The 144179-nt window shown below is 37.4% G+C and overlaps 1 pseudogene; it reads left to right on the top strand.

Moving 5' to 3' along the window:
- Positions 1-37608: 37608 nt before the first annotated feature.
- Positions 37609-91348, top strand: LOC116744740 (annotated as a pseudogene).
- The last annotated feature ends 52831 nt before the right edge of the window (positions 91349-144179 follow it).

The raw sequence follows: 144179 nt of genomic DNA, 5'->3' as shown, positions 1-144179 counted from the left end.
AGTATTTATTGCTCTCTTTTCTGACATTGTTGATTGTCTTCTAAGATTGTCTGTGACATGCTCTCTCATAAGGACTAAATCTTATTAAACCTTGTATTCCTGATAGAGGACATGATATTAAAAGTTTACTAATCTTATGTACATTTTTTTAATTTGATACTTAGAGAAAATTCTGATGAGATAGACAAACATTATTACTTTTCTCAAATTAAGAAACTAGATCTCAGAAAAGTGAGGAATCCAAGATTGTAAAGTGAGTAAATCTTTAAAAGAGGAGTTGAAGTCATGTCATCAACTCTCAGACTATTTTTCACCACAGTACTTGTTGGTACTTACTTCTGCCAAAGTATCCCTACCAGAGAGGGGTGAGACATACATCCCCAAAAGTTACGAAGGGTGAAGTCTGAAATGTCTTGCTCAGGTAAGAAAACTGAAGATTATCCTTTAAATATGTAAAACTGCTAGACCAAAATGTAGATTGGGGACATATACCTGATTTATCTGAAATACTAATAAAACAGTGATAAACATAGTTTTAATGGCTTAATACTCAAAAATGATGAGAACAAAGTGGGGTGGGTTCTAAAGGCATACTGGATGGCTTCTTGCCTCCTTGACCTAATGGAATATCTTTCTGTTGACTAGCTTGTCTCAAATAACAGGTACTATGTTCTGTTCTCACCCCTAAACATCAAAAAACTTCCCCAGGTCTTGCCAGACATTTACTGCAGAGTAACAATATTTTTTTATAAAAGTCAAGATCTATATACAAACGAGTCTCTATGTTGTAGCCTCAAAATTTTTTTTTCCTCCCTATTTTGGTACAGTATTACCTATGTCTTTAATATAATGCATCTATAAAGTAAGAATAAAATGTTATGAAACGTAACAAAGAAGTCTTAAAAATTAAAATTACTAAAAATTAAGATAAAAGTAAAGTTGAAAGACAAAAGGCAGTAAAATCTTTTGATTTCATCATAGAGATAAAAATTCTGAGAACAAAAAACAGAAGTATAATTCAAGATATACAACACCTTACAATCATCCCAAAAGGAAAGAAAAAAGAAAACAATGGACTCAGAAGAATTTTTTTAAGACAGAAGGGATTTAAACTCTCACAGTTGAAGAACATCAGTCATCAGTAAAAGGCCTGCCTAGTAACTGAAATGCTTCATGCCTAGACACCACTGCATAATTTCAGAATTACAGGGAATAAAGTGAATATTTTGAAGTGGCGGTCAGTGTGGAGTGGAACAGTATTAGGTCACTTACAAATAAACTAGAATATTAGAACAGACTAGAAAAGGTGTCAAATGTGTTGGGGATTAAGTGATGCTCAACTTAAAACTGTATACTGATTTAAACTATCAAACATATAAGAAAAAATACATCTTCGTATATACGAGGACTTATACACTCAGCTATCTCCACTAATATACCATTCCTTAGGAGGTAATTTGAGAATATAGTCTAGTAAATAAAAAAGAGAGAAAGACTATATGGAATCTAAGAAATAATAGCTCCAGCCACAAAAATCAATGAAAAACTCCCAGAATGAAGACTGTAGGGCATACATAAAAGAGTTATCAAGCCAGAGTAAAGCAGAAGTTTGTAGAGACTTAACAAGAATTTATACTGGATGGTATTTAGAATAAGACTGCATATATTTGATAGTATTATTTATTAATTTTCAACTTACCTATAAGCAAGCTGCTCGGGGATTAAATATGTTACAGAAGAGTCTATAAATATAACATGTAATGTTATATACAGTGAAGTAAATTAAATTATAATAGTAGACATGCAAAGGCAGAAGATGGAATGTAAAAAGAATAGAGGAGAATTGTGGGAGATGGTAGGCAGGTCCTGATATCTTCAACTTATAAAGAGAACTTTCAAAACATACTACCCATAGAAGACAAATAGGATGTGTATTATTTAAAATATTCAAGCCTAAGCAACACAGGGACAAATATTATGATGAATTTTTGAAGCACAAGAAAATAATTGGAGGCTATGACGTGAGTTCAATCCTTATTTTGAGGGCAGAATAATCAATTATGAAAAATATTGAACATCAAGATATTTAGTATAAATGTACTGGAGTGGACATTGCCAGCACCTTTGCTATATCCCTTTGGACTTTACTGTTTCCCTGTGCTCCAGATAACTGCCACCGGCAAGCCTGTGCCTCAGGACTTTTTCCAGAAGGTGGCTCTGCTTGCTGCTGGGGTAGGTCAGAAGTGTGAAGAAATTAACAACCACCCAGAGCAGAACTTGACCACTGCCTGATGGAAAAGGTATATAAATATCCCAGCTCTTTCCACCAACAAGTGGGATATTTTTGAGTTACGTGTTGTATACTTTTTCCTAGATTTTTTTCTGTAAGATTAATCTCTACTCACTCATCATGGTGAACTGATTTATCAATATACCCTAGATTAGCTGCCTTTCCTTCCCTGTGTCTCTTCCTTACGCCCTGCACCTTTCAAACTACCTGCATCTCACACCATGTCTCAGGATCTGCTTCTGGGAGAAATCTAAATCAAGACATATTTGCAGATAAGAAATCAACCAACAGATATTAAAATGGTTTAGCCACTGAGGATGAGAAGTAAAGGTAAGAAAGAAAAAAACCTTTGCATTGTTAAGTCCTTACTATTTGATTAATAAATGTTCCTATTTTGATATATAGACATATTGATAGATGATACAGATATATCAATCAATAGATGATAGATAGACAGATAAACAGCTCTGTTGTCCCAGTTGTTAATCTAGCCAATTTAATATAAAAGTCATAGTTTTTAAAATTTTTTTAATTTTTGGAAGTTTCATATAATTTATTGTAAACCACAAAAGAGGCATTTTAAAAGTGAAAGTATACATTGAAAAGGTACATTTATATAACAAAGCACTGACCACATAATAGCTGCAAATATATTTGCTAGAATGTGTACATCTACCCTAAATATTAAACCCAAACTAATTTTTGTATCTACACAAAAACACAGAAATATTAACCTACTATCGGTAGTGATAGATATTTTGTACATTTTCCAAAAAAAGAAGCCCACAGTTGACCAATACAATGTTTCCTCCAAATACCAATGCCAGAGCAGATGAGACTATCCATTCACTATGTTTAGTTTTCCTATACTTGTGGTGCCCATGCCAGTGGGAGGAATAACAGCAGAAATGATGCTAAACAAAATTTTTGAGCTCACAACCCAGTTTATCCTGTAGATCTACCCTTCAAAGTGTTTCTTATTAACGAGCAGTTATGTTATCAGTACGGGCTCCTGCCAAAATCCAGCTCAGTTCCTCTAACTTACATGTGGTGCCAAGAAAATCAAAACCGTAGAGTCTTCCCCTATCATACTTACATTTCTAAATTTCTTGCTGACCAAGACATGCACAGCTTGCTGACTGAGTTATATTTGCCTAATTCTACTGATTTAGTATATTTCACTTGTACTAATGTAATGCGAAGTATTTCCAAACGCACAGAACTGTATGATGGTATATTTTCCTCTGGAAACACTTTAACCAAGCACGTTTTATGTACTGATACTTCTCACTTAACCTAATATATTTCTATACTTCAGAACAACTTTTCTCTTCTAATCAATATAAAAAATATATTTTTCCCATATCACAGGTTAAAAGGGATTCTCCAAGAAGATGAGCCAGCTCTTAGGGTCCTTTGTGGCTCTCACACCTGTAGCATGCAACAATATACCTCCATAGGGGCACTGTAACCCAGTTTGAAAACTATAGATCATACTGTCCTTATGCAAAAATAGCCCCTGTTCTTTTGAGTAAGACTTGAGATGTTGTAAACCTTATGCCTTATACTGGTTCAAGTTGTTAGAAATACATGGAACTTTCCAGAGATTGATGAAGGCAATGTATTTTGGTGTCCCCTGAATGAATGTTCTGTTGGTCCATAAAGACTGAATTTTTCCATGAGATCATCTTTAGGGTAAGCCTTTTAACTTTTTACTCAACTTACTTTTTGAGTGACACAGCAAAGAGATGACCCCATCAGTAGCCTAGTTTGGGATCAAAAATGATATCCCTAACTTGATTATAGACTCATTTGATGATAAATTCTAGAAAGGGGAATGTTTTCTGCTTAGGGAACATATGTTTCTTAATGCCATGCCCCCCCAGTTTTTTTTTATAGTGTTTATTTATTTTTACTTGTTGACAGTTTTGATTATTTATTTATGGCTGTGTTGGGTCTTCGTTTCTGTGCGAGGGTTTTCTCTAGTTGTGGCAAGTGGGGGCCACTCTTCATCGCGGTGCGCGGGCCTCTCACTATCATGGTCTCTCTTGTTGCAGAGCACAGGCTCCAGAAGCGCAGGCTCAGTAATTGTGGCTCACGGGCCCAGTCGCTCCGCAGCATGTGGGATCCTCCCAGACCAGGGCTCGAACCCACGTCCCCTGCATTGGCAGGCAGATTCTCAACCACTGTGCCACCAGGGAAGCCCCCCCAAATTTTTACTGAAGCTGAGAAGAAGACATTAGGGTTGGTGATCAGGACAGACACAGATCCAGTCTTGAGCTTACAGAACTAAGCACATAGACTAAAAATAATTAATAAGAAAAAATATGATCCTGACATGTGGGTGTATACAATTATGGTATGCAACAATATTGGTCTAGAAGATCAGGGAAAGTTTTCCTGAGACATGAAGCATGAATAGGAACTACCGAACTGAAGTGGAGGGTGCTGCTGATGGTAGGAACAATATTTCAAACGAGAAAAACATGGGCAAAGGTCCTGAGACAGAGACCAGATGCCTCTAGAAAAGAGATAATAAACCAGAGAGTGAAGACTACAACCAGCAAGCAAACATATTTTGTTTTTACAGCACAGTATTTTGATGTTTTTTCTTTTCTATTAGCCATTAGCCAACATTTAAATGCCAGGAGACAACACAGAAAACTCTGCACATCTTTCAAACGGACAATAAGAAGAAGGGGCAATATTAGAGCCACATCCCTGCATGCACAGATTAGCTGAATAGTACCAATCTCCTTGAGGTGGGTTATTGTTTCTCCCCCTTGCCACAGTCTGCATATCTATTGTACATTCATTTTATGAACTTACTTGCCTAGGCAACTGCACTGGTAACCACTGCTCTAGTATATGAGTGCTCTAAAAGTGGGATCTTTAGTAATTCTTTCTCCACTGTGTTGCCATTAGAGAACCTGGAACACGGTATGAGCTCAAAAACTATACTCAAATTTGAGAGACAAACGTAGGCTCGTGTGGCTAGATACAGAAGGCGAGAGGGAAGAACCATAGGAGAAGAGACTGAGAATAAATTGGGCGTAAAGGATGTTTACTTCATCTTAGGGAAAGAGAAAAACCATGAAAACACATTAAGCTAGGGAATGAAGATGAGATTTCCAAAGTAAGGATTCCAATCTACTGGAGGGGAACGAGATATTACCTTTGGTGTACACTTCATAGTTTATAAAGTAATTCCCCACGTATCTTTTTTTAGTTTTTAATAAAAAACGGTATCAGTTGAGATATCTCATTTCTATCCAGATGGAGAAACTGAGACTCTGAGAATAGTGTCCTTCCCTCAACCACAGGTCTGACAGATTTAAGAGTTTAAACAAAATTTTTATCCCTTGACTACCTATGCCCTCCCCACAACAGAGAGTAGGGAGATAAGCTCTTTTCACAGTCACTCTATTTATTTAAGATAAGACCTACACTTATGCATTTGCATAAGAATGACTAATAAGGTCTAACAGAATCTCAATAAACACTTGTTCATCATAGTTGAGTAGGAAGATAAAAAGACCTTGATATCTGTTTCCTTTTCGTGAATATGTGCTGATCAATATTTAAACAGACACCTTTAAGAAAAACATGACAGTCTCTGCCACTAGAACCTTAAAAGCCTTATTTGAAAATTAAATCCAAAGCTCTACCTACAGATCCGTGCATTTTCACGTGTGTGACTCTTCACACCTTTTTAACATAGTCAGAATGAGGTTTTCTACTCTAAAAATACTGCATTTTAAAGAAAAATGTGGTAGAACAAAAAGCAATGAGTTACCACTAAATAAGCATCAAAATAAACGTTTGTTTTTAGCTTTCCAGTAATAACAAAGACCAAAAAATCTTTGTATGTGTTTTAAAGTATGATTCTTAAAGATATGTCAATGATCCATTTGATCTTGGGATCAAGTAGATTCTTTCATCTGCTGAAATCATGGACTTATTTATAATATTTGCAAAATATATCCTACTTTGAAAATAAATCATAAAATAACAATTGTATGGTACACCAATTTATTAACTATGGAGGAAAAATGAAATGACTATATTACATACATAAAACTTACAAAGTACTTCCAAATCATAGAAACGTTATGCTTCTCCATTCACATTTTAAAATAAAAATATAACTACATTATTACTTCAACCATATTTTTGAATAAATTAATTTGTTGTAAAGTATATTAACAAATGCTAATATTAAATTTTATATAACCTATAATTATTCCTATTTTGTGTGTCTTTGGTCATCTTTTTCTGTGCAGCTGGAGTAATATTTTCAAAACAATCACCAGAATTTGTTATTCTCCTGGTAAACCCTTTTCAATAAACACCTGTCACTCTTAGAACAAATCTGGACACTCCATCATGGCCATAATACTCTGGTTCCAGTCTGTTTACAGCCTCTCCCTAAGCACACACCCACATCCCCCTACAAACTGCTCCAGCTACATTGGGTACCTTTCAGCTCATCACATGCATCTGGTCTTTTTCTGACACCTGGAGTCTGTACTTGCTGTTTCCTCAACCTGCAATGGTTTTGAAAGGTGTTCACAAGTCTAGTTTGTTGTTATCTTTAATATCTCAGCTAAAATGTCATCTCTAAGTTTCAGGAATGCAACTCAAACTGAATGACAATATGAATTCTCTGGGTCACTGTGCCAAACGCTGGCACGTCTGCTATGAGAAGCCCTGCTTTTTTCCTGCCTTGCTACATGTCACAGGGAGGTATAGTTTTGATGGCTGTGTTTTCCCACTTCCCAGGTCAACTGGCTCTGACTGGGTTTGGGTAATAGAAGGTAATGATAGAATTGGATGGCAAGGAAAGAGATGACACGCATACCACTTCTGGACAGCACCTTCAGACATGCCTACAAGGCTTCAGCTTCCACACAGTCCCTCTTTTGTGTGTCCTTAGTCACCCTTTATTCCTGTTTCTGGTAACAAAGCCTACGTTCCTCTGTCTCTCCCAAAACCCAATTTCTTAACTGTCAAACCTGCTCAATTTTAATTTGTTGCTTGTTTTAAATTCTCCACCTTTGAAGGTGGTGAGCTTGTGTCCCAAGAATCTTCTCTTCTGAAATTTCTAATTAATAATTACTCTTGTCTTGTTAAGGCGGAAAAGTAAATGCATTGCATTTTCCACTGATGGCTTTTCAAAATATTTGAAGACCACAGCTGTGTAACCAGAGTGCTCTTTTCTTCCACCTAAACTGGTCCATTTCCTAAAAGAAAGGTTCTTCACAGGTTATCTCTAAGATCTTTTCCGGTATTAAGAATCATACGAGGCTTCCCTGGTGGCGCAGTGATTGAGAGTCTGTCTGCCAGTGCAAGGGACACAGGTTCGAGCCCTGGTCTGGGAAGATCCCACATGCCACAGAGCAACTAGGCCCGTGTGCCGCAACTACTGAGCCTGCGCGTCTGGAGCCTGTGCTCCGCAACAAAAGAGGCCGCGACAGTGAGAGGCCTGCACACCGCGATGAAGAGTGGCCCCCGCTCGCCGCAACTAGAGAAAGCCCACGCACAGAAACGAAGACCCAACACAGCCAAAAATAAATAAATAAAATTAAAAAAGAAAAGAATCATACTGTTAAAGCATCTAACTTTGGCTTTTGTTCAAAAATGTGATTAAGAACTAGCTAATTGATATCTTCATCCTGTGGTTATCCTTAGGAAATAAAAACATCTTCAGGAGCAAATTGTGCACATGTTAAAAAAAAAGAACTCATTTTCCTAATGATGTTTTTGGGATATGTCCAACTCTGGTGCATTGCTCAGTCTTCCTCTATCAAGATTTGGATTTCAAATATTGAGGCTTCGTTAATTTGTTTTGATTGTTTACTCCATGTCCTGATCCTAATTGTCCAGAGACATTTGTAATGTAGTTACAACCTTTAGATTAATTTGCAAACATTTCGTTACCTTCTAGATTCTTGGCATCTGTAATACTAGATGCCAATATATTGACAGCTACTGTTGAATAAAGGCTTAATTTAAGAATTTAGTGGGAGCAGTTAATATAAAGTATAAAGTATCTTATAATTTTGATAGAGGGATATCTTTAATATGCAAAATATATAAGGTGAAAATACTTTTGAAATTAATTTGGAGAGTGACGGGAGATACAGCTCAATGTGAGTTGAGGGAAAAGCCTCCTCCCTTTTCTTTCTTTGCTTCTATATTTTGCTTTACTGAAATCACAATTTACTTTGGTTCTTCTGGCTTCTTTTGTCTCTTTGTTAAGGACACTCGCTGAGTGTCTTAAAATGGGTCCCATCACTTCTGGAATATTTCCACCCTAGTCAACCAACCAACTTAAATACCATCAATACTCTGAAAGTTGGTATTTTAACATATTTCAAATGCTTTTCCCCTTTATGTTATTTCATTAAGCTCCTCTTTCATGTCATTTTAAGAGCAGAAATTGTCATCCCTGACTGCCTGTTCACCCCATCATTCATCTTTCTGGTAAGACTCTCCTGTTCCTTCCATATTCCCAGGCCCTACCTTGTCATTTTGGGTTTTTTTTTTTTTCAATGTATAGACTCAAAATTAGTGTAGAAATTCTGGGTTTAGCATTCTAAAAAATGCCTTTTCATACTGTTAAATTTTTTGTGTACCAATGCAAAAGTACTTGCACACACATATACACACACCTGTATTTAATTCAGAAACCTGTGGGTCTCCATTCAGTACAAGGTTTCTTAATTTCCCTTATTTATTCCCCAGAGAGACTGGTAAACAATTTAAATCTCGCCAGTCAAAAAAGTGAGTTGGGTGTGAGAAATCCTGGCCTAGGGATGAAACCCTGCAAGAACAACTGATAATCCTACCATCTCTTCCCTTCCCACATCACGAATTTATAGCAATACTCCTTTTCTGTACTTTGATTGGCTGAATGTATCTAAAGATGTCCAATGAAAATCTAGATAAATTACCTACTGTTTGTTGAGCTTACTCTATGTAGAGTTAAATAAGAAACAGTTTAGTTTGACTCTCCCTCCTCAACTCCCAGATAACACCTGGAACCCCTCACCAGTTTATCTTCCAAAGAACCTAAATTTTGGGAGCAGGACAAGCACAGCATTTTATACATACATGGATTTTTTTATATGTGTGTAATCAAGTGAGTGTATATACTCATACATTATCACTGCGCATTGATATTTTGTCAGGAAAGTGGGTAGAATGGAGGGAATCATCACAGTGATACTACTTTTGGTTCAAGGGTCCTAATGAATTCTTGAATTTCATTGCAGAAAACATTTGTCACAAACCTTGAGGGCATTCAGCACAAATACTGTGTCAGTGTAGATCTTTCAAGAGACAGAAGTGGCCCCATACTGGGGAGAAAGCTGCTTCATAGTGGCAAAGACTAGGGGATTATGTGCATCTTCCTGCAACTAAGAGAGCTAACTCATCTTGGTACCCTTTAGTGTCATCTGTGGTCTTATTTTTTCCCTTCTGCTTATATCAAATCCTTGCTTCTCTCATTAAAAACTAAATTTGGGTAATTAACTGAGAATGTCCAGGAAGTCAATTATTTTTATGATGGCAAAAAATGCTGGCATTTAATGATATTATTATATAATATGGTCCACTAGAAAATAATATATTTTGGAGACCATCCTGTCCCATTTATTTTGCTTTGCAATTGAGGCTAAAAACCTACAAAACTCTTCTAATTTTATACTGCTTATAAGCAGCATAGAGAGAGCCCAGAACCAAAGATTTCTGATTCTTAGATTATTGCTTACTCTTCTACCCCATATGGATATATCCATAAACAAAGATAGAGGCAATAGAGAAAAAAATTCTAGGTTGGCTTTGTCATTCCTTAGACAAAGGCTGGGTATAAAAATAAGCATCACTTTTTGTTTTCAATAAACTTCAAAGTGAACTATTTCTACTATATCTTTTTCTTTTAATAACACAATTTGGGGATTTTTCCAAAGCCAGAGCAAGATATAATAAAGCAGGCTCTCCTTCCAAAGCAAAGCACAACAAAGAAGTGGATCATGAATATAAATGTTAACATCAAACATACCCACTGAAAAGTAATAACACTACAAGATAAGGCAATTTACATGAGTATTTTATAAAGATTTTTCTCCTGAGATTCTTATACGATCTCACTCTCTCCTAAGCCCTGATTTTTTTTTTAATTTAAAGGAAACTGTAGTGATTAGTTACATTGCCTTTGAGAACTAGATAAATATTTATGAAGAATGAATGTCCCTGTATATCTGTATAGAGATAATGTACAGGGAGAGCAACACATATTCAGAATCGGAATCTCATTTCTGTAGGATGCATCTATTGCATCTGGAACCTACTGTCATTCTTTTGTAATGTGGGCACATGAGCTGCATTAACATTTGACTCTGATTAGGAGCTTTTGTATTTCAGGGGGCTCAAAAAATCCACCTGAATGCTGTCTGCTTTCATGAGCAAGAATACCTGTGGTTTCATTTTCTCAGACAGATTCAACCAAACAGTATATAGCCAGACTACAGTAAGATGTAGACTTGGATACCCCAGTGTTGATCCCGACAAGAATTCTCAATTTCTTGTTAAGTTCCCATGAGAGACTGCATCTTATCCTCTTGTTCTGTATTTGCTTCTACACAATGCCAGGTGCATTAAGTATCTGTTGCCATTGCCAACTTGTCTCTTGATATTTTGGCTTCACCCCCACTCCTGTCCTAGAAACTGTCCCAACCACTTGGAGCTAAGAATATAATTATCTTTTTCGGTTTGACCTAATTCACCTTGAGGAATATTTTAGTAACTGCCATAGTTATCCATCTACTTCTGTCTTAAACAAATTCCTGACCTGCTCCAGCCCAGAGTCCAAGACCAATTACAGCATCTGTCTAGACTTTTGGGTCACTACTAGAATTGTCCACACCTCTTCAAGAAAGGAGTCAGATACTGAATATAGGTAGATCCATACTTTTCTGCAAAACCAGAGTGTAGGAGGGAATGGAAGTTTTCAGATACCACTGGAGGAGGCTCAGCATCACTTCCTGAAATCCTATAGCACATCAAGACTTCCTGAGTACAAGCTGGTGCCAACCAGTGGGCACTGAGCCAAATGTATATATGTGTGTATGTCATGGTAAATTATATTTTCCAAAAATGTCCATACCAATATACATATCACATCCCATATACTCTTCTTACAGTGTAATGTTGACTTTCTTTCATTGACAAATGGGGGTTATAGTCTGTTCTCCTTGAACCGAGTAGACCTTTGTGAAACTGCCTCAACCCACAGAGTGTGGTAGAAGTGATCCTGAGTGACTTCCAAGGCTAGTTCATAAAAGGTGATATGGCTTCTACCAGCTCTGTTGATACACTTGCTTTGAGCTGTCCTGGGCTGACAGGTAAGAAGGCTGGCTGCCCTGAGCCACCTTGCTTGTGGGACCACGTAGAGATAGACAGAGATGCCACAAGGAATCATATTGTGAGAGCCTCCAGCTGATTGAATCTGCCCAGCTCACTCATGAGACATAAGTAGACATACCGGCAGGTGATTCCAGCCCCCAGCTTCCTGTGAAAGTAGAACAGAAAGGAGCTGGCCCTACTGAGCCTTACCTGAATTGCTTTTTCATAAGCATAATGAACATTGTTGCTGAAAACTACTAAATGTGGAGTTGGTTTGTTATTAAGTCATATTATCTTGGAGAAGAAAGTTCTTTGGTGATCTCAATGAGGCTACATTTTCAAGTTTTCCACATTCCCCACCACTACCCAACAACTTAATCACCTATATTTTCTTCCTAGTCATGTTGGCATTTATTTTCTTAATTATTTTATTTTATTGAAGTATACTTGATATACAATGTTGTGTTTAATTTCTGCTGTACAGAAAAGTGACTCAGTTATACATATTCTTTTTCATATTCTTTTCTATTATGGTTTATCACAGGATACTGAATATAGTTCCCTGTGCCATACAGTAGGACCTTGTCGTTTATGCATTCTATTTATAATAGTTTGCATCTGCTAACCCCCAAACTCCCAATCCTTCCCTCCCCTAACTCCACCTCCCCCTTGACAACCACAAGTCTGTTCTCTATATGTGTGAGTCTGGTTTTGTTTCGTAGATATGTTCATTTGTGTAGTATTTTGGATTCCACACATAAGTGACATCGTATGGTATTTGTCTTTCTTTTTCTGAGTTACTTTGCTTAGTATGATAATCTCTAGGCCCATCCATGTTGCTGCAAATGGCACTGTTTCATTCTTTTTAATGGCTGAGTAATGTTCCATTATGTGTGTGTGTGTGTATATATATATATATATATATATATATATATATATATATATATATACATACCACATCTTCTTTATCCATTTATCTGTCCATGGACATTTAGGTTGTTTCCATGCCTTGCCTATTGTAAATAGTGCTGCTATGAAATGTTGGCATTTAAAATTGGAGCTCTGAAATGGGGTAATCCTCCTCCTTCCACTTCTCTTAAAAATTAAAGGCAACAATATAGGCAATTGTCCTAGGACACAGATGCAGATACTGGACAATGACATAATTAAATGTTTAACCTACAGGGGGTGCTTAGCTAGTACTGAAATTTACATTTAAAGAGGGATTTTGGTTTAAGTCTGTTCATTTTTGTAGCCACAACAAGCTAGTAGTAAGTAGGCGGTTAAAAAATAGCTATGTTTAGCAAACCGAGGCTACCAGAAGCCGCAGGGATAATAAGTCTCCTAGCCTTGTTATATACAAGGAGTACTATATGTACTATACGTCTCATTAATTCTTCCTGTATTTCCTGGTGCTGTGTATATGCCCCTCTGTGGCTACCATGTATATTAATTTTATTTCATTAATCTGATTGACTAGGTTTGGCCAAAGCCCCTTCTTCCCTTCATGATGGTTTCAGGCGTAAGTTATCAGTTTGTCTGATTTCTACTCTTCTAGAAAAGTAGATTCTTAGAACAGCTCTGGCCTGGGGAAATGTCTCAGTAATCTAGGTCACAGTAGCACTGGGGAATGGAAGGGCCATGTGTCATCTGAGAAAATTATCGCAGAGAGAAGAAAAACGTTTGAAAAAGAAGAAAGAAGAAAGAAAAGAAACAGCCACACAGTCCAGTCCACTTGATCATTGTTTCACAGATGGAAAGGGAGACTAGTAAGACATTAGAAAGAAACAGTCCCACCAGGTTCGTCTGAAGAACTAAGCAGGAGGCAGATCTGGAGAAACACCTGGGAGATGAGAGATAATCCTATATGATGTTTCTACACATCTTGGAACAGTTTATGTCTTCAATTACCTTTCCTATGATATTTGTATGCGACAACCTTGGAAGATAAAGGTGTTATCAGAGCAGAGAGAAGATCTGATTCCTAACCAACACAATTAAGATGTCTCCCTCTAGGTCAAAAGTTGAGCAGGTTTAGCAGAGCCCCCTTACAAGACTGGGGTTTTCTAAAGCTTCAGTTACTTCAGCTGTGCACAAGTATACACTACCCAAGCACATACTTGGATACTCCCAAGTATGTGCTACCCAAGCCACTCCACATCACCCCCACAGGACTTGTAGGAAAAGGGGAACTGATATGAACACAAAGCTCAGGCAGCCAGCTGTGCTGTGAGTGATAAAGGTCTTGATCTCTGACCCAGGAGTCTTGTTTCTTCTGCCAGTATCTACGAAACTGTGGTAGGTTCACTTGTTAGCTTGCAAGTAGGGGAGATCACAGCAGCAGCATGCAAGAGTATTTCCTGTGGTCATAAAAGCATAATCCAGGATACTGCCCCACTCTAAAGGGATATTTTTTGAGAAAGAGCTAATAAGAGTTGGTATAACTTTTATCTCTTACAACAGGAGAAGCAAAGGGTTTCTGGGTGGCTACAGTCCTCTTTAGTATCTACTCCACACCCCACCACAAATCACACTCTCAGGTGCACTGACTGTATGTCAACACGCTGAGGTCTGCATTTTGGATTCAAAGCTGAATGTGGACTCTTTTTTTGCCTCCACTGGCTTCAAATCTAGTGCACAAGAATATAACATTTGCATATCCTTATTGCAAGCAATGAAACGTACTACAGCGTGGTGCAGAGGGGAGAAGAAATTTGAGTGGAGGTCTCTGGAAAGTGTATTGGAAGGAAGACTGTTCTGGGCATCAGAAAATGAAACAGGTGTTTGACAGTCAGGTGTCTGAGGGAATTCTAGGCAGAGGAAATAGCTTAAGGCAAGTCCAAGAGGCTTGAGACCAAAAGGTGACTTTTTCATGAAAGTCAATTGAGAAATGAAGTTCTTCACAAAATCCTTGAAGGCAAGAATGGCAGAAGCTCCTCAGATCTTATCCAAAGGTTCTCAGCTGTGCTTCATAGAATTCTGGCTCCTTGGTGGGGAAAGGAGGGTAGGAGGCTAGTTTCCAGATCCTTTCCAAATTAATTTCAGTAGAAATGTGTTTCTGTTCCAGCTGTAGTCAGGCCCCTTTATTTATATCGGAGAAAGCAGAGACGCAAAGAGAGAGACCAATACCTTTCAGAAGATTACATGGCCAATGAGTGGCAGAGCTAGTTTTCAAACTGGGTGTTATGGACCCCCCTTCTTAAATCCATATATTAAAGCCCTCATCCCCAGTGTGAATGTAATACACTGGGGTTTCCATTTCTATGCTCACAGCTTTTCACTACACCAAACTGCCTTTCCTGATGATGCCAAGATGTCTTCAAATATGACGACATTCAAATCCATCAAAAAGTCACTCTCGTCTGCATTTGAGTTTTGCAGGGAAAAGGATACAAGTCACCCATGGACTTTTTTTTTGCAGGTTATTTTCCTTATTTACTGCTGGATAATGAAATGATAAAAGTGCTCAAAGCACTTTTTAGTTGGTTATGAAGAGAAATCAATACTGCTTTGTGTTTCAAAAAGGAAAGGCATGTAAGAGGTATTAAACACAAATGGATTGAACACTTATTTGTGAGGGGTTGCTAACAACTGAATTACTATTTTAATGTCATAACATGGCAGCACTCAAGATTACCTTTCACATCTAATCATACCATTTACATGGAAGTGGGAAAATGCTTCTGAAGCGGCCAAATGCTATTCACTGAATGGATCACAATAACACTAGAAATTGCTCCGGAGGAAAAATAATCAGATTCTTCACCAAGCTCTGGGGAAAGGTTAATAGTGTCTCTTCATTTGAAAACACATACACACACACACATATATGCACACATACACATGCACACAAAGAACTTAAAAAAAAAAAAAAAGGGCAACTTATGGCAAAAAAACCCCAACACCATGGATTTGGGCATTGGTTCTTGGCTCCAATCCTGACTTTAACACTTGAGGGTTACCTGTCCTTGGTTTCATCACAGGTAAGACTGGAGTTATATTCAAAATCACGTACAGAAGAACACTGTGTCCCCAAAATTTACATGAATTTTTATGCTATTACATCTTCACAAAACCCTTTGAATTAGGTGCTATCTTCACCATCCTCATTTTATAGGTGACAGTGTTGAGACAGAAAGAGTGTGTAATTTGCCCACAGTTGAGAAGTGGCAGAACAAGGATTCGAGAACAAGTCTAGCTGTACGGAAAGGCAATACGCTGCTGTCACCAAGAATACTACGTACCTCAAAGAAACTTCATGAGAGACGGAGGGTATATCTCTAGTGGGGCACCTGTCTCCTTGCTCAGGCCCCAGGCTACTTCTGTAGCCCACATTCACCACTCCCAAGCCCTCCTCCAATTCCTCTAATTATATAAAATGTACATTCATCAAACACACTAGATTTTTTTTGATGTCTTTTTCCCTTTGATTTTCTTAGAATGCCTTTTTATTTGTTCCACTCTTGCGACACACGTAGCTCATATGTTACACCCTCCAGGATTCCTTTCTGAACTCCCTCAAAGAGTCTGCTCTTTCTCCTTCGCTCCCAATAACATTCTGCTGAATCTCTCTCAGGGGATGTGCACTGGGACGTGATTATCTGTTTACTCATCCGCCTTTCCTGCTCAAATGTAAACCATTGGAAGGTTATTTATTTCAATATGCTTGGCACCTAAATACAAAAATGTTTATTTTTTCATATGTATTCTTATATTTATGTTTTAATGTCTATACATCAGCAAATATATGAAATTAAGATGCTCTAGGACTGCTGAGACTTAATAATAGTGAACATGTATTGGGCACTTGCTACCTGTCAGGTATTATTGTGAGCATTTTGTGGATAATGACACATGTCATCCTCCCATTGCCCTATGATGTTGGTACCACTAACTCACCCATTTTCTAGATGAGGGCACTGAAGCACCAAAAAGTTCACATATCTTGTCCAAGTGGACACAGTTCTAATGTGGGGAATCTGAGCTTTAAACCTAAAAATATGACTCCACATCCCACATTACCATCAAGTTTTACTGAAAAACCAAGACCCAAATATGATAGAGTTAAGGGAGAGTTTCAGGGTTCCTGGGTGACTAAACTGTTAAGTGTGCCAAAAAGAAGTATTACACAACCCTTGTCTACATAAAATAATCCCTCCCTTTTTTTCTGTAAAGACTGAATACTTGTAGTTGCATTTAGCAATGGCCCTCTAGTATTGCCCATTAAAAAAATAAGCACCTATCCTTTTAGAGCACCCATTTTAAGATGTTGGTACTTGTATCAAGTGTTTAAAAATGTGCAATTCTAATAAGCACTCATGGAATGAGTGGCCTGGAGCACCTGCCATGTGATTGATTCTCTCAGAACTCCATGGTGAGCTATGTTTTTAAAGAGAGAGGAACTTCTCTTGGAAAGGCATACTAGGAAAGACAGAGCCACCCATCAGTAAGGTTATCATCCATCTTTCTCAGATGAAAGGACAAGCCAACCTAGACCTTGATCTGCTGTGATGAGACAACTATTCATTTTATTGCATAATCTTGTGTCACTCTGATCCTGTTTCCAGATCTGTATCAAGAGGGGATTAGACTAGTTGATTCTCCCCCCAAAGTCTTGGGTGTCTAACATTTGGATGCAATTCAAGGTCATTGTTACGATCACAAGATTTATTTGGACTAAGACAGTCTATGGTTTGGATCCTTCTGTTTATTAGATGTGTGGCACTGAGAAACTTGCAAAACCACTTTGAGCCTCAGCTTTCACATCTCTAAAATGGGGAAAGCAGCAATGCCTACCTCAGATGGTTGATCATTAAATGACAGAATGAATGCAAAGCACTTAATCTAACACTAAGCACCAACGTTCATTATTTCATTTAATCCTCCCTACAAATCCATAATGGGGTAGGGCTATTATGATCCTCATTTTACAGATACGGAGAATAAGGCAAACGAAAGAGAAGGAAATTTCCCTTTAGCAGACCAGAGATGCTACTTTTATTTCGCTAAATTATATTGCCTCTATTTGCTCTATCCCTGGTGCTTAGAACTTCTACCACCATGTAACTTTTTTTTTTTTTTTTGCGGTACACGGGCCTCTCACTATTGTGGCCTCTCCCATTGCGGAGCACAGGCTCCAGACGTGCAGGCTCAGCGGCCATGGCTCACGGGCCTAGTCGCTCCGCGGCATGTGGGATCTTCCCACATGGGGGCACGAACCCGTGTCCCCTGCATTGGCAGGCGGACTCTCAACCACTGTGCCACCAGGGAAGCCCCCACGTAACATTTCTGACTGTACTGACCGGTGATTAGGTAGACATAGTATGTAGTCATAGCCATGTCTGAAAAAGACCAGTGCCCCAAAATATGTAAGCCATTAATTTGTCAAAGTAATAATTAAAGTTATCCTTACTGAGCACCCACACTGTACACTAGTTATGTACCAGGCATCAATCAAAATGCTTTATGTAGATTAACTCCTTTAAGCTTCACAAGCTACATGCAATGATACCCTAATTGACAAATAATGCACATATATGTAAAAATATACATAGAGAAAGGCTGACCAACTAGCAGTGTCACACAGCTAGTAACTGGTGGAAGCCTGAATTTAAACCTAGTCATGCAAACTTAACCAAGGAATCTCCTTGCTTCTCCCCACACTCCATATGTCCCCAAATATGAAGCACCAGAATGTATGCACATATTTCCCAGTGTCGATCACCTACTGATTAATTTCAAGTTAAAAAATGTAAGGGTGAATATCCTTCATCAACTAATTAGCAATTCTTTATGGTGACTTATTTTGTGTGAAAAAAAATCTGTTTAAACAGTAATGCTGAGATAAATAGCCCGCAGCTCCTGTCCCCCCCACAAAAAAATAGTGAATTTGCAGAAATCTTTTTTTTTTCACCCACTGCATTTACAAAAGATTTTTTAAGTTAAAATCTGTGTGATAAAGCTTCTCCCTTTTTCTTCCAATCTCCCCAGAGGGAAGAAATACTTTAGATCAAGAAGAGATGCCTTAACTAGAAAAATTCTGGACCTTCAATGTCATTTGTTAAGTAAAAGAAGGAGAAAAAGTTTAAAGTATGTAGAGTTACTGCACTCAGAGAGCAAGTGGTGGGGGGAGACCTTGAGAGTAGAATCTGAATTACTGTGTCTTCAGTCCAGCCTACTCTCAGATCTTGTCAATATTATTTCAGCCCTCAGTGTACTTTCAGGTCGCCTCTGACAAGGAAACCAAATAGAGCCACAAACTCTAACTCCAAGCTTCAAGTTTTATGATTGTACCAATACTTTATCATACCCTATGTTTCTCCTTGGAACATCTCAATCCTCAGTACATGGAGGAAGGCCTTTCCTCTTTATAAAGCTATCCTTTCTTGCCTTCAAGAAACAGGGGGTTGGTTCTCTTCTGCCATCTTTCTGGTGACTATCTTCCCTCCCAAGTATTTGCCCACAGCAAATCTGATACTCTCTGCCCTTAGCTACCATTTAAACCTACTGTTTCTAGTGGCTTTTCAGTTCCCATGATCCCAGATACCTTCTGACAATCTGCAATCTTTGGTCTTGACAAACCAGAAGCAAATGCTAAGACTTCCTTTTAATATCCTGTCCCTTTAGCTCCAGCCCACCCTGTTCTTGGGCTTGCTTTTAAGTCTCAGCACATCAGCTGAGAAGACTTGACATCTCTACCACAGCAGATGGATGAGAGCTACCAACTTGCTGTCCCTGATGACTGGTTCAGGCTATCAGCTCAGCCCCTTGCATCTTTTGATGAATCAACAGGCCAGATGTAAAACATGCCTTCATTACATATTTATTTCTCACTGATGATATGTTAAGCCTTTGGGGCTGTGGAGAAAGCAGTGATAAATAACGCACATTCTTTGCTCTAAGGGACATGGATATTCAGTAAAAATAAATAAATAAAATCAGCTTTTTAAACACCCAGGGTAAGTGGTGTAGAAATACTCTAGTGGGAATACTGTGCTCTTACTTATTTAGTGTGGCTGATTGGGTAAGGTGTGTGTGGAGTGCTTTAAAAAATATAAATAAAAAACTCCTCAAAATCATTTACAAGCTCTTAACCCATGGTGTTTATTACAGAGTTTTTAAAAATATGGTCTTGATAAAATTCATCATTATAACCTTAGAAGCCTGTTAAAAATGAGTCACGAACCCCAGTCCAGACACATATAATCAGAATCTCTGAAGGTCAGGCCAAGAGCTGTCACGTCTAAGACCCCCACCTTGAGTTTTATATCTATAGCACCCTGTCTCCTATGTTTCTGGAAGTCATAAGAGTGAAGTCTCAAACAAATGAGTATCCAGCTAAGGAAATACTCAGAGTTAATTCCTGGAGCCCCAAAAATGAATGGCCCCTTCCCTGGTGGCACAGCGGTTGAGAGTCCGCCTGCTGATGCAGGGGACACGGGTTCGTGCCCCGGTCCGGGAAGATCCCACATGCCGCAGAGCAGCTGGGTCCGTGAGCCATGGCCGCTGAGCCTGTGCGTCTGGAGCCTGTGCTCCACAACGGGAGAGGCCACAACAGTGAGAGGCCTACGTACTGCAAAAACAAAAACAAAAACAAACAAAAAGAAAATGAATGGCCCTAGCTTCAGCCCAGAACCATCCAGGGACAATAGAACTTTCTCACTCAAGTGAGAAAATGGAGTCTTCAATCCATTTTGAGTTGACTTTTGTGTATGGTGTAAAATAAAAATCAGATTTCATTCTTTTGCATGGTATTTTCCCAACACAGTCTATTGAAGAGATTATCCTTTCCCATATCCCTTTAGCATGGGACTGTCCTTCCTCCATCATCTCTTGCTTGGCAAACTTAATCTTTCAAAAGCCACTTTAATTGTCATTCTTCCTGAAAAGACTTTCCTGATTTTTCAAGTCCTAACTGGAATACAGCACTTAGCTCTAAGTGTGCTACAATTCATATTTTTCCCCTAGACTGTGACTACATCAATTTTAGCAACAGAATCTTATGCATTAACGTATTCCTCAAAATTGTGAGAGTCTGATACATGGCAGCCATTTTACATACTGGTGAAATGTCTAAATTCATGCATGGGGATGCCTCTGATACTCAACCAGAATCCTGATGTTCATGGCAAATAGCATTTCTGAGTGGTCAGTGTGCACATTTATACTGATGGTTCACTATTGTGAATAGAACCTTTGCCTCTGCCACGTAAAATGTGTAAATTTGTTATTAATATATTTACCTTTTCTTGACCTAGGCCTGCAGAATTCAGAATTGCTACCAATGTGGTTATGACAATAAAGTTACACTAGTACTTAAATTTACTAATCTTCATTGTGTAATGCTATTTTGTCAGATGTACCACTTTGCAGATTTGTTCCTCTTATAGAGTCATTAAAGAATTTTGGGGAGTTCTTATTTCTGTTTTTCCCTCATGATTAGCATTACGTCATTTATTATTATTATTATTTTAAAAATTGGCACATTTTCTATAAACTTTGCTAAGGTAACAATACTGCCAAGCCTCTCAACCACTTTTAAAAGTTTACTTATTTTTATCCACAGACTTTCATAAAAAGGAATAGTATTCTGTTAAAACTAAAAAGAAAGAAAGAAAGAAAGAAAAGGAAGGAAGGAAAGAAGAAAAGAAAGAAAGAAAAAGAGAGAGAGAGGGAGGGAGAGAGAAAGAGAGAAAGAAAGAAAGAGGGAGAGAGAGAGAGAAAGAAAAGAAAGAAACAAAGAAACAAAGAGAAAGAGAGAAAGAGGGAGAGAGAGAAAGGAAGGAAGGAAGGAAAAGAAAAGGAAGGGAGGAAGAAAAAGAAAAGGGAGGGAGGGAGGGAGGAGGGAAGGAGGGAGGGAGGGGAAAGAAAGAGAAAGAAAGAAAGCTATGAAATTATGAAATGCAAGTATTTAACCTGGAAACAAGCTGCATCACCTTCATGGATTAGAGGTCTTTTTCTCTTATAGAGATAACTGCTTAGAAATATTAAATGGTTAATTTTGTACATAGCCTATGTTTATTTCGTGTCTAAATGCTCCTGACTTTCTGAAAGTAGAAAGCAATAGAGCATCCACCCAGGTTCAGTTCAAGGACCTTAATAAATCTGATTCAGGCAAAGTGGCAACACTTAGGATTCCTCTACTAAACTCTAACTCATAGGAGACTACCCTGAATAAAACGAGGGGGTGATTTTGCCAAAGGTGATTTTCTTAGAAGACCACTTCATATAATGACTGAGAGAGCAAGATTATGTTGTAGAAAGAAACATGAATTTCAGAGTCAGACAACTGGATTGAATACCCATCTTCATCTTTTACAAGCTGTGTGACCTTTGATGAATTATGTAACCTTGCTGAGTCTCAGCATCTTTATTTATAAACAGAGATAATACCTACTTGAAAAATATTCAAAGATTAGTATGATAATATATATAAAAAGGTTGGAATGTAATTGACAGTCACTATACATTCATCCCCTTACCTTACTATTGAAGAGAAAGCTATAGAAAGAGATTCAACTTAAGGAAGAGTGTTGATTCAGACTATGAGATACCAAATGGAGTACTGACCATAATGACATTTGGAATATATCTATTCAGTTCATCTGCCCATTTTTTAATCAGATTTTTTTCAATTGAGCTGTATGAGTTTCTTATATATTTTGGATATCAATTCCCTATTCAGTATAGGATCTCCCATTCTGCAGGTTACCTTTTCCTTTTGTAGATAATTTCATTTGATGTGCATAAGCTTTTATTTTGATGTAGTCCCACTTGTTTATTTTTGCCTTCGTCACATGTGCTTTTGGTGTCAAATCCAAAAATCCATTGCTGAGATCTTATGTTTTCTTCTAGGAGTTTTACGGTTTCAAGCTCAAGTTTAAGTCTTTAACTAATTTTGAGTTGACTTTTACAGACGGTGTAAAATAAAGATCCAATTTCATTCTTTTGCATGTGAATATCCAGTTTTCCCAACACAGTCTACTGAAGAGACTATCCTTTCCCCATTATATATTCTTGGCACCTCTGTCAAAAATTAGTTTAGGGCTTCCCTGGTGGCGCGGTGGTTGAGAGTCCGCCTGCCGATGCAGGGGACACGGGTTCGTGCCCCGGTCCGGGAAGATCCCACATGCCGCGGAGCGGCTGGGCCCGTGAGCCATAGCTGCTGAGCCTGCGCATCCGGACGGAGCCTGTGCTCCGCAACAGGAGAGGCCACAGCAGTGAGAGGCCCACGTACAGAAAAAAAAAAATTAGTTTACCGCATATGCCTGGATTTATTTCTGGGCTCTCTATTTTGTTCCATTTTTCTATCCATCATCCAGAATTACACTGTTTTGATCACTATAGGTTTGTAATATAGTTTGAAATCAGGAAATGTGATGTTGCCACCTTTATTTTTCTTGCTCAAGATTACTTTAGTGATTCAGGGTCTTTTGAGGTTCCACACAAATTTTAGGATTCTTTTTTCTGTTTCTGAGAAAAATGCCATTGTACCTACCTCTCTGGTTAAACAGGCTCAGTTACCACTGAAAAATGATAACTCATATGACATTTTAAATTTATTTTCTTTGCCCTTTGCATTTGCAGCACTGACCTCAACACTAAATATATATCATATATCAGATGATTCTTGTATATCTAAATATGCAAATACTACACAAAGCAGCAACTGCACTCTTGCACATCATCCCAAAGAAAGGAACACTCATATTTATGTGAAATAATGTTGATAATGTTCATAGCAACTTTAACAACTAGAAACAACCCAGATGTCCTTCAATGGGTGAAACGTTAAGCAAACTATGGTACACTCATACCATGGAATACTGCTCAGAATATTTTCTTAAAAAAGAACAAATGATTGATAAGTGCAATAACTTGGATAAATATCAAAGGAATTACACTGAGTTAAAAAAGAGCAACCTCAAGAGGTTAATGTATTATAACATATATAAAATATTCTTAAAATAGTAAAATTACAGAAATGGAGAAGAGATTAGTGGCTGCCATGATTTAGCAACAGTTGGCATGGAAGAAAGGTGAATATGGCTATAAAAGGGTAAAACGAGGGATCCTTGCTGTGGAGGAACAGTGCTGTTTCTTGAATGTATGTATCATTGTCAGTGTTGTCAATGTCCTGCTTGTGACATCCTGGCACAGTTTTCCAAGATGCTAGTAAGTACACTGTGGGAAACTTGTTAAACTGTACAGGGGCACTCTGAATTATTTCTTACAGCTATGCATGTGAATCTACAGTTGTATCAACATCTTTTTGAATGATTCTTTAAATTCTAAAGTGCTTTACAATTTTCAGACGTTTCACATACATGATTCCATATAATCTCATATCAATCCTTTTTATTCCCTCTATATTGCCCCTCCCCTCTTCCCTCTCCCCACTGGTAACCACTAGTTTGTTTTCTCTGTCAGTCTGCTTTTTTGTTTTAATCACTAGCTTAATTTTTTTTAGTTCCACATATAAGTGACATCATGTAGTATTGGTCTTTCTCTGACTTATTTCACTTAGCATAATGCCTTCCAAGTTCATCCATGCTGCTTCAAATGGCAAAATTTCATTCTTTTTTATGGCAGAGTAGTATTCATATGTGTGTGTGTGTGTGTGTGTGCGTGTGTGTGTGTGTGTGTGTATAATATATATATATATCCTTTTTTACCTGCATCTGTTGATGGACACTTAGGTTGCTTACATACCTTGGCAATTGTAAATAATGCTGCTATGAACACTGGGGTGCATGTATCTTTTGAATGAGTTTCTAGTTTTTTGGATATATACATAGGAGTGGAATTGCTGGGTCATATGGTAGTTCTATTTTTAGTTTTTTGAGAAACCTCCATACTGTTTTCCACAGTGGCTGCATCAATTTACATTCCCACCAACAGTGTAAAAAGGTTCCCTTTTCTCCAAATCCTTGCCAACATTTGTTACCTGCGTTCTTTCTGATAATAGCCATTCTGACTGGTGTGAGGTGGTATCTCATTGTGGTTTGGATTTGCATTTCCCTGATGATAGTGATACTGAGAAACTTTTCCTGTGCCTGTTAGCCATCTGCCTCTCCTCTTTGGAAAAATGTCTATTCAGTTCTTCAGCCCATTTTTTAATCAGCTGTTTGATTTTTTGATTTTGAGTTGTATAAGCTGTTTATATATGTTAGATATTAACCCCTTATCAGTCATATCATTTGCAAATATCTGCTCCTATTCAGTAGGTTGTCTTCCCTTTCTGCCGATGGTTTCTTTTCCTGTGCAAAAGCTTGTAAGTTTAATTAGGTCCCATTTGTTTACTTTTGCTTTTGTTTCTTTAGATTTAGGAGATGGATCCAAAAAAGGTATTTATGAAATAGTAATAATGAATAAACCAAATTATTTCATAAAAGATATACACATACATAAACTGAGTGATTTTTTTGAAGATGGTAATATATATTATATGTAATGTAACTGAATAAATGTATATACATCTATATTTATATCTTTCTGTCCAGAGGGAAAAAAGAACCATAGAAAAGAAAAAATATGCATGTAAGTATTCTGTAATGCTTATATAAATCAAAATAAAATGTTACATAATTGTTCACCTGGTGAGTACTAAGAGAATTATTTGACCTTGACATTCCGAACCTTCTCATTTGAACATCACAGAATTAGAAACATAAGTTTATATTGTCTTCTTGCTTGGTATGATTGTTTTTAAAATTCAGAGGGAAGGTGACGATTGCTCTACATTGTGGCAGAGAATGTAAACATCAAAAACCATAATATTAAAAATGATGGTATAACTGACAGAGGGAGGCAAAACAAGGCAGAAGTGAAGAAGAGGTTTAAAGATTACACAGTAGGGAAACAAGGTGTATTCTCTGTAGCTGAGAGATAAGGAAGTTGTAATATTTTATCACTTAAAATTATTTGTAAATTCGAAACAATAGCAACGTGGAGGTGATGTATATTTTAAAGGCAGATAAATTCACTGTATTTCATAGTTTATATTCAAGTATAATGAGAAATAGAGGAATAGACCATTATTTTACAATTGTGTTGGAACCACCAAAAGAATTAAAAGCAGAAATGGTCAAAATTATTAATCTCTGGGGAAAAGAAGAGACTATCAGTCAAAGAGCTTTCTTTAAATACGTTCTTCGCTGTTTGAACATTAATTTCCCTTTGCAGACATTTAACATTAAAACAGCAATTTTAACACAGGAAAAAGAAAACCCATTAATATGGGAAAAGTTTCCAGCAAGTGGTTTAGTGTCAAGATACAGTAAATAAAGGAAATGATATGGGGATTGGGACAGAAGGCCTAGTAAAACACAGTACTTAAAGAAAGTGTCTCATGAGTGTGAAATACATTTTATTTTTCTGAGAAAGAAGGAAGTGTGATTAACTGGAAAATGACCTTAAAGGAGTCTAGTCCTGAGTATTCTAACAAATGATCTGAGATTCTGTCCAAGTCATTTAATCTGGCTGGGATTCAGTTTTTTATTAAGAAAATAAGAGAATATAGTATGGGTGTCTTCCCCCACTAAAATGTTCTTCATAGTCAAAGGAGTAAAATACTGAGGACCTAGAGGGTAGAATGTCTGCAGTGGTAGCTATGGAAATGTTCTGCTCAGATCTCCCTTCAACGCAGAACTTTCTGTTCCAGGCGAGGACTGCAGTTTGCTACCTGCCTCTAGCTGCTACTGCCTTCAGGCTCCACATCAGCTTTCTTGCCATAACCATGCTCTTCCTAGGCAGCCCTCACCAATGGCTGACCCCAGCAGAGGTACCAGGACTTGGCTATTTCCAAGCAACCTTGGGCTCACCTCATGGGAAATCTTTGCTGTGGATCTCCCCCTTGGATTCCCTGAGGAATTTCCAAATCCACATTGCAGTCGGAGGTTTTCCCTGTCCAATCCTGCTTCTGTTGGTCTTCCTTCTCACAGGGAAGGGTGCACACCATGGTTTGGAGCTTTCCCTGCTCAATCCCACTTCCATTTTCTTTTTTTTTTTTTTTTTTTTTTTTTATGCGTTACGCGGGCCTCTCACTGTTGTGGCCTCTCCCGTTGCGGAGGACAGGCTCCGGACGCGCAGGCTCAGCGGCCATGGCTCATGGGCCCAGCCGCTCCGCGGCATGTGGGATCTTCCCAGACCGGGGCACGAACCCGTGTCCCCTGCATCGGCAGGCGGACTCTCAACCACTGCGCCACCAGGGAAGCCCCCCATTTTCTTTTATCTTTTGAAAGTATTACCAATCAAAAAACCTTTTGTGTTCCCATCTCCATCTCAGCACCTGCTTCCCAGAGGACGCAGCTAATACAGTGCCTTCTAACTTTGTTTCTTCTGTGGTCAAAGTTATTCAATCAGATTCCTAAGGATGCACACACTTCAACTCTTCAGTTGTATGCACATATGCATGTATGTATTTTGGATGAGTATACATGAGTATACATATATTTCCTTTAAAAATTTCATGTATTTATTTCTATGCATACCTATTCCAAAATCACTCTCTTCCACATAGGCAGTCATTTGGAATATTTAGCACGTATCTTTGTACTAATGTATAAATATATGCTAAGAGAAAAAATTAAGTATAATTTTTAAGGAGTGTATTTCAATAATACACTCTCAAGATACACGTCTCAGAGAGAAAATGATGCTCCCGCTGATTACATGAACAACTGCTGCCTCAAAGGTAACTAGAAATAGGAAAATTGGTTTTCAGTCTGTTAAAAGTTAGCTTTTTTTCTAGGCCAGGTTTCTTTATTGTTAAATGTGTGTGATTTTACCCCTCCATTTTCATCCTTTCCATCTCATTTTAGATGTCTCCCTAGGAAAATACTGAACATTTTGTGCTCTTGTCAGTAGTACATTCAGTACTTTGACCTATTGCAAACTTTCTTTATTTTCTGTTTAAAGACTGCTATTAATTGAATCAGATCTTGAACTTCACTTTGAATGAAGAAGATTTTGCTAAGAGTTCTGCATCGTCTTTGATAAAAAGAAAGACTGCTGATTTTCAGCTTTTATTATAACCTATTTCTTCTGTCAAAATGTCCTTTAATACAGACTGTTTTTAATCTCTTTAAATTAATGAATCTCGTTAAATGGCTCTTAAGTAAATCATTTTGATAACGGTAGATAGATATTTTTTGTGCCCCAGATGGACAGTTTAAGATAGTTTCTTTTTTTCAAAAATAAGATAAAAAATGCCATTCCCAAACCGCATTATTTTGTGTCTCCCCGATGAATACTTCCTAGTGCTGGTTTTCTGGTCTGTGACCAAAGAGTGATTTAGTCATTAAGAAAAAATGACTTAGAAACACATCAAAGAACAAGACCTCAGGGACAGAGAGGTTTAGGAAATTCCTATATTTTTGGTCTGTTACACTCTTTTATCAATTCTGTTTCTAGCTCTGTGTCTCTTATTACTTACTGTCTTTCATACAATGACCAGCTGCTTTTTGATAAACTAAAATTTAACTACAAGATGATCCTCAAAATGTACTCCCAGGAAGTCTTTGGTTCTGACCCATGACTTCATTTAGTACTGAAGACATAACACTTTTCATGGTATCTACTTTTTTATTTGTACATTTTAATCTATTTGGAGTACATTTTGTTAGAAGTCTGAGAGTATGTCACATTCTGCAGTTACCACCATTCAGGACTAAAGGTGGGAGTGGGGGAGTGGGTCAGGGATTTGAGTTCTTTGACCTTGATTTTCTTTTAAACAATAACATTTTTGAACAGAATGTTCACATATTTTGAATGGCCATAGGCTTCAACTGCTCTTCACTTTCTCTTCCAATTATCTCTAATCCTTCAAAAATCTGTGTGTATATCACACATTGTAACCACAACTGATGGAAAACCCTTATAAAACAGAAATGTCCAGAGATGTATGATACTTGGGCACTGCAGCCCTGCTCAGGGCAGGAATTCTCAGAAGGGAAAAGGCAGAGAGAAGTGTTATAAAGGAAGCCAGAAAAAGAGACATACATGGTAATAGCAAAAGGAGGAAACAGGAAGATCTTCACATTCTGTGAGGTTTGGTTCTGCATCTTTCTTTCATTGTGGTTTCCCTAGGATACAGAAGGCAGTGAATAAATCTTATTTATTTGAATAGTATATAAGAGATTGAAAGAATGAGTAAGAAAAGGAGCAAAATGTTCTAGAGACCAAGGCAGCAGTATGACATTCCTACTGGTATGTGTATGTGTTTGTGTGGGTTGAGAAAGAGGGGTAGGGAGAGAGAGAGAAACTATTTTCTTGTGAAACCCATGCTGAGCAGTGAAACTCAGAATATGGTGAGTAGGCAGATATTTGGCATTCTCTGGGCTTTACAACAGGAAATAATAGTGATATAGGTACCAGTTACTCCCCACACCTCACAGGGCAGAATGTGCAGAGTTTCGCTACTTGGAAGCTAGTTGTAAGGCCATCATAGGAGAGACAAAAACTTATTCCTTATCATCTTAACAGTATTGTGGATCTTCAGCTCAACAATTATTGAAATTTGACTTAGTTTACAGTCTTAGACACAAATGGGCAGGGGGAAGAAAGCTTATGAAGAGAATAAGCAAGATCAAACCTTGCTAATTTGCAACTTGATCACTATCAGGTCCCTTGCCCAATGGGTAATAATGGTTAGGTTGTTCTGGTCCATGTTTCACAGCACTGGGATGGAAGGCTACTTTGACTAAGGAGGGGAAGAGAATGCCAGCAGCTTGTTTGAGTCCTAACACAGAGTGGATTGACTGAGTGGGTCTTTGGGCTTAGAAGACCAACGATGGTTTTGAAAAGGTAATGTCAGGCCCAACTGAGGATCAGCAAATCTTTGAAGATGGGAACAAATATATATTCATAGAATCAGGGCAAAACATGGCACTTGTATTATTTTCAGACATGAGGCTGTATTTTAAAGTTATTCAGTTTAGGTGATATAGATAAGTCTAATTGAGTCAATATAGAGAACTTTCCAGGTGACTATAGAATCTTGAGCAACAGGATCTATATATTTTTCAACGTCAATCTTTAATCCATTAGTTCCGCACTTCAAAGGGAAGAGAATACAATAATTAAGTGAAGTTTCAGGGTTTTTCTTTGTTTTTTTTATTCATAGGACTTTCAAATCACGTGCACTTTCCCAATCCTAAATGCAGCAATTCTATTTGTGGAAAGGGAAAAATAAAAAGTAAATCTCTTGTCTGCCCTTCGAGTTTTCACAGAATAAACTGTCATCTTTTTTTTTTTTTCTTTTCCCCCAGGTGACAGATTATCAGGAGCCTGTTAAAAAGCCCAGGACTTTTGGGACTTCTCTGGTGGCGCAGTGGTTAAGAATCTGCCTGCCAATGCAGGGGACACAGGTTTGAGCTCTGGTCTGGGAAGATCCCACCTGCCACACAGCAACTAAGCCCATGCGCCACAACTACTGAGCCTACACTCTAGAGCCCACGTGCCACAGCTACTGAAGCCCACGTGCCTAGAGCATGTGCTCCACAACAAGAGAAGCCGCCACAATGAGAAGCTTGCGCACTGCAACGAAGAGTAACCCGCATTCGCCACAACTAGAGAAAGCAACGAAGACCCAATGCAGCCAAAAATAAATAAATAAATAATTTATTTAAAATAATAATAAATGATTTGGCAATAAATGAATTAATATGAAGCCACAGATGCACAGAATGCTAGAGCTAGAAGTTGTCAAAAAATTTCAGCTCCTCTGCTTCAGGATCTGATATTATATAAACCCTTCCCCTCCTGCTCCATCCTTTCCTTCACATTGCATGAGAAAGTATAAATTCTGGGCAAAAGAATGAGCCTTTCCTTTAATAAACCATGAAACTTACGATAAGAAATGCTAATTTAGGTGCCTTACTATTGATTAATAATTAACAGGTTAATTAATGAGGCTGTTAAATAGGTTAATGATGCCTATTAACGATTAATAACCAGTTTTAAGACTGGAATCCCGATATCAGAACCAGATTTAACACTGGAATCCTGATCTACCAATGTTCAAGTCAGTCCCCAAAATGTTATTAAGTTGTATGCATCCTGTTTCTGTAATCTGTTCTCCATCTCATCTCTGCATGCATATTGGCAGGGGAAAATATACCCAGAAATGGCCACTAACACACTGATGGATGGTGGCTCTGGTACTAGAGTTTAGGATAACTTTTATTTACTTCCTTACACTTTATAACTTTTTTTTGTTTACAGTATCTTTCAATGGGTTTTTATTGAGAAAAATTCCTATGAATTACCTAAGGGTTACCAAGTAATTAGCACATTGGGCTAGGGAGGTAGATGTTAAAAAGAAAAGATACACAGTACTTGAACAGGGAGCCCAGAGCATGTTTGGTCACTAATCTATCCACAGACCATTACACAGTCAAATTAAGTCTTAATTCTCGAATACACTTCCATCCAAGCCTGCCTCTACAATTTGTCTCTGTGAACACACAGGCGCACATTTTCCTTAATTAAGCATGGCTTTGGTATAAGAACACCAACCCAGTGAACTTTTTTTTTGTTTTGTTTTAGTTAAAAATGTCAGGGCTCCTGCATTAAACAAAAGGATTAAAAAATGATGGTGACAGTACATGCAAAGCAGAGGATGAGCGTGGGAATCACACTGGTAGGGTTTGAATTTGGGCTCTCCTGCTCACTGACTCTGTGACACCAGGCAGGCCATTAAGATCTCTGAGCTTCAGTTTCCTCATCTTTGACATGATGGTGATGATGTACAGTGCAAGCGCTCTCATGAGAGTGAGATGTACAAGTGTTAATTTAGAAGGGCTACTGTGGGAATCCAGTGAAAAGTCCACTGTGTGCTGTATGTGTGGTGTAGGTCGTTATTTCTCCACGTCACAGAAAAGGATAGAGAGGGAGAGGGTGCAACGCCAGCATCACTAAACCAGACAGTAATGACGCCAGTGCACAGACCTTGGTGTTCTTGTTCTAACGTTCTCCAGGAGGCAGCACAGATGAGTAGTTGAGAACACAGCTCTTAAAGTTGCAGCCTAGTCAACTGGCAAATCTTTTAGCACCTTAGAGTTTCACCTACAAAATGAGGAAAACTCTGTATACTTCATTTGGTCATTGTGAAAATTAAGTAAAATATTATTTGAACTTTAGTTTAAATATATTAGATATTTCTCTTCTGACACCAGCAAGAAAATCCTAAGGGGTTAACCCTAAGGGGTTATTACAGCCCCTCTTATTACAGCCCTTGTCTTATTTTTCATAATGTCTCCAATTCTTAGATGTAGGCCTGGTGACCAGGAGGCATTCAATAAGTAGTTACAGGGACTCCCCTGGTGACCCAGTGGTTAAGAATCTGCCTGCCAATGCAGAGCGGACACAGGTTCAAGCCCTGGTCCAGGAAGATCCCACATGCCACGGAGCAGCTAAGCCCGTGCACCACAACTACTGAAGCTCATGCACTCTAGAGCCAGCGAGCCACAACTACTGAGCCCTTGCGTCTAAAGCCTGTGCTTCGCAACAAGAGAAGCCATGGCAATTAGAATACTGCGCACCGCAATGAAGAGTAGTTCCTACTCACTGCCACTAGAGAAAGCCTGCACGCAGCAATGAAGACCAAATGCAGCCGAAAATTTAAAAATAAATAAAAAAATTATTTTAAAAAGTAAGTAGTTACGAAGTGAAAAAATGAATAAATGAATGAATGATGAGAATGGGGTCCCTCTGATTTTTTCTTCCATATTAACATTACATTTTAATTATCCATATTCTTTTTTCGCTGTTGTCATGTTTTAAGTCATGTTCAGACTTATGCCCCCACTCTTGTCCCCGCTTTCAATCATAGTGAACAAGGTCAATGTTAAACATGGTGGTTAAGAGCACAGTATCTGGAGTCTGGCCTCTCAGGCCCATTCCCAGATCCAACAATTAATAGTTGTGTAACACTGAATTATTCACTTTACTCCCTAACACTCAGTTTATCAAAGATTATAGTAACCGTTTCAGAGGCTCATTTGGAGCATTAAACACCCTGATATTTTTAAGGTATTTTGAATAGCATCTAACACATGTTAAGTGATGAAAAAATGTTGCCTATTTTTAATTTTTTAAAATTTTTTAGCCCACACCATGTGGTACACAGGATCTTAGTTCCCTGACCAGGGATTGAACCCATGCCTCCCGCATTGGGAGCAAAGAGCCTTAACCACTGGACTGCCAGGGAGTCTCAAATGGTAGCTATTTTTATTATCATCCTTATTATTACTTATGTCACACTAACTGTCCCAGAAGACCTGTGCCTTGGGCCCCATGTCCCACATCTGTGCAGAGGAAGATACAGTTCTTAATAGCAAAAGGATTCTGCTGGCCTTCAATGCCATTACCAAGTCCAATTTAACTGGGGATTTCTGTCTTATTGATGGAAACATCATCATTCTCAGGTGTTGCCTGAACTTGTGTGGTCCAGGGGATTTCTAATAAGCTCCCTGATTGTAAGAGGGAATTGGAAGACCAAACAGGAAATGAAAACCATACAGTGTGTTATTTAACCCAAAAAGACACTTTCACTGTCTTTAGAGGGAGAGAGTAAGCACTAGGGATATTTAAGGGTCGTGTGTGTCTTGATAAAAGTAGTTAGGGAAGAGGGGAGCTAAGTCATGTGCTATTTATCTTGGTATTTTATTCTGTCAAATCCTCCTACCACCCTTGCAAAACTGATACAAGTGCTTTTATTTATAAAATGGAGATAATACCAAGCATCAGAGAGGTTAAAAAACCTGCCAAAGACATCCAGCATTTAACAGCAGAATTAGGACTCACACTCAGATCTGGCTGATGCCAAAACTCATCTTACGTAAGAAACAATACTTTTTATTTAGAAAGTGACGCATGCTCATTTTAGCAAATTTAAGAAATGCAGATAAAAAGAAAAGTCTAAATGATTTTGAATCCACCACTTACAGATAGCCTTCTGCGTAAATGTACTCCAGGTTTTCTTCAGCATACCACCCCCACCTCCCTTAACTACCGAGACCCTCATTTCTCTCATCTGTAAAACAGAAGCGAAAGCAATAGTGTTTTGTCAGCCCCTTACAGCTTTAAAATCCTGTGATTTTATACCTCAAGTGGTTTTGCTTTCAACTTTTAGTTCCATTAATGGAAAAAAATGTATCCACACAGAACGATAGGCAGATTTCCATGAACAGTTCAATTCCTACTGCACAGGGATGACATTAAGCCAGGGAAAGTGTCTCTTTGTAGGTTCCATGTCATCCCATCCATTGCTTATTTCCTGGACAGACTTCAGGTGCCCACTGAATATGTGGCTACATCATCTGCCCCTGGATACATTTAGGATGATTAGAGCAGGGAATAAGGGGAGAGAAAGCTGGCTTAGGTAGGTTGTAACATTTGTGGGTGTTAAAGGGAATTTGTTGAATATAAAACTGTTGACCAGCCTGGGAACCTTAAGAAGTTATTGGTTCAAATGCCAGTAGCTAATAGATTGATATTAATGCAGAAGCAGTGGTTAATCAGTCACCTCCACTTTAGATGTTCAGTCCTTCCGGTTTGCAGTATTTTCTTTTCTCCTGCCCCCTGACTACTGCACTGACAGAAAGATTAGAAAGTTACATAATTGCATTAGGATAACAAGGCAGTTCAGGGAAAAGCTGATACCCTGGCAGTATTTTTAGAATAATTTGGAGGAGCTGCCACTACTGTCTTGTTGAGAGCTGTCTTCAGTTGTCAGCAGGGACAGAGAGAAGTGAGTCTATCATCTATTTTTTCAGATTACTGGGTACTTGAAAGATGGGTAGAAAGAAATAATAGGAAGATCAAGTGGTTTGGAAAATAAGGACATCACTAACACCTTTACAATGACTTACAGATTTTTGTGATTTTTTTTCTTTTTGTCAAGCACAAGATTTGCATTATTTTGCCCATAGCATTTATTTCTTCTGTTACAAGTTTCCCCTCATTCCCTCCCCTTCTCATTTTTCTTTCTTACCTTTTCATCACACATGCATAAACACACACATCAAATGCATACACAAACACACACAAAGGGACACAGACATGCAATCATATAGAAATGCACAGACACACATACACACACACCCCAGACTACAGAAAGATGTATTTTACTTGAACAGACTCTACACATATCATATACATATATACACACACACCAACCTCAGAATGTATCTTTCCAAACTATTTGTAATTTTCCATTTCTCTCAGCCTCAATTTCACCCTCTGTAAAATTAGGATGAAATGCCATCCTACCGGGATTGTTACAAGATTTCAAAATAGTTTAAAACTTTTGAATTGAAAGTGACAGAAATCCATAGTGTACTCTCTTTAGCAAAAATGGGAAACTTTTTGTGTTGAAATGGATTTGTTCCACAGCATGGATGGACAGGAATGGTTGGGTGTTAGGGACTGTAATGAGTGTAATGAGTAGATATGTGTACACATTACTAATGAGTAGTAATGTGTAATGAGTTTGGATACTGTCAAGATTCTCCTTCTTTCTCTCTCTCCACATATACCTCACATATATGATTTTCTGCAGTGGTGAAGACTACTCCCAGAAAATAACATGCAAGGTTATATTATCCAATAGCAGTTCCCTATAGAATTCAATAAGGTTTCCATAATATAAAAAGTAAGCATTGACAAACTCCCCTTTCTATCATCCCCTTGCCCTTTTCAGGGTCTGCTCTAATCTCCAAGGTGATCTTCACTAGGAACCGTTAGCAACTGCTGTCATTCATGATCTCTTCCTTCATGATTTCTATTGAAACAGAAATATAATAAAAGGTAGGAAGAAATAAGAAGGTAGAGCATTTTATTCATTGGGAATTATATGCAAATTCTCACAGAAAAAGCAAAGAGAGAATAATGCCGTGTCCTAGATCACTGACTCCTTCAGAAGCAAGGAAAGATAGGGAGCTGGAGTTTTAAGTTGTTTGCTGATCCAAGAATCCAAGAACAATTTGATATGGCTGGTAAGTGGGAAAATAGCTCCTATTCGCCAAAACCAGAATGAAAGAAAAATATAAGAAATTAATGAGCAGAGTGCTAAGGAAGGGAGCATAAAGGACTGGAGAGACAGAGCGAGCGAGAGAGAGGGATTTACTAGAAAAATTAAGAGAACTTTTTTTTTTCTGGGTACTGAGCATAAATCTTCCTCATCCCAGTGCATACACTCTCACCAGTTTTCAAGAAAGAAATCTTGTACTAATTATAATAACTTTTTAGATGTTACATTTAAAATATTTGTACTGACTTCTACTTTTTAGATCCAGATTTTTTTGGTAGGTATAGTCAACAAAGCCTGGGCCATGAAGAATCATAGTTATATCCAGGCTGCACATATGTGTATGCCTTATCTCCCCTATAGATCATGACCTTCTTGAAAGAAGGGTCTTCTTCGAATTTAATATTCCATATCTGTTCTACATGTCTCAACAAGGTCTGGGAACAATACGTTCTCAAGGCTCATTTTATGAAATGAAATGTGAATAGAAGAGATAGGATAGGATGGAATGGTATGAAAAGGCAAGAAAGAGTAAGTGGAGGTGAAAAAAAAACATGGGGCAAAACTCAATCCTGTCCTCTTTCTTCCTGGAGCAGAAGACGGGCAGAATCCACGCTCTTGCTGACAGCACTGGTATGATGTTCTTGCACCAGATGTAACATATTCATTTTCCAGTATTTACAAAAGAAAAATCAAGCCTGTTACATATTTCATTTTCCATTTCTTTTCTACTAGGCTAACTATCCCATTAATTCTACTTTTTACTTAAAAGTTTGGCTCCTTAATCAAACAGCTGTTTCACACCAATCCCCCAGTAATTTCACTCACACATAATCAATATCTCTCTTGCTGCGGTCACATTTCTGGTATGAGGCTCTTTTGGCAACTGGGGAGTAAAGCCAGTTTACTGGCTAAGTACCATCTTTAAACATACCCAGTTTTTTTGTTTTGTTTTAATTTTGATTTCCAAAGAAGACCAAGAAATGAGAGGGGCTTCACAGTTTCATGGAATAATGGTTCAATTTGTTGGCTGACTTAAAAAAAGAGATCGGGTTTGGTACTCATAGGTTCCAGTCCTAGCTAATTGTCTGATTTCAGCATCTATTATATGGAGCTCACTCCCTTGACCTTCCATTACCTTTATAATTACAGTGTCTAATATAGTGCCTGGTACATAGTAGGTGCTCCATGTATAATTGCTGAGAAAATGGAAACATGCATTGATTAAAAATCTCTCCATCTTACTTTATAGTGATTCTGTGATGGTAAAAAGGAAATGTAGCTCTGGCCATATTTGTAAACTCCAGAGAATTTAAAAAAAAGGAGGGTGGGAGAAACTATAACACAGAGGCAAGTTAATTTTTATTACAACATATATCTCTAACTACGAAAGAAGTAATCATGTATATATTGTGCAGGCAATTTACTTGCCCTATATCATAGGGAGTTAGTGCTCAATGGGGATTAGAAGATGCTTACTTCAACCTTTTTTCTTTCACAAATGAGAAAACTGAGATCCAGCAATGGGAAATGGCCTAGCTCAAAGCATATTGTTGGTTAGTAACAGAAGTGGTTGGCTTCATTTAATGAGGATTTTTGTAAAACACCGATTTTTCTTCCAGGAGCAGAATCCTTCCTTACATGGATTTTTAAAAGAATCTCAGCATCAGGCTAGACTGTCAAGTACCTGACTCCTTTTGGGGCTGGAAAAAGGCATGCAGAAGAGTGAGCTGACCAGCCACAAAGTCCCTCCATCAGTCTACTCAGCAATGCCAGGGCCTTCCACAGAGACAGGTCTGATAACTTTGCCTTAAATGAACTCTGATTACATCTCACTCTTCCTTGGAAGAAGTGCAGACAGGAAATGTTTGCTGAGGCAATGAATAAGAAAGGAGATATGGGAACTGGAGTGTCCACTCCACTTCAGAAGCAGTGTGAGATGCTAAAGATAGAGAGGTAAGTAAGGAATCCACTTTTTATAAAAACCATCTCATGGGGCAGAATCATGAGTAAACAGAAAGGACAATGGCAGTACTGTGTGACAAGTGGTTTGGCAAAACCCCACAAGTGATGCTTTAGGAACACAGGAAAAGAGATTCACCTATTCATGTGGGGTGAAGGTTGAGGATAGAAGCAGGCAATTAGGAAAGGCCTAATGCAAAATTTTGTTCTTTTCTAGATGCTAGGCTATGTGTTTTTAAGTTTGCTCTTTTTTCTACATTTTTGATATTTCATAAATTTTCCTAAAAGAACTCATGTTTTGTCTATGTTATAAAAATACATATTATACAAATGAGAGATGAGGTGCCATTACCAATATTTTTAAATTTTATTTTATTGAAGTATAGTTGACTTACAATGTTGTGTTTAGTTTCTGATGCACAGGAAAGTGACTCAGTTACATATATGTGTATATACACACACACACACACACACACACACACATTCTTTTACATATTCTTTTCCATTATGGTTTATCACAGGATATTGAGTATAGTTTCCTGATGAGGTATCACTGAAGGCTTCTGAAGGCCATGTTAGAGAATAGGAGGGATGTCTGAGGGATGTTAGAGAATAAGAGACCAGTAGGGAGAAACTAGTTAGCTATACTGTCATGAGTTTAAATAACTGGAATAAACAATGTGGGTCTTTTCAAGTCAACAAAATGATGAATCATTTTTTGGAAGAAATGCATACATATGCTTGCTGAGAATACAGCCCTCATCAAAACTACCCGCAGCTGATATGCTTATTTTTGGTACCCAAGTAAAAAGATAGAAGTAATTCAGCAAATTCACACAGGAGCCATATCTAAATGACAAGTGTCTGATGCTAAAGCTTAAGTGCAGTTATTATGCAAAAATGACCTTTATGCTTGCAAATATGGTAATTCTATATAAATGACACTCCTATCCAGATTTAGTTATAAGTAAATATTTTCTAATGTAAACTCAAGCCCCAAATCAAGCCAAGATATCCTTTCTACATTAAATTGCTCTACTGTTCTTTTTTAAAGCAGTTCTTATTCTTATACTGGTACTATTCACAAGCATGACATATTTCAAAAAATATTCTCTTTTCCCCTAACCTTGAACAGAAAGAATGCCTTATTTAATGCCGATTCAACTCCTTTGACGAAACTCTCTAGGCAGTTTCTTTACTGCCTTCTGAATGTAAGTGTTTTAGAGGAGAAGTCTGAGGCCAGCAGTAGTTTCCTTACTTATTTTGCCTAAACATATGCAGAACATTGTCTTCCTTAAATATGGAAATATTTGTCCAGGTATGCATTAATTATTTTAACTTAATTGACCAATTTCTTTAGCTCTGCTTATCTAATTTCCATCCAGCTTTGGAAATACACTTTGAATTATTTGTAACAGCATTTTTTCCCAAACACTTCAGGGGTTTTATTTCATCATGAAGTATGTTAATTGTAGGTTTTCCCTAATGCCCTTTATAAAACTGAGAAATTTTCCTTCTATATTGAGTTGCTAACAATTATTATCATGAATGGATTTTGAATTTTGTCCATTTTTTTTCTAAATCTATTGAGATGATCATATTTTTCTTCTTTATTCTGCTTATTTTGTGACTTATAGTATTCGATTTTTCTAATGTTGATCCAGTCTTGCATTCCAGGAATAAATCCATTTTTAATATATTCCTAGATTTATTTACTGATAATTGTTGAAGATTATTGTCTCTGTGTTCCTGAGGGATTTTAGTCTGTCATTTCTTTTTCTTGTAATGCCCTTTCCAAATTTTAATACCTGGGTTGTTATGCTGTTATTAAAAAAAAAAAAAAAAAGGTTGGGAAGAGTCCCCTTCTCCTCTATTTTCCAAAGGAGAATTTGGCAGAATTGCTATTATTTCTTCCTTAAATACCTGATAGAATTCACCTATGAATCCATCCAAGCTTTCATTCTTTCTTCCGAGGAAGGATTTTGGTTACAAATACAACTTCTTTAATAGACACACAGTTTTTCAGATTTCTTCTTGTGTTAGCTGTGGTACTTGTGTTTTTTAAGAAATTTGGGTTAAGAAAAGACAGTCTCTATTTTCTAGCATCTTGTACTAAACAAGGAATATTGAGAAAATACACACAAAAATAATTGTCCAGGAAAAAAGGAGAATTATTTCTGGGAGAGAAATTTCCTTGTACAAATGATTCAAAAGTAAAGCATGACCTTTTGTGTTTCCATACAAATTGTGAAATTTTTTGTTCTAGTTCTGTGAAAAATGCCATTGGTAGTTTAATAGGGATTGCACTGAATCTGTAGATTGCTTTGGGTAGTATAGACATTGTCACAATGTTGATTCTTCCAATCCAAGAACATGGTATATCTCTCCATCTGTTTGTATCATCTTTAATTTCTTTCATCAGTGCCTTACAGTTTTCTGCATACAGGTCTTTTGTCTCCTTAGGCAGGTTTATTCCTAGGTATTTTATTCTTTTTGTCGCAATGTTAAATGGGAGTGCTTCCTTAATTTCTCTTTCTGATTTTTCATCTTTAGTGTATAGGAATGCAAGAGATTTCTGTGCATTAATTTTGTATCCTGCTGCCTTACCAAATTCATTGATTAGCTCTAGTAGTTTTCTGGTAGCACCTTTACAATTCTCTATGTATAGTATCATGTCATCTGCAAACAGTGACACCTATATTTCTTCTTTTCCGATTTGGAGTCCTTTTATTTCTTTTTCTACTCTGATTGCTGTGGCTAAAACTTCCAAAAGTATGTTGAATAATAGTGGTGAGAGTGGGCAACCTTGTCTTGCTCCTGATCTTAGTGGAAATGGTTTCAGCTTTTCACCATTGAGAACGATGTTGGCTGTGGGTTTGTCATATATGGCCTTTATTATGTTGAGGTCAGTTCCCTCTATGCCCACTTTCTGGAGCGTTTTTATCATAAATGGATGTTGAATTTTGTCAAAAGCTTTTTCTGCATCTATTGAGATGATCATATGGTTTTTGTCCTTCAGTTTGTTAATATGGTGTATCACACTGATTGATTTACATATACTGAAGAATCCTTGCATTCCTGGGATTAACCCCACTTGATCATGGTGTATGATCCTTTTAACATGCTCTTGGATTCTGTTTGCTAATATTTTGTTAAGGAATTTTGCATCTATGTTCATCACTGATACTGGCTGGTAGTTTTTTTTCTTTGTGACATCTTTGTCTGGGTTTGGTATCAGGGTGATGGTGGCCTCGTAGAATGAGTCTGAATGGCCAAAGCAATCTTGAGAAAGAAAACCACAGCTGGAGGAATCAGCCTCCCTGACTGCAGACTATACTACAAAGCTACAGTAATCAAGACAGTATGGTACTGGCACAAAAACAGAAACATAGATCAATGGAACAGGATAAAAAGCCCATAGATGAACCCATGCACATATGGTCACCTCATCTTTGATAAAGGAGGCAAGAGTACACAATAGAGAAAAGACAGCCTCTTCAGTAAGTGGTGTTGGGAAAACTGGACAGCTACATGTAAAAGAATGAAATTAGAACACTCCCTAACACCATACACAAAAATAAACTCAAAATGGATTAAAGACCTAAATGTAAGGCCAGACATTATCAAACTCTTAGAGGAAAACATAGGCAGAACACTCCATGACATAAATCACAGCAAGATCCTTTTTGACCCACCTCCTAAAGAAATGGAAATAAAAACAAAAATAAATAAATGGGACCTAATGACACTTAAAAGCTTTTGCACAGCAAAGGAAGCCATAAACAAGATGAAAAGACAACCCTCAGAATGGGAGAAAATACTTGTAAATGAAGCAACTGACAAAGGATTAATCACCAAAACTTGCAAGCAGCTCATGCAGCTCAATATCAAAAAAACAAACAACCCAATCAAAAAATGAGCAGAAGGTCTAAATAGACATGTCTCCAAAGAAGACATACAGACGGCCAACAAACACATGAAAGAATGCTCAACATCACTAATCATTAGAGAAATGCAAATCAAAACTACAATGAGGTATCACCTCACACCACTCAGAATGGCCATCATCAAAAAATCTACAAACAATAAATGCTGAAGAGGGTGTGGAAAAAAGGGAACCCTCTTACACTGTTGGTGGGAATGTAAATTGATACAGCCACTATGGAGAAGTTTGGAGGTTCCTTAAAAACCTAAAAATGGAACTACCATACGACCCAGCAATCCCACTACTGGGCATATACCCTGAGAAAACCATAATTCAAAAAGAGTCATCTACCAAAATGTTCATTGCAGCCCTATTTACAATAGCCAGGAGATGGAAACAACCTAAGTGTCCATCATCGGATGAATGGATAAAGAAGATGTGGCTCATATATACAATGGAATATTGCTCAGCCATAAAAAGAAATGAAATTGAGTTATTTGTAGTGAGGTGGATGGACCTAAAGACTGTCATACAGAGTGAAGTAAGTCAGAAAAAGAAAGACAAATACCGTATGCTAACACATATATATGGAATCTAAGAAAAGAAAAATGTCATGAAGAACCTAGGGGTAAAACAGGGATAAAGACACAGACCTACTAGAGAATGGACTTGAGGATATGGGGAGGGGAAGGGTAAGCTGTGACAAAGTGAGAGAGTGGCATGGACATATATACACTACCTAATGTAAAATAGATAGTGGGAAGCAGCCACATAGCACAGGGAGATTAGCTCGGTGCTTTGTGACCACCTGGATAGGTGGGATAGGGAGGGTGGGAGGGAGGGAGACACAAGAGGGAGGAGATATGGGAACATATGTATATGTATAACTGATTCACTTTGTTATAAAGCAGAAACTAACACACCATTGTAAAGCAATTATACTCCAATAAAGATGTAAAAAAAAAAAACAACAACAGCTAAAAATAGAACTACCATACAACCCAGCAATCTGACTACTGGGCATATACCCTGAGAAAACCATAATTAAAAAAGAGTCATGTACCACAAAGTTCACTGCAGCTCTATTTACAATAGCCAGGACATGGAAGCAACCTAAGTGTCCATCATCGGATGAATGGATATAGAAGATGTGGCACATATATACAATGGAATATTACTCAGCCATAAAAAGAAACGAAATTGAGTTCTTTGTAGTGAGGTGGATGGACCTAGACTCTGTCATACAGAGTGAAGTAAGTCAGAAGGAGAAAAACAAATATCATATGCTAACACATACATATGGAATCTAAAAAAAGTTAAAAAATGGTTCTTAAGAACCTAGGGGCAGGACAGATAAAGACGGAGATGTAGTGAATGGACTTGAGGACATGGGGAGGGGGAAGGGTAAGCTGGGATGAAGTGAGAGAGTGCATGGAATTATATATACCACCAAATGCAAAGTAGATAGCTAGTGGGAAGCAGCCGCATAGCAGAGGGAGATCAGCTTGGTGCTTTGTGACCACCTAGAGGGATGGGATAGGGAGGGTGGGAGGGAGATGCAAGAGGGAGGAGATATGGGGATATATGTGTACAATTCACACTCTGTTATAAAGCAGGAAGTAACACACCATTGTAAAGCTATTATACTCCAACAAAGGTGTTAAAAAAAAAAAAGTAAAGCATGAGTAACTTTAGGTCCTTTCACCACAAATTCACTGTTTGGTACAAATGTAACAATGGTCTTGCTTTTCTTTGCCCTGCTTAAATCACACCTGGAATTCTGTATTTGTTTCTGGATGCCTCATATTAAGAGAAATGTCTGCTAAATTCAGAACATACAAATTCAAATCTGTTTATGACAGCAAAGCAGAAAAAGTCAAAGAGCAACATGGCCAGCATTTTAGATAAATTAGAGAGTCTTTGAGATTGTGTGCCTACTCTATTTTAAAAGCAGTCTAGCTGATTGTTGCCCATTCATCAAGAGAAGCAAGAAACTGGATTATCATGAAAATTTTTGCCATCTACGATGAAGGGGGAAGAACTATAATACAGAATCTTTCTTTGAGTGACCAATTTGAGATGTGAAGCGTATACAGAAATATATATTAGGAAAAATAACTAAATAAGATTTATGTTTCTAAAGGAATGATCTAGAGGGAGTATAATACCTGGATTCAAATATTTGTATGACCATAAGTAGAAGGAGGATCCAAAATATTCTATTTTAGGCATTGGCAGATGAGTAGAATATTAAAAATGACAATGAGCACTTAGATAGCATTATTCTGTGTTGGATGATTCAGAGCACTTAATTCTCAATCTGTGATATAGACATGTTTGAGAAAAGAGAAACACAAAAGTATTTAAATAAATTACCCCAGATAACATAGTTTATAGATAGTGGAGTTGAGATTTAACAAGTGGTGTGCATGAGACTCCTCCCAATGGCTCCCAGGAACTGACTGTGTACACCTCATCCCAATTCTGTGCTCAGCAATGTCATGTTCATAGCCCAAGGTTATCCACGAGGGAAATATTTATGCCACAAAAGTTGACAGATGCTACAAATCAGCCTCTCCCCAAGAGTTTTAAATCAGTTAAGATTGTTAATCATTTACCAGCCCACAGCTGATTTAACCTACATATGCTACTCCAAAAAGTATGTTCTTAACCACTTTCTTGAAGTAGGAATTAAAGGTCTTTCTCTAAAGGTAAGAAAGACCTTTTTTTTTTTTCCCTCAACAGTAAATGTATACTCCCAAAGTAGAGGATGTCCTAGCCTCCCCTGACACTGGGGATTTTTAAACAGTGGGCAACCCCAACTGAGGGCTATAGCAGAGAATAATCAAACACTGAGTAGAATGGTTGGAATTCTCTCTTCTAGAACCCTACATGGTTCTTCATATAATACTCTTTAGATATTGAGTCTACCACAATGGCATAAATATTTACACTAATTTAGATTATGACATTCTCACTAAGATAAACAAAATTATAGCCTCCTTAAATTTGAGCCAATATTAAGTTTAGCTTCACTGATGTATGTAAATACATACATCAGTATTGTATTTTAAAACATTCCATTTTTGAAAGTGGAGAAACTCTAAAAGCCTTGAGGTTTCACTTCAACTCAGAAAACTGACGCATAAACCAAATTAAACATTTCCTAAAAATACCATCAAAAGTCTAGAAGGGTCATTTTATTTTCGAGGTGCATATTTCTGAGCAGCATGACATTTTCTTACAGTCTTGTTTTATGTTGTAAAATACTGCACTAAAATTGAAGCTAAGGTTAACAAACTTTAGAGCTTATTATTTTAAGAAGGAATATATGTCAATTTTGGCCTTTTATGCAACATGAAAGCCCCCAGAGTCCAGATATAATGTTGTTTAATAAAGGCTAATTTAAATTCACCCTTGCTCACTGCCTTTGCAAAAGGGGTTTGGGGAAGACGGAAGTTTAACAAGAAGTTTCTCTAATCATAATGTCATGAATAACCAATATACTTTTGAAAATGAGGGAGCATTAGGGTGAAATACAAAATGTTCTCTGATTACTATTGTTTCATACTCGTCAAATGCTGGCTGTGGCCAGTGGGTGTGCTCAGGTCACATGCTGAGAACAGTCCCTTTTGATGGGCACCACTAAGGTGATAAGTGCACTTCAACTTTGCTCTTTCATACTTGAAGTCTCTCCAGGTTAGCACTTTGAACATTATTTCACTGCTGACCTTAGCCATTATGATTTGCAGGCAACTGACTGCAGTCATTAGCAACCTCCTCACAAATCCACTTCCTCCCTGTGTTTTCTAAAGGTAAATGTGTCTCTATTCCTTTTGTCACTTGTCATTTATTTTCTTGCACTGAATATACTGTAAGGATCATATCTGACAGATCATAGACTTTTTCTCTTAAAAACTAGCTCTCAATTATCTGCAAACTTTCCAAAAGATCTTTTCTGGATCTTCTTTTTAAATTATTAAATGTTGTAAACACGCCAATGGTGATGAATTGAGCTGCCATCATATGTTCACTTAACATAAATAGACAAAGTAAGTGTTGAATGAAAAGAGTTACTTTGGACTGTTATAATTATTTCAGCTCTCTGGGATGGTATAACACGTTTATTGCCCAACTTTTTCAATTTCAGCTCTTAAGTAAATTTTTCATGATACAATTTTTTTTAATGTACTGCCAAAAAAAGATTTAAAATTTTTTCAAATTCTATTTATCTCATTATACAGACACTTGAAACCTTATCTACCTATGTAGTCAATCCTTATTTCTAAGGGTGAGATTTAACATTTAGATTGTTGCTACAGAAACAGTAACATTGAAAATCAAGATGACAAGACAGGGGCTTCCCCGGTGGCACAGTGGTTGGGGGTCCGCCTGCCGATGCAGGGGACACGGGTTCGTGCCCTGGTCCGGGAAGATCCCATATGCCGCGGAGCGGCTGGGCCCGTGAGTCATGGCCGCTGAGCCTGTGCGTCCCAAGCCTGTGCTCCGCAACGGGAGAGGCCACAACAGTGAGAGGCCCGCGTACCACAAAAAAAAAAGATGACAAGACAACAATGATGATAATGCTAGCAATAAGTACTAATATCAACAAAAGCTCTGCTAATTAATCCTCACCCCTAATACTATCAAGTAAGTAATGTTTATAAGCTCAGTTTTACAAATTGGGAATGAGCTGACATTACATGGTAGTTCTAGAACTTAACATCATCTAATTGGTAAGTGGGTGAAACTTATACTTAAGTCCATGTCTACCTAAAATCAGAGTTTCAAGCACTTACCTACTGTGTATAGATTGCCGCATATTCAAACTACTCAATAGTTATGTATGATATAATCTTTTAGAACCAGAACTGAGAGTTTTCACATTATCACCAACACCACCATCATCACCACCACCACCACCACCACCATTCACTTTGTCATCCTTATCTCCTGGTATCCTAGATATTTCTCTCTTTTTAAAAAGTGTCACCTTTTAAATTAATATCAATTTATGTATTTAATGTATATTGTGTGTATGTATAATACTTAATACATATTATCTAAGTTATAGGAAGATAGATCAAAACTGTACATACAGCTTGGGGAATTTTCACACAGTTAATAATATCCAGGTAGCCACATCCTATATTACAAAACAGAATTCAAGACTCTCTCATGTCCCTCCCCCAACATTAGTCCTTCTCTAACTCAAAGGTAACCACTAATCAGACTCCATCATCATCAATAGTTTTGTCTGTTTTTGAAATTTATATAAATTGAACTATGACTTATGTAGTCTTCCATTTCTATTTTGAATCTGGTTGATTTTGCCTGGTATTATTTATGTTTGTGAAATTTTTTAAAGTCCTGGCATATAGCAGTAGTTCACTCACTTTCACTGATGTAGAGTCTTCTATTATAGAAAGTAACCTCTTTTTTTTCATTGGATTTAGATCAACATGTAGGTTATTTCATGTTTTGGGCTCTTAAAATCAGTGCTACCATAGCATTTTCTGCAGGTATCTTTTAGTGCACATTGGTATGGTTTTCCTGGGTTTATACTTAGTAATAGAAATGTTGGTCAGAGTGTATGCATAAATGCAGCTCTGCTAAATACCACCAAACAGTTGTCAAAATGTGATTCTACCAATCTACACCCACACACACAATTGCATGGTATTCGAGTTTTCACTAGTTCACATTTTCACCAACTCTTGTTATCATTAGTCATTTTAATCTTAGCCTTTCTTATGGGAGTATATCTTTTCCCATTTTTCTATTCAATTATCTTTTAAATATTTCCTCTGAGTTTATCATATCCATTTTCATGGATAGAGGATGAGTTACTAGAACTGAAAATACAACAACAACAACAAACAAAAAACAAGGTTTTATTAAAAGGATTAGGTAGGTATTGGATGTAGGTTTTAGTAGTCCAGCAACCCTAACCAAGCAGAGCAAACTTTAAATTCGTGGACACTGCTGTGCATTTATAAGCATCCTGAACTGCATAAAGCATGGAGGATACCTGAAGATAAAATGTCCCAGCGAACATCTAGAGAATGAGAAATGGCTTGCACTACCTAAGGCAATGTATGACCCTGTAGCCTAGTTTTTTTTTTTTCCCCCAAAGAACATCCACATCTCTTTAAAAGGGTAACAGAGAATTATGGAATTATATGGTGAGCTGTTCTCCTAGTTCTCACAACACATGAAAGAAATTTAAACCCAAGGTCATCTTTGTACCATAAATCCAAATGTGGTGTCCATTCAAATCAATTACCTAAAATTTCAAGGTCTTTCACTAGTTTGTAGCACCTTTGTCAAAGCAATGTATTTGTACTTTATTCTAAGAACAATGGGTATTTGTTTCAAGACTTTAAAGGTCACACTTTCCATCTCAGGTTTCATGAAGGCAGAACTTAGTTAAAAGCATTAAATGTTGGACTTGCAAACTGATAATGTAAGTAAAGACCTGCCTGTTCTTTCCTTCAACACTTGTTCTCTTATGGATTTTACCAGTCTTCACTCACTGTAGCTTCAACCATATTTGATGATTTAGAGTTAGTCTCTGTTACTAACTTCTGTGGTTGTTTTCATTTTTATTTATCACCAACATGTAAAATTGCACTATTGAATTTCTCTCTACTTTTTTCTTGCACCACAGATCTTATGGCTTTTTTATGGTACCCAACCCCTTGGCCTTTCACTTCCTTTGCTGGAATTGTGCCACTTTATAGATTTCTACCCCTGGGTGAATCTAAGATTCAGAAAGCCTTTTAGCTCTTATTCACACCCCACGTACTCTCTTAACATTTATTATCAAATTGGTTTTCCATGTCAGTAAACAAAACATGGGAGATGACAATTTGAGGGACAGATTAAGAAGATTAGCAGCACTCCATGTTTAGTTTTTTGGAGATATTGTGTGCTGAAGTCACGGGCTTTCATTATTCAAGACAAATTAAGATTTATAAAATGGCATTCCATCTAATCGCATGGGCATAGTGTTGGCAACTGTGGATTTATGAAATAAAAGATAAAGATACATTTTCATTTGGCTCATAAAATGGCTGTTTAAGTGGTAATAAGCTGGAATTATCATTTAAAAAGATCTCTTACTTTCCTGTAAAATTACAGCAGCTACTTAAAAAATTTTTTTTCTCTCAGAGAAAAAGGATCCATCATTATGCTTATTGAGAATTTTTATTTTTACCTAAACTCATGAAGGTAACTCTTCTTTTATGCTGTGAAATAATGGAGTGATTTTTAAACACCTATGTACATGTATTTTTTTTTTACATCAAGGTATATTACATGGATTTATAACTTCAAAATTATAAAGACTATTTATCTTAAAAATATTAAGCACATACAAAAAGTTTAATAGGATTTCTCTAAAGTTTAATTTCAACTTTAGTGGTTGGTTTGAAAATTAAACCTCAACACTGAGCAACTTTTGTTTTTTAATTAGTTTCTTTTTCAGCTTTAGATCTATACCACATGATCATATAGTCTCATTTCATGCAAAAATATGAAACTATTTTCACATGTAAAAGGGTAATTGTAAAACTCTGCTCGTAGCTTCTTTATCATGATATTCTACCTTTAAGCTAGTATGTAAATAATATTCATGCATAACTGTTTTGCTTCCTATATAAAGCCCCATTTTTCCCTCTTTTACTAAAGGTGGCATTAGGGCAATTTTATAATTTCTGAAATACTCATATAATAGTCATAATCTAGTGTTTCTTAGATTTGACTTATTTGTAGTTTAAGATCTTGCATTAGCTATAATTCCACTGCATTCTTTTTTTTTTTAATAAATTTATTTATTTTTGGCTGCGTTGGGTCTTTGTTGCTGTGCTTAGGCTTTCTCTTGTTGCGGTGAGTGGGGGCTACTCTTCATTGTGGCGCATGGGCTTCTCATCGCGGTGGCTTCCCTTGTAATTGTGTGCAACTCAACTAAATAATAAGGTTCACTTCACTGCTCTGTATTTCTATTCTTAATCCTACTGAAACTCTACATCTTCACGGCTGTTGTTACTGCCTCCTTCTTTGAATTCTCTCTGACTAGTGAACTCTGTTCCTGTTGATGTCTTTGTTCCTGTCATTGTTATGGCCTGTATGGGACAGGCAACGATACCTTTTGGATTCAACTGATGTATCCTAATATGTAATCACTACACATCAGCCATGTAAGTGGAACTAAACCTATCGGTGAATTTGGCCCAACTTTCCAGTTGTAACAACTCACAGTTTTTAAGTTTGAGTCCTACACTGCCCTTGGATTTTGCCACTCTTCTTTTCTTCTGTGTAATTTATTTTAGCATTCTAATGAATGGCCAGAGTTAGAATGAATTCCTTATACAGTATATGAATTACTCCCCCAAAATGGCTGCCCTTCTTATAAAGCCAAGTGATGGGAAAGTCACTGCCTCCTAAGACATCCTTTTCTTTATTAGTCCATAAAGCTTTCCTTTATTAAGCAGCTTTCTACATCAAGTTCTAATCCTGTCTTCAGTCCAAGAAAGTCAATCCTGATTCATTCCTGAGTAAATGTTTTCAACTATTTAAGGGTAGCTCTTGCTTACTCCCTGAGACTATACCATAAAAAAAAAAACCGTTTTTTTCTTTCAACTATGTTTTATGAACTTTAATCTTAGATTCTCTAAATGATGATCTTTGGAAAAATTCAATCTTTCTGTGTCTTTGTTAACGATCCATACCCAAACTTGATAGCAGTATGGCTTGTCCAACATGTAAAATTTGTGTTAAATATTCTCTAAGCACCAAAGTTCTAGATCAATTTTAGGCCTATCCAGTAATTCATCAGTGTTATATTTTAATGAAATTGCCATCAACTAGAAACTTAACACTTTTTGTTATTTGCTTCTGATATTCATTCATCTCTCCCACCTTGAAACTACCAGATCGTTTTAGCAGACATATGTTTTTCCCTATTAAATTTTATTGCTAATTTCTGACTCATTCTTTTAGAACACTGCCAAGATATTTTTGGATCCTGATTTTATCAGAATCTGAAATATAATCATTTTCCTTTCCAGTCTACCAAACACTTAGCATCCACCTCTGGAATTATTTCTCATTCCAACTACCTGGTAGCCAAGCTCATCAACGTTTATGGCATTTGCAAAACCACAACGCCTCTTCTGAAACATCTCTCACTTTTCATACAAAAATGCACTCTGTGATTTCCAAATTTCACATATTAAGATAAATGTCTGATTTTAAAATATATGTGTTTATAATCTGAAAATTTTAATGCTTTTTTCATCCCATAACTGCTTTCATGTACCATGAAAATACATAATCAAGTTTTTTTATTGTTTTTGCCCATGTATATGTCAGAAAGAAGATGTGTATTTTATAGGAATACAATAATGGTACTTTGTTCTTTTTAAAATTGTTTTAATTATTTTAATAAAAGAATTTAATAGTTTTAATTATTGACTAATTGCATTTTGTATAATTACTGTATTCTCCATAATTTATAAATGCTTAAATTTCAATCAGTATCAAATTCCTGAGTTAGTGGGGTTTTAAATAGATAGAAATCTAGGGATTTGGGGTACTGCTGTCTTGGCAACCATTGAGCTTTTTGCTATCTCCATAGTTTTGCTTTTTCCAGATTGTCATATAGTAGAAATCATATAGCATAGTCTTTTCAGATTGGCTTCTTTCACTTAGCAATGTGTGTTAAGATTCCTTCATGTCTTTTTATGGTTTGAAAGCTCATTTCTTTTCATCACTGAAAAATATTTCATTGTATGAATGTACCTGGTTTATGCATTCACTATTGAAGAACATCTTCATTGCTTCCAAGTTTTGACAATTATGAATAAGGCTGCTATGGAATTTATGTGCAGGCTTTTACGTGGACATACGTTTTATTTTAGGTAAATATGAAGTTGCTAGATCCTATGTTAAGAGTATTTTGCAAAACTGTCTTCCAAAGTAGCTTATCATTTTTATTCCCACTAGCAATGAATAGGGATTCCTATTCGCCACATCCTCACCAACATTTGATGTTGTCAGTTTTAGATTTTAGCCATTCTAATAAGTATATAGTAGTATCTCATGGTTGTTTTAATGTGTACTTCCCTACTGACATACAATGTCATGCTGACCATTTTTTATAGGCTTATTTGCCATCTGTATATCTTCATTGGTCAAGTGCCAGTTCAGATCTATGCCCCCTTTTAAATTGGGTAATTTGTTTTCTTATTGTAGGCTTAACAAAAATTTTTAAGATACAAATTTAAGGCAAAATCCTTTCTAAATCATGCTCCCATCAGTAGTATTGGTCTGTCCTTCCTTGAAATGCTCTTAAAATTCTATACATAATTCTTCCCCAGCCACTTGTGTTTCTAGGCAGAAGTATCCTATACATGATTTTGAGTGGATGTTCTCACTGAATTTAGCTGAAGCAGTCTCTATAGCTAGCTGTCTAAGACACTGTCTCAAACATATGGTAGAAGTCCCTGTTTCAGAAACTGAAGAGTAACAACTGATGGTTTTTCAGAAAGAAGAAAACATTTGTCCCATGTATCAGACATTTTTAAAAAAACATTTGGTTCTTTGTGCCTAATTCGTTCTCTGGTTTCCTAACAGCTGGAGTACCTGAGAGTTATAGTCTGGCTGTATCATTCGCAGAAAATCCATTCCCTTTAACCTGAGCCTTTACCAAGGATCAGGATAAAGCAAGGATTAAGCACCTATTGATCAGGTCCAGCTAGTCAGTAGTCACCTCTAATGAGGGGATATGAAGACAGTGGTGGAATCATTTTGATCTTCTTCAATGGATCCAATTCAGTAAACAAAGCACTATTATTATCATTAGTTTAATTCATATGTATAAATATATGTATATACATATATACACATACATATGTATAAACTGGGGGAATGGGAAAATGAAGATGAACTTAGCAATATCTGCATATGCTTTTGTCTGACCCAGAATTCACTTCTATATATTCACTCTTTGGAAACTCTCATACATGCTCACAATTAAGTATATTATTTTTCATTGCAAAATATAGGAAATAATATAAATAACCAGCAATATAGTCATATGATGCACTAGAAATGCCATGCACTAGATAGACAGAGAGAGAGAGAGAGAGAGAAAGAGAGAGAGAGAGAGAGAGATAAAGGCTATATGCATCAACATAAATAGATCTCAAAAACACTGTTCGGTAAAAATTCAAGTTGCAAAATGATATGTATGCCATGATATGATTTTTTACAAATTAATAATGTATTTGCCTATGTATGAATATATGTTGTAAAATATATATTAAAAATGGACTGGCAAGATATAGATCATATTCTAACTAGCATTTGCCTATGTGGAAATGTGATTGAGAAATATTTAAAAGAAAACTTTAACTTTACGCTTAATTTTTGTATGCTAATTTTTAAATGTTCTGAAGTTAACATCACCAGATATTAAGATTTTGATAAGCATAGATATTTGCTATATTCTTTCTCTATGTTTAATTATAAATTTTATTTTAATTACCAATGTAAATATTTTTAGGGAGACTACATTTTCTTCTAATTTCACTCAATTTCATAGGCTACAAAACTAAATTAGAAAACAAACTATCACCTTAGTTGGAAGCACCTCAGTGAAAAGTAAATAAACATAAAAATTATCAGGATCAGCCCAAGGGAATGAAGCAACAGATCCAAAGACTAGTTAGTATCCAAGCAGAGGGCAGCATGGAACCCACAAATAATAAGATATGGTGGAATGTGTCTTATTATATGTAGGACTTTGGACAGGGAATTCTACCTCCTTGGATTTTTCTCTCCTCCTATATTATTCCTACTCAAGAACCTTTCCTTTTTTCTTTCTGAAGGGTGAGCATTATTAGAAACTGAAAATCAAATTTTTTTTTTTCAGATTTCCTTAAGTTGAGGTGGCCATCTGACCCAATAATGGCCAATGAGATGTGAAGGAATATCTGTTGGGAAATAGGAGCTTCTGAAACAGGAGCTCCCTTTTTCACCAAGAGATGGGCAGGGAAGTGAGCCTCCTCCCTCTCTTCCTGTTGTGGATGCTGGTATGTGACACAAAGTGCTTGGAGTTACACAGCAGAGCCATGCTATGACTATGCAGTGGCAAGCTTGAGCATGAAGTGTTAGCTCAGTGACGTGGTCTATGTTCAGCCACTGCAAGTTTGATTACCTTCCTCCAGGCTTATTAAGTGACATCACCAATTGTCTTCATTCCTTAAGTTATTGTTATTCTTTTACTTGCTGCCAAGAACATCTTAAGTACTCTGTGTATGTTCTCATAGTTCTCTCCACTGTAACACTCTGCTTTCCACTATGTATTTTTTTGAGGCAGATTGGCCCATATTTCAAATATGTCTCCCCTTTACTAGATGTTTGAGGCTGGGAGAGTAAATAAACGGCCCAGTATTGGTTTTCTTCCATATAAAATTAGGATATTGGACCTATATAACAATCTAGAAAGAAAAAATACTAGGTTTGCCTCATTTAAAAAAAAATAGAATAACGGGACCTACCTCGTATTATTTGAAACTTAAATCAAGAAAAAAAGTAACTGTATCATTTGTCATAATCCTTGGTACAAAATAGTCTCTCAATACAGATGAAGATGAAGTATCCGTATTCTAATGATCCAGAGAGTACGAGATAGAGAATAGTTCATGGTAGTGGGTCAAGACAACTGTGGGCATTACTAGTAACAGGTTGATTGTGATACAAGAGGGCAAAAACAAAGGAAAACAAAAACAATAACAAAAAGAGAGACTCTAAAACCACAGGTTATTTAAAGGGAACTATTAAACAGATCAATGTTTCTCCCATGCTATTATCCTCTGTTATATGAAACTCTAAGTATAGGAATTATATACATTTTCTTTGACTCCACTAGTTAGTTGCAATAAGCCCAATTTAAATTCTCTGAATCACTCTTTCCCTTTGTAAAATATGGATAGCAATGCTTGCATCAAGAGATTAATCTAATGATAAATGAAATTAGAGAGAGACACAGAGAGAGAACATGCTCACTGAGATTGACTGGCATAATGTAGGCACTCAACAATATTCTTAGTTTCATTATTACATTTGTGGTACACTCACGCATACACTTTTTACTTTTGATTCCTTTGAGCTTGGTAAGGGGCTGGAGGAGAAGATAAGAAGGAAATACTAAAAATATACATTAGATTTAATTTTTTGGAATTATTCCAATCAGCACACATATCTTGGCACCTCCACATAACAGACATCATTTTACACACAAGACTTAGAAAAAGCTGCAATCCCTGAGCACAAGAAGCTTAGAGTAGAGCCTCAAACTCCAGGAAAATTCTCAACCACTTTTGTCAATTCTCTCCCTCTGTGCTTTCCTCACCATACACCCTTTCTCTTACAATCACTTCTACTGTGAACAAAGAGCTGGGAAAGATATCATAGGGCTCCTTTGCTTACCAAAGTCTACCTATTTAAGTGCAACCAATTCTGTCTCCTCCCTCTTAATGTGTTCCTTGATTCTTCTACTCAGAGGCAACATCTCTTACCAGTCTGACAGCCAGTACACTTTACACATGCCCCTTTCTTTAAAAATGTAATTTATCAAGTACTGCTATGTATTATAATTATCTTTGACATATTTTTCTTTCTTTCCCTGAAGGAGAGAAATCAGAATAATATCTTCATCATAATTTTTAAGCTCTACCATACATAGCATTGAGTTTTGCACTACTGACAAGTCAGCATGTATTTGTTAAAGCGTGAATGTGTATGTATAAAGTAACTTGATGATGATAATAACTATATTGTATGGAATAAGTAAAATGTTCAAGGCACACTGTGCAGTGTATTATTCAAAAGATATATCCAAAACCATTATGATGTTCATTTTACAGAAAAGAAAGTTAAATCGTGTAAATTATTAGCAAGAACTCTAGGATTCACCTTCAAAAAACTCAGCGAGGATAAGCAGTTTGCCCACAGTCACACAGCTAAGGACATGAAGTTGTCATTTTTAATATTCCTCTTTGAGATGATCAGATAACCCAATTTAAATCACCTTAGTTCTTAAAACAAATTTATTGTCTCATGTGACTAAAAAGTTCAGAGGTCAGTCTTGGGAACAATTTAATACAATGTTTCATGATATGGGCTCTGGCTCATTTCTTGAAAAATGTCTGGACTGTGCCATTCTCTATGTGAAGGCTTCTTCATCAGGATGGCTGTCTCCTGATAGCAAATAGTTGCAGATATTCAGACTCCACATCTACATCCCATATCATTCAGAGCTAAATAGATCGACTGTTAGGAAAGCTCCTTATTAGTTACAGAATCTTATTATTTGTGGGAGAATTTTATGTAGAAGGCCTAGGAAAACATCTCTACTCACCCAAATCAGGATAGCTGTCCCTATCTGTAAATGTTCAAGATGGCCTATACCTCCAGCAGATGGTGGCCCCAGTTGCATCCACATCATTTGACCAACATAAATTGGGGGAAAATAAATTTTCTGGAAGGAAAATCTGGGTACATCTTTGGAAAAGGTTGCTGAGAAGGCAACACACAGGGCTCATTACAACAGTGAAGCAGGGATTGGATCATGTGACATCAAAGCTCGTATTCTTTAAAATTAGTCTATTTGGCTCCAGGGTCTGTTATGGAGGGTAGCAGTCATTTCTCTTTAGGCTACCTAAACCACTGTGCAGGAATTTTCAGAGCCTTTGGCAGTGCATATATGTACAAATACTGGTTCCAAATTTCTCTTTTTTCTAAAACTCTGCCCTTTCTCCCTAGGGCATACTGCCTGTACTTTTCAGTCAAGCCATCCTTCAGCAGTCTGGGCCGCATGAGCGCAGCTCAAATGTAATGCCAAACAAGTCAACAGAATGGCTGTCAGGCCTTCACCAGAAACAATATTAGCCTTGTCTGTTCATACCGAGAGCAGAATGGAAGTGACACAAATAAAATGTAATGGGATAAAATATATTGCTCAATGCACAGTAACAAGGAACTATTGGTTGACAATTTTTTTTCTCTCCTCACTACATTTCAATATACTAGTTTCTCTATGATTTCTACACAGTGTTCATTAATTAAATGCTTATAGCAATGTTGAATACATAGTAGGAGCACAATATATGCATTTTTACTGAAAGAATAAGTGAATGGATTAATTAAATCTGATTCAATAAGTCAGTTATAGAATCTATACTTAGAAATGCAGAATCTCAAAGCTGGAAAATAACCTCAACTTAACAGCCATCTGATCCACCTATTTTCCCTGAAAATGTATCCATTTCACAGAGTTCCTTATGTGTAGTTATTATGAGTGTGATGCTAGGTGAATATCTCTGGACAGAAAATTCATTACCATCAATTCCAATGACATAGAGAGACACATATCTGAGAATTTCTTATATTAAAGAATAATAATGGTCCTATTGCATCCACCCACTGAACTCATCCAAGACAAACTGTAGGAATTAGAGAAGTATTAAGAAGATTACTAAGTCAATGCTATTGCTTCTGGATCTATAACATGTCATATACCCAGATAATAATAACATGTGACATAATTTTAAATAAAATAACATGATGCCTTTAAATCTACAGTCTTATTGTGCTTAATACTGTTCTCTTCTCTCAATTAATTGCATTTTCAACATTTAAAAGACAGATAAAAGGGAACTGATAAGCATTTGGGGGTGTCTAATATGTCCATGCATTCATGTACAAAATTTCTTCTCATCTTTGCAATGTTACCATCAAGTAGGTATCACTATATATTCAATTCTCAGAAGGAACAGATGGAAGAATTTAAGGAACATGTTCAAAGTCACACAGCAGCTAAGTTGTGGAACTGGCACTTGAACCTGTGTCTATTAGGCTAGAAAGTCCATATTTTATACCTACATTCACAGCCTTCCAGCTATGTTTATCATTTCATTTCTAAACTGTATCAGGAGAAGAAATAAATCCAGAGATATTCTTGGCAAAGGATTCACTGATAAAACACACATGCCATTGGTTCTTCTCTAACATTTAACATTTGTGATACTGTTTGACGAACGAAGAGAAATGCTAAGACTCTAGACCAAATGTTTACTGAGCAGATTATTCTTGATGGTCTTCTGCTTAAAAGTTTAAAATTAAAAATAGAACACTATTCACTGTTTGTCCCCTGCCAAACTGTGTAGGAGCAGCAACACAGATTGCAGGGCAAGGTTTCTGAAGCTCTACACTCAGCAATACATCTTCCTTTGTCCCCAGTGTCAGTATTCTCTCTCCCTTTCTTTCAGAACAGAAAATAGCTTTAATAGCTGCCACTTTCATTACTTTAACTGTGAATAAACTCAGTTTTTCTTTCATCCTTCAGAATCTACACACCACAGATGGCCACCTACGGCCATAAGGAGTCCTGGAACGACTGCTTTGAGGGTATTACTAAAGTGCTTCCCCAAATATGTCTCATCACAAAAATGATAAATAGCGGTACAGGAACAAGGATAGGATCTTAGGAGACTGTAAGGAGGCCCCTCGGCACTGAGTATACTCTGGGTTTCTCACCTCGAGGGAATGTGGTTGCTGTTGTATTACGTGCTAGGAATAAACGACAGTACTCTTTTCTCTTCTGACAGACCTTGGAGAGCAGGGGGAGATTTTGCCTGGGGAGGAGGTGGAATGAAATAAAATATTTCCTTTCCTCTTGATCTATTTAGTTATGGAGAAGTGCATGTGTTGGTGGAAGCCATCCTTGTTGATTCTGCAGCCAGATGTGTTGGTGTATCATGTAGGCAGGAGGGTATACTGGGATGAGCACTGAAAACGGGCACAGACAGGCCTGGGTTCATCTCCACCTCTGCCACTTTGCTGGCTGTGTGATCTAAGACATATAATGAAAGTTCTCTGAAACTTAGTTTTCCCAATTGTAACATGGGGTGGTGTTAGCCTACCTTGCAGAATTCCCATGAGAACAGAGTTGCCAGATTTAGCAAATAGTAATATAAAGCTCTTAGTTAAATCTGAATGTCAGATAAACAACAATTTTTTTTAGTATAAGTATATCCCAAATATTTCATGGGCCATACCTATACTAACAATTATTTGTTGTTTATCTGAAATTCAAATTTAACTAGGTGCCCAGTATTTTATCTGGTCACTAGAGAAGTAAGGAAAGCACCTACTAGCACAATACTTGACATGGATTTGTTGCTCAACAGAATTTAGTTCCCTCCCTACCTGCTACATTTTAGTTTCATGCTTCACACAAGGACTCATTTTTAACTGTCAAAATGAGTCAAAATTTAATTTTGTTTCCTTTGAAGCCACATGTTAGCAAAGCATCCAATGTTCTCTTTGATAAGGGCGAATGAAGGAATGTCTGCCTTCAACTATCAAAGGTCCCAGGAAAGTTCAGGATATCAAGGTTGAATCTCCTTCAATAACCGATTTAGGAAGTAAATTAGCTTGTCAACCAGAAAATATAAATCAGTATTACTTGAGTTTATGTGGCACCATTTTCTGTAGAGACACAAATATTTAATTTCATATTTTATTTGTACAACAAGAAAGGACTAGAAAAGGATAACTCTTCATTGCAAAGTTGGAGAAGATGAGGCACTGATTGATTTAATGAATGATATACTCCCCCAAACTCAGTCAATCAGAAGGTAGTAAGAAAATGAAATTAAAGGTCAATTCCCTGGATTCTAACCTAATTTTGTTTTTCTATTTGACTTCACAAAATGAAGAGAGGAGTAAACAAGACAGAGTATGTGGGAATATTTGGAAATCTTTAGAAAAAAGGCAGTAAATTGAAAACATTACTATATAGAAGCTAAATATTTTTGTCACAACTAAGTCTATTTTCCATTATTCTAATATTAAAATGAAGAGCAAGTGAGCTGCACTTAAATAGCATTTAAATTAGATTAATGTGCACAAAGTATGGTAGTATGAAATGTAGCTCTAATTTTCATTTTACAGCTGAAGTCTAGCCTTCTATCAATGTGTTACTAAATTCAATTAAAAAACATTCCCTCTGCTACTAAAAATAACTCTTTGTTCTTAAAAAGGATATTTATTAGAAAAGTGTGCTTTTAAAGGCTTACTATTAAATGTAACAAACACTACAATAGGTATACATTTGATTTATCCACTACTTATAGGCAAGTTAATGTAAAACTTTTTTTAATGGTCTGATGTTGAAAAAAAGAACATATAGAATCTTTAGTGGTCTTTAGATATCAGAATACACGTTTGGTGTTTGATATGTAGTTTGATACACGTCCCAGTTTCTTTTCACTTTATTTTCACTTTTCCAGGTCCAAAGTAAATACTACTGTATTCTGGCAGCAATTTTGTTTAGAATATACATTTTTGTTAAAAAGGACATGCAAGGTAAAACTATAGCTTTTTAAATGGCTTGGAATTAGTCTCTATGTTAAAAAAGTGAATATAACTAAACATATAAAATATTTTATACAAAACTACTAATACAGTATTGCATATTTGAAAGTTACTAAGAAATCTTAAAGGTCCTCATCACAAGAAAAACAATTTAACTATGTATGGGGATGGATGTTAACCAGACTTATTCTGGTGATTATTTTGGAATATATATATAAATATCAAATAATTATACTGTATACCTGAAACTAATAAAGTGTTATATGTCCATTATCCCTCAATTTAAAAAAATAAAAAGATTTTGAGAGAATTCATCTTACCCTGGAGTTGGCATCATAAATTGAGATGTTAAAATATTGGTCATGCTCTTCCAGGTATCTGCAATGATGCTGTGCCACATTTTGAGAATTCACCATCATACAGGTTTTTTAAGGAAATGAGATAGTCAACATTATTCCATTAATGCCAAATAACTGTTTTCAGATTTTCTCTTTTTATATCTACATATCTCACCTTTCTGTTTTTCTAAAGGCAGTGTGAGACCCACAGGAGAAAGTCTATAGCTTTCATCTTGATTTATAGATACGATGATAATGGTTTAGTCTCACAGTTTTTGGCCACTCCTCTGATAGAATGCAGCCTACAGCAGTGTTCAAAGACAGGTTATCCATAGCTGAAGGTAGTTTGATTCCAGTAAACACAGCCTACAGTATGAACATACTGAATTTAGGCTCAAGTTTCCCTGAATAGAAAAGTAAGAATATTGCAATATGCAATATGTTTTCCATTTAATTTCATGCCTAAAACCTTTGTTTTGCTTTATTTTTCTCCTCCTCAATCTTTAGGAAGTTAAATTCATAGTACACAATGGTCAATATACACTATAAACACATTGATGGAATATTTAGCCTAGATGCAAATGTTATGACATTAATTCATCCAGGAAATAGTTTTCCTGAATATTCCATATCTCGCATACTCTGTTGTAGGGGCAAAGTCCACAACAGTCTCAACCCCTAACAGGTTTATGGTTTAATGTGGAAAATAGATAGTAAATATGCAAATTACAAATAATGAAGTAGGTTACAATGGGTAAGTGCGACATGCTGTGAAATAATCTAACTGAGTCTTAGGAAAGACTTCTCTGAGGAACTAATATTTAATCTGAGTCTCTAAAGAATGAGGAGTCAGCCAAGCAAAGAGCAGAAGGAAAACTGCTCTTGCCAGAAGACTCTGAGGACCTGAAGATCCTCAAGCAAAAGGCTGTGGTGCTGATTAAGATGAGGGCAGATCTTGCTGAACCTTGAAGGCCATTAAGTTGAACCTTTGGAAAGTCAACAGCAGGAGAATGACAGATTGAATTACATCCTCCCCTCTTTCCACTGTGGATAGAGAATACACTGAAGTTGGCAAGGATGGCAGCAGGGGAATGAGTACAGAAGCTTATTGGAACTGTATGGTGACAGTGAAGATGGAGAGGAATGAATTGTTTAAAACATGTGCTGTATTTCTTTTTCTAAATGAAAAAGTGAGTAGCAGAAACCTCCTTTGACTACCCTCAGAGAGGTCTAAAACAGGTACTGGCAACCAAAACATAAAAGAAACACTCCAAAATAAATGACAATAAGAGATGAAACTAATGTTATATCCTCTGCAAAGACATAATTTCACATAGACAGACTGAGGTCTCCCTTCTCCTTAGCACATACTTCTGAACAGCACTCTATAACTACCATGTAGAATACTGATATGCTTTCATGTTTGCCACCCCCACAAGGGCCTCTTATTCATGCCTACCCTCCTCCTGCCCTGCTACACAGCTCTTTATATAGTACCTTTCATGCACCAGATTTTTAACATGTGTAAACAAGTGGAATAAATGAAGGCCAGTCTCTACATCAAACAATTAGAAAGACTGTGATTTAATACAGTTGCTAACAAACACGTCATGAGATAGGAACTCACTCACCTCTGCGATCATCCTGAATTAGGATAAATATGTTATTCCAGAAAATGAACAAAGCACAGATATGGCAACAGTAGTTATATGGCAACTTGACAGAAAATAACTACAAGATGTTTGTAATGCTCATTAGAGACAGAAGAACAAAATAACCCCCAAGTTAGCAGAAGGAAAGAAATCATAAAGATCAGATCAGAAATAAATGAAAAATAGATGAAGGAAATGATAGCAAAGATCAATAAAAATAAAAGCTGCTTCTTTGAGAAGGTAAACAAAATTGATAAACCATTAGCCAGACTCAACAAGAAAAAAAGGGAGAAGACTCAAATCAATCGAATAAGAAATGAAAAAGAAGTAACAACTGACACTGCAGAAACACAAAGAATCATGAGAGATTACTACAAGCAACTATATGCCAATAAAATGGACAACCTGGAAGTAATGGACAAATTCTTAGAAAAGCACAACCTTCCGAGACTGAACCAGGAAGAAACAGAAAATATAAACAGACCAATCACAAGCACTGAAACTGAAACTGTGATTAAAAATCTTCCAACGAACAAAAGCCCAGGACCAGATGGCTTCACAGGCAAATTCTATCAAACATTTAGAGAAGAGCTAACACCTATCCTTCTCAAACTCTTCCAAAACATAGCAGACAGAGGAACACTCCCACACTCATTCTACAAGGCTACCATCACCCTGACACCAAAACCAAACAGAGATGCCACAAAAAAAGAAAACTACAGGCCAATATCACTGATGAACATAGATGCAAAACTCCTCAACAAAATACTAGCAAACAGAATCCAACAGCACATTAAAAGCAAGTGGGGTTTATCCCAAGAATGCAAGAATTCTTTAATATATGCAAATCAATCAATGTGATACACCATATTAACAAACTGAAGGAGAAAAACAATATGATCATCTCAATAGATGCAGAAAAAGCTTTTGACAAAATTCAACATCCATTTATGATAAAAATCCTCCAGAAAGTGGGCATAGAGGAAACTGACCTCAACATAATAAAGGCCATATATGACAAACCCACAGCCAACATCGTTCTCAATGGTAAAAACTGAAACCATTGCCACTAAGATCAGGAACAAGACAAGGTTACCCACTCTCACCACTATTATTCAACACAGTTTTGGAAGTTTTAGCCACAGCTATCAGAGAAGAAAAAGATATAAAAGTAATCCAAACTGGAAAAGAAGAAGTAAAACTGTCACTGTTTGCAGATGACATGATACTATACATACAGAATCCTAAAGATGCTACCAGAAAACTACTAAAGCTAATCAATAATTTGCTAGAGTAGCAGGATACAAAATTAATGCAAAGAAATCTCTTGCATTCCTATACACTAATGATGAAAAATCTGAAAGAGAAATTAAGGAAACATTCACATTTAACATTGCAACAAAAAGAATAAACTAGAATAATATACCCAGGAATAAACCTACCTAAGGAGATAAAAGACCTGTATGCAGGGCTTCCCTGGTGGTGCAGTGGTTGAGAGTCCGCCTGCCGATGCAGGGGACACAGGTTTGTGCCCCGGTCTGGGAAGATCCCACATGCCGCGGAGCGGCTGGGCCCACGAGCCATGGCTGCTGAGCCTGCGTGTCCAGAGCCTGTGCTTCACAACGGGAAAGCCCACAACAGTGAGAGGCCCGCGTACCGCAAAAAAAAAAAAAAAAAAACCTGTACGCAGAAAACTATAAGACACTGATGAAAGAAGCTGAAGATGATACAAACAGATAGAGAGATATACTATGCTCTTGGACTGGAAGAAACAACATTGTGTAAATGACTATACTACCCAAAGCAATCTACAAATTCAATGCAATCCCTATCAAACTACCAATGGCATTTTTCACAGAACTAGAACAAAAAATTTCACAATTCGTATGGAAACACAAAAGACCCCGAGCAGCCAAAACAATCTTGAGAACGAAAAATGGAGCCGGAGGAATCAGACTCCCTGACTTCAGACAATACTACAAAGCTATAGTAATCAAGACAGTATGGTACTGGCACAAAAACAGAAATATAGATCAGTGGAACAGGATAGAAAGCCCAGAGATAAACCTATGCACATATGGTCACCCTTACCTTTGATAAAGGAAGCAAGAAGATACAGTGGAGAAAAGAGAGCCTCTTCAATAAGTGGCATTGGGAAAACTGGACAGCTACATGTAAAAGAATGAAATTTGAACACTCCCTAACACCATACACAAAAATAAACTCAAAATGGATTAAAGACCTAAATGTAAGGCCAGACACTATCAAACTCTTAGAGGAAAACATAGGCAGAACATTCCATGACATAAATCACAGCAAGATCCTTTTTAACCCACCTCCTAGAGAAATGGAAATAAAAACAGAAATAAACCACTGGGACCTAATGACACTTAAAAGCTTTTGCAAAGGAAACTGTAAACAAGACGAAAAGACAACCCTCAGAATGGGAGAAAATATTTGCAAATGAAGCAACTGACAAAGGATTAATCTCCAAAATATACAAGCAGCTCATGCAGCTCAATATCAAAAAACAAACAACCCAATCCAAAAATCGGCAGAAGACCTAAATAGACATTTCTCCAAAGAAGATATACAGACTGCCAAGAAACACATGAAAGGATGCTCAACATCACTAATCATTAGAGAAATGCAAATCAAAACTACAGTAAGGTATCACCTCACACCGGTCAGAATGGCCTTCATCAAAAAATCTACAAACAATAAATACTGGAGAGGGTGTGGAGAAAAGGGAACCCTCTTGCACTGTTGCTGGGAATGTAAATTGATACAGCCACTATGGAGAACAGTATGGAGGTTCCTTAAGAAACTAAGATAGAACTACCATATGACCCAGCAATCCCACTACTGGGCATATACCCTGAGAAAACCATAATTCAAAAAGAGACATTTGCCACAATGTTCACTCCAGTACTATTTACAATAGCCAGGACACTGAAGCAACGTAAGTGTCCACTGACAGATGAATGGATAAAGAAGATGTGGCACACATATACAATGGAACATTCCTCAGCCATAAAAAGAGACGAAATTGAGTTATTTGTAGTGAGGTGGATGGACCTAGAGACTGTCATACAGACTGAAGTAAGTCAGAAAGACACAAACAAATATCATAGGCTAACACATGTATATGGAATCTTAAAAAGAAAAGAAAAAAGTTTCTGAAGAACCTAGGGGCAGGACAGGAATAAAGATGCAGATGTAGAGAATGGACTTGAGGACATGGGGAGGGGGAAGGGTAAGGTGGGACGAAGTTAAAGAGTGGCATGGAGAGATATACACTACCAAATGTAAAATAGATAGCTAGTGGGAAGCTGCCGCATAGCACAGGGAGATCAGCTCAGTGCTCTGTGTCCACCTAGAGGGGTGGGATAGGGAGGGTGGGAGGGAGACGAAAGAGGGAGGAGATATGGGGATGTATGTATATGTACAGATGATTCACTTTGTTATACAGCAGAAACTAACACACCACTATAAAGCAATTATAGTCCAATAAAGCTGTTAAAAATAAAGAAATGTCTGTAATGCTCAGAACAGACCATCATTGTTAAAAGTTCAGCAAAATGACTGTTTAGAATTTTAGGGGTAAAACAATCCAGATGATGGAAAAGTGATACAGTTAAATGTGATGCGCTGTAGAAATAAAATGTTTTCTTTATTAACCATTGGTAGAATGTGCTCTGCCATTTGTTTGGACTGATACATCTTAGGATTTCTATCAACTCCTTTAAGTCATAAAGATTATTAAGACTCAGAAAATACTCAAACTATAAGGAGACAATAGCAATGAACTTCAGATGAAAGCTTATTACTGAAATATTTCTTAAAAAGCAATCTATGCAATCCCTTATTTCACAACACAAAGCCTTCCTACATCCATGGTAAAAGTTTTATGTTTTAAAAGCGATTCCATTCCCAGATAGCTAAATCATGAGTTTTAATTTCTTAATTAAAACTCATATTTTAACTATCATTTCTCAAAATGTTATTTGAAGTGTTTAAGTCTTGTTATTTAATTTTGTTAATTTGGTTTTACAGAATAAACACAAAGTAGAATGACTTAGTCTGAAGGTATCTCTGCTTTTGGCACACACAATTGTTCCCCTTCTATTATAAATTGTTGTTAATTTTAACCTTTTTCCTTCATATTATAAAGTAAAAAAAGCAAATCACCATACATATTTAGATAGGTTAATAAATACTTATTTTCAGACAAAAAATGGCGACATTAAAGAATTTAAGCCAAATCAGCTGATGTGCAAATATCCATAGTTCCTTTAGGGATGGTTGTTTAGCAGTATCAACGGAAAAGAGCAGGTAGCTTGAAATAAAAAATTCAGCTGAAAGCTGAGGACATTTAAACTTTGCAGGGACTGAGTGTGGTATATTCCCTTCTAGCATAACTTGAAATCATCCCTTTTTTCTCTGCTTGAGCCACCTATTTTCATCTCTTTAGAGAACCACTGATTACCCAATTAAACCCTCCAATTTTACCAATGGCAGACGTAGCAGAATATCTCTGAGAAATTACATGATTTGACCTACTAACACAGATAAACTGAGGTTTTTAAAAAAATGCATATGTGTAGTAATTTTTCACACTGTATGTCATATATACTGATTTCAAGACAAATTCCCTTTGTAGCACACCATGCAGCTGATATCTCTGCCCTTGAAAAGACAGAATGGAATGGGCAGGCAAGGTCAGCCAGAGATCATTTATCACCATTTCTGAAAAATACTGGGCAAATTTTATCTTGTGCTAAGAACTAATGATCTTCTTGAGCAAAATAAGAATCATATGGCAATATGTAGCAATAAAAATTATACTGGAGCATTAGTGAGCATGGAAGAGGAAGTTGTAAGATATAGACCTGGATGCTATTTGTGAATGTCATTCTCACCAACAGAATGTATCAAGAACACACTGGCCATCACAAAAGGGAATTCAACTCAAAGAAGCCAGATTGTGTTTATTCACTACTATTCTCCATAGCTAACCAACAGTCTGGGAGCGCCTATCTGACTTTCTCCTCAAGTCCTAAAATAATGTAATTGAGTTTTCCTTCCTGATCTCTTAGCTTCCCAAGAAAGATATTTAGATATCTGTGATAGGAAAGAATTTAGGCAACCTTATTTATCTACTTAGGACAACATCGATGAAGGGAAACTCTGCCTTTACCCAAATGAACTTTTCCAAAAGGTTTCCTAAAGCAAGATTAAAGAAATTTTACGTAATCCCTAATAATTGCATATAGAAACTCATCAGAACAAGACTAAACATCAAAACCTACTTCCACCATCTGTTTTGCTGAGGTCCTGGCCATCAATAGCCCTTAAGCAAATGGAGATGAGAATCTATGACAATGCCTCTCACTCTGCTGGCAGCTGGGGTACAAAGGAGGGCAATTCAAATGTGGCACCTTCTCCCAGGGTGCTTATAGCCCCTGCCCTTCACTGACTACATAAGGAAGGTGGTTCCTTTACATTTATCCCTATCATTTATTTAGTATTTTTCTATAACAACCATTGCCTTCTTTTTTTCTATTTTACAAAATTATCGTCCATAGACCTTTCTCTGGCTCCTTGATCAACACTGCTAATATATATTAGAATATAAATTAGGATCCATTTTCAAATGAAAAGGCCAATATCAGGAACTCATTTAGAATCAATAGTATCAAGCTACCCAAGCAGGTATTAAATAGTGAAGCAGTCAGCCGAGAGGGAATAAAAAAAGAAAAAGTGTGAAGTATCTGTTGAAAACACAGTTGTAAGCAACTGAGAAATCACAGGAGTTTTATAGACCTGCTGGGCATATCTTACGAGAGGAATTTGGGGGGGGGGGTGTTTTTGTTTTGTTTTGTTTGTTTCTGTGTGTGTGTTGTTTGTTTGTTTTCAACAAAGTACTTGCCTAGGTCTGCAAGCACCACAAGGTCTGGGGGCTGGAAATGAAAAAAAAAAAAAAATTAAAGCCTGTTAAAGATGAGAAAACTAACTTTTATTGCTAATTTTGGGCACAAGTAATAATCATAGTAATAACAACTGTGAGAAAAAGAAGAAAAATAGTTGCCATTAGTCACTGTTTTTATGAAAGCCATCTTATTATGCAACAAAAATGTATTTATCTATGTGTTCTTTTCATATTAGTATTAAATAGAACACTCCAATTCAAAGTGGTTTGTGCTAAAGGAAGAGTGTGTTTTCTTAGGTAATTGAAAGGCTTCAGGTATGGCTGATTCCAGGCACATAGCCAAGGCCATCAGAACTCAGAAGTTTTTGCTCTCCTTTCATGGGGGCTCCATCCACAAACAAGCTTTTCCCTTCATACTGGCAAAAGCTACAAGCAATTCCAGGTATGAAACCTATTGTCTCATCAAGCCCCCCAAAAGCTCTTCAATTCTTCTAATAAAAAAAAAAACTGCAATTGAGTTCCAACAGCCCTGATTCTCCTTTCTTGGGTCACTTGCCTTTCTGTTACTGAAACAATGCCTTGGAGAACCTGGTCTGGTGTCAAGCCCATCTGACTCATGTGGAATGAGGAGGAAAGAGGGTTCAACAGGAAAATTGGGATGCTGCTGTGAGAGTTTAAGTGAATGATTGCTAGGTAGATATGGATATCTTCTATATTCTCTATTGGAAAGAAATAGGGAAAGAGGAATTTGGGGCTTTGATTTGAATGATGCTAAATCCAGACCAGGAGTCAAGGTTTATGAAATACTGACATGCAAGAGGAATTGCATAGCATTCTCTTATACAATACAGAGATCAAACAAGAGTGAAGAGGGCTTAGATTATTAAAGAAAAATCTCCTGTGAAGTTCTGCTTGCTTTCCTGAGGTTATCAAGGACTGAGCTACACCTATATACAATTCATTGTGTTGGGGAGGGGAAGGTGCATGCAAAGGGAATAAATGGGTATTGCACAGCTCACTCTCTGTCCTCACAACAAACTAGCCACATGTATCTTTTTTTAATCACCATTTTGGCGGTGAGAAAATAGATGAGAAACAATGTAAAGTCCCCAAATAACCCATCTTATACATGTGGAGCTAGAATCTGAACCAGAACTGGTTGACTGTAAAGCAATTTCTAAGGGGAAAACCCACAAATATCCATATCCTACTAAATGAAGTATAGGAAAAAATGTTTAGCTAAGGCATTTACATTAAAGTGTCTTTCAAATATAAGATTTTAAAAATCATAATCAAGTTCTCAGGTGGAACTCACCAGTAAAAAAAAAATGCTTAAGATTTTGATAAATTCATCCTTGTTTTGAAGATATTTGTAACTAAGGCAGAAATGTTAACAATCCATATTCTAAGGTGAAAAAGATTACTGCTTAGCAGTTTGTGACATGTTTTTACAAACTGACTTATTGATTTTAAGATGTGGAAAAAAATTTAAGTATTTTTCAAACCAAATTCATATTTAAGAGAGACGGAATCACACTTTGCCTCAAAATGCAGTAAATTGAGATTGAGAATTTGAATCTTTAAAAGCTGAACTCTCTGGGAAATGCCAGAAATATAATTATTTAGAATCTGACTGTTTTTGCCTCACATTGAGTAGTATTTAGTCCTTTCTCCCCTCCCCATCTTTTATTTGTGGTTGATGTGAGGGAATATTTGAAATGTGAAAAATAACCTTTTTTTTTTTCTGTCTCTGATGGTGTTACCATATGGCTTTAACATTTGGTTCCATCCTTTTCACCCTCCTACAATTTATTTATTTTAATCACTATTTGTGATTAGTAAAATGAAGGGCTCTGAGAGTCTATTCCTGGCTATATTCTCACTCCACAGTTTGGCCCCTGATTATTCAATTTCTCATAGCTGCAGAGACTGCCATCTTTAAGTGAGCATAATGTTACTCACCAGTTGAATGAAATCCTTAAAAATGATAGTTCCTTATATTTTAAGAGAGTTTCTATTATCTGTGGGGTTTTTGCCCCCTAAATTCCAAAACCATCTGTGCCTTCTCATTTATGACCAAGACTTTTCTGAGTTTTGAATTTGCTTAGAGCTGACAAAACACAACATCTGGATATCAATTCAAGGAGGAAGGCTCATTTGAAAGCTTTCTAATGCCCCTGGACCACAATGAGATCAAATTGAAGACCATTTTTTTTATGAGTTGAGTGCAAATTAATTAGAAACATGTGGATTAAATTTCTCTTAAACCTCAAAGGGAATTTAAATACTAAGGAAAAGTGCTTTGCAAACTGCTTCTTGGCTTCTGCCAAAGTCAGAACACTTGAAAAAAGAGTTGGTGATATCTACTGAATTCAAATATACCCAGTATTTTCTTCGCTGGTGTATAAAGAACATTTTGATCTTTGAATAAAAGGGAATATAACCAAAGATTTGCAAGTTTCATATCCAATAATGCTTAATCTTCAGTCTAAAATAAGCATATTCCTAGAATTCATATAGCCTTTCCTTGTTTTTTTTGCTGCTATTTTTTTTGTTGGTTAACAATAGCCCAGAATATGAGTGAATGACATCACTGTACTGGTGTAACACAAAATCTCTCAGTCATTTCATATACTTTATTTCAGGGATGGGGGAAATTGATTAATAAAAATTTGTTTCAAATTTGTGAGTACATACTTTTTTTTCATTAGTTAACCTTATTTTAGGGGGTTAAAAAGCTTTCCTGACTAACGGAAAATAACTACCCGCCTCCCGCACCCCCCTGAATACATGTTAGTCTCCTAAACACTCATTTTATAACCAATACTGTCAAAACGACCTGTGTGCTTTTGGTTATGTGGAGGGGGGGTATGTGTGTGCAGGGACATGTAAAAGCAGTGTTACTAATATTTCAACTCACGACAGCGGACCCTGAGGCCCCTGTACACACAGATAAAGTAACTGTTCAATTATCTGCAGGGAAAACTTAGCCATGACCATGGACCTGAGTGAAGTCTCTGCAAAGGACAGCTCTGAAGAGGGCAGAGTGAGGAAAGCAATCATCAGTGTGGGAGCTACAATTTTCCCAATTTCCTGAGTTGGAAGCAGCTTAAAATGATCCTTTGCTGGTAGCCGCAAAGTCTGGCAGTGACAAGGAGTAATTCTCCCCTCCTGCCCTTTCCTCAGAAAGCCTTGATTTACTCTTATCCTGAGGGTAACGAATGTCATGACATGTCTGCAGCCTTCCTTATCACCACCGCTAATAACAGATTCCCACCTGGAGACAGCACCATGAGAACAATTTTAAATAAGCCTCTTCCGGCACAAACTGATTTTGTAAAGCAGACTCCGTCGTTAAAGCAAATACAAACGTGCCAGCAATAACTCCAGAAATCACTTGACAACATTAAGATAAAACCTTATTACTGACAACTCTTTTTTCTTTCTCCACTACATCTTACATTTTAACATAAGACCTTCAGAGACTCCTGGTACTACCACTGTCTCTACTCAGGAATAATGCTAAAGGATGTAGTTGTTCATCTTAGTCAGAAAAGAAGTCCCACGAACACACCTCTTTTCTGAAAGAAGAGTGAGAGTTGGCTAGTTGGAGGTGGAAGGGGATCAGTCAAAACAAACACTCCCAAATTAAGGAAAAAAATAAGAGACAGTCTCAGAATGTAAAGATGTGTTTTGTGAATAATAAAGCTGATATTTAATATGCTACAGTAAAAGATACAAACAGGCTTGCCCATCCTCTGCCTCACCTGAGGGAAATCTACAAAGAAGACAAAACCTTATTTTCACAGCCTTCCACTTAACCCTGGCAGAAAGTACTGAACAAAAAAGTAGAGCAGAATAGCCCCCATTCAAATGATACACCTAACAAGGGGAACTCCACTTCAGTGCGGGGTGAGGAGTAAACATGATGCAAGAGAACGGGTGAGTGCAGGGGGAAATGCCTCCTTCTAGAAAGCGGAGAAGTGAAAATGCCCTCCCCCCACCCCATGAATTTTAGTGAAACATAATTTTCACACGTTTGCTGAAAATATGTGTTGGATTATCTCAAGAACAACTCAAGTACTGTGAAACATTCCTGACCAGTTACAATACAGTGATTGATTTATTACCACTTTTCTTTTCCTTTCTTATGCTGCCCAGTATATTCATTAAAGGAAACATTATGTTGCTTTTTATTTACATTTTATAAAACTCCTCTGGAGCTCAGATCTTCACAGTATTTGCTTAGTTATAGTTAATAAAGAAAATGTCTTTTACACAATCTGAATGCCAGATTTTAGTGGTTTCTGATTCCTAACCCCATCCTGAGACTACATTGCCCCTTATGACAAAATACAAGAGAAAAATTCTACGTCCTTGCTGTCAGGGTCACTGTAGAGTGGTTCTCAATGAATGTTCCTGTGAAAAAGTGGTTTTCCACAATTTGCTTAAGTCTTCCATCTTTAACACTTCACAATAATAACCTATAAAGTTTTTCCAATATATGTATTAGAATTGCAAACAGTTTTTCTGCAATTGGTCACTAACCACTGGCAAAATGAATTAACAAGCAATGAATGAATGAGAACATTGAAATAATTACTAGAAATAATCCAAACACCATTCTTTGTTCCCAATATGGAGTATTATGGACATTTAGTAACATAATTTTACAAATAAAAACATCATTTATTCAAATTATGGAAGAATATATGCTAATATTGCAATGCTGAAACTAGAGAAAAATGATTTGTTAGAATGATTCCAAGACCTATATAAATATAAGGCTGTCATTTACTTATTCCTTCACTGAGCAACCATTTATTAAAGGCCAAATGACTTGGAAGAACACAATGCATGAAGAATACACAGTATAAACTGACAGAATAACTGGAGAGGCAATATCTAACTTTTATTGGCCACTAATTTAGCAGCCACCAGCTAAACACTTCATATATTGCCTGACTGAATTATTAGAACAATATTAGAAACAAACAGAGATACTATTACTAGTATCAGAGATACTAACAGTTAGAACAAGTAAGATACTATTATTAATTTACAGATGAGGAAACTGAGGCACGTATAGGTTAAATAGTTTATCCATGGTCACACAAGCAAGGGTGATCAGAGATAGGATTTGAATAAAAGCTATTTCCAGAACTCTTAATCACCATGCCCTAGTTCCTTAGTGACAGAGATCTAAAACGGGTCACTCCTTTCTAACACATTGAGCCAAACTACAGAAAATTGAGATGGCCAGACATCTTACTTACAACAGCTGCTTCCACTCAGTGGCTAGAGAGCCTCTTTCAGCCCTCTAATTTTAAATGTGTGATTTCTTGTGCAATGTATCCCATTGGTGGCATGGGTTGTGCATAGTTATATGAGGGGTCTTGGCAGGACAAGACTGTGTAGATTGCCCAGGACTGAGCTATAATTACAGTGATGTGAAGCTCAAGTTGTTCTTCAGTGTGTCCCATGCTCTCCTCCAGGTACGCAGTAATCAACTTATCAGCTGTGGCAATTATTTGACATACTTTTGTTAATACCTAAAGGAATTGTATTTTTTGTGATACTCCTTTTGTCTGCATTATTTTTTTAAAAGCCTTTAATATGGCATCTGCTCTAGTTTGAGACCTCAAGCATAATCATATACAAATTATTGCTGTTCTTTTTTCTTAAGACCCATTTTAACCCTTTGAAAAGATATTTTTTGTAGAGAAAACGTGCTCTGAATACAAGATCAACTTTACTTTTCAGAGTTTTTTACTCGACCTGCACAAAGAGAAAAGAAAGGAACTACTTTTCATGATTTATTCATTAAGTTCCCAACAGCAAAGAACAGACTGATCAACAAGGGTTTTTATTTCATATGCATCAAGCAAATGCCAAGTGCTCTTTACAATCCAGTCAGCTATAACCTCTTCTGTGAAGACCTCCCTGACAATTACTACCCATACAGTAATGTTGATCACTGCCTCATACTTAGTCCTTCTGTAATAGTGATACTGGTCTGTAATCTGTTTGTTAGCTGTTTTTCCTGCCAGACTGTGCACTTCTTGGAGGCAGTACGTATGTCTTATTTATCTTTATATCCCTTGTTCCACCTGAAGAGCCTGGCAAGTTATTTCAGCTCAAAAAATGATTGTTTAAATAAAGGATAGAAATCAGTGTCCTGCAGACACAATCTTAATAAATGTCTTGAAATGTTTTCTGTAAAACATTCTCCTGAAATTTTGCATTTGTGATGTGTTGGAGGTTTGAAAGAAAAGCAGAAGTAGGAAAAATCAGAGAAAAATAATAAAAATAGACAGTATTTGTTGACTGTCATCTAGCTGCTAGATATTCTGTAAAGTGCTTTTCAAAGATTATCTCCATGTATCCTCCCAACATTGTCGTGATGAGAACTTTTATTATGCACTCCCTATAGAACAGGAAACTGAGATGCACAGAGATTAAAGGACTTTCCCAAGAAAGCACAGTAGGCTGAGAAGTTGTGGGACTGAATGTCAAACAAAGCAGCCTTACTCAGAAGCCCACACTTTCAACCATCACATACACTCTCTCCCTGGGAAATGGGGACACTTTTGGCGTCTAGATCCAGCAGAGGAGCTTGAAATGAAGTCAAGGCAAGGCTCACTAAGCAAGAACTTAAAAGGCAAGGAAGGTGTGGAAAAGGACAGCTGTGATGGGACAGCTGCAAACCCAGAACTATATCTGCAATTTAAGTGTAGAACCCATCAATCATTCTCTTCTTTAATGTCTGCTGCAAATACTCACTATGCATCTGAATTCCAAGCTCTGTCCTAACCCCTGACCCAAAGCCAAAGGAGACACAGCACAAGCCCTGGGGGGGTATCACAGTGTGACAGATTTTTACTCTAGAGCTGCAATGTACAATGTAATAGCCACTAGCTATATATGGCTACTTAATTTAAATTGTAACTAAAACTAAATAAAAATGAACATTCTGTTCCTCTATCTCTGTCACCACATTTCAAATGCTTAATACCCACTTGTGACTAGTGGTTGCCACATAGGACAGGACAGATATAGAATATTTTTTGCATTGCAGAAAGTTGTATTGGACACTGTTGATCTAAAGAACCACATTTAAGGGCAAGAACTCTTAAATCAGAGAGACAAACACCAGCTATGCCTCTTTGGGCAGGATACTTAACATCTCTATACCTCAGTTTCTAATTTCTCTATCTGTAAAATTAATATAATTATAATACTTGCCTTTGAGGGTCACTGTAAGGATTATTTTAGCTAGTTCATATAAACATTTTGAGCACCTGCTTATTAGTATATGTACTTAACAAATTGGGTTTTAAAGTTATTGTCACACTTATCACTAATAAGTTATTCATATCTTGTAAACAGTGGTTTGTTTACAATATGAACCCTGATAGACCAGGACCCCCTTTTCAATTTACAGATGAGAATAGTTAATTCTATAAGAAATTACTCACATAAATCAGATTCACATGAGTGGGATGTCAAAAGCATGATTCATGACCAACACGTGTGCTCCTGTCACATGCCTGACTACTCTTGGCACACAACTTCTGGCATTTATATACTAAATATGATAATATATTATGATATAATTTATATAATAGGAAAAATTCTTTGTTATATGAGTGAAACAAAATGTATATGATAAATAATAAGAGAAGGAAAGCGAACAGACACTAATCAGATTATTTACATAAACAAAGAGCTACTTAAATCTGGCTTGGCCGTAACAGAGATAATTGAAAGACTTCACCATCCACAGCTTTTCAACTGCATTTGCCAGTTAATGGGCTGGTTTCACTTAACATATACACATGAAGTTACATTTAGATGTCTGGGATAAATCCTGCTCAATGGAAAGCACTGGAAGGGGGTAATAAAGAGTACCAGAGTATCTTGCATAGAAACTGGAAAAGTGGACACCTTGAGTAAATAAGAGACGCCCCATGAATCCACTCTGCACTGATCTTAAGGCAATCCATTGAGTAAGATGCTGAGCATGTGCATTGATACTATTCCATATACTGAGCAACTGAAATTCACTTATGCATATATGTTCGTAAATGCTGCTTAACTTAGCTAAGCTATTGCATTTGCAACTATTTTGCTACCAGAACTACCACACATACCATTATTCATTCAAGCGATAACTGTGTTTTATCTCCTGTAAAATTATTTAGTTACTACTTCAATGCTGATGTTCAACTTCTTACATATGTAAGATATGTAATAATGAAAACAGTGAGAAATTATTGCGTGCCTATTCTATTTCTGGGACTTGAGACTCATATTATATATGAATACACACAGAAGCAAAAGAAGCAAAGCAAAACAAAAGAATGAGTGAATAGATAACGTTTGATTCTGCTATTTGCTAGCCATGTTAGCATAAGCACATTAGTCAACGTGCTGAGGCTCAGTATTCCTATTGGGATAACTTCACCTACCTTTATTTTTTAGTGAGGATTAAACTATATCACTTAAATTAGAAACTAAAATTATGAAGAATGGTATTACAATGTGACCCTCACAAAAATCTTGTAAGGTAAGTATTATTATCTTTTATTTGCACTTGAGGAACCTGAGGATCACAAATCTAAAATAGCATGTCCAAGCTCAAAGCTGTAAAAATGATACCTGATAAAATGGACCATTTATACCCAGATCTGCCACATACCTTCCATTGCCCTTAAAATAATACTAAATGTTGCAATGAGGTAATACTGAAGATATTTTAATGTAATGTTGAAAAAATAATCTATAAATTCTATGCATCTACAGATAAGGAGTAAAAGGAATATGAAGAAAATCTATATGCTGGTGACTCCAAATTTACATTTCTAGCAAGGATCTCTATCCTGAACTTCAGATTTTTATGCAAGTGTTTCCATGACGCCTAGGCTTGAATGCCTAATAATCATCGCAAAATTAATATTCCTAATATAGAACTCTGGATCTTACCATCTTCCAACCTCCACCATCTGCTCTAGCATTGTCTTTTTCTATCTCTCTACTGGGAAATTTCATCCCACCAGTTGTTCAAGCCTACACCTGTGAGTTATCTTTGATTCCTCTCACATCCCATATCCAATTACTCAGAAAACTCACTCAATGTTGTCATCAAAATATATCAAGAATCCAATCACTCCCTACTTCCTAACTTACCTCTCTACTTCCCTTTAATTTATTCTCAGTAGAGAAGTCAGAATGTTTCTCCCATCTCTTTGAAAGAAAAGGCCAAAACCCTTAGAATAATGTGCAAGGCCCTCTCCAACTCTCTAGCCTCAAATCATAGGACTGACCCCTTGGTCACTCCACTCTGACTGCACTGGTCTCCGTGTCCATCAACAGGTGAGGCATGCTTCTACTCAGGGCCAGGCACAGGTTGTTCCCTCTGCCTTGAATACCCTCTTTTCAGTTATCCAGTAAGGTCAAAATTATACCTTCCTCAAGTCTTTGTTCATACTTTCTCACTGATCCTTTCCCTTGCCACCTTATTTAAAATTGCAATCCCTTTACCCATACACACACTCCTTATTCCTCTTCTCTGTCTTATTTTTCTCCATAGTAGCATATGTGTAGGTATGTGTATATAAATATAAATATGAATATAAACATAAATATACACAGGCACATTATAAAGCACATAATGTATTATTCTCTGGGAATAGGGTAGAATAGGATAGAACATGACATGATACGTATTCTCCTTTTGTCCTTACTAAAATTTAATCTCCAAGAGGGCTAAAATTTGTTATCTGTTTTGTTAACTTCTTTATCCACAATGCCTAGAATAATGACGCGAATATTACATGTGTTTAACAATCATTTGTTAAATGAATGAATGAATACACAAGGGAAAAAGATGTTACAATGGTAGAATGACATTTCATTCTCCCTATTTTTCTACTCTTTTATATGAGCAATAATTGTTTGCATTTTAAATGCCATGTTTCATTACATGATAGAATTTACTTTTGCGTTTCTATCACCATGCCTGTAATATTTCATGTCTCTGTTTCCTTGCTTTGACTTTAGGAGCTCTGCTTTTGGCAAGCACTGGAAGAATCTAAAAATGTCCATTGTTTGAAAACAAACATTTAATGATAAATGTAGTAACAGTTAATGGTTTACTAGTAGTGGGAGCAGAACAATCACTCATTGGGGGCATTTTATAATTAATGGACCATGATTGATTCTGTATTTGTACTCTTTTTTTTTTTAACCCTCAGAAAAACCCCATGAAATGTCCATAATTAACAGAGATGGAAACTGAGGTTCAGAGATATTAGATAATTGGCTTAAGATTACAGAACTAGTAACTGAAAAGTTGGAATGTTAATGTTAACAAATCCTTATCCATATAGTCATTAGCATCTTTATCTCCAAACATTAAAGTACAATACATTGAAGATAATTTAATTTGCACAATACATACTTGTTAACACAACTGACTATTGTATGGATTGAACATAATCAGAAGGATTACAGTCTTCCTATATACTACTACAGCAAAGTTTTTAAAATAATTCATAGTTCTCAAATGAATTCCCCCTTTTTGAACTAACAATACGTTATTCTTTGTCTGCCTGTATTTTTTTTTTCCTGCTGCTAAAGGTCTTATCAGATAAGCAAGTGACTCTTTACACAGCCTGAGTCTCTTTCTAAAGAATGGTCTCACTGCCTTGAAAAGGACTCATAATCACTCTGTTCCCTTTCCTTATATATGTTTGCTGGACTCCTTGGGGAGGCTTTGAAATTCTGACACTTAGTGTAAGTGCAGAGTGTTTGCCAAAAATATTCTTTGTTGGGGAGGCTGAGGACTTTTTTTTATTTACTTATGGACACAGCATATTTTATAGCCTCTCAGAGTGAGGAAATGACAAAAATCGAAGGTAAAATAACTTCAGTTTGTGCAAAAGGAGATGGGGAAACTTTGAGAAAGGAAACTCCTTAAGAATTAATCAAAGTGGCTTAAGAGGAAATGATATTTACTGAACACCTATTATGTGCCAAATCTTGTATAAAGTGCCTATGTACATTTTATATGTGTTTGCAACAAATCATTGACGTGGATGTTATCCCGACCTTTTCTTTTAGATAGTAGCATTGATACTAAAAGAGTTTAATATCTTTTTCAAAACCAACTGCCTAAATATCTCTTCATTTTGAAAAACATGAGCTTCTAGATTCAAATACGTAAAAGTCAGGAGAATGCAAAAGGTAAGAATATTGTTTACAGATGTGATTTACTCTTTCCCTCTTTTTTTTTTCAAATACTCTGTATTTTTTTCCCTTTACATCCTTGCTCCCCTAGTTATTGTATAGTCATATTATTTATAGGATTCTAGAGGAATAGGAAGCCTTTTAAAAGCAATCCTGGTGAAAGCTCCCTCTTGTTGATCAAATAATTATCATTTGCTTAATAATTTTAAACTTTTCATTAAACCTCAATTTATTACGTATATCCTGCCAAAGTTCTCTAAAATGTAAGCTAAGGCCAAGATGGAGTAGCAGGTGCCACATTTGTCGTTTCACTAAGAACAACAACACAAACAGACAACATCTACGAAGTAACGTTTTCCAACCTTGCACCCAGGACAGCGATACCTGAATGAAGTAAACTCTGTGACTGTCCCCCTGGTTATGACCTCATGAGGGCTCCCAGACTGCAGCACTGAGAGGCAAGACCTAGTCACAGCCTAGCAATCTCACTGAACCGAGAAGATGGAGATGGAAGGTTGGGGGATGTGGTGCAAAGCCTAAAATTAAGATCCAGTATGATGTGCTGCTTTCATACCTGGTGAATCCAAAAGGGCCTCAAGTGGTATAACCACAAATTCCCCTTCCAACTCTGCTCTGGTGGATGAGGTCCTCTAGCCAAACAACTTCCCTTATTAGTAAGACCAGGCACAGTTCTTGTTTGTCTTTGAGTAGTGGTTTTCAGTTTCCTGACAGCCCATGGAATTATTAAACACACTAATCACAACCTACCACAATAACTAAGAGCACACCCCTTAGTACTACAAAGCCTGTCTCCCATAGCCTCTAGTTGTTCACTCTGTCCCTGAGTGCCACCTCTATATGGTCCATGTGGTGTGCTGTGTGCTCCTCCCCTAAGCTGTGAGTATATGTGACTAATAACGTATGTGACTATGGTCGATCTCATTTATCCAGTGTTGGGTGATATGTGTTTGGTTACTTCCATAATTCTAGGGTGAAAATCCCTTCCTCATCAATGGGGTAATTAGGAGGTGATTAAAAGAAGCAGGCCAAGATGTGAAAGGTTTACAGGTCAAAATACTGGAGAGACAGGATCTGCACAGAAATAAAACAATAAAGTTCAGCAGAGCATTTCCTCAAATCTTCATCTCATGACTGACAAACACACATTTAAGGGAAACAACTTGAGGGCAGGGAAAGTATCATGCAATCAGAAAGGAAACAAAACTCTTAATTCACAGCAAATCCAACAGAGTACTTAGAAAACTCAGCAATATCTCAGTAGTGGGGCAAAATTAGATGTAGATTAGTCTAATCTAATGCTACTTAACACAGCTTAGAAGCAATCTCGAAAGGATTTCTCAGTAACATAACTGTGCTCCAGAAGGAAGCTCAAGAATATTTATAGACATACAAAAATATTCAGCAGCAACAAAGTTAAAATCACGATGCCTGGCATTCCATCAAAAACTATGAGGTAAGCTAAGAATCAGGAAAGTATGACCCAGGAGGAGAAAAACCAATCAATAGAAACAGACTGAGAAATGACCCAGATAATAGAATTATTAAATAAGGACATTAAAACTGTTACTATTATATTTCCATATTCCAAGATGAAAGGGGAACTATTAAACATAAGTAGAGACATGAATGATATGAAAAATAAATTGAACTTCTAAATGTGAAAACTACAATGTCTGACATGAAACACACTTGTTTGGATTGAAAACAGGGGGTGCTTCAGAAGAAAAGATTGGTGAACTTGAATACACAGCAACGGAATCTACCTAAAATGAAACACGGGGAGTATGAAGACTGTGAAAAAAGTGAATGTATTATCAGTGAGCTGGGGGACAACTTCAAGTGGGCTACCACATGTGTAACTGGAGTCAAAGGAAAACAACTCAGGGCAGGAGGTAGAAAAAAAAAGACTTGAGGAAATAATGGCTGTAATTGTTCCAGGTTTGATGAAAACTACAATTCCACAGATCCAAGAAGCTCAACAAATCCCAAGTACAGAAAACAACACAAAAGCTCATCTTAAACTGCTTAAAAACAGTGATAAAGAGAAAATCTTAAAAGCAGCTGGAGAAAAGTGATATGTTTTGAATAAAAGAATGAAGATAAGAATGATAGATTTCTCATCAGAAGCAATGCAAGTCAGAGGAAAGTGGAGCAACTACTCTACTAAAAGAAAACACTATCAACCTAGAATTGACAACATAGTAAAATAAGCCTTCAAAAATGAAGATGAAATAAAGACTTTCTTAGACATCTAAGGCTAAAAGAATTCATCACCAGCAGACCTGTGCTGCAGTAAATGCTAAAAGGTCCTTCATGCAGAAGGAAAATAATACCAGATGGAAACAGGTAGCTACATAAAGCAATTAAGGACACCAGACATTATAAATATATAATTATAACATACTTTCTCTTCCTTTTAATCTCTATAAAATTAATTGAATGTGTGTAGTAAAAAATAGTAACAATGTATTGGGAAGTTTATAATATATTTAGAAGCTAAATGCATAACAACAATATTACAAAGGCCAGTAAAGAGGCAAGAGAAGTAAAACACAGCAAGGTCTTATGCTATACATGAAGTCACATAATAATACTTAAGTTATAAGTTAAAGACATACAAGAAATGATGGAGACTTGTCAAAGGGACACAGGAGCAAACTGATGGGGCTCCCGTTCTGGGAAAATTTTAGCATCAAAATAAATCATAATTATTTAGATTATAATCTATTTAATAAATTAGGACTCTGAGTCTGTACTGATACAATAAATAGACACAAAATAAATAGTTAAGGAAGAGGAGAAAGCTCTAAATTTCAGGAACCGTTTTCATCAATCATACTCATTGACAGTGTCCTGTAGACCCAGTCTAAATTCCACTTTCTATTATAAATTGGTAAACCAGTTCAAAAAAAATGAAAGGCTCCTTAAACTGTACAGACAGCATACTTGATTGAAGGCATGAAATAAAACCTCATTTATCTGTATTTGGAATTTTTCTTGTTATTGCTCTTATTGATTCAGAAACACAATTTTTCATTTGCTTAAACATTTCTTGTCTAAATCTTTTTGTAATCTTCATCAAAATGTCTGCTTTCATGATACGCCTAGTCCAGCTTTTAAATCCAAGGAAAAAAATCATACGATTTTGATAAATGGACACTCAATTGATTCTCCGAACTTTTAAAATGCAGCTATGTGCTCAACAGTACTACTGAAGCTGATCTATTTGTTTTTATTTTAAATCCAGAAATAACTGCTTATGTGTGAAACCACCACATATGATCTCTTTCTACCTCACAACTGACAGAAATCATATTTATTGTTACCTCTAAATAAATAAAATAAAATTACTACTCTCTCAGGACTAGCTAAGGGAATAAGACAGAAAAGCCTTTTTAGAATCTCTTTTTCTTTATATCTGATACCACAAAATATCTGCAAAAAAATGGCATTTCTAGTAAAATATAACAAAAACTTTGGACAATAGAGTCTTATCATATAGGTACCTGTAATAAGCCTCAGATATGCATGTTTTGGAAAAAAGAAAAAAATATATCCCAAATAGAAAGTGACAGTAGAAGAACTCTTTCTCCTTCCTTCTTTACATCCTATTTATTGATTGTCAAATATGTGCCAGTAACTGTTCTAGGTTCAAAATGCAAACTCCTTACAGTCAAGCTTCATATGCTGACCACCACTGTCTCACGTCCAATGATGTTTTATTGCCTGAATTAAATGTTATCTTTCTTTAAATAAAACTATAAAAATTGCTAAAGTGTACTCTAGGTGTTAAGACCAATACTTAATAAATACTAGTATTATTAAAATAATTAAGAATGACTTTTGATAGAGGTTTTAATAAATACAATTTCTGGGATTTATTTACAGACAGCTATTAGACATAACTCTGAAAATTATCTTCAGATAATAAGTCAATGAGATTCTTAGAAAGGATGTGCAGTAATCTTCATTCCCTTAGGAAAAGAAATTACCTGGTTTTCTCCCTAGATATATTTTCAGATGAAATTACAGAGGATAAAGACATATTGTTTTCTGAACCAAGAAGCTGAGCATTTTTTAGTTTAAAATTTATCATTGATGGCTGTCACAAAACAACTTTGTAATTATATGATAAAGAGAAAAAGAACATTTATATTTCTTTAGTTTGTTTTTTGACTGTAAAATCATTTAATCTCTCCTCCCTCAACAAAAACAAAAATGCATATCTAATTCTCAGTGCTTTTTAACAGACTGAATGAACAAGACAGTTAACTTAGTCACAACAGTCAATAAAATCCTAGAAAAAATATATTGAATTTCTCCAGATGAAATCATCATTGACCTTCTGATAAGCCTCACCTCACTCCTGAAAATACAAGCCTTCTAAGCCAAAAATATTATTTGATGTATTTGGTTATTATCTAGTGAATATGCTATCAAAATGTTAACATTACAATTTAAGATAACAACACCCAAAAAATAACTAATCCAAAAACTTCATGCTGTTTACCACAATGTTCATTGCAGCACTATTTACAATAGCCAGGACACGGAAACAACCTAGGTGTCCATCGACAGATGAATGGATAAAGAAGGTGTGGCATATATATACAATGAAATATTACTCAGCCATAAAAAGAAACGAAATTGAGTTATCTGTAGTGAGGTGGATGGAACCTAGAGACTGTCATAGAGTGAAGTAAGTCAGAAAGACAAAAGCAAATACCATATGCTAACACATATATATAGAATCTAAAAACAAATTTTAAAAAAATGGTTCTAATGAACCTAGGGGCAGGACAGAAAAAAAGACACAGACACAGAGAATGGACTTGAGGACCTGGGAAGGGGGAAGGGTAAGCTGGGAGGAAGTGAGAGAGTGAGAGAATAGCACTGACATATATACACTACCAAATGAATGTAAAATAGATAGCTAGTGGCAAGCAGCCACATAGCACAGGGAGATCAGCTCCATGCTCTGTGTCCACCTAGAGGGGTGGGAGGGAGACGCAAGAGGGAAGGGATATGGGGATATATGTATACGTATAGCTGATTCACTTTGTCATACAGCAGAAACTAACACAACATTGTAAAGCAATTATACTCCAATAAAGATGTTTAAAAAAAAAAAAAAAAGAACTTCATGCTGGACTCCAGGATGATTTCAAAAGGGAGTAAAGTTAAAAATAAAGCAGCAAACAAATAAAAGGAAGAGTGTTTAAATAACAAACTCCATAGAATCAGTGAAGATGTATAAAAGAGATTAGAAAATCAAAATTTTAAAAAGGTACTTGTCCATTATTTCATAACACAGAAAATCATCCAAGTTATGAACAGTATGCTAGGTTCTGGGGCCTAGCAAATTCCTTGTTTATTTTGTTAACAGTAGCATACATTTCTAAAATTCTCATGCATTCAGAGATTTCTACTAAGATTATGATATGCATGCAAACAATCTGATATATCCAGAGAGTGATGCCCCAAATCTAGCCTTCCCAGCCAACAGAACAATGGAAGGGGGAAGGGAGAAGACAGATGTACCCCTGAAGGCCAGGGTAGAAAAGATGATAAACATACTTTAAACAAAGAATTGTAGAAGGACAACACTTGCATGATATAGTCCTAAGACTGTGCTTTCAATAATGAAGATGGAATCATCCATCTCAACTATTTGTCGGTGTGATTACCAAACTAGCATCTCACTGAGCATTGGTTAGGCTGTGTGGACTAAATACTTGAGCATGGAAATTACTGTATGTATGTATGTATTCAGCCTGGGATGAAGAGTTAGGTAAATTTGAGTAATTATTGATTAAACTTAAGTACAAAATTCTTAGAAATAATCCTGTCCAGGTTCTGGAATGAATAAATTGTCTCTATTCTAATCTGGTCTTTCTTCTTTTCAATGTGTTCCAAAGTACTGTGCTGCCCTGGTGTGCCCTACAACTGGTTTCTTTCACGTTTCAGAATCCTTACTAGCATTACTTAGACCTGATCTTACAATTGAGCAAAATATTCAAGTTTGAAGTGTTTATCAATTGCTACCCATGTCTGCTCTACCAATACACTTCACCACCACCACTATAGATTTTTTCTCTCTATTCTATTGAGTTTCAACCCTGCTTACACATGAGAATCAAATGGAGAGCTTTTAAAACTAATATTGCCTGAGCCCCATCTCAGGCCATTAAATCAGAATCTATGAGAGTGGGGCTCCACTATGTCTTTTTAAAAGCTCCCTCAGCAGTTAAAATGTGCAGCCAAGGTTTAGACTTATTGCTTTAACCTGAATGCCATACTCAGCGTCTTCTCTCTCTCACTCACTCTCTCTCTCTCTCTCTCTCTCTCTCTCTCCACCCCATGCTACAGTGATCACCCTGTTTATATTCTACTCTTCTGGTGTCAACTGTCACTTGCTAGGTAAATTCCAGCTAAGGAACAGTGTCCCACTGTGATGAAGAAACACATGGGTATCACGATGTCATGATATATATGTGTATGTAACATTACCTCTGTCAAGGTGTTTTGTTTTCTAACAATTTACTAATCTATTCCTATACCCCAGACATTCATCTATCCATACATTTGTACATAATTTTGGGTCATTCAGAGATTCTGTACTTCAGACAAGAACTACCCCACCTCCTTACAGGTGACACATGGAAAAGAAAAAGCTCTCTTCCAAAAATGCTCCCTCAGCAGTTAAAATGTGCAGCCAAGGTTTAGAAAAACTACCCCACCTCCTTACAGGTGACACATGGAAAAGAAAAAGCTCTCTTCCAAAAAAATGGGAGAGAATTCTGCCTAATATACATACACCTTAAGGGGTAGAGAATCTTTCATTGTAATCCTCTCACCTTTTCTATCAAAAAAAGTTTTTGTGATAGGGCTATTTCTTGTTATAATCTTGTTATTATTAGGCTAGAGACAAGTAAAATATTTTAAAATGTATTAACATTACTGCCAACTTTAAAAATATACACCCAAGATGTACTTGAAAATGTGCCAAGTGTAAAACAAAACAAAAGTAACTTGAAAGAAATTCTGAAATAAATAACACTGACAGAAAACTGTGATCATAATAAAGGCCACTTTGACTAACCCCCAGTTCTAGTACCCTTCCCTGGGTGTAGCCAGAGTGTGCATGTTTTTCAAAAAATTTTTCCTATGCATTTACAAATATATACACACATATTGTTGCTGAATTTAGAACACATTGTTTTAAAACTCTTCCTCATTTGCTACTTGTGATTTCTTTCAGGTCAGCGCCAAGATGCTGAGAAGCCCTGTGCCTCTGGACCGTTCTAGAGCTCATTGTTGGAGCGTTAAAACATGCCAAAGCCCACAAACCAAGCATAAGTTGAGACGACACCCCAAAGGGATTCAGCAAAATTCATCACCACTTTACTTCTTTAGGTAACGCCTGAATGTGCTTAATGGGACATGGATTATTATGGTGATGGGAGGGCAGGTATCCATGGTGAGGAGACAAGAAAATAACTTCAAAGAAAATTCTTTGGAGCTAGAACTAGAACATCACATTGATGGTCCCATTATGTTGTTTTGCAAGATTACCTGACCAAGACCACACCCCAACTTCTAGATATTACTCTAGAGAGGACGGATTACGTGCCTGAGCGATTACGAGGGGGCAGGAGAGGTGGAACAAGTGATATTCCTCAGGGCAGTTTCTCAGTCTGTGGTCAATGAACCACCTAGACATAAAGAACAGCTGATGCTTGTTTAAAATGCGTAGGCCCTGGGCTTCCCTGGTGGCGCAGTGGTTGGGAGTCCGCCTGCCGATGCAGGGGACGCGGATTTGTGCCCCGGTCCGGGAGGATCCCGCGTGCCGCGGAGCGGCTGGGCCCGTGAGCCATGGCCGCTGAGCCTGCGCGTCCAGAGCCTGTGCTCTGCAACGGGAGAGGCCACAGCAGTGAGAGGCCCGCGTACGGCAAAAAAAAAAAAAAAAAAGCGTAGGCCCCTCACTCTCATTTCAGACTCCCAGCCTCCAGCACCGTCCTGGCTTCAGGACGCCACAGTAGGAAAACCCAGAACTCACCTACTCCCACAGACACGCTGAATCCGTAGCTATATACAGAACAACTTCCGGAGGGAGGGGAACGACACCTAAAAACAGAGTCTGAGTGACTCCTACACCTCCAGCCAATGAGGCAAGGCCCCCCGTCGAAGAGGCCACCAGAGTCTGAGACACAATTGCTCCATAAACCCCACGTGCGGTGGCACAACCCACACCCTGAGGGAACTTGAAATCCATGCTCCTCCCTAAGGAGAAAAAGGTTTGGACCCCAGCTTTTAAGACCTGCACCTGAGAGACAAGCTCCCAAAACATCTAGTTTTCAAAACCAAGGGGGCTCCCATCCTCAAGACTCTGAGAAACAACACTTAAACGGCTCCGAGGCCACTCACCCGCCGCAGGGCTCAGCACACAGGTGGCACCTCCAGAAGTGCCTGGAATTTACGTGAATGAGGCTCATTTGTTCATCTTAAAGCCTAGCCTGAGGGACAGGCGTCTCTTTAACACAGTCTAGAGGCCTGAGGGCTTGCGGCGCAGTCTTCCAGCGCTCCCTCGATAAAGCTCCGACCCGCCTGGCGCCATTTTCTTTTTAACTCTAGGCTCCGCCCCTTCTCCCTCCTCCCAGGTACCACCCACTCCGTTCCGTACTATCTACTACGTACTGTCCATCACGTATTGTCCATCGTATATGCGCATCAAATTTTTTCCACTCTAAGATCTTCAGTAGTTACCATGTTGACTATCAGCCATATTAAACCTCAAAAAAATGACCTCCTCTTATTGGACTCATAGCTTTAACGCTTCATCCTCGGTTCCGAAAACTATTAACATTCTTGTTAAGTCTAAAGAGACTGAAAAAAAGATTTAAATATTTATAAAAATCATTAGGAAATGTTGTCTGTAGGTTCTGCTGGGGGAACCTAGTGTACTGGGTATTTTAATTCTACGTGTGGGAATCGTGTAAATGTGGAATTAGCACAGGTCCTTCCCATTTTTCTGGTTCACTTGATCATCTAGGAGAGACCCACAGAACGTTATCCACGAGGTTTCACAGACTTGTAGGAATGGATCCATTTGTTCTTGCCACCTTGAGAAAGGCTGGGCTTTATGACGGGCAGCCTCTTATTTCCCTTCGTCAGCGCTGAGTGTGATCCCTGGGACCTAAGGCCCTCCTGGCTCCCTCGGCTTCCTCCAGTCCAGCCCTGCCCGTTGCTCTCTGTGTCAACCACCAGCAAGTTTTCTTTTTCTTTTTCTTGGCTGCGCAACTTGTGAGATCTTAGTTCCCAGCATGGGACGGAACCCCAGCCCCCGGCAGTGAAAGCACAGAGTCCTAATGACTGGACCGCCAGGGAATTCCCAAACTGCCAGCAGCTTTTGATTCAAGAAACTTCCTTTAAGGGAGGAGCTATTTTTCCTAAATGCAAATTGTTACACTGTAAGTTGTTAAATAAAATATTTTGTGCTCTCAAAAAAATAAATAAATAAGGCTTCTCCAGGACTCTTGAGTGTATCACACCCCCTCCAACCTCCACACCCTAGTTCACCTACCCCCCGCACTGACTCCAGTCCTGTCCTCCTCCCACTGATATCCTCTACCTACTGGTACCCTCCTCCCACTTATCCTTCCCTCCCTCCTATTTGGCCCACCTCCCTTCTCCCCCAACCTGCTGCCCCTTGCCCCAACTGAGGGGCCCAAGTACCTCTGATCCATTCTCTCCCTGCAGTGAGGTGCAGTACATGGTGCTCCAGAATGTGGCCACCATGTCCACTATGCCCAGACATGTTTGAGCCCTCCTAGAAGAGGAGGCCCATCTACATTTCTACATCAGGCCCATCAACCCCACCCAGATAAGATCCTGAAGCTAGAAGCACTGACCAACCTGGCAAATGAGACTAACATCCATAACTTTCCTACGGGAATGCCAGACCTACATTCACAGCACAGACGGATTTTGTGGCAGCCACGGTCCAAGCCACTAGACGCTGGGCAACTAACATAGGCCGAGTGGGTGACATCTGCTGCAATGACCTGGTGCAGCTACTGTCCCACTGTGATGAGCTCGTGGTCACAGAGTCAGTGGTCATCATGAAGAAGCTGCTGCTGATAGACTCAGCACAACATGAGATCATCAAACACTGGGCAAAGATCAGAAAACATCCAGGTGGCCATGGCGCGAGCCAGCATCCTATAGCTCTTCAGTGAGTCCTGTGAGCAGGTCCCTAGGATTGCATCTGACGTCCTGAGAAAAACAGCCAAGTCCTTCACAGCAGAGGAGGACATCTTCAACCTGCAGGTCATCAACCCGGTTGGCCAAGCTTTACCTGACCAACTCTAAGTAGACCAAACTGCTGAGCGTGTATGTACTGAGTCTGGCCGTGTACAACAGGAACTGTGATATCAGAAACCAGGCGCACTTCACCCAGCAATTTATGGTCCCTTCGGAGCAGTGTGGGGCCCTCAGCTGCCATGCCAAGACACTCTTCATGGCACCCAAACCACTCCCAGTCTTGGAATTATTCTTCAAAGACCAGGATCACTTACAGATGGGCTCACTGTCTCATCTGCTCAATGCCAAGGCCACAGGCTACCAGGAACTCACAGACTGGCCAGAGGAAACCCCGGATCCATCTTTGTACAACTTGGAGATATGTGAATGGACCACATGATCAAATCAGGAGGAGAAGAAGAAGAAGGAGGAGGAGGAAGAGGAGGAGGAGGAGGAGAGGAGGGGGAGGGGGAGGGGAAGGGGAAGGGGAGGGGGAGAGGAGGGAGGGGAGGGAGGGGAGGTGAAGGGAGGGGGAGGGGAGGGGGAGGGGGAGGGGAGGGGGAGGAAGAGGAAGAAGAAGAAGAAGGAGAAACCTTTCTACTTAGCCTCTGAGGGGGACTCAGAGCTCACAGTCTACAGGCAGCGACCACCAGTTTGAGAGTGAATCATACAGTAAGAGCAGCGGCAATAGCAGCTCCAGGGAGTCTAGCAGTGAGTTCAAAAATGAAGACCAGGATGAGGACAAGGGGAAGGGGAAGAGCAGCGAGAGTGATCAGAGTGAGGAGGAAGGTGAGAAGAGGAAGAGGAAGAGGAAGAAAGTGCTCAGGCTCCTTCTCAGATGACAACAGTGATTCCATCAATAGTTCATCAAAGTCTGAGAGGCAGCAGGGTCTGAGGAAGAGCAGATGGAACCTGCCTCCTAGAGGAAAACCAAAAAACAAACAAAAAACCAGTGGCAAAAGTGCCCCTGCAGCCAAGGAGATCTCCCTGCTCAATCTAGAGGACTTCACCCCTCCCAATATCCAACCTGTCTCTCCTCCCAGGGTTGTGTCTAGCAGTCTGGCTGCTGACCTACAGGGCCTGACACAGACTCTGCCCCCGCCGTGCCCTCACTCCCGATTCCAGTATTGGGTGTTGGGAGGCAGGAGCTGCTGCACCTTTTAGCTGGTGAGGGGCTATCTGTGGGCTACATCTTCAGCAGCCAGCCTTTCTCCCGGGACTCCCATGTAGTGGCTGTGCACATTTACTTCTTCAACAGCTCTGATACCCCTGTCAAGGGCCTGCATGTGAACATGCCCTGAACTTCCTGCTGGCATTAACATCCTGAAATCGAGCCCTAAGCACTCAGAGAATCTGCCACTGCTGTCATGGACATTAATTTCTGTGACTCAACCTAGGTGGCCAGGCTTCCAGCTGTGAACAAAACCCAAGAGTTCTATGTCTCCATCCGGCCACTGGGGAACTGATGGCTCTGTGTTCATGAGTGAGAACGAGTTCAGGAACAGGGAAAGCTGACAGGCATGAACGAGATCACAGAGGAGCTCAAGCTGCCAGACACCTGTCAGAGTAACAATGTTGTGGTGCAGAAAGTGACTGCCATTGCCAACCTGGGTTGTGTCCCTTGTGGGGCCTATGGTGGGTAAAGGTTTGCAGGAAGGACACTGACCAGTGGGAGACTGGTCCCACTGAGGCTGGAATGCCCCGTCCACTGGAGCTGCCCAGCTGACAGTCAACAGTGAGAAGATGGTGATATGCTGGTGAAGGACATGGTGCAGGCTCTGATGCAATGACTCCCAAGTGCTATGACCTCTTTGGACCCCACCTGTCCCTCCCTCATGAAACCTGGGCTGTTAGCCCCTCTCTCTCTCTCTTTATATCTTTGTCTCTCTCTTTTTCTCTCTCTCTCTCATATCAGACTCCTCATGCCAGGTAGCATCCAGGGGGTCCTCTGTCCCTCTCTCTGGTCATTACCAGGCACGCCTCTCTTTCCCCTTCCCATGGGTTCCTTAGTGACCTGTGCAGAGGGAAACAGCAAATTCTTCCTTCAGTCCTCCTATTTTTCTGTAGCTATTATTGTAGCAAAATCTCAATAGAATGTCTTCTCCTTAATATATGTCATAAAGCACGTTATATATATTACATATACGATGGACATTAACTAGACTTATTGTGGTGATCATTTTACAATATATGCAAATATCAAATCATTACCGTTGTACACCTGAAACTAATATAATGTCATATGTCAATTATACCTCAATAACAAACAAACAAATAAATAATTAGTGTCTTTCTGGACTGTAGTCCAAGAACATTGAATCAGGATATCTAGATATGAGCCTAGGAGCCTTCATTTACAAAGTGTCTGACAATTTTAAAGCATAGTCGAGTTTAAACCTGTAAACTTGACTGTAAAGTATGCCCTAGACACCTCTTGTTTTAGCAGTGTCCTCTTCTCTGCCCTGGCCTCTTCCACATGGGACCAGCCCTTCAGAAAGAACCTTGGTAAACTGCAATTGAGGTACCAGAGGAAACTACCAAAGAGCAAGAGAACTGAGATCTCTGGAGCCTGTACATTCTACAGTAGCTAGCTTACAACAGTTAACCAAATGAGTACCTACTAAGACACAGTTCAAGGGAGGCAATTCTGGAAACTCAGAGAAAAGTGGAATTTCTGACCTTAGAGTTTACAATCTGATAGGAGACAAATCTGCACATTGAAAGTATGTGAGGAAAATAGAAAATCGAATCATCCTAATTACTTGGGTAATTGTTTTAACTTTTACATCTATTTTGACTACAGACAGAAAGTCTGAATAGAGTCTTCTAACCCCTAGTCTAGGATTTTCCATTAAATATCCTAATGCATTACTATAATATAGTCTAGACTTTCTGGTCTCTTGCTTAGAAATTTCTTTTGATTTATTCTATGTATAAACCATAATATATTCTGGAATTTTAAGGTATGTATAGTTTCAAATATCCTGGATTATTTTCTCAAATTATCAAAAGATCTCAGAAATTCCATCACTTTTGCACTCAAAAATAATAGAAGACAGCTATTTTTTTTTCATTCATTGATTCTAAGTCATAAATTGAGAGTCATGTATATCTTAGGATACTAAAGATGATTAAAACTTGGTGACTGTTCTCATGGACCACAGCCTCAGATAAGGCAGATGTATAAATGCCCATGAACCTTAATTTTGGGGGAAAAAAATCTATCTATCTAACTATATAAATCCACCTTGGAGAATATATCTTATACCCTGTGCTTGGCAGATAATGATAATTTTAGAATGCACGAGAAGATGAAATTACTATACAAAAAGTAGTTCTCTCTAAGTTGGGTGGAGAGTGAGCGCACATTTTAAGCCAGCAGGGATATGGGCAGGTGACAGATAAGGCAAGGAATCTTATTTTAGCAATGGAGAGGTAAAGAACCTATAATGATCTATTCAGTGAAAGGAATGTGCTCCTTAAATAATCACTATGTGACATGCTTTTTCCATTTGATAACTAGATTAACTGTGACACAATAGGATTTAGGGCATGGGTGAGGGAAGGAAGAAGAGCTCTCAACACAGAATGGAAATAGGGCTAGAGCACAGGGTTGCCTGGCCCCCAAAACTACAGATATGTCATTGTAAATGGAAGCACCCATCAAAGAATTTTCAGCGTGGAATCCTGGGATGCCTTCATTTGTTACCCAGACTTCTCCTAGCTATGGCAGGAGCCTCAGATGCTAATTGCCACCATGAGTTCCTAGATTTACACACTGAACACTATGACATAATCCTGGAGGAATACAAGGAGATTGGGGAAGACAGATCTCTTCAGTCCTGCCGTGAGAGTAGAGATAAGCAAACCCAAAGCGAACCTGACAACTTTCCCTTTAATTGATTTAAATTAGGAATTTCTCCAACTTCCAAACTGTTTTCTAATTAAGTTCGATATGAATGATGGCCCATATTGCAGATGGTTGAAAGGTGAGTTTTCTAAAATAATAACGAAGCCAGAATGTGATCTAGTTTTCTGGAGGAGTAATCCATGCTATTCAGATGACATCTTTCAACATTTTGGGGAGGTGGTGGTGATTAGCTTATTTTAGGTTTTTAATAAAATGATAAATCCCCCTCAAAAATCCTACCAAACTCTAAGTCTCATCTTAAAAATAATTTTAATGAGATTTATTTTTATTCATTTAAAAAATTGATATGTGCTCATGAGAAAATATTTAGGATATAGAAAGTAGAAAAATAGGAAAAAAACGAATACCCAGAATGACAGATATAGTCACTGATAAAAATTAAAATTTTCAGTATACTTTTCTCATAGTTTATAGTTTAAACTGTAAATAATTTTGATATCATATTAAATAGTGTACATATAAAATATATATCTTTTCATGTAATATAAAACAAAAGTTTCCATGATATTACAATATTTTACAAAGATGAATTTAATCCTCACATAGTATTTCTTCATATAAAGCATGCCATAATTTATTTGTCGACTCCTCTTTTTTCGGTTTAAAGTGTCATTTCCAAGTATTCAATATTTTGAATAAGGCTATACAATATATCAATGTGGACATTTTAACTTTTTATTGTTTTTGGTGTTTTTAGTTTGTTGACCTCTCAGGGTTTATTTACAGAAGTAGGATTATGTATTAAGGGTTGGTTATAAAAATATTTAAGAGTTTGATATATTGGGGGACATTTTCTGATAAGATCACCCCAATTTTTGCCTCACCATCAGGGTAAAACTGCCCATTTACTGCAAACATTCTCATATTAAATGTTCTGTTATTTTTACATGTGCTCATTTGTCTCTAATACTGAAGCTGGATTTGTATTTATTTGATTGCTGAGAGGTAGAATATTTCCATACGTACTTTTCAATCAGTATTCCTTCTTCTCTTATAAATTGTCTATTCAAATTTGTTTTACATGAAAACAATGTTGTCAATTCCTTATTTGTAAAGGATACAATTGGGTTATGGATAGATTTTCAATAAAAATGTACATGAAAACTCAATCTTCTGTAGTTAGGCCACTCAGAAAAGTTCAGTAAAATCATCTCAAACAGCAGGAACGCCCTCCAACACACACACACAGACCCACACTGTCAGGGAGGGGAAAATTTTCCCCTCTATTCCTCTTGAGTTCTTGTGGCTGGACTAATCATAAAACTGACCAAGACAGATTAACAGGAGAAAAAGAAATTAATTTTAACTTGTGCACATAGAGGTCTCATAGAAATAGAACCTAAGGAATGGCCAAAGCAGGCAGCTTTTATACTTTTAAGACAAAGAAACAAATTTGTGAGGAATTAACAGGACAAATAAACAGGCTTTGAGTGATTAATTAGTGAAGAATCCAAACAGAGTTTGGGTTTGGAGTAGCAAATTAAAGAAATAACAAGGTTTGTTTACCGCGGCTTCTCAGCCCGAATGAATTTTCTTTCTTTTTTTTTAACTTTTTACTTTATATTGGAGTATATTTGATTAACAATGTTGTGTTAGTTTCAGGTGTACCACAAAGTGATTCAGTTATACATATACATGTATCTATTCTTTTTCAAATTCTTTTCCCAATTAGATTGTTATAGAATATTGAGCAGAGTTCCCTGTGGTAGGTCCTTGTTGGTTATATATTTTATTTTTTATTATTTATTTACTTTTTACTGGAATATAATTGCTTTACAATGTTGTGTTAGTTTCTGCTGTACAATGAAGTGAATCAGCTACATGTATACATATATCCCCTCCCTCTTGAACCTCCCTCCCACCCCCGCCCCCCCATCCCACCTCTCTAGGTCATCACAGAGCACCAAGCTGAGCTCCCTGTGCTAATACAGCAGGTTCCCACTAGCTATGTATTTTACACATGGTAGCATATATATGTCAATCCTGATCTCCCAATTCGTCGCACCCTCTCCTTCCCCGCCAGGTCCGCATGTCCATTTTCTACATCTGTGTCTCTATTCCTGCCCTGCAAATAGGTTCATCTGTACCATTTTTCTAGATTCCACATATATGCGTTAATATATGATATTTTTTTTCTCTTTCTGACTTATTTCACTCTGTATGACAGACCCTAGGTCTATCCACATCTCTACAAAGACCCAATTTCGTTTCTTTTTATGGCTAAGTAATATTCCACTGTATACATATACCACATCTTCTTTAACCATTCCTCTATCGATGGACATTTAGATTGTTTCCATGTCCTGGCTATTGTAAATAATGCTGTAATGAACATTGGGGTACATGTGTCTTTTTGAATTATGGTTTTCTCAGGGTATACACCCAGTAGTGGGATTGCTGGATCATATGGTAGTTCTAGTTTTAGTTTTTTAATGAATGTCCATACTGTTCTCCATAGTGCTTGTATCAATTTACATTCCCACCAAGAGTGCAAGAGGGTTCCCTTTTCTCCACACCCTCTCCAGCATTTATTGTTTGTAGATTTTTTGATGATGGCCAGTCTGCAGTATGAGGTGATACCTCATTGTAGTTTTTGATTTGCATTTCTCTAATAATTAGTGATGTTGAACATCTTTTCATGTGCCTCTTGGTTAAATATACCAGTGTGCACATGTCAGTCCCAAACTCCCTAAATATCCCTCCTCCCCACCCCGTCCCCACTGGTAACCATAAGTCCATTGTCTAAGTCTGTGAGTCTGTTTCTGTTTTGTAAATAAGTTCACCTGTATCATTTTTTTAGATTCCACATATAACTGATATCATACAATATTTCTCTTTCTCTGTCTGACTTACTTCCCTCAGTATCACAATCTCTAGGTCCATCCATGTTGCTGCAAATGGCATTATTTCATTTTTTAACGGCTGAGTAATATTCCATTGTATATATGGAGAACACTATGGAGGTTCCTTTAGAAGCTAAAAATAGAGCTACCATATGATCCTGCAATCTCACTTCTGGGCATATACCAGGAGAAAAACATGGTCTGAAAGGATAACTGCACCCCAGTATTCATTGCAGTGTTGTTTACAATAGCCAAGATATGGAAACAGCCTATATGTCCATCGACAGAAGAATTGATAAAGAAGATGTAGTACATATATACAATGGAATATTACTCAACTGACTGAATTTTCTATCTCTGGTAATAAGGGTGTCCTTCCAGGAGGGCACCTTTCACATGAGACGTTTATTTCCTGCTTTCAGGGAGACAGAGAGGAGGGTCAAAGTGTCACTCTTGCCTTGGCTGTTTCTTAAGTAACTTTACTTTAAAATAATCAACATGCCATTAAGGCATATTTTGGGGTGGCCTGCACTGGGCCCCAACAACACTCACCCTCCTACCCCTATCCCCTATACTTCTTTCCCCCTTAAATAACCTACACATCATGTTCCATATAGCATTCAGGAAGAGTGGAGCCCGACAGCCTCCCAGCAGTGTGCTGGTTGATTCTGAGGTATGTAAAAAAGAGGAATTATCTCCTGGGCTCCTCCTTCCCATTCTTCTCCAGGCATCACTAAACACACACTAGTGGCAAGGGAACAATTTGACCGCACCATTCAGAGGTGCTGATTTCATTTTGAAAAGTGCTGAGATTAGAGAAGCTGGTTGGATTCTCCAGGAGGGGAAAAAAGGTTTAGGAAGCTATAAAAACCGCTCACAGGGCTTCCCTGGTGGCGCAGTGGTTGAGAGTCCGCCTGCCAATACAGGGGACACGGGTTCGTGCCCCGGTCCGGGAAGATCCCACATGCCGCGCAGTGGTTGGGCCGGTGAGCTGTGGCCGCTGAACCTGCACGTCCAGAGCCTGTGCTCCGCAACGGGAGAGGCCACAACAGTGAGAAGCCCGCGTACTGCAAAAAAAAAAAAAAAAAAAAACCGCTCACATATAAAACCTCTGGTTAGGGAAATATTTATGCTTCACAGTGAGTTCATCCAAGAAAAATAAATATATAACTACACAAATTAAATATTTTCTTCATAAGGGAGAATACTGAAAATTCAATGAAATAAGTTTTGCACACGCTTCATATCTCTCTGCACTAACTCTTTATTATGATAATTTTCTACGGTGGTTTCAAAGGTTTTAGCTTTATTGTTTCTGCAACTAAGATGACTGGCCACTAATAAAAATATCTAAAATAACAGATATTCCCTTATGAGTCAATGCACATGTTCATACCTAGCTAATATAAAAGGGAATTTACTCTTGGGTAGTGCTATATAAAGTGCATTTCTCTAGCAAAAAAAAACAAAAAACAAAAAAACATCATTTTCTTAGCCAATTGCTCTATAAAATTTGAGATGTACTTCAGAGGTGAAGGGGGGAATTAAAATAATTCAATAAGAAAATTATACCTGAAAATTCTATTTTTTGGTTCATACTAAAATGAAAATATAAAACTCAAAATAAATTTGAACTATGAATATAACATGAATCATTAGTAATAATAATATTTTCCCTGCTAGAAAATAAATAAATGGGATTCATTTCTCATTCCATTTTTCTTTCAATCTTCTCTCCTAAAGGTATTGCTTCCACAAGGGATATTTATTTTCATTTATTTTTAACCTTCTGACCTTAGTTTCCTTGATCGAAAAATAATGTTACTATTTCCTGTGCCACTACACCTTTGTGAGGATTATGAGAGAATTATATGTAAATTAAATACCAAATGCCTAGCATTTGATAGGTACTCTTTAAAATATTTTTCTATCAGGTTGCCTTTTTATTAAGTATTATAAATTATATATGGCATAATTCATAATGTTTCAGTCTTATTTATAGTTGGGCCAATGAGTACCATCTACCATTTTAGTACTTAAGAGAAAATGGCAAAACCTAAGAAAGACAGTCTCCACTTTGAAAGCTTAAAGAAATGGATTGATTCATTTTCCTCAGCAATGTCCCTCTTTTTAGAGAGGATCAATACAGTGAGATGCAGAAAAGAATCTCTCTTCTGATCACTGATAAAAGGAAACATTAGCTGTACTTTAAACACACCTCGCTAGCAGAGAAAATAGTGAATGACATTGTAGTATCCATAGTAAAGGAACAAAATGGAATGTTGATGCAGAAAGACCTCTTAAGGGTGACTCACAAATCATGCTTTTGTTAGGTATCTATGTGACTGTGAAACTGTCAGGATTTGTTTAGCTAATGACTCTAACTTGTTAAAATTTTAACCATGGCTCTTTTGCTCATTTCAAAGGAGTCATAATGTTCCTTCTATTATCTGTTTCTTGTGCTTGAAAAGATGATCTCACATGAATATTTCTTATCATTTAACAACATAAGGACATTTAGTCAACTCTCTGACCCACCAGCCTCTACTAGTTGAGCTATAGGTTCTTGTTCTAGCAGACTACATCTGTCCTCTTTTCTTTTACTTGGAATTCTAGACTTCTTCCAGGATAAGTAAAGCACACAGGTACTGAGGATGTGAACTTGAGGTGAAGAGGAGGAAATGTCATTGGTCATTTTGAGGGAAATGGTAAAATTATTGAAATTGTTGAACATTTATAGACACTGTGCTAAGAAATTTAGTGCATTACCTTATTCAATATCCATTAAAGTGTTCCAAGATAGTAATTATTTTTATATCCATTATGCAGATGAGGAAACTGAGTATAAACAAGGTTAGTAACTTATTCAATGTATACAGTATGTTTTCAATAAACACTGGCTATTCTTGAAAGTCATGGCATGAGACAGCTTTGTAAAGTTCCATGAAACAACCTGTTAGGTTCTTGGGCACCAAAACTCAGGAAATTCATTAACTTGCCTAAGTTCATGTAGCTAAGTAAGTGACATAAATACATTTGACCACAAATCTATAAATCTGATCTAAAATCTATTCCACAGTTCTTGACTCTATAATGTGTTTCTTAACAGTATTTGTCTGTTAATGGGAATTATAAATGATGCAAACAAATAATAAAACTTGGTCCTTCTCCCATATGATCAGAGCCTATCAGGAGAAATAAATTTGATATTAGAAAACATCTAAAGTATAATATATATAATGATAATGCTCACCTGATAAGAACAACAGAGAACTATGAGATGAGGTGAGAGAGGAGAGATCTGAAAAACCTGGATGAGAAATAAATAGTCCGCTAGCCACTTTCTAAAGTGAGATTAGGTAAGAAGATCTTTAAGCAATTATGAAATCAAAGTCAGAGAATTGATCATACAACCATTCAAGAAGAAAGATGCTATTAATTTGGTAATACAACACAACTATAATAGTTTGGTCTCCATCTACAAAGATATTTGAATAATATTGATAGTGACTTCTTTTTTTTGGTTGCACTGTGCAGCTTGTGGGATCTCAGTTCCCTGACCAGGGATTGAACCCGGGCCACGGCAGTGAAAGCTCAGAATCCTAACCACTAGGCCACCAGGGAACTCACAATAGTGACTTCTGAAATTTACTTTGGATTTAATATCTTTAAAAAATAGTTTGCCTGAGCTTCCCTGGTGGAGCACGGGTTAAGAATCCGCCTGCCAATACAGGGGGCCCGGGTTCAAGCCCTGGTCCGGGAAGACCCCACATGCCGCGAAGCAAATAAGCCTATGCGCCACAACTACTGATCCTGCGCTCTAGAGCCCAGGAGCCACAACTACTGAAGCCTGCACACCTAGAGCCCATGCTCCGCAACAAGAGAAGCCACCGCAAGGAGAAGCCCGCGCACCGCAATGAAGAGTAGCTCCTGCATCCCTCAACTAGAGAAAGCCCGCGCGTGGCAACGAAGACCCAACACAGCCAAAGATAAATAAATAAAATAAATAAATTTATTTTAAAAAATGGTTTGCCTGAGAAATTTTGGAATAAAAACAAAAATAATTGGAATGGTTCTTAATGTGTTTGATATTTTGAACTACTTGCAAGAACCTTTACAATAATTTGTATATTACATTCCCTTCAATATAGAAATTACATTTGGAAAAGAAAAGTTAATTATATAATAAGTCTAAGAATGCAGTTTCAATGATCCCCAAGTTGTTAATAGGATTTTTATTCTCCTGATGGTACTAACTTGTTATTTTTGAAAGGATAAAATTTGGGGAGTTATTCAGACCCATTTAATCCCTGCCTCTTCTACTTCCTTGCTTTGTCTGTAAATCTTCTGTAACTATTTTTTCATTTACAAAAGAGAAGGTTTTACATTCTGGGGATTAGTGGATTAAATACAATGTATACATAAAAAGTAGCCTGGTCTCTAGGATCTAGCAAACACTTAGCAAATGTTAGTTCTTTTTCCTTGGGTAAAATACCTGTTATTATGCCTGGTTAATAATGGGTATTCACAACTAAGTCTTCCCCAAATTAATAGATAATTGTTAATAGATATTAGATAATTAATACTTAGAACATATGTTGCTGTAATTTTACTTGTAGTACCTTGGTCATCACACATTTGATTTCCAAGCAGAGGTTGAAACACCCTTCAATCTTCCTCTTTTTCCTCGCATTAGCAAATGCCAAAGGAAGTTTCTGCATTCTTTCCTCACTGTGTCAGCTGTGAACTGTAAGAAACACTAGTTATAGACTAAACAATACACACATCAGCCGTGATTTGTAAATAATGAAAGTTACCATTGTCATTAAAGACCAGCTCAGCCCTGAAGGCACTGAGTTTAAGTTTAATGAGTAAATGAGGCACTCCACTAATATTTAACTTTAATTTTTTGACAAGCAGAATGTAAGGAGTAGTTTTAAAACTTCACCAGAGAAGAGAGAAATTTGGACATATTTGCTCTGGGAAAGAAAGATAAAACAATTGGGAGGAGAAGAAATAAAAATTACATATAGGAGCAGAAGAACATGTGATGAAAAGGTGCCTATACCAAAAATATTGGTAACCTGCTAAACCACTAGTATTATGATTTGGCAAAAGTTTAGAAGAGAAAAAATAATCACTTGGGTGTCCTTAGACTTTTGAGAGTTAGTGTCATTTCTGTTCTTTGATGGACTTCTTTGCAAGAGAATCATGTAACTCTCCAAACACATATTTGAGTTTATTGTCCCAGTTTTATTTTAAGTGTTTTAAGGGCAAGAGGAAAAGAACAGAAGGAACATAAATGTAGATGGACGGCTTCCCTGGTGGCGCAGTGGTTAAGAATCTGCCTGCCAGTGCAGGGGACACGGGTTCAAAACCTGGTCAGGGAAGAGCCCACGTGCCGCAGAGCAAGTAATCCCGTGTGCTACAACTACTGAGCCTGCGCTCTAGATCCTACGAGGCACAACTACTGAAACCTGTGCTGAGAGCCTGTGCTCTGCAACAAGAGAAACCACCACAATGAGAAGCCCGTGCACCGCAATGAAGAGTAGCTCCCCTCTCTCTGCAACTAGAGAAAGCCCGTGCACAGCAATGAAGACCCAATGCAGCCAAAAATAAATAAATAAAATAAATAAATTTAAATGTAGATGGAACACCTATTGGGTTCTAGATACTTTGTACCCATGATCATTACATGAAGTAAATACACCTGAGAAAATTGAGACTCGGCCGATATTTGACAAGTTCCTAATACATGAGGACTAAGGGTTAGCATCTAGGTAAGTTTGACTCCTAAGTCCAAGGTTTTCCACTACATTGTTTTGCCTCAAAGAAGGAGATTTAGTCTAACTGGTCACTGATTCACCATCTTTCCTTCTCTCTTAGAAAGACCTTGGTGCTTGCATCCCAGAAGTGAAGCATTTACTAAATACATGAATAAGGGAACACTCACAAACAGGTCTCCGGTGCTCAATCATCAGACATGTCGGTCAAAGAGGATTCTTGTAAGCCTTGAAATAAATAGTCAGTGTAGAGGAGCAGGTGGGTATTTTTCATTTAAGTGCTGTCCTGGGGAGAGAATGGAGGACAAGTTTGCTTGACCTAAGAGTTAAATCTCCATTGTTCGGATATAAGCATCATGTTAAAGGATTCTGACACTGTTGCACATTCAGCTCATGTCACAAATCTCTTTAAGCCAAGTTCTGAGAAGCTGGCTTCTGCCTAACTTGATTATATTGCTCTTAGGGCAAATGTAGAAGTCACTTTTCTCGATACTTAGAGTCATTTGCTTTGCCCTTTAGATTTGCACAGAAGTTTTCTTGAGCCTTTCTACTGAAATCAGAACTCCTGAGAATAATCTATATTATATCACAGATAAATTCAAAATGGAGATTCTGGACCTTTAAGGTAGAAGGCCTGAGACTTATCTACGGTGAAGGAAACACCTCTCTTTGTAACTTTGTTTCTTACCTTTTCAAAAGTCAAAAATCTAGCAGAGGGCTTCCCTGCTGGCGCAGTGGTTGAGAGTCCGCCTGCCGATGCAGGGGACACGGGTTTGTGCCCCGGTCCGGGAAGATCCCACATGCCGCGGAGCGGCTGGGCCCGTGAGCCATGGCCGCTGAGCCTGCGCGTCCGGAGCCTGTGCTCTGCGACGGGAGAGGCCACAACAGTGAGAGGGCCGCGTACCGCAAAAAAAAAAAAAAAAAAAAAAAAAAAAAAATCTAGCAGACATCCCTCCGATCAGAAGGATTCACAAAAGTTCTGATAAGTCTGTGGAAATATTATCAAAGCAATAGAGCCAATATTTTATCAGCATGTTATTTAGCAGATTATACTTAGATACTTTTTATTGCCTAATGTAATGCTTTGTGTTGGTTTGGTTTAGTTTGGCTAAGTGTACATAATTTCGCGTGGTTTAGTCTTGATTCAAATTCTGCTTCTCCACCGAGGTCTAGCTGCACCGTGAAGTGTCCACAGAAGTGGGGTGGGGAGGTAGGATGTACAGACATGGCATTTCACATATAATCTCGTAATTAAAGATGTGTTTATCTTAAAAAGAAAAAAAATACAGTTTGAAAACCATTGATTTATTACACTGATCCACTTCAGATATCAAAGAGATACAAATATACCCCACTGCATTATATAGCATATAATATCGCTATACCATATCATATTAGATTAGATTAGATTTTGTCCCAGATGATTTTCAGGCCCAGGGCCACACTCCTCTCTCTCATATCTCTTTCTTAAATAAGATCTTTCTTAATTTATCCCTTATCCCTCCTCACTTCCTTTCCCCTTTGGTAACCACAAGTTTGCTTACTATGTCTAATAGTCTGTTTCTGTCTTGTATGCAGATTCACTCATATTATTTTTTTAGATTCTACATGCAAGTGATATCATATAAAACTTGTCTTTGTCTAGCTTAGGAGTATGGGATTAACAAATGCAAACTACTATACATAAAATACCTAAGCAACAAGGATTTACTGTATAGCACAGGGAACAATATTCAATATTTTATAATAACCTATAATGGAAAATAATCTGAAAAAAAATGTAACTGAATCACTTTGCTGTATACCTGAAACTAACACAATATTGTAAATCAACTATGATTCAGTTAAAAAATTTTCCTACAAAATATAAGGCAATATATATTCAGTTTTGATATGCATGCAAACTTATTTTGGGGTGATACTTAATACAATGTCAGAACTTGCTGTAGTCTCTTAGAAGACAAGATTTCATTGCTATGTTCTTATGGTAGAACATTGATTTATATGATACTGTAACCAATATTTTGTATATTTTTTAATCTTGAATTTGCTTTTTTACACAAAATCAGTACCCTTCCAGGCACAGATGTGTAGGAGATGCTGTTTGTCACAATCCATGGATGATCTGAACCTTTTCAATTAGTGCTGTTTTCTGAACAATTGGAAGTGGCTGATGTTGCATTTGCTACTAAGGGCCAGACTGCTTCAGGAATTTTTTTTTTTTAATGTTATTAATGCAGTGACAGAGCTTTCAGTTATCTATAGAATGTAAGTATGAATGCATACTATCAAATCACCACAATGAGGCTGGGCTTATTTTTCCAGGAATAGAAACATTGTCAGTTTTAGATTAATTTTAATAGGAATTAATGGCTCCTTAAATAAATGATTGTTGACAGATAACTCTTTCAGAATCAAGTATTCTCAGATTGGTGTTTGTAACTCGGAGCAATGCCTGTATATATTTATACCAATAGCTCATTAACTTACTCATATTTTATTTAAAGACTCAGCTTTATGTCATGTTGAGGATTTTTTTGAATACTACTACAGTCAAGACACTCTACCAGGTATTTGACATCTTTTCAATCAAATTTTTCACTACCAGTGTGGCACAGAAACTATTGTCCTTATTTTTTATTAGAGAAAATGAAGACTAGCAAAGGCTAAAGTGTCACTGCAGGATGCGTGGATATGGTGAGCAGTTTATCATTTATTCTTTCTCTGTGATATGCCAGGTGCTTTATAAGGGGCCTCATTTAATTTCTCCTACCCTGCATGCAGAGATATGCTTTTAATTAAATGGAATGTACCTCCCTTTTTTTATATACATAGAAACATTATCAGATAATTATTATCAGATGATATTATGTTGCATTATGATAATTCTGCAACCGGGTGAGGGTGTGGGAGGGAAAAAATGCCACATAGTTTTTACAGAGGTATTTTCTGAGCTATTAACATTCATGGCTTTTATAACGGATCACAACTCAACATTTGAAAACTTTTTATGCTTGGAGTAGTCTATCATAAACAGACATTTTAGAATGTCTAGGCACCTAAGAGTGCTTCTGGTGGATGGAATGCAACTATATTTGTATGTACCCTAAATCTCTCTAATTTAATTGACAGAAAAATTGTCAAGGCAGATTTAAAGTCAACCATGCAGCAGTTGGCGATGATGGCCTTTGTCAGAAGTATGCTCCGAATTCAGAGACTAAATCCATGAGATTTTTAGTTGTTGTTTTGTTTTGTTTTACAAAATTTTGAATTTTAGGCCCTCAGCTAAGAAAATAATGTTTTGTTTATCCATAGCAGTCAATTCAAACATTCTCCATGGGTGGCTTAGATATTGCCTCAACCAGAGTCCCAGTTTAACAATTAGGTATCATTTTGAACTTGAATTACACTCCCAGTTGTGAAAAGTCAGAGCTTCATTCACTTAGCAGTCAATCTCCTTTGTTCTACTCATTCAATGTTATTAGGCAAGGAGAACGCTTTCTATCCTTGCTGCTTTACTTCCTTTCCTCGATACCACCCACACCCCTCACCATACAGGCTTACACGCATACACCTATATACACCAGCCTGCAAACGTTCTCCATTTAAGCTAAAAGTTTTCATGTGTGAAATTCTTTTTTGATTAAATCTCCAGTGCTGTGGCAGTCAGAGAATATTCTTAGTCTTTCTCAATTGGAAAAATGAGCCTACTGCCTTGAAAAAGGGGGAAGTTTGCTAGAGGAATATGGTGAACCTCAAACTAATATTTTATTAGTATCACGTGGCAAGTATAGTGATATGCATCCTTTATAAATTGCCTATATAACCCTCAAAAATTATTTTTGGAGTTAGTATCAATAGTCCTACTTTAAAAAGAGGAGGGTTTTTTGTTGTTGTTGTTTTGGTATAAGCTAAGTTAGTTAAATAGTCATTACACCCTGGGTAACAGTGGACCTAGAATTTGAATATAATTCTAGGTTATTCCAAAAACACATCTTTCAATTTAATGCAGCACACTGTAAGATGGTAAACATAATAAAATAAAAATAAGATAAAATAAAATAAAGTAAATGAAAAGACAAAGATTGTCCTTTAATTCCCCAGAGTTCAAAGGCTCCTATTCAGAATAGGTAGCAATACATGTAGAAGGTTCAGACTCCACAGAAGAAACAAATAACTTTACAAGACACAAGACCCCATTACTATCTTTATAATCAGGTTATTCTTATACTTTATGTATTTTGGGTGCATACTGTGATGACAGCTTTGTATACAGAGATAATGAATTATCTGGTAGATAATAGTTTCAAAAGTTCTGGATACCCATTGTTTATTCCTCAAGATCAGCTCTCTGCCCTTCATAATTCTTCCTTGTCTCACAGGTCTGACATACATGGATTGTAACAACAGGCCTCCTTGACCCCTGGTGTCCCAGTGAGGACATCAATTGGGAGAAACTGTGTGGAGACTGGAGAATAGAAAGAGATAGAGATTGTGGTATTTATACTCTTGGCTCTCTCCATGCTGGATCTAGTTTTGGAAGCATATAAACTATCCTTTCCAAAGCCACATCCTTTCTCTGGGGAATCTCTACTATAATTATAGCTCTTTCCAGGTTCCAATAACTTCTCCTCCTTAAACCTCAGGTCTCAGAATGGCAATACCTCCTCCTATATCTATACCCAGGTAATTCAACACACTTTGTTCATTTCCTATAAGCTTAATAACATTTTTACAAAGAACCCTTTCAGTAAGCTCGCTTTAATTATTCCAGTTGAATATATTGTCCTTTTTATGTTAGGACCCTGATTCAATTACTATAGAAGACCTTAGATTACAATCCTAATAAAACCCTAAAAACGAAAAAGATGGTTGAGGTGATCACCACTGAGACAATGGCTCTAGAAAATAATTCTGTGAAGTGTTTTCCTTCTACTTATGAATACAATAGACATGCATGCATGTTGCTCTCAACTAATAACATGGATTTTTTTGGGAAAATCTAATTAAATGTATACAGAATTTTCCCCTCAGATAAATATTGGTAACCTTAATAAATCATAGTTTCACATTTATCCTAATACTTGTACAACATGGTATTGTATTTAAAAAAATAGAGTCCATCAAATAAAAGCAATAATAGAAAGATTCCAAATATTACTTGCATCTCTTACAGAATTTTTAAGGGAATCATTTAAATATCCCAGAGCAACACTTCATCATATATTGGTTTGGCCAAAAAGTTCATTCGGTTTTAAATACCAACAAATTACACATTTTTCACTTTCACAAGGAACTTTGTTGAACAACATAGTCACTAACCAAACGAACTTTCTGGCCAACCCAATACTTTCTTATTTACACTCAAATTATCTCAGTACTCCCCAGTGCCCAAGCCACTCACTTGCTTAAAAACAGTGATTCATCATAAAAAATGTTCCTTGAATTTCCAGCTTATAGATTTTATCTTTTTCTACCTCATTCTATTTCTTCCTGCTTCTCTATTCTTGTCTCTTCCTCTCTTTCCCATTATCCATCTATGTTATAAATTACATATAATATCACTCAAACTCATACTCAGAGATAAAACTCATTTAAATGGATAGAAGAAAGAGAGAGGTGACTGGAAAAACATTTTAACTTTTTTATTTTCTCTTTCTAGTGCAAGGTGTACTGTTATGTCAGGAGAGAGTATACGTTGAACAAATAATTCTATGCAATTTAGGTTTCAAGGCATTCGTAGGGAGAGTGAAACTCCTACTAGACACTCAGAAAATCATGGATCTCAAATTGAAACTCAATGGGCAAAGTAAAAAACTAATAACAAAAAGAAAACTACAAAGTAAAAAAGAAAAATCTACCTTCAAAAAGCCCAGGAATCTAAAAACTTGACACAAATGAACTTATTTACAAAACAGAAATAGACTCACAGACATAGAAAACAAACTTATGGTTACCAAAGGGGAAGGGGCAAGGGAGGGATAAATTAGGACCTTGGGATTAAACTACACACAATACTATAAATAAAATAGAGAGACTTCCCTGGTGGTCCAGTGGTAAAGAATCCGCCTTCCAAGACCCCAAATACCAAAGCAATCTTGAGAAAGAAAAATGGAGCTGGAGGAATCAGGCTCCTTGACTTCAGACTATACTACAAGCTATGGTAATCAAGACTGTATGGCACTGGCAGAGAAACAGAAATATAGATCAATGGAACAGGATAGAAAGCCCAGAGATAAAACCCATGCACATATGGTCACCTTATCTTCAATAAAGGAGGCAAGAAGATAGAGTGGAGAAAAGACAGCCTCTTCAATAAGTGGTGCTGGGAAAACTGGACAGCTACATGTAAAAGAATGAAATTTGAACACTCCCTAACACCATACACAAAAATAAACTCAAAATGGATTAAAGACCTAAATGTAAGGCCAGACACTATCAAACTCTTAGAGGAAAACATAGGCAAAACACTCCATGACATAAATCACAGCAAGATTCTTTTTGACCCACCTCCTAGAGAAATGGAATTAAAAACATAAATAAACAAATGGGACCTAATGAGACTTAAAAGCTTTTGCACAGCAAAGGAAACCATAAATAAGATGAAAAGACAGCCCTCAGAATGGGAGAAAATGTTTGCAAATGAAGCAACTGACAAAGGATTAATCTCCAAAATTTACAAGCAGCTCATGCAGCTCAATATCAAAAAAACAAACAACCCAATCCAAAAATGGGCAGAAGACCTAAATAGACGTTTCTCCAAAGAAGATATACAGATTGCCTACAGACACATGAAAGAATGCTCAACATCATTAATCATTAGAGAAATGCAAATCAAAACTACAATGCAATATCATCTCACACCTGTCAGAATGGCCATCATCAAAAAACCTACAAACAATAAATGCTGAAGAGGGTGTGGAGAAAAGGGAACACTCTTGCACTGTTGGTGGGAATGTAAATTGATACAGCCACTATGGAGAACAGTATGGAGGTTCCTTAAGAAACTAAAAATCGAACTACCATATGACCCAGCAGTCCCACTACTGGGCATATACCCTGAGAAAACCATAATTCAAAAGGAGTCATGTACTACAATGTTCATTGCAGCTCTATTTACAATAGCCATGACATGGAAGCAAACTTAGTGTCATTCAGCAGATGAATGGATAAAGAAGGTGTGGCACATATATATAATGGAATATTACTCAGCCATAAAGAGGAACGAAACTGGGTTATTTTTAGTGAGGTGGATGGACCTAGAGTCTGTCATACAGAGTGAAGTAAGTCAGAAAGAGAAAAATAAATACCATATGCTAACACATATATATGGAATCTAAGAAAAAAAAATGGTCATGAAGAACCTAGGGGCAAGACGGGAATAAAGACGCAGACTTACTAGAGAAAGCACTTGAACATACAGGGAGAGGGAAGGGTAAGCTGGGACAAAATGAGAGAGTGGCATGGACATATATACACTACCAAACGTAAAGTAGATAGCTAGTGGGAAGCAGCCGCATAGCACAGGGAGATCAGCTCAGTGCTTTGTGACCACCTAGAAGGGTGGGATAGGAAGGGTGGGAGGGAGGGAGACGCAAGAGGGAAGAGATATGGGGACATATGTATATGTATAACTGATTCACTTTGTTATAAAGCAGAAGCTAACACACCATTGTAAAGCAATTATACTCCAATAAAGATGTTAATAAAAAAATACATTGTTGAATCAAAAAAAAAAGAATCCACCTTCCAATGCAGGGGACACATGTTCGATCCCCGGTTGGGGAACTAAGATCCCACAGGCCATGGGGCAACTAAGCCTGCATGCCTCAACTACTGAGCTCATTCACCTCAACGAGAGAGCCCGTATGCCGCAAACTACAGAACCCATGCACCCTGGAGCCCCCAAGCCACAACAAGAGAAAACCCGCATGTCACAACTAGAGAGAAGCCCACATGCTGCAACTAGAGAGAAGCCTGCGTGCCACAACAAAGACCCCACCCAGCCAAAAGAATAAATAAATATTTTTATTAAATTAAAAAAAATATATAACCAACAAGGACCTACTGTATAGCACAGGGAACTATATTCAAGATCTTGTAACAACCTATATGGAAAATAATATAAACAAGAATATATATATATATTTTTTGCTGTATACCTGAAACTAACACAACACTGTAAATCAACTGTATTTCAAGAAAAAATAAATAAATAAAAACAAAAAAACAACCAAAAACACAAAAAGCCCAGACATGGCCATTGATAACATTCTGATAAATGTGTGCTATAAATAATCACATATATATTTTATATATTTATATGTATATGACATAAAACTTTTGCTTTGATCTGTCACTTTTATGCTTCAAAATTAAATTTTTAAAGTTGTTTTAAAATATTCTATAAGGCTGATTATAATTTATCTGCCCAATTCCCTCTTAAACATTTGTTATTTCAATTTTTAAGCACTATATCTGCTCTTAAAATCAAACATTTGTCCATGTCTATGATCACTTCTCTGATGGATTACTAGATAAAGATGTACTGGGTCAAATGTTAGAATATTTAAGTCCTCTGATTTACATTGCCAAAGAGATTTCTTGAGAGGTGGAATCAATTCACACTTCTATCAGCAAGAAATAAGTGAGGCTATTTCTCTATAAAATCTCCAGCTATTTATCAGATGCTAGTTAAATACGTAAGAAATGGCATATTGTTGTTTTCATTTGTATTGGTATGAAGTTTATTGTGTATTTCATAGGCTGACTGACCTTATTTTTTCTTTTGCGGTACGCGGGCCTCTCACTGTTGAGGCCTCTGCCGTTGCGGAGCACAGGCTCCGGACGCGCAGGCTCAGCGGCCATGGCTCCCAGGCCCAGCCGCTCCGCGGCATGTGGGATCTTCCCGGACCGGGGCACGAACCCGTGTCCCCTGCATAGGCAGGTGGACTCTCAACCACTGCGCCACCAGGGAAGCCCCCCCAGGATGTATTTTATTAACCTAAGTATCATTTTAGCTGTTAGTTTAAGATTAATCTTATTTATTCTTTTATAAAGAAATCTAGGGAAAATTACTATTTGTGAGGAAGGGCAATTGACTTATAGATTTTATCATATTATACAGTTAAATTATTTCATTTAGTAACCAATGGTCTATCAGCTTGCTCTAATAGATTAATAAATGAGCTGATATTAAAATAGTGCTATATTCTTGGATTTATCTCCCTTAATTATATAGGGTTAATATTTTGACAGTATGATTCTTAAAAAATTTCTGGTGTTTGATTTAACAATTTTACAACTATATAAAATCATTCTAAGAGTATTTTGGTGGTTTTATTTTTGTCATAAAATCAATTATAGATAGATAGAGATAAAGATAAATAGAATTTCTTATATAATTTATAAAACATGGTAATACTTCTGTGTTTGAAACTTTCACAAACATTTCAAGCCTAGAGCTTGTTTTGAAGGAACTATTTCTTCGATAACCTATTAAAAATTCCTTTTCAATTTTATATATTGTATTTAAAATTTTTTATTTTTTATTTATTTATTTATTTTTGGCTGTGTTGGGTCTTTGTTGCTGCAGGTGGGCTTTCTCTAGTTGTGGCAAGTGCGGGCTACTCCTTGTTGCGGTGTGTGGGCTTCTCGTTGTGGTGGCTTCTCTTGTTGCGGAGCACGGGCTCTAGGTGTGGGCTTCAGTAGTTACAGCACATGGGCTCAGTAGTTGTGGCTTGCGGGCTCTAGAGCGCAGGCTCAGTAGTTGTGGTGCATGGGCTTAGTTGCTCCGCGACACGTGGGATCTTCCTGGACTAGGGCTTGAACCCGTGTCCCCTGCACTGGCAGGTGGATTCTTAACCCCTGCGCCAGCAGGGAAGTCCCTAGATATTGTATTTTATTTTTTGACATTAATTGCTAGTTGCCTCCTATAATCTAGTGTCTTTACAAATATCAAAAGTGGAGTTAGTTAGAGGATAACTTGAGTTCCCTGTACAGGATGAATTGCACATCCACCCTTAAAGAACACTGACATGGTTATCTTAAAGGAAAAAAAGGAATCAGTAATTGCAAGTACCTCACACTGCCTAATATAATGCATTGCACTTTGTAGCCTCTTTTTTTCTGAAAAACATTTGCTTTGAATGCTTTTGAGCCTTTGAAATCTTTGAACCTTTGAAAGCTACCTGAAACATTGTCTCTATGTCCTTGGAAACTGTGATGGGGCCAACAAAGTGGGTATGTGACCCAGGTAAGTATGGAATCTGTATCCTTCCTGGTATTTATTTGATTAAAGAAAAAATGTTTTCTCTTTTCACTGGGATTATTTAACTGGGAGGATGGGACTCTAGGGAGGAGAGTAGCCATCTTTCCTGGCATATGGAGAGAGTTCGTCTACAGAATAAAGCTAAAAAGAGACAAACAATGATGAGAGATAGCTGGAGATTAAAATCTTTGAGATATTTGCTTCACTGCAGCTCCTGGGGCTCCAGTTTCTTCATTTCATGCTTTGATTCTGTGAATTCCCCCACTTTCTTCTCAGATACAGTAGCCTACGCATTGTCTATGGTTTAAAACTTGGTCAAGTTGGAAATTAGTTACCTGCAATCCAAGACTCCTAATTTTTGTCATGCATCCTTTAAATGCCCTGTTAATGGACGCTTATACAGATTATACAGATGCATAGTAATGTCACTGGTTTATTCTTTGTGAAATAGACTTTCTGCTCATTTTAAACATTGAGATAATCCTTCATCTCCAAGTTTATTACATCTTGTCCATTCTTCAAGGCTACTTCTAGATTTGTAAGAGCATTATCTAGATGTCTAAACAAACCCATTTTTCCAAAGCAGAGTGATGATAATGGAATTTGGTGAAGATCTGTTAGGGTAGTTTAATGAACAGGCCAGCAGGTGAAATTTCTCAGATACCTGCTGTACTCTTCTCGGGGCTAGTCCTCTCCCTCACTCCTGCTGTAACATACATACATTTCTATGAACCTTTCGACCTGCTCCAAATTCTGGAATATGCAGTTTTATTGCAAGTTGTTTTTACTTGAATAAAACATTGGACAACTGTATAAATGTTTAATTTAATTGAAACACCTGACTAGTATATGTAACAGGGAAGCAAAGTCCCTACTGACTTACCTTATACCATGCAATACATTTATTTCATCATTTTCATGAATAATGAAATACTGTAACTTGCTCTTAATTTTATGTCTAATTAAAAAAATTCACGGGCTTTCCTGGTGGCACAGTCGTTAAGAATCTGCCTGCCAATGCAGGGGACATAGGTTCGAGCTCTGGTCCAGGAAGATCCCACATGTGGCAGAGCAACTAAGCCCGCGAGCCACAACTACTGAGCCTGTGTGCCACAACTACTGAGCCCGCATGCCACAACTACTGAAGTCCGCACACCTAGAGCTCGTGCTCCGCAACAAGAGAAGCCACCTCAATGAGAAGCCCAGGCACCGCGAAGAAGAGTAGCCCCGCTCGCCGCAACTAGAGAAAGCCTGTGTGCAGCAACGAAGACCCAACACAGCCAAAAATAAATAATTAATTAAAAAAAAATTTCACACGGTAAACCTGCCATCTCAACTTTAGCATGTTTCCACCTTCTCATTGCACTAGGTTAGGGAAACCATGAAACACAAGGTCCCTTCTCTTACAAATGACACTCTTTAGTGAAGGTGGCATTTGGGTAGTACACCTGCTGCAGGGCTGACAATTGCAGTTGCCTGATCTGCATAGCCCATCCCTTCTTTTAGGGAAGCTAGAAAGAGTCTATTCATCTGTTAGGTCTTAATTTTAAGGTTATTTTCTCTGGAAGTCCTCATGCTGCCACAGACCAGGTTAAAAGTATAGGTTATAGAGTTGAATAGCATATTCTGAATATTCTTATCTCCAATTACCTACTCAATACCATATTAGATTATAAGCTCTATAAGATCAGGGGCCATGTATAATTTGTCTATCTAGGGATTCCTATGTACAAATGCATGTGCTTTATTTCTTTATAAGAAATACCATGGCTAGACTTTTTGATAGGGTTAAGCACAGAAACTTATAAGCACAAAAGAAAAAAGAAGTCTATTTTGTTAATACAAACAAATGAAAATGAAGTAAATATTTGCATCATGCTGACGATATTCTGAAAAGAACATGACTTTATGCACGTTTACATGACATCACAACAATTCCAAAAAAGTATTTGGGTCTATAAGTGGAGCATATACAATATTAATTCTTTTCTAATTAATTTTACGCAAATAGTAATGGGACATTAGGGAATGAGTTGTCTCTCGTTATTTTCACTGCAAATGTTATAAGGGAATCTACAATGCAAATATCCTTTCAGAGCTCTGAACTAAGTCCAAATGTTTTCTTTGAGGGCTGGGTAGAGTGAAAATGCAGACAGACTGTAAATACCAAGCAGTGAGAAAAATCTTTCCTGGCACTTCATTACAGAGGCTCGAATGCATGGACCATAAGAAAGGAGAAGGGATTTAAGGGTAAATTCACAGCAGGCAGATTGCTTCTTAATGTCTTTCAATTCATTCGTGTGTGAAACAATATCATATCATAACATGAACCATTAGAAAGTCAGAGAATGGAGCGTGCGATAAATAAATTTCTGTGCCAGGCCAAGAAACTTGTGTGTGTGTGTGTGTGTGTGTGGAGTGTGTGTGTGTGAGTGAGTGTGTGTGTGTTTGTATGTGTGTGTATGCATACAATGTGTGGAATCTAGAAATCTATCTGTTCTCTGTTCGATATATGCTAGATATATTTAGAACCACAAAAAATCTGAGGAAGGTGTTTCTGGTGTTTAAAGGATGATGTCATTTCAAAGAGCTATTTTAGGAACACAAACTAAGGAACCTATCTCTAATCTCACATGTTGTCAAATATATCTGAGCAGTACAATCTGTCAAACATATATTTGTCTGTGTTTGTTTTCTAATTATTAGTCTCTGGACATTTAAATATTGAAGAAAGTCAGCTTACAAAGACAATTCAGAGAACTGTCAGTTTTGGCAAACACAAACAATTTAGTAATTCAGTGTCACTAATTAGGCAATACTTCAAGACTCTAACCTCATACTGACCCATGTACTTACCTCAGGGGGCTTTGGGTGTTATAATCTTGCTTAAGACAATTATCTTAGACCCTGTAGTACCACCTATTTCATGGGACTCTGTTTCTAATTTCTCAGTCTCTGGACTTATGGCTCGTCTCTTATGCCACTATGTCACATCCAGCTTCCATTTTTTCATCTTTAGCACATTCTCTTTTACATTGTATGAACCATAGCATCATCATTTCCTAGCTGTGTGAACTTAACTCTTAAGCCTTCTAAACCTCAATTTTTCCATCTGTAAATTTGGTGCTGTGCAAATTACTCCCCCTAAAAAATTCCAATAGAAACACGTAGGAAATCTCAGGTCATGAACGAATGGTAAATTTAAATAATTTGCTCTCTTCTCTACTGGATTCATGGAGTGTTTTAACAACACTACCTTGACAAACCCCTGTTTCCTTTTAGTTAATAACCACCCTTCACCCCAAATTCTACCATGTCCCATATGGGATGTGGTGGAGATGGATGAGGGGGCAAAAGCAAGAGCAGACATACACCACAGACTCAAAATTCTATTAAAAAAATAAAGAACCACAGAGTGAATCTAGACAATGTAGAAAAGAAGGTCATGATAAAGATACATAAATAAAAAACAAAGGAGATGATCAACTAAACTTAAAACCCATTCTTTAAAAAGACTAAAAAAATAGAAAATCCCCTGCTAAATTTATGAAGGCTGAAAGAGATCAAGAGTGAACTGAACATTACAAATAAAAAAGGACCCTAAATGCATGGGGGATCTTTGTAACTCACAGAAGATTTCTGAACACAACTTTTCACTAATCGTTTTCAAAAAGCATTTTTTTCTAAAATTAAGAAAATAATTTTATGAATACTGACTCAAAAAAATTTTTAATCTCAGTATATTCTTAATTACTAAAGAAAAGTGGTAGGTAAAAATAATTCTCTCAGAAAACCCAACTAATAACACTAAACCCAAATTGTTTGATAGGTAATAAACCCTAGCAAAACAATCTAAAGCCTCTAGTACCCTATTTTTTCCAGATTACTATTAACAGCTACAACTGAAAACCCAGCTATAGAAATGCAGGCATTAGTCAGAATTGTTTTTGGGGGGTGATGATTTGCATATACAAAAAAAAGCTTAATTCTTTTACATTAACTGGTTGACAATGACTCTTGCCCTGAAATTCAGGCTTATTCATACCAAATCAACAAAAATCAAACTTCCTCTATTTCCGAGAAAGTTGAGTGAAGCATTATTTCAACTGTCAGAGTGATTACATTTAAATAAATCATTAAGAGAAGAGAAAGTAAGGAGATGGCATTATCTCCAAGAAAATGGAATAAGTGTTATTGTAAACTGTATACAAAGGAATATAGGAAACAGAGGAAGAATATGAGAGACACTAAATGGAGATGAATTTAAAGAAAATTTTCAGAGAGGAGTTTTGTTTGACTCTTAAGAGATAAGTAGGAATTTACAAGTTAGGGAAAAGAAAAGCTTTGGAGAAAGTGTTTAGACAGAGAAATGGACTATGTTGAAGGTAAGCAGCATGAAAAAGTATGGTGTTTGAGGGGTGAGCGGAACACATGTACCTTAAATGTTGCTTCCGATAGCTCCTTAATTATCACATACTTGCTATATGTGTCCCCTGATAAATTCAAGTGTTGAAGTCCTAGTCCCTCATAGGACTGTACTTTGGCATAAGGTCTTTAGGAGATAATTAATGTTACAAAGCAGTAGTCTCCAAACTTTTTGGCACCGGGGACCGGTTTTGTGGACGGCAATTTTTCTATGGAAGGTGGGGGGTGAGGGTGGGGGACGGTTCAGGTGGTAATGCGGGTGATGGGGAGCGGCTGATGCAGCTTCGCTCCGCTCACCTGCCTCTCACCTCTTGCTGTGCGCCGGGGTTCTTAACAGGACAGACCTCAGACCCTACCAGTCCGCGGCCTGGGGGTTGGGGACCCCTGTTATAAAGGATCATAGGAGGGAGGCCCTAATCTGGCAGGACTAGTGTCTCTGTAAGAGGAAAAGAAACCAGACCCTCCTCTTGTTCCACAGTGTGACGGCACCACGAGTAGGTGGCCACTTGCAAGCCCAGAGGAGGTGGCAGACTGACACCTACATTGCCGGCATTTTGGACTTCCCAGCCTCCAGAACTCTGAGAAATAAATTTCTGTTATTTAAGCCACCCAACCTCTGGTGTTTTGTTATGGCACCTTGAGCAGATTAATACACCTATGAAAACTATACCAGGTGAAGAGATATGGGAGAAATCATTCAAATGACCCTACGTTCAGGTGAATCAGAAAAGAAGAGGCGTCAGGTGGAAAGAGATGGGAGATGTTGACAAGGCCCACAGAACACTAAATCTGGGAGGATTCTTAGGGATCTCATTTTCAACTGCTTGATTTTACACTGAAAGAAACAAAGACCCGGCTTTGCCCAAGGTTACACCTAAAGCTAGTGACAGAGGCGTGGAAGGGACTTTGATTTTCCTTGTATAAGCAAGGGCTCATTCCTCTGGAGAAGATCTAGCAGTGTGGTAGCATTTTTGCTGAGAATAATTCCACTTTCCTCTATACTCACATAAATTTATTTCCTATTCACTCTTCCTGATGCAGCCTGATGCTTTCATTGAAGCAGTTGATTAATTACTAAGAACCATCAACCTCTGCAGTGACATCCCCTAGGCAAAGGCTGCTTTTCTTCGTAAAATGTCAATCTCCGTGAAGGTCTGAGACACCCCATGTTTTCTGACATTCTCAGCCGGTGGGGCCCCTCTGCCTGGGGCTGATTCAGTGCAGAGAGGGTCTACTTTAACAAACAAGATGCCGATTCCCCACCAGCAGGCCTGCTGTTGCTGTTGTTTCCAATTCTCCAAAGGCAAGATCCTCCATATGCTCACCTACCACTGCCTCAGCACAGGATAAAATGGCTGAACAAATGAATAGGAAGAGCAGGGACCAGGGGAGTTGAAGAACAAAGCGGGCATTAAGCCTCGTCAGGCAAAAAGGAAAGACAAGTACTATATCATACAGGAATGGAAAACCTGGGCCAAGGCTACCACCCTAAGGATGGAGTTTCTGTTTCCACTGTTTCCCCCAAGCAATGCCAAAAGTAGTCAGAAAACACAGCTTTGCAATCAAATCTGAATATCACTTTATGATCCTCAAACTCATAAAGATTGAAACTAGTAATAATGATATCATCTGATAATGAGAAGTATATAAAAAGATGCATTTAATCCACATATTTATGAATACATCCAATTTTGCCCCCCGGATGTTGTACCATTTGGAAAGATTCATGAAGGACCTTAAAAAATGGCTACATGTTTTGTATAATAATTAAAAACATAACATTAGGGATCTGGACATAAAAGAACAAAAAACAGAGAAAATGAAGATCTGTGTATAATATGACAGTCATGAAAATGTGCTGCTTACATATCCTGCTGTGGATATGAAGATTCCAGCCTTTACTCTCCTGTAGTCTCCACCAAGTTTGCACCACTTCATGTGGGCTGCTCTAAGCCAATGATATATCGAGTATGGTGGGATTATTAAGGAGTTACCTGGTGAGATGAGCTCCTTCACTGACTGATTTTAGCTTGCGGGCTCCCCTGTGACCTGGCTGAAACTTTCTTTGAACGTTGCTGCAGTCTGAGATTTTTCCTGACATAATTAACCTTCCTTCTGTCTCTCATTTCACAGGAGTCAGATCTGCATTTTATTGTGAAGATTCTACCTTCTCCTACTCCCTCCCCCAATAAATCTTTTGCTGGTCTAATCCTGTCTTGTTGCCTATTTCTTGGGAACCCAAACTAGTGCATATAAGAATATGCAAGAGCAGCTCAAGGGACCTAATCAAACTTAAATGCTTTTGCAGAGCAAAGGAGGCCATAAACAAAATGAAAAGACAACCTACTGAATGGGAGAAAATATTTGAAAATGATGCGACCAAGGGTTTAATATCCAAAATATATAAACAGCTCATATAACTCCAAAACAAACAACCCAATCAAAAAATGCACAGAAGACCTAAGTAGACATTTTCCCAAAGACATACAAATGGCCAACGGGCACATGAAAAGGTAATCAACATTGTTAATTATTAGAGAAATGGAAATCAAAACTACAACAAGGTATCACTTCACACCCATCAGAATGACTATCATCGAAATGTCTACAAATAATAAATACTGGAGATGGTGTGGAGAAAAGAAACCCTCCTACACCATTGGTGGGAATGTAAATTGGTGTAGCTACTGTGAAAACAGTATGGAGGTTCCTTAAAAAACTAAAAATAGAGCTACCATATGATCCAGCAATCCCAATCTTGGGTATATATGCTGGCCAGTGGGAGAGACTGGGAATCAAGAAGTGACGATTTCAGACAAGCATAGACCCAGGAAGCAGGTACGCAGACTAATGTGATGGAGAAACTGCGAGAGGGCTGGGGGTATAAGGAGTAGCCAGGCTCACAGAGGCAGCGAGAGCAGAGGCCCCGGGCAGGAAACAGCACAGAAAGGCCAGGGCGCTGGAACACAGTGGAAGGGAAGGAAGCGAGAAGTGTTTGTAGCTGCTGGTGAGGGCCAGACCCTACAGGAGCTTGGAGATCAGGACAAAGTTATTATAAAAGCGACGAGGAAACAGAGAAGAAACTGAGCCCAGTTATCTTTTTAAAAGCTCGGAGACCATTCTGGCTGCTGTGCAGAAACAGACTAGGAACAGACAGGTCCGGGAGGGATGGCCTTTGGGAACAGGGAGACCTCTTGGGAGGCTGCTGCGATCATGCAGGGACAGACGGAGCTGCCTGGACCAGCGAGGGGATGAAAGAAGTGAAGGGAGCAGAGGACGCGGGGACGACTGAATGTGGGGGAGGGAGAGAAGTGCAGGTCCAAGACGACGTGCAGGTTTGTGGCCTCGGAACCGTGATGAGAAAGCCCCAGGGAGAAACAGGTTTGGCCAAGATGATATAATCCCACCTGGCCAACAATGGGGCCCCTCCGCCTCTACCCTGGGCGCGCTGTGTGTAGTTTCCCACTGGGCTTTTGTCATTTAATTTCCAAGCTGCTCCAAGATCCTCACGATCGCTGCTCATGCTTAGGGCATAAGAATGTGCAGTAGGTCTGCGCTCCCGTTTACATAACCACCTGCCCCTGCCCGGTGACTGAGCCTGTTTCCAATCCTGACAGTAACCAGGATCGCGGTCCTTCCTGAGACTTCCTGGCAGCTTGGACGTGGAGCCCCTGAGCAGCCCCATGGTGGGGGGAAAGCACTTCGGAGTTTGGAGGCTTTTTTAATCTTAGAACTCTTTCATAGTTTAACTGTGTGTGTTGTATTTGGTTACATAAATAATATGTAAAAGATTCAGACAATCCAGAACAGAACATGAAGTCCCCTTCACCATTACCTCCCCTGCCCAGCTCCCAGCGCCTCCCTGCAAGTAACCATCATCAACAAACAGGCGGCTTCCTTCCAGACCCCTTTCAAGGCCTTTACACTCTTACGCTCGTCCTTTATGTATGTTGGACCTTATTATACATCTGTTTTTACCAAATAATACATCTTGTGGGAGAGTCAGAGATCTAGCTACCGTGTTTTCTTTTTTTTAACAGCTGCACAGTTTTTCTAATATGGTGGTATTATCTTTTATTGAATATTTTGTTTATTTACTCACCTTCTCTGAGGGTTTGGGCTGTTTACTAATTTTCACAATGCTTTCATGAATGTCTCTGGACTTATATTCGGGCTCACAGGCAAGAATTTCTGTCCAGCAGATTCCTGGAAATGGAATTGCTGGATCAACGGGCAGGTACACTTAAAATTTTCATAGCTTCTTCCAAATTATCCTCCCCAAATGTGCCATTTTCTTAAAAAAAAAATTCCTTTGGTTACAGAAAGTAATTCATGTTCTTGCAAAACGTGTACAGAATACAAATAAGACCAGAAAAGAAATTTTAACACACTCATAATTCCATCACCCAGGAATAACAGCTATTAACATATAATTTAGTTATTTGAGCTTTTTACTGTATCTCACAAAGATCTTTTCAAGTCATTAAAGCGTCTTCTCTGGTGACTTTCTAGGTTGTTAATGTGGTTTAGGGACAAGACGAGGAAAGCTTGTGTGGAAGGAGGGAAACTAAAAAGAAATTTTTTAAAGACTGTGCTAAACAGTTGATAACCCATGTGCAGGATACGTTCACCTGAACTACTTATGTAGAAGAATTATTCTACAACGCTGGTTCTTGGATGTCTCTGAGAATCTGATAAAGCTGCCTCCTTCCCAGCAATGTGTATGATCACACAATTTACATATAATTTCAGGGGTTCATGTCCCTTGTCCCCCCACCAGAAAAATTCATTGTCTACAGCATCATTTTAAATGGTTGCATTGAATGCCTCAGGGTGGCTGAAGCACAGCTCATGTAACCCATAGGGTGTTAAGAATATGGACTCGAGGCAGACACACCCCATCAAATCCTGGCTCGACTGCGTGCTCTTCAGTCCCTCTGCCTGTTCCCTCACTTGTAAAATCCAGACAATAATAGGTGGGTTATAGGGCAGTCGGGAGTTTAAAGCGTTCATGTGCGTAAAATGTTTAAAACAGGGTCTGGCACATGGTAAGTGCTAATTAAATGTCAGCTCTTATTATTTCCAGTGTTTAGCTTTTATAACATCTCTAACTCTATCTTTGCAACTTCTGGGATGACTTCCCAGGGATAAATTTCTAGATGTCGAATAGCTGCGTGGAAGCATTAGCGTATTTATAAGATTTTGGATACATAATGCAAAACTCCTCTATAAAGATTCAGATTCAATCATTATCTAGGACTGAGTTTCCAGTGGTGAACAGATGGATGAAAATCCACGCCTTGGTGGAGTTTACATCAGAAAAGGGGTAGACCGTGAACAAAATAACAACGTGACCTATTAGAAGGTGACAAGTGCTGTGGAGAGAAATGAAGCAGGGCTGGGGTGGGAGGGCTGGGATGAGGTGGCGGTTGGGGTTCTGAAGGGACCTGAAGGAGGCAGGGAAACGGGAGGACCATGTTCCAGGCTGAGGGGACAGGTATGAGGGCTTGGGGGCAGGGACGTGCAGGGTGTGCCTGAGGGGGATCCAGGAGGAGAGGAGGACAGAGCCGGAAGGCGGCAGGGACACTTCACAGAGGGCCCGCAGGCTGAATCAAACTATACTTTGGGAGCAGTTTTAATTCTGTCCAACGATCAGTCTAGGAAGGATGAAGTAGGTGTTCAAGGCGACAATTGGAATGAACTGAAATTATGTCTTCCTTGTTTCAGTCTATGCTTAAGGGCACTAAAAGGAAAAGACAGCTCTCAACATTTCTCCAAGAAAATCAGAGGTTCCTTGTTTTCTGAGTAAAGCATGTGAATGTCTCGCCTACTCAAGTCCAGTCTTTTTTTTTTTTTTCTTCCTAGAACAGTAAGAACCAAGAACAAAATGAAAGACACAAGCTTGTTTTGTTTGTTCCTGGGCCGTGTTCCCGGAACAGCCTGTTTGCCAGGTGTGTGATTCTCAGATGATGTTTATCAAGGGAACTTAGGTTTACAAGTCTGAGATGACATTGCCCAGGGTCGAGGGTCCCTGGGCCCCACACCTCACCCCCTCCTGTCTTCCCTGCACCCTGCAGCCACGAAGCATCAGCTCCAGAGACACATGCAGGGGGCAGAAAGGCCAGCTCAGAGGTTGCAGTTCAGGGCAAAGAAGTAGCAAACCACAAGTTCATCTTGGGGACACCATGGCGGAGATAAGTGACCTGGAATTTCTACCCACTTCCTCCAACTGCAGAACCTCTGCTTCAAATAAACCAGGAAGTTCTGGGGGCTTGGGAAGGACCAGACTTTGAGCTGAAATGGTTAGAAATGAGGGGAGACGAATGGGTGTGGAAGTGAGGCTGGTGGGTGTGGGTGTTGCCATATGGGGTCAAAGCTGAGCCCTGACAGGACGCTTGCCCCTCCTGTTTGGGTGTCATCTACACCTTTACAGGCGCTCCCATCGGTGACTCGGCTGGTCGACAATATGTCATTGATCGCCTACTGCGTACACTAGGCACAGGGCTGGTGCCACAGGAGAGGTTATAAAGAATCGTACCCGGAGGAGCTGCCAGTTCCCACCGGGGAGGGAGGGACACTTTGCTCCACCCGTTGGCTAAGTGCCCCACAAGCCTTGCCTGCTCCAAGTTAACACCAATCAGCTGGATGTTTCTTTGTCTCCACTCTCTCCCTTCCTTCCCTCCCTTTCTGTTTTGTAGGTGGTACAGTTTTGTCATTATGAGATGGGGTTAGACATAATAGATAACTTCTCCTAATAACGGTACCTCAGTTTAATTTTTTAGCCAACTTCAAGCAAGTTTAAATGCTCATTGAAAAGGTAAAACTATATAAAAACAACCAAAGAAGAAGGGCAAACCTTCACCGCTTTTACTTCCTGCTCTTCCTCTCCCGAGATACCCACTGTTAACATATCAGTATTTATTTTCTAGCTTAGACCCTTTTTTCCCTGTACACACCTATTTCTGCATACAGTTTTTATACAGAAATAGAGTATAAACTCTTGTTTAATTCACTTCTGTACTTCCAGCTTCAGGAACATGATAGACACTGAAAATATTTGTTGAACAAATGAATTAAGAATTTCTGAAATTTGTCCTTCTCATTTAAAAATGCACCATGGACGGCCTTCCATGTCATCCAGCTCATTCTTTCTATGGCTGCGTAGTATTCTATAGAATGTCTGCACGGTTGTTCAACCACAACCCTATTGTCAGACATGGGCTTACCCCTGCTTTCAGTATTGAAGCCCTTGCGCCTACCTCCTCCCACACTCACGTGAGTATTTCTCTAGGCAACTGCGGTAAACAGAGTAATGGCTTCCCAAAGATGCCGGCGTCCTAGTCCTCAGAGCCTGTGAATTTGTTTCCTTCCATGGCAAAAGGACTTGCAGGTGTGATTAAGCTGAGGCTCTCGAGACAGAGAAAGCCTTCTGGATTATCAGGTGTATCCAATATAAGGCACTTTATAAGAAGGAGGCAGGAGGCTCATGGTTTGGGGAGGACATGCGCGGAGGAAGCCGGGGGAAAGCAGGAGCTGTGCTGACAGAGCAGAAGTTGGGGTGACGCCATTGCTGGCAGGCACCATAAGCCAAAGAACGCGGACAGCCTCCAGAAGCTGGGAAAGGCAAAGAAATGGACTCTCCTCTAGAGCCTCCAGAAGGAATGCAGCCCTGCCGGCCCATTTTGGACTTCTGACCTCCAGAACTGTGAGATAATCAATTTTTGGTTTTTTTTCCAATTTTTTTTTATAGTGATAAAAATTTTATAGTGATAAAATTTACTGTCTTAACCATTTTTAAGTATACCGTTCAGTGGGATTAAATACATGCATAATGTTTCATCAACACCATCCATCTCCATAACTCTTTTCATCTTGTAAACAATTAAACAATAACTCGCCATTGCCCCCTCCCCTCTGCCCCGGCAACCAACCTTCTACTTTCTGTCTCTGATTTGGACCACTCTAAATGTCTCATATAGTGGAATCATATGGTATTCGTCTTTTTGTGGCTGGCATATTTCACTTAGTATAATGTTCTTAAGATTCATCCATATTGTAGCATATGTCAGAATTTCCTTCTTTATAAAGGCTTAATAATACTCCATTTTATGGTGGTGGATTTCTAGGCTGAACTGAGACAGGCATTCTTAGCTGAGACGCCAAGAGGTGGTTAAAACAGTATGAGAACATCAAGGTAGCTGATTCCAAGCAGAAAAAACAGCTGACAGTGTAGCGATGTATTTGAATCTGCTGTAATTAAGATTTTCCACAGGCTGTGGGGTGGGTGAGAGACCTCATTGACAACTTTATCAAACTTGTGATGTTTAAATTCAACAAAACGTTTACATAACAGATTTCAGAAGGAAATTAAATCTGTTTTTGTTTCACTTTTCTATTTTTTAAAAATATAAATGGGCTAAATGAAAGCTGATTTGATTAGATGTAGAATACTAAAGTGTCTAAAGCCCGTGGAGACACAAACAGGTGTGAGAAGTTCCATGCTCTTGATGATCAAAAATGGGTGTGTAAATCCTAGAGAAGCTTTTTAATTAAACAGTTCAAAAAAGGTAGCTCCTTTCTACAGGTGTTTTGCAGATTTTGATAGTTGTAGATTCTTTTTTGCTGTGTTGTAAAAAAAATCCAAAAAACAAAAAAGCTAACTATTTTAAACCAGAAAATTTTGTTTACCCATTCATCTATCAATGACCACTTGGGTTACTTGTGCGTTTTAGCCATTGTCAGTAATGCTGCTGTAAGCATTGGAGTACTAATACCTCTTTAAGATCCTGCTCTCAGCTCTTTTGGGTATGTATCCAGAAGTGGAATTCCTGGATCATATGGTAATTCTATCTTAAATTTTTTGAGGAACCTTCATACTGTTTTCAACAGCAGCTGTATCAGTTTGTTTGTTTGTTTTTTAATTTATTTTATTTTTGGCTGCGTTGGGTCTTCATTGCTGCACTCAGGCTTTCTCTAGTTGTGGTGAGCAGGGGCTATTCTTCCTTGCAGCGCATGGGCTTCTCATTGCGGTGGCTTCTGTTGTTCTAGAGCACGGGTACCAGGCATGTGGGCTTCAGTAGTTGTGGCACGCTGGTTCAGCAGTTGTGGCTCGCGGGCTCTAGAGCGCAGGCTCAGTAGCTGTGGCACACGGGCTTAGTTGCTCTGCGGCATGTGGGATCTTCCCAGACCAGGGCTCGAACCCTTGTCCCCTGCACTGGCAGGCGGATTCTTAACCACTGCGCCACCAGGGAAGTCCCTGTACCAGTTTTTAATATTCTCATCAGCAGTGCTCAAAGGTTCCAATTTCTCCACATCCTCACCAACACTTGTTTTCTGGGTTTTTTTTGTTGTATGTTTGTTTGTTTTTAGTAGTAGCTATTCTAATGTGTGTGAGGTGATATATCATTGTAGTTTTGATTAGAATGATTAGTGATACCGAGCATCTTTTCATGTGCTTATTGGTCATGTGTATATCCTCTTTGGAGAAATATCTATTCAAGTCCTTTGCCCATTTTTTTTTAATTTTTAAAATTTTTATACAATTTTAAAAGTTACACTAGATTTATTGTTATTACAAAATATTGGCTATATTCCCTGTGTTGTACAATACATCCCTGTAGCCTATCTTACACCCAATAGTTTGTACCTCCCACTCGCCCACCCCTATATTGCCACTTCCCTCTTCTCTCTCCCCATTGGTAAACCACTGATTTGTTGTATTTTTTAAGATTCCACATATAAGTGATATCATACAGTGTTTTTCTTTCCCTAACTTATTTCACTTATAATGCCCTCCAACTCCATCCATGTTGCTGCAAATGGCATAATTTCGTTCTTTTTTATGGTTGAGTAGTATTCCATTGTGTGTGTGTGTGTGTGTGTGTGTGTGTGTATATATCATATCTTCTTTATCCATTCATCTGTTGATGGACACTTCGGTTGCTTCCATATCTTGGCAATTGTAAGTAATGCTGCTGTGAACATTGGGGTGCATGTATCTTTCCGAATTAGTGTTTTTGGGTTTTTTTTATATATATATACCCGGGAGTGGAATTGCTGGGTCATATGGTAGTTCTATTTTTAGTTTTGTGAGAAACCACCATACTGTCTTACATAGTGGCTGCACCAATTTACATTCCCCCCAACAGTGTACAAGGGTTTCCTTTTCTCCACGTCCTTGCCAACATCTATAGTTCATGTTCTTTTCAATGATAGCCATCCTGACAGGTGTGAGGTGATAACTCATTGTGGTTTTGATTTGCATTTCCCTGATGATTAGTGATGTTGAGCATCTTTTCATGGGCCTGTTGGTCATATGCATTCCCTCTTTGGAAAAATGTCTATTCAGTTCTTCTGTGCATTTTTTAATTGGGTTGTTTGTTTTATCAATGTTGAGTTGTATGAGCTGTTTATATATATGTTGGATATTAATCCTTTATCAGTCATATAATTTGCAAATATTTTCTCCCATTCAGTAGGTTGTCTTGTGGGGTTTTTTTGGTTTTTTTTTTTGTGGTATGTGGGCCTCTCACTGTTATGGCCTCTCCCGTTGTGGAGCACAGGCTCCAGACGCACAGGCTCAGCGGCCATGGCTCACGGACCCAGCCGCTCCGTGTCATATGGGATCTTCCCAGACCAGGGCACGAACCCGTGTCCCCTGCATCGGCAGGCAGACTCTCAACCACTGTGCCACCAGGGAAGCCCCAGGTTGTCTTGTTTTGTTGATGGTTTCCTTTGCTGTGCAAAAGCTTTTAAGTTGAATTAGGTCCCATTTGTTTATTTTTGCTTTTTACTTTAAACCCTTATATATATGATTAGCAAATATTTTCTTCCATTCTGCAGGTTACCTTTTTACCCTGTTGATATTATCTTTTGATGCACGAAATTTTTAATATTCATGAAGTCCAATCTTTTTTGTTTTGTTGCCTATACCTTTGGTGTCATATTCAAGAAATCATTGCCAAATTCAGTGTCATGAAGCTTTTTTCCTGTTTTCTTCTACGGGTTGTATAGTTTTGGGTCTTATATTTAGGTCCTGATCCATTTTGAGTTAATTTTTATACTTGGCACTAGGTAAGGGTCCAGCTTCATTCTTTTGTGTGTGGATATCCAGTTTTCCCAGCACTATTTTTTAAAAGATTGCTGTTCTCCCATTGAATGGTCTTGGCACCCTTGTCAAAAATCACCTGACCATATATATGAAGGTTTATTTCTAGGCTTTCTATTTTATTTAATCAGTCTATCTTTCTGTCTTTATGCCAGTACCACACTGTTTCTAATACCATAGCTTTGTAGTAAGTCTTGAAATCAGGAAGTGTGAGTACCCCAGCTTTGTTCTCCTTTTTCAAGATTGTTTTGGCTATATGGGGAGCCCTTGAGATCCCATATGAATTTTAAAATGGGATTTTCGACATCAGAATCCCAATGATATTTTTTTTGAAGATAGAGATTGCAGTGAATCTGTAGATAACATTTGGTAGTATTGACATCTTGAATATATGAAGTATTCCAATCCATGAACATAGGATGTTTCTATTTATTTATGTCTCCTTTAATTTCTTTCAGCAATATTTGTAGTTTTCACTGTACAAGTCTTTCACCTCTTTGGTTAATTCCTAGGTATTTTATTTTTGATTCTAATGTAAATAGAATTTTCATAATTTCCTTTTCAGATTGTTCATTGTTAGTATATAAAAATGCAACTGGTTCTTGTGTGTTAACTTTTCACCTCCTACCTAGCTGAATTCATTTATTAGCTCTGACCATTTTGGTTTTGGGTTGCAGAGCACTTAGGGTTTTCTACATGGAAGATTATATCATCTGCAGAGATAATTTTACTTCTTCTTTTCGAATTTTGATGCCCTGTGTTTCTTTCTTTTTTTGTGTGTGGTTTGCGGGCCTCTCACTGTCGTGGCCTCTCCCGTTGCAGAGCACAGGCTCCAGATGTGCAGGCTCAGCCACCATGGCTCACGGGCCCAGCCACTCTGCGGCATGTGGGATCCTCCTGGACCAGGGCACAAACCCGTGTCCCCTGCATCAGCAGGCGGACTCTCAACCACTGCGCCACCAGGAAAGCCCCCTGCATTTCTTTTTCTGACTAGAACTTCCACTACTGTGTTGATTACAATTGGAAAAAGTGGGCAACCTTGTCTTGTTCCTGATCTTGAAGGAAAATCTTTCAGTATTTCACCATTGAGCATAATGTTTGCTGTGGGTTTTTCCACACATATGGATTTTATTATGTTGAGGTACTTTTCTTCTTTTCCTAGTTTCTTTTTTTTTTTTATGAAAAGGCGTTGAATTTTGTCAAATGCTTCTTCATGAGCGATTGATGATTGTGTTTGTGTTTTCCATATTGTTGTGTTAATGCAGTGTATTTCAGTTGATCAATTTTATGTTGAACCATCCTTGCATTTCAGGAATAAATCCCACTTAGGGTGTATCCTTTTAATATGCTGGTGAATTCAGTTTTCTAGTATTTTGTTAAGGATTTTCCCATAAATGTTCATAAGGGAAATCGGTCTGGTGGTTTTTTGTTTTGAGTTTTTTTCTTTGTTTTTGCTTGCAGTGTCTCTGACTTCAGTATCAGAGTAATGTTGGCCTCATAGAATGACTTAGGAAGTGGTCCCTCCTCCTCAATTATTTGGAAAAATTCTCTAAATATTTGGTAGAATTCACCAGTGAAGCCATCAAATCTGGAGCTTTTCTTTGTTGGAAGATTTTTGATTACTGACTCAGTCTCCTTCCTAGTAATAGATCTATTCAGATTTTCTATTTCTTCCTGATATAGTCTTGGTAAGTTTTTGTGTTTGTAGGAGTTTGTCCATTTCATGTAGGTCATCCTATTTGTTGGCATACAATTGTTCATAGTATAATTATCCTCTTGATTTCTGTAGGATTGATAGTAATGTCCCCACTTTCATTTTAGTAATTTGAGTCTTTTTTTTTCCGTCCATCTAACTAAAGTTTTTGTCAATTTTGTTGATATTTTCAAAATATCAGGTTTTAATCTCATTATTTTTGTCTATTTTTCTATTCTCTAATCTTTAATTCCTTCCTTCTTTTAGCTTTGGGTTTCATTTGTTCTGTTTCAAGTTTCTTAAGTTGTAAATTAGTTTCTTGATTTGAGATCTGTTTTTTTAATGTGTTTGTAGCTATACATTTCCCCCTTGGGACTGCTTCTGCTGCATTATAGCTTTGGTATGTTGTTTTGGTTTTCATTCAGACTTAGGAGTTTCTAATTTACCTTGTGATATCTTCTTTGATCCATTGGTTGTTTAAGAGTGTGTTGTTAAATTTCAGCATTTGTGAATTTTCCAGTTTTTCTTCTGTTACTGATTTTTAACTTTATTCCACTGTGGTTAGAGAAAATACTTTGCATGATAATTATCTTTGTGGCCTAATGTATGTATGGTCTAACCTGGAAAATATCCCTGTGCACATGAGAAGAACGTGTAGGCTATTGTTGGTGGGTAGAGTGTGCTATGTCCATTATATATAGTTGGTTTATTGTATCTATTTCCTTCTGTCTGCTTGCTCTATCCATTATTTCTCTCTTCAATTCTGTCAGGTTTTGCTTCATTTATTTTGATTGTCTGTTACTAGAAATGTAAATGTAACTGTTACAGCAAGAAGATATGTCAAACTTCTATTAATATATAATGTCCTACTTTGTCTCTTTTAAACTTTTTTGATTTAAAGTCTATTTTTTCTGATGTTAGTATAACAACACCTGCTGTCTTTTGGTTACTATTTGCATGGAATATCTCTTCTCCATTCTTTCACTTTCAGTCTATTAGTGCATTTTGATCTAAAGTGAGCCTCTTGTGGAGAGAACAGCATATAGTTAGATCATGTGTTTTCATCCATTTTGACAATCTTTTGATTGGAGAGTTTAATTCATTTACATTTAAGCATGATTACTGGTAAGGAGGGACTTCTATCATCTTGTTTTCCATATGTTTTATAGCTTCGTTTTTCACTTCTTGCATTACTGTCTTCCTTAGTGTTCAGCTGATCAGCTGATATTTTTTCTTTTTTTTTTTTGGTACTGAAATGTTTAAATTCCTTTCTCATTCCCTTTTGTTTATATTCTATAAGTTATTTTCTTTGTGGATACCTTGGAGGTTACATTTAGCATACTCTAATTTGAATTTATACCAGCTTAACTTCAACCAGCTCAAGTTCAATATTATACAAGAACTTTGCTCTTTACAGCTCCATGCCCACCCCTTGCTCTTGATATTACAGAATTACACCTTTATACATTGTGTGCCCCAAAATAATATAAAATAATAATTGTTTTAATGCATGAGTCTCTTAAATCACTTAGAATACGAAGTGGAGTTACAAGCCATTGTTACAATAATATTAGCTTTTATAATTGCCTATGTATTTATCTGTATTGGGATCTTTGTTTCTTCATATGGCCTCAAGTTACTGTCTAGTGCCATTTTATTTCACCCTACAGGACTCCCTTGAGCATTTCTTGCAAGACATATCTAGGAGTAACAAACTCCCTCTGCTTTTATCTGGCAATATCTTAGTTTCTCTCTCACTTGTGAAGGATAGTTTTGCCAGATACAGGACTCATAGTTAACAGGGTTTGAGGTTTTTTTGTTTTTCTTTTTTTTTTTTTCCTTTTAGCAATTTGAGTGTATGAGCTCACTGCCTTCTGGGCTCCAAAGTTTCTGATGAGAAACCTGCTAATAATCTTATTGAGGATCCTTTGTATGTATTGAATAGTTTCTCTTATGCTGCTTTCAAGATCTCTTATCTTTGGCTTTTGATGGTTTTATTATGTGTCTTGGTGTGGATCTGTTTGAGTTCATTTTACTTGGAGTTTTTTTTCTTTTTTCCTTATTTCTTTTTCTTACTTTTGTGGGTATCATCTTCACATTCTCCCCACCTCACTCCAAAGTGCCAGTATCTCCTGGAGGGGAGCTTCTACACATGTCTAGTTACCCAGTTTCTGTAGGTGCAGCCAAGGGACATTTCTCGGTCATCTGGCCTGGAGGCTGGGGGGCTTGCATTCCTGGGTCACTTGGGGCTGTAACAATCAGAAAGAGAGAGTCTGGGCAGACTGTCACCCCCAGGGCACTGCACAGATAGCAGAATGAAACACAGCTCCCATCTTTCTAAGAAACAGGCCAATTTGCTTGTCCAGGAGCTTCGGCTTAAAGGGCAAGCTTCTGGTTTGGCACATTTCAAGGGGCCTGTGGAGCTGCTCCCAGGGCACAATCTTTGAGTTCCCCCTCTGCCTAGCTGTAACTCACCAATAATATGTATATCCACCATTTTACTGCAAAAGTGCTAACATCTGTAATAGTAGTCAAATAATCATAGTAATTCTCAAAATAAGTTGTATGAAACATATACGTATTGTTGTTTAACCTAAAACGAGTGAAAGTATTCATAACACCTAAAAAGATGAAATGGATAAACATCATTGAATGAATATGCTTATTCTGTCAAATATTACTGAGAGTCCTAAAATAATACGTGTCTCGAATCACTAAAAGGGAGAATTTGATATACATTGATAATGGAACATTTTCTTAAAACATTCAGCCAATAATTTAATCAAAACATGTGTTAATTATTTTATATATGTCAGGGCATTTTCTAGGATTAGTAGTCCATGAAACATACTTTAGAAAACAATGTTAAAGTAACATTTTATAATCGTACACATTCTTTTTATGCCTGCTGAGTATTATGGTAATAAAACTCACTTTTTCATGTATAGATAGGAACTTGTACATCGACTTAAAAGCTACATCCTTATCCTCATAGCATGATTTTCCCCTCCCCAGGATCCAACAAAGATCCTTGCATACAGTAAGAGCTCAGTAAATATTTCCTTCCATGGGATGACCCAATTCTATTCCTAATCGTGTCTGGTTTGCTGTAAAATCAGCATTGAAAACTAATAAAATGATTCAGGAGACACAGCATTCTTAAGAAATGTGTTTCTCCTTCCAACTCTTCATGTAGTTTCTTATATATCTGATAACTGGTAAAAGTGGAGACTGCGAAACTGCAAGGAAATGAGTCTTCTCACTGCCTTGCTGATACTGCATAATAATCTCATGAAAGATTTAAATAAATATATGATTTAAATAAGCGCTATGATTTCAATATGTATATCAGAAAAGACGCATGATAACATGCCATAAAATATTTGCATCATGAATCAGAATTTATGGTGATTTGAGTGGTAACTCAGTGAAAACAAGAATGTGCTAAAGTGCTATTCTATAAATGCAGCCTCGCATTGACTTATAATGCCTTTTTATTCTGGCTTCCTTTCTTTATATATCTATAATTTATACTGTTTACATAAATGAACTGAGACACATTCTAGTAAGCACGAATCAACATTGCCCCTACTTCCCGGATCACTGTACCTTTTAACCCATTGCAAACTTTAATATGTAAAACCAAACCTAACAGAACCAAATGTGTTCCTCTTTAAAGGATTTAATTATTTCAGCAATATGATATTTATTTGTCCCAGTAACCATTAAGAGATAATAGATATTTCTTGCTCATATAGCATGAACAACACTGAACAAATGACATTTAGAAAATAATTAACATCATTTCTAGAGTTAATATCTTTTCACATATCATGAGGATCATGCTTCCTGATCCGCCCTCATGATGTGTGACATCATTATTTTATAACAGATGTACCATTGCCTCACAACCGTCCTCTGTTATCCCACTTTTACAGTTCATGTTATGCATATCACAAATGCAGAGGCATGAGACAGGGTGACAGAAACAGCTACTTATGACAGTCTACCATGGAGGTAGATCCAAGAATGCTGTTATGGCCAGGAATCAGATTAATTTACCCATGATGCTTGACGAATACTTTAAAACAAACAATATCACCAAAAAAACCCATCATTTCCATTGGTCTCTCTATGTTGACACTAACACCACCTTTTTTGGACTGTCGCTTTATATCATGGCTTCACTTTATATCAAGTCCCCCAAATGTGTTGTTCTTATTGAAAGTTCAGTTGGATATTCTAGGTTCTTTGTATTTCCATATGCATTTTAGAATCCGTTTTTCATTTTCTTCAAAAAACATTGTTGAGATTTTGATTAAGATTGTGTTGACTGCTTAATGAATTAAGGATGGTTGACATAAATATTGAGTCTTCTGATCTGTGAACATGGTATATCTCTGCATTAATTGTTTTTTTCTAAAAATGCTTTGTAGTTTTCAATATAGTTGAATTGCACATGGTTTGTCAGTTTTATTGCTAAATGTTTCATATATTTGACATAATTGCAAAGGTTATTTTTATTTTAAATTTCTGATATTTCTTTACCAGTGTAAGGATATACAATTGATTTCTGTATATTTCTCTTTTGTATTATAATGTAGCTAAATTCACTTATTCATCCCAGAACTTGCTTTTAGAGATTCCTTAGGAATTGCTTTTTACAAGATTATGCTTTCTGCTAAGAAAACAGTTATATTCCTTACCTTATAGTCTTGATAATTTTCATTTCTTTTTTCATATTGTATTTCACTGACTAGAATCTGAGTACAGTGTTGAAAAGAATTGGTGAGAGAGTTCAATCTTGTTTCATTGCTGATCTTAGGAGCAAAGCATTCAGTCCTTAAATATTAAGGTATGATGTTATCTGTAGGTAGTTTTCAGAAGGTACTTTTTATTTTCTTTTAGTATTTGATTTAGGGTTTGTACTATAGTTATTTAAATGATTAGAATCTACCTTTTAGTCAAAGCATACCAATTCATAGCCAGTACAAAGACCTTATAAGAATATATCTATTTCTCTGCAGCCCCTTGCCAAGTTTTGTGCTATGTATCATACATGTCATTATATGTTAACACACCACAATGTGGTGTTACTAGTTTTGCTTTGTAGAGTTAATTATCTTTTACATAAATTTAAATAGTCTTAGCATTTACCCATTTTGGTTACCATTTCTATGCTCTTTATTCATTAGCTTGTATCCAGATTTCCATCTGATATGTTGGATATCATTCTTGTAGGACTTACTTTATCTTTTGTTGTAGTGCAGATCTGCTTGTAGTAAATTCTTTTAATTCCTATAGGTCTGAAATATTTTATCTTCATTTAAAAATTTTTTTTCTCTGGCTGTAGAATTCTAGGCTGGCAGGTGGTGTTTATGTGTGGGTTTTTCTTCAGCACTTTAAACATGTTGCTTCTTCCATCCCTTTCTTTTTTATTCTCGCATTGTTCCTGAAAGTAGTATGCCATTTTTCTTATCTTTGTTCCTCTCTTTTCTGTGGTTGCTTTTATAAGATTTTTTCTTTACACTGGTGTTAAGCAACATGCTTACAATTTGTTTTTGTGTAGTTTTCTTCATGTCTCTTTGTTCATCGAGTGTCTTTAATCTGTAGCTTTATAGTTTTCATCAGCCATTATTTCTACAAATACTTTTGTTTCCCTTTCCTTTTCTTTAGCAATGCTAATTGCACATATAATAGGCCATTGAGGTTAATTCACAGTTCACTGATGCCTGTTCATTTTTGTCCATTTTTATTTTTGGTGTACCATTTTAGATAATTTCTATTATTATGCCTTCAATTTCAGTAATCCTTTTTCTGCAGTGTCTCATCTGCCCTTAAACCACTCCTTGTATTTTCATCTTGGATTTAAAATTTTCATCTTGGATTTAAAATTTTCATCTTTAGAGGTTTCGTTGGGTCATTTTATCTTTTATGTTTCCACATACCATTTCAATATTTCTTCTACTTTCATAAACATATGAAATATAGTTCTGTTAGTTGGTTTAATGTCTTTGTCTACTGAATGTATAACCTGTCATTTTGGGTCAGTTTTAATTGATTAAATTTTCTCCTCTTCAAGAGTTACAGTTGCTTGGATATTTTGCATACCTGGAAGTTTTTGTCAGATTCCAGACACTACAAATTTTACCTTTCTGGTATGGTGGATATTTTTAAATTTCTAAAAATATTATTTTCTTTTTATCTGTGATGTAGTTAAGATACATGAAAACAGTTGTATCCTATTAGGAACTGCTTGTAAACTTTATTGAGACTAGAATAGCATTTAATCTAGGATTAATTTTGCCTCATTACTGAGCCAAAACCCTTCTGAGTGTGTTCCCTGATGCATCACACTTACGAGGGATTCCACTCTGCCTTGTAGGAACAGGAGATATTTCCAGCTAGATGTGAGCATCGAGGATTTTTTTTTCTCTAATACTTTCAGGTTATTCTTCTCCTATCCCTAGGCAATTTCTACACGTGCATTTAATGCTCAATTTCCAGTAAGACTTGAAGAAGACCCTCTGCAAATATCACCATTCTCTCTAAGTGCATCTTTTACTCCTCCAGTGTTCTTTTCTGAAAATTCCAGTCACTCTGGCCTCCCTAGATTTTCTGCTCCATCTGTTCATATCAGGGATTTCTCTAGGTTCTTCCTGGTTTCTCCTTCTCTGACACATGGCCTGGAAGCTCACTTCAGTCTGTAAACTGAGGCCAGTGCAAGGCTTAGTTTGTTTCCTGATTCTCAGGGAACACTACACTATCATTCATTGCCTAAAGGCCAATATACATATTTTAATATGCTTTTATTACTGACTAATGTTTAACATTAAGCAAATTCTAGCCCCCAGATATTTTCAGCAGTATTGTGAAATCCCTTTGCATCAGCTATTAAAAGATGATATTGAACAAGTTTCAAAAGAGAATACTTGTTAAAAATACTGTTTATTTCCAAACAGCCCATTAGACCATGGGCTGTTACTACATATTCATGAAACATTTAACATTATATTTCTACTACAGCATTATAAATTAATCTTTTCAACGATATTGTGGTATACTTGACAAAAATTGTATACATTTAAGATATACAGTGTGATGTTTTGATATAGGTACACATTGTGAAATGATCACCATAATCAAACTAACTAGCATGTTTATCTCCAGCCTTTTGATGTGCAATTGTTTTATATAATATAGTTTTATATAAATTTATATAATTTTACTGTTTTTTTTTTCAAGGAGGGGAATGGTAAATTGGATTCCTATAACTTTATCTTTTTCAGAGGAGAAGTACATATAGTTTCTACAGAAACAACAAAGGATTGTGATTCAATCTAACACTAGGATATTATCTAAAAAATATATATAACAATCTATATAAAGACCTGTGCAAGGTGAAGAAATACCAGAAAAAGATGGCCCAAGGCAATGCCTTATATTTCATAATAACCTAAATAAAAATAAATCACAATTAGAAAACTTATTAAATAAAATAATAGGAAATAATAAGCCATGGAAAGAGAGCTGACAAAGTTCAGGAAAGATTAGAAAGAAAAGAAAAAAAAGTTGGAAATAAGGGCTAACCTAGAAGCCATGAATGTATAGATAGCAGAGAATCTCATAAAGAAAATAGGTAATGGAATGGAGAAAAATGAAAACCATAGATGTAAGTGAAGAAAATGATAAAAAGAATTTGAAAAAAAAAATAGAGAAGAAAAGCAAAAATAATCAGGCACTTTACAGTAGCAAACACAGAAAAGAAAACCAAAACAATGGAACACACACAGATACACTCAGTGCTATTAAATTCAATAAAAATTTATTGAATTAGTTAATCAATGCACAGAAGTAGATTATATCATACAAAGCAGTAAAGATCTAATATCACTACATAATATGATAATCATTCATAGTCAATTATACTGTAGTAGTTTACTATTACATCTGTAACAAATTACTACACATTAGTGACTTAAAAATTACAAATGTATTATTGTACAGATCTGTTAGGTCAGGAGTCCAGCATGGGCTGAAATCAAGAGTGTGTTCTTTCTGGAGTTTCTAGGAGATAATGTGTTTCCTGCCCCTTGGACTGTTGGCAGAGAGCCTCCCTCTTTCAAAGCCAGCAATAGTGGGTCAAGTTCTTCTCAAGTCACATCCTCCTCTGACCCGTCTTCTTTTGTTAAATATCTCTCTGACCACAGCCACAGAAGTTTCTTAACTTTAAATTATTCATTTGATTAAATTTAGCCCATCATGATCAAGGATAATCTCCCCATCTCAAGGTCCATACTCTTAACTGTATTTTCAAAGTCCTTTTCACCAACATAATATACACACAGGTTTTAGGATTTAGGGAATGGATATCTTTGAGAGTCACCTTTCTGCCTACTCCATATTCCTATGAAAATTCCATAAATTTCTTCATGATAAGAATTGGATACACTTTACTCAACAAAACCCACAAAGTTACTTTGCCCTCCAGCACTGAAACAAAAAACTTTTTTTTTTTTAAAGGAGTTAGGTGCTGGGTTTCATGAAAAACATAAACTATATGTTTAAAGTGTTAAATCATGGTCATCAGAGTAAGGTGTAAATATTACGAGGGCTCTGGAATCCTGAGAAAAAGAGGAAACAGATCTAGAATCTTCTATATTAAGTTCTTTCCGGTACATTAACTTGAGTGGCACAAAGGTGAGTGAACAATTCTAATTGTTCTTTTTCTCATTTTCTTCTTCCATTCTTCTTTTTTTACCTGGATTTCTCCTTACTTCCATCTCTCCCTCTCCTTTTATCAGACATAAGATTTAGTAAATAAGTGAGATGTAGGTATGACACAATTTGATAAAAGTTTGGCAAACTGATATTCATCAAATGTACCCCTGAGGTTCCTAGAGTCACATCCGTCTTATGTAAGCCAGCAGTATCCTCCCCACTCTAAGCTCCTTTCTGACTGATATTCACTTGAAAGGGCTTGAACAATTATTCTAATTGCTCCAAGTTTGGGAATGTGTAAACCATCAAGGTATATAATTCTGCAAGGGTAATATGATTAGCCCTGTTTCACAGGTGAAAATGCAGAGGTTCAGGTAAATTTACCAAACAAACTGCAACGCTTAACTACTGAATGTCAGGAGTTGGGGATTTTTAATCAGGGCTTTCTAACCACAGCATGAAAAGTCTTTTCAGTAAAGCCTTTGCAAACCTTTGCAGGCATACTAGCAAGAATATAAAAAGCACAGTGTATTCATTTTCTAGGACTGCTATAACAAAGCAGCACAAACTGGTGGTTTAAAACATCAGAAATGTATTCTCTCACCGTTCTGAAGGCTAGAAGTCTGAAATCAGGGTGTTGGCAGGGTTGATTTTGTGTGTGCGTGTGTGTGAAGTCTCTGTGGGAGAGTAGCTTCCATGTCTTCCTCATAGCTTCCGGTCATGGCCCTTGGCATTCCTTAACTTGTAAATGCATCACTCCAATCTCTGCCTCCATATTCACATGGCCTTCTCTCTGTGTCTCTGTGTCTTCACATGGGCTGAATTCTTATAAGGGCACCAGTCCTATTGGAATAGGGACCCACACTACTCTATAACTTCATCTTAATTTAAATAATTATATCTGCCCCAATTCTATTTATGAAAAAGTTCACATACTGAGCTACTGGGAGTAAGGATGTCAACATATCTTTCTTAGGGGGTGTAATTCAACTCAGACACATTTCTATCTGTATGTAAAAAGTGTTTCCCCAAAACCTTACAGGGTCAAACTGGAGGACAACACCTGAAAAGGCAATTAATCCTTACGAAATGCAAGGTGAAATTAAATAGGTCCTTGGCTTCAGGAAGAAAAGGTTATTTTTGAACAGCAGTTCTTTAATGCAGTTCTTATATTTTATTAATAATTAATAAATGATTAATGCAGATTGCTTTCTTCCAAATAAATTATCAGAATGTGTTATAACAGATGTGAATAAATTATGGGCTCTAGTTCATGAGTGGTCTGAACAAATGTCAGGAGTATAATACACTATATTTAAATATTATGTGCCTGAAATATGGGTGAGGACTCAATTGTAATATGTTAACACATTTCTATCAATGAGTTCTTAATTGTTGAAAACCAGAGTGTTCTGAAATGATTTTCTAGATGTTTATTCTTTAAAGCATGTACTGATACTGATTTAATTTCCTTTTAGTGGTATAGAATTGAATTGTTAAAAATATCATTTATAATAATAAGAGATAGTGTAAAACAGGGGCCCCCAACCTTTTTGGCGCCAGGGACCGGTTTCATGGAAGACAATTTTTCCACAGACTGGGGAGGGCAGGGGGGATGGTTCGGGTGGAATGCGGGCATGCGGAGTGGAGCGGCAGATGAAGCTTCCCTCGCTCACCCGCCACTCCCCTCCTGCTGTGCGGCCCAGTTCCTAACAGGCCACAGACCGGTACTGGTCTGCAGCCTGGGGGTTGGGGAGCCCTGGTCTAAAACGTCAGTACAGAGTAAAAATGTTATCATACTATATATTTTTTTCCTATTAAGAAATGGAATTGCTTATTCAAATGATTTTAATTCATTCACTTAATGGAAATCGTTTTTACATGATAAGAATAAAGTAGAATGATCAGCATGTAATTATCATTGTCGTCATCATCATCATGGATGCTATTTACTGAGTGCTGGCTTTGTGCCAGGCATTGAGAACAGTGTTCTAAAAATGTCATTCCAACCTCAAAACAATCTTAGGAATGAGCTAGTATTATCCTTCCCATTTTACACATGAGAAAACTGAATTAGAGATGTTAAAAAATTAACTTTTCTAGGGACTTCCCTCGTGGGGCAGTGGTTAAGAATCCGCCTGCCAATGCAGGGGAAACGGATTTGAGCCCTGGTTCGGGAAGATCCCACATGCTGTGGAGCAACCGAGCCCGTGCGCCACAACTACTGAGCCAGGCTGCCACAACTACTGAAGCCTGCGTGCCTAGAGCCTGTGCTCTGCAACAAGAGAAGCCCACACACAGCAACTAACAGTAGCCCCCGCTCGTTGCAACTAGAGAAAGCCCACACACAGCAACGAAGAACCACTGTAGCCAAATAATTAATCATTTTTTAAAAAAAATTCTATAAAAAAAATTAATTTTTCTAGCACACAGTTATAGGTTACAAGGCAGGATGCAAACTCAAGTCTCAGTTCATACATGACACTCTGTTTTTTTTTTTTTCATACATGACACTCTTAATCTCTTCTATCCCAGGAGGAGCTAGGCTTCACAACAAAAAACTTGGAACGGTCCTGCTGTTTGAGCTTAGTAATTTATTCAAACTCTTGGGATGTGATATCCCTCGCTTATAATCGGAAGCTACTAAAAATAATGACATATATAGGGCATACAATCATCTCAGTGTTGTACACATATTAACTCATTTAACCTTCAAAATAACAATATGGGAGATTTCTTACTCTTCCTCCATGCATGAGAAAACTGAGACTAATATTTCGAAGGTTAAACAGTTAATAGTTGTACTAAAATGTGAAATTAATTTCTGGTTATAAAACCTCTGCTCCTAACAATTATACTCTACTACTGTATGTATGTATTAAAAGAGAAGATTCCCACTCTCCCCCAGTTCTCAGCTCCCGTGACTCTCTGTTTTACATTTGTTATTTCTTTCTGACTATGGCTGAGTCTTTGCTCAACATCCCAAGAGCATTTTAAGGTGATTTGTCCTCCAAGATCTTGTTAAAATAAATAACTTCTGCCAAAAGGCAAGTACTATCCAAGCATTGGGAATAATTCTGTAAGAATGTTCCTGAGTGCATGGTGGTAAGTGAAACAAGTGTGCAGAAACATAGCTAGCCCAGGTTCTCCAGGGTTACTCTGACGTACTCCTTTATTTCTTAATCTCTTATCATATTCTGCATCACTCACAGGCCCCAGTCTGGTTCAGCTTATTGATTGCCAAATACATGCTTTTTTGTCCTAATCTTGTGTCTTCAGTATCTTGGCCTACAAGTACTAAAATTCCAAATTCTAATATCAAAAGCATTAAATTGAGCACCTGGAAATTCTGGAAGGCAGAGTGATCACATAAGATAAGTATCATCTGTTGATTATCTTTTGTATGTTTTGGTCTCAAAATAATATTTCTCTTGTGTATTTCAAACTGCCTCTTCCAATATTTCATCATAGGTTTAAGTCACAACTAGCATGTGGCTGAGAGTATAGCTGTGCATCCAATCTGTTTTATCTTTTTTTGGATCTACTGCTAACCTAAATTTGCCAACTACTCTGGTCATCAGGTAACAAGGTCCCACATTATTTAAGCAGAATTGATGCTCACTACAACCGGGAATAGCTCACAAAATAGTCTATGGATCCTTGATGTTCTTTATTCCCTTCCTGAGTATGACATAATATAATACACTAGTCTCACTGAAAGTGGCAAAGCCACAAGAAAGAAGGGGCCAAGCTCCCTTTTTATCACTTGGAATAGAGTTGCCTGCTCATTTTGATTTTAGGTGAGTAAAAATAAACTTTTTTCGTGTTTGAACAAATATACATTTTTGAGGCATTTGTTACAGGAGCCAGTGTTACCCTAAATAATACATAAACTAAAAAAACAAAACATAGTTGAAAGTTGACCTCCTTGAAGAATACGCTCAGGGGAAGCAGTCACTCCCTTTACTGTAGCTAAACGTTTGTTTGCACAGTTTTTTGCTAACCTTCCCAGCTTCATCTCATTTTAACCTTTTCTCAGGTCCACAGAACTCAAGGAGAATTCTAAAATTAGATATCTAATATTTCCCTCGCTATTTTCTTTTTGTAAATCTGGAATATTGTTTCCTGGCATCTTTTAAAGACCAGCTCCTTTTTTAGATTTCAGGTGTCATTGCAAAAGTGGATATTGCACTACCTGGTACTACAGACTTATTTGCCAAAAGTTGGTCCCGTGACATTGTGGATAAGAGCTTGGTCTCTGGAGCTGTACTGTCCAATACAGAAGCCACTAGCCACATGTGGCTGTTAGCTCAGTTACAGTAGCTGCATTCAAGTGTTTAATAGCCACATAGGACTTATGGTTACCATATTAGACAGAACAGATTGTAAATATTTCCATCACCACATGTAATTCTATTGAACAGCAAGTCTCTAAAGACAGACGTCGGGCTACAATTGAATTTGCCTCTTTGCACCGCTGTTTCCCAAATATCTCAAATAGATACTCTTGATATTAAATGAGATATTATATGTAAAATATTTAAAGCAGTGGCTAGTAGATAATAGAGGCTCAAAATTGGTTAGATATTTTTATCCCTAAGCACATGTTGCAGGTTTCTGTAAGGTTCTCCCAATAGCCTAAATCTTAAGCGACTTGTACTAATCTATAATGTTTTAATGTATCTTGCCCCCATTCTTAATCTCATCTCATCATTTAACCCTTGTCCTTGGATCTGATATTTAGCATAACTTCATCTGTAATATCTTAAAATACCTTGCCCCTTATTTTCTTTTTTTAAGAAAAAATATTTAAACCCTTTTTATTCCACCACCTAAAGGCAATTACTTTCTTAAAATTCGGGTGTTTATCCTTCTGGTCTTTTTTTTATCCCAAGCATTGTTAATTGACTTTGTTTCCAAAAAGAAGATCATAGAGTACATATATCTTATCATCTGCTTTATCCATATAATAATGTGTAGATATTTTCCTGCGTGATTTATTGTGTTTCTTTTTTTAATTGGTTATTTCTTTTTCTTAAATTGAAGTACAGTTGATTTACAATGTTGTGTTAGTTTCAGGTGTACAGGACAGTGATTCAGTTATATACATATATATATATATATTCTATTTCAGATTCTTTTACCTTAAAGGTTATTACAAAATATTGAATATAGTTCCCTGTGCTGTACAGTAGGTCTTTGTTGGCTATCTATTTTACATATAGTAATGTGTATACATTAATCTCAAACTCCTAATTCATCCCCCACCCTTTTCTCCTTTAGTAACCATAAGTTTGTTTTCTTTGTGGGTTTATTTCTGTTTTGTAAATATGTTCATTTGTATCTTTTTTGCTTTGTTTTGTTTTTAGATTCCACATGTAAGTAATGTCATATGATATTTGTCTTTCTCTGGCTTAATTCACTTGGTATGATAATCTCCAGGTCCATCCATGTTGTTACAAATGGCATTTCATTATTTTTAATGGTAGTTAATATTCCATTGTGTATATGTAACACATCTTTATCCACTTATCTGTCAATAGACATTTAGGTTGCTTCCATGTCTTGGCTATTGTAAATAGTGCTGCAGTGAACATTGGGGAGCATGTGTCTTTTCAAATTAGAGTTTTCTCCAGGTGTATGCCCAGGAGTGGGATTGCTGGATAATATGGCAACTTTATTTTTAGTTTAAGGAACCTCTATACTGTTCTCCATAGTGACTGCACCAATTTACATTCCCACCAACAATGTAGGAGAGTTCCCTTTTCTCCACACCCTCTCCAGCATTTATTATTTGTAGATTTTTTGATAATGGCCATTCTGACTGGTGTGAGGTGATACCTCATTG

The sequence above is a fragment of the Phocoena sinus genome, chromosome 19 (genome assembly GCF_008692025.1).
Source record: "Phocoena sinus isolate mPhoSin1 chromosome 19, mPhoSin1.pri, whole genome shotgun sequence".
NCBI classification, from domain to species: Eukaryota; Metazoa; Chordata; class Mammalia; order Artiodactyla; family Phocoenidae; genus Phocoena; species Phocoena sinus.
Note: the sequence above shows the minus strand (reverse complement) of the source record. Positions and strands in the feature narration are given on the sequence as shown.